A 144179-nucleotide genomic window follows, 5' to 3' on the forward strand; every position below is an offset into this window, starting at 1 on the left:
CAGTTCTCCGAGAAGAGGGAAACAATCAATCTTCATTACCTTTTCATGGAAAAATAATTTTGATGATGATTAAGAGCAAGAATTTGAAAAATTTCGAAGTCATGGAAGCGCCCACTAAATCAAAACTATTTTATCACAATAGTGAAAAACTGATTACAAAGCAAGTAACATAGGAGTATTTAGTGGATAACACCCCCTACGAAACACAGCATATCCAGGCAACAAGCAGTAGTTAAAGCAACAAAAATTTCATTATAAAGAACTAACTCAGGGCTTCCCTGGTGGCGCAGTGGTTGAGAGTCCGCCTGCCAATGCAGGGGACGCGGGTTCGTGCCCCGGTCTGGGAAGATCCCACATGCCGCGGAGCGGCTGGGCCCGTGAGCCATGGCCGCTGGGCCTGCGCGTCCGGAGCCTGTGCTCCGCGGCGGGAGAGGCCACAGCATTGAGAGGCCCGCGTAACGCAAAAAAAAAAAAAAAAAAAAAAAAAAAAAGAACTAACTCAGAATTTTCTATCTCTGAATAATGTTGAATGAAATGTACCCAGAAGGCATGGTGGGGTACAAAACAGACCACTATTACGAGGAGGAAGAAGAAGCTCTGGATTTGAGCTCTGCATTCTTGATGGGCCCACATGTCTGGCCAAAGAGTCTTTACCAGTTGAACGATAACCCCCATCTGTATTAGAAAGAGGGTCGCAACCGTTGTCATCATAACGATGATCATAGAGTAGTTCAAGATAATGCATTCCCTGTGGTTGAGGTCTCTGTAGAACTCAAAGCATCGTTGTTCTGAGTAACTTGGATGGGTGCCATATTGTAAAAAAAATATTGGCAAAAAAATGACACCACCCACCATCCAAATAATAACGCTTAAAACCACCGCATGGTACTTTTGGAACTGCTGCATTTGGAGTTTCTTAAAATACATAAGCAATCGGAGTACGATGATGGCCACATTGAAAGTAAAGGTGGGGGCTTCCCTGGTGGCGCAGTGGTTGAGAGTCCGCCTGCCGATGCAGGGGACACGGGTTCGTGTCCCGGTCCGGGAAGATCCCACATGCCGCCGAGCGGCTGGGCCCGTGAGCCATGGCCGCTGAGCCTGTGTGTCCGGGGCCTGTGCTCCGCAACGGGAGAGGCCACAACAGTGAGAGGCCCGCGTACTGCAAAAAAAAAAAAGAAAGAAAGCAAAGGTGAAGTACATATGACCATATATTATGCTGCTAACCAATCGGCAGGTGAAGAATCCAAACTCCCAGACGACTGATATATACTAGCTGAGGCGAAAGGGAAGGCTGACCAGGAGGATGGAGTGTAGCACTATGATGTTGAGAACGATGGTGGCAATCACTGATTGGCTGTTCCTTCTTGGTGTCATACAAGACATCGTAATAGCGCCTGCAGCACCTCCCAGCAGAACCGCGCCGTAGAGTGTTATGAGAATCATCCTGCAGTGCCTGTCGCAGCGGCCCGGGTCTATGTTGGAAGCGTTTGACAGGGCGGTTGTATTGATCGGCTCCGTATTTCACCACAAAATGCTTAGAAGACCATAAACCCCTAAATCAAAAGTTTTACAAAATTAGAATGGATATATTGAAAGTGCACAGCCACTGCCCATGAACAGTCTTGTTTTGCCATCCCAGCCCACTGTTTACAAGCCTAAAACTGGGTACCCAATAAGTATTGTCAGAGACGCGTCTTAATTACCCAAAGATATTGAAGAGACAGAGAGAGTGCAACAAAATGACAAAAATAAGACTGTCTGTATATAAAACTTGTAACTGCACTCAGGCATTCTATTCACAGATATGTCTAAACTCACATACCAGGGTGGGGATGAGCATAAGACATTAGCCTCTGGCATAAAGTTTAAGGAACGGCTAGAGACTCAGTCATCAAAATAAATAGTAGTCTAATGCGATATTTTTCAAGAATCAAAATTAATGCAAAAAAATGGATGATGAACAAAATAAATTTTAAATAAAGGCAGGGTCCATATAAACCCAACACTCGTTCATATCCAATCTGTAAAAGCCGTCCATCCTATTGTCAGAAAATCCAGTTTGAGATACAGCAGAGAAGACCATGTAAATCACATGTAATTATTGGAAGAAGGTATATCAGACACTTTAAAATATTTCCTGGGCTTCCCTGGTGGCGCAGTGGTTGAGAGTCTGCCTGCCGATGCAGGGGACGCGGGTTCGTACCCCGGTCCTGGAAGATCCCACATGCCGCGGAGTGGCTGGGCCCGTGAGCCATGGCTGCTGAGCCTGCACGTCCGGAGCCTGTGCTCCGCAACGGGAGAGGCCACGACAGTGAGAGGCCCGCGTACCGCAAAAAAAAAAAAAAAGAAAAAAAAAAAAATATATATATATATATATATTTTTTTTTTTTTTTTTTTTTTCCTGTGAACAGCTTTGGGGAAAAGAGCAGCATATAATATACATATTACCTGCACTCTTCTTCCAAACTCTGAAACTTTTCCTGGACTAGTATGTTACATTTTGGTAAAAAGTTGGGGTTCGGGGGTGGGTTCTGTTGTTTTCACTTAAGTTTTTCAGGTACGGATGCATAAGGGATAGTGATCATATAGCAGAGAGGCAGACTGCTTGGCAATGTGCTTTCCTGCATCTAAGTGTCACTTGGCCATTTGGTTGCTCTTAGGGTGTGTATAAGTCTGGCCTCACAGAGCTCTGGCTATGAAATGCAAAGGGTCACACTGCCTTTGTCACTGGAAAATGAAATGAGCCAGTGCATTTGAGACAGCTTTATAACTGAAAAAAAAAAAAAAGCCACATAAAGTTATGATTCTTAAGGCGAAACAACAAAAGCAAAAAGACATTATTTACCTCTTTCTCCTTAGTCTACATAGGGCAGATACACAGTTATGTGACATAAAATTGTTGTTGCATTATTAAGCATTTAATAAATATCCTACAATTAAAAGCAAACTTTTTCAGACCTTTGATCAGATGGTATGAGACCCAGGCATCAACAGGTCAGACTTTTCTCTCTGGAAGGATCTGTGTCCATTTTCCTCACGTATCTGCTGCCCACCTGGCCAGAAGCAGAGTCTGAGCGTTTGTATCTGAGGGAGAAGTTATTCCACAGTGAACGTCTAAATATCTTAGAATTTTTCTTCTGCTGCTATGGAATCTTCTTAGAATAACTAAATTTTCATTTATGAAAAATTATATTGGACCTGTCACATTCATTGACTACCCTCAAATAAGATTTTATTGTAACTTAGAAATATAATTATAATTTGCATAACAATCTAAACTTTATGTGCTGAAATATGCATTTTAGCAAACTATATATATATATACGTATATATACACACACACACATATATATAAAATGCATAATGCCTGTACACTTTTTGTATGAAACAAAATAGTTTTATGTGACTTACGAACAACAAACACGATACTACTGACTTAGTTTTAAAATTTTGGTAGTCCTCAAGTCTAAGCAGACAAGATTTAAGTTTGATATGACCTTAAAGAAAGGAAAACTTAAGTAATTTATCAGGTCCCACCAGTTTAAATGGACTGCCAAGGCAGTGTGACGTTTGGAAATAGGTTATTAGCTGGCTAATAATGGGATAAATAATTAACACTGAAGTTGCCTCTTCAGTTGCAAGTATGGGAATGAGATCTAATTTGTAAGGATGTTATGAGAAGTAAGTTAAATTGCATGTCTAAAGACCCAACAAATTCCCTGACATGAACTAGGTCATCAAAGCGTCAATGCCACTTCTACCTCAGTAATGTACACAAAGATATATCATAAACATCCAATGCCATCCTTTTTTAGTTACCTCCCAGAATCATGCTATAAGTATTTAAATGCATTGAGATAAATTCATAGGGAAGGGAGGAGTTGGATCATCACTTTCCTTGCTCTCAGGACCTTACCGTTACGACCACCATCCCCTGGAAACTTTTGCTCATGAAAACCAAGTGCTGAGACTATTACTCAGCCATAAAACGGAATGAAATTGGGTCATTTGTAGAGACGTGGATGGACCTGGAAACTGTCATACAGAGTGAAATAAGTCAGAAAGAGAAAACGAAATATCGTATATTAACACATATATACGGAATCTAGAAAAATGGTATAGATGATCCGATTTGCAAAGCAGAAAAAGAGACACAGACGTAGAGATCAAATGTATGGATACCAAGGGGGGAAGCAGGGTGGTGGAATGAATTAGGAGATTGGGATTGACATATGTACACTATTGATACTATATATAAAATAGATAACTAATGAGAACCTACTGTATAGCACAGGGAACTCTACTCAGTGCTCTTTGGTGACCTAAATGGGAAGGAAGTCCAAAAAAGAGGGGATATATGTATACATATAACTGGTTCACTTTGCTGTGCAGTAGAAACTAACACAGCATTGTAAAGCAACTATACTCCAATAAAAATAAATTAAAAAAAAAAAAGGAAGTACTGAAATTTCTAGATCTGTGTCCTATGCAGAAACATTTAAATAAACACCCAAACTACTTACTTGTTCTTTTCCTCTTATGATCTGCTGCTGGTGGAAGTCACAAGGCACTTTGATCATTTGCTGGTGATCTACATCAGAACAGGTAATAAGAACGGTTTGCTAGAATCAAGTCTCCAGTCAAGAAAGGTCATGGGATGAATAATGAACTGGCAAAGAGCTCAAGCTTTAGGCTGAGGTCTTCCAAAGTTAAACAGTCAAGATGGAGGACCCAGATAAACCATCTGGGCCACAAACGGGTGTGTAGCTCTACAGCTAGTGGTGAGACAGACTCAAAGTATTCTTCTAAGTTAAGACTTTCATTTTCACTATCAATGACTTATTTGCAGTAACTTTTCTTATTAACATGAAAAACTTAGAATTTTTTTCCCAATGCTCTTATCACACTTGTATCCAAAATGTTTCATATTCAGTATAAGAATGACTGAGTGGAGTACTTTCTGTGAGATTTTTATATTCTCAACAGTAAATTCAACATATTTATATCTCTGGCTCTCACTTTCCAAGAATCCCTTCCCTCAATAACTGCCATTTGGAGATATGGTTCCTTTTGAAGCTCGACTGTCTGGTGATGTAACTTCCACAAGAGGGCACGTTTTTTCTCAAAAGTAAATTTTCTTACATCAGTCTTCTCACTTCCTGTTCTAACTTCATAGTCACCTTTAGCTGTGCTAAGACCTCAAAGCATAATTTTAAGGAAGTTGGGTTTAGCACACCTAAAGATGAAAGAGACCAACATGCCTTCAACAGTTGTGGGCAAATTCAGCCCCAAATCGTATTACGGTTCAGCTACAGGAATTCAAAAGGACCAAAACTCTGTCAACTGTAAAGCAAACTCATTATGGACTACATATAGGTAACAACTTGATAAAATTTTCATTTGCTTTGGAAAGAATGAATATCATCTCCACCTATGCCATCTGCTAGATGATCACCCAAAAGTGCTTGTAGCCACAGAGATATAAAACAACAGAATCTAAACATAATAGAGCCATATGCTTAATTATTTCAAGAAAAACGCTCAATATAAGATGGGATTTCCAAGTCTTACTGTCAAAAGCAAATTTGTACCGATTCAACTTCAGCTGGAAAATTTCTCATGGAACCAATTTTTCAACCCATTTTAAACATCTTGCCTTAAATCAAATTATTTCAAAAATACGAAATCTGGGTTGTAGGCCTGGATTTTGACATATTGTCTGGCAGGTCTCATTTTTCAGATAAAATGTGTTTCCTGGAATCTTTGGGATAAAGTATGTTCCCATAGAAACCATGCTATATCTAGAGGCTGCTTCTCTGACGAAGGACTAACTGGGACACAAGATAGATGTGACCAACAGTGGGGCCTAAAAATAAAAATCGGCTATAATTCAGAACTACAGCCAGCACACAAATTGATAGCATTCACACTGACAACATAAGGAATTCAAAGTACTAAAATGTGTGTATATTATGTTTAAAACACGTCTAGAAGAATGCTTGTATTTAATTTTTTTTTCTCACTACACTCAGAATTCAGCTCTTTTCATTCAGGAGTACCAAGATTTTTAAGAAAATAACAAAACCTTAGTTTGAGAGCTTAGACATTACCGAGTTCAGTACAGTACAACCTTTTTTTCTTCTTAGAGAAAATATGATTTATTGCAGTATAGTTGATTTACAATGTTGTGTTAGTTTCAGATATACAGCACAGTGAGTCAGTTACAAATATGCATATAACTATTCTTTTTCAGATTCTTTTCCCAAATAGGTTAATACAGAATACTGAGTAGAGTTCCCTGTGCTATACAGCTGGTCATTATTGATTATTTTATATGTAATAGTGTGTAGATGTTAATCCTAAACTCCTAATTTATCCCTTCCCTCCATATTTCCCCTTTGGTAGCCATAAGTTAGTTTATAAGTCTGTGAGTCTGTTTCTGTTTTGTAAATAAGTTCATTTGTATCTTTTTTTAGATTCCACATGTAAGTGATATCATATGATATTTGTCTTTCTCTGTACGGCTTATTCACTTAGTATGATAATCTCTAGGTCCTTCCATGTTGCTGCAAATGGTATTATTTCATTCTTTTTTATGGCTGAGTAACAGTCCATTGTTATGTGTACCACATCTTCTTTATCCATTCATCTGTTGATGGACATTTAGGTTGAGGTTGCTTCCATGTCTTGGCTATTGTAAATAGTGCTGCAGTGAACATTGGGGTGCATGTAGTTTTTCAAATTATGGTTTTCTTTGGATATGTGCCCAGGAGTGGGATTGCTGAATCATATGGTAGCTCTATTTTTAGTGTTTTGAGGAACCGCCATACTGTTTTCCACAGTGGCTGTACCAATTTACATTCCCACCAACAGTGCATGAGGGTTCCTTTTCTCCATACCCTCTCCAGCATTTATTGTTTGTAGACTTTTTGATGATGGCCATTCTGACCACTGTGAGGTGATACCTCATTGTAGTTTTGATTTGCATTTCTCTAATAACAAGTGATGTTGAGCAACTTTTCATGTGCCACTTGGCCATCTGTATGTCTTCTTTATGACCCTCTAATTTAGCAGAGGAAACCACCACAATTCAGAGGTTTAGAAAATTACCACAAGGTCACAGGCCTATTTAGAAAGCAGATAAGGATGAAAAATACATACCCCATTCCAAGCCTTCATGTCCACTGCATGATGCACACGTGGTAAACTTGAGATTGTCTCTGGCAGACACATTAACAGTCAACAGCTTAATTTTCCATCTACTTCTCTGTGATACCTGGAATCTTATTTTTGGAATGGACCTTAATCTTTAAATAGAAGTATATTTTAAAATCCTAGAAAATTAAAATTCTTCTTTAAATATAGTTTGCCCCACAGACAAACCACTAAAGTAAGACATTATCATTGGTGATAAGCCTAAGTGGGTTTTCAGAAGGAAAAGTTCATCTGTCCTCTGCAGGAGAAGGTCCAAAGCAGATGCTGCTGGAGATGTCACCGTCTTGCCCCATCTTCCCCCTTCATGGGAGCTGCCCTTTGAGATGGCCATTTGGTGGGCAGTCTCTGCTCCTGAAAGAATGGGGTGTCTTTCTAGAGTTGTTAACTTGCTACTGTGAAATGTCCTTAGGAAAGTGGTAATAAAATCTGCAACTGCTAATTCTCAAAGCTGTTTACACTCCTAAGTCATTAGCCAAGACACTGAAATGCCAGGCTTGGTGCCCTGTCTGATCCAAAACACACAAAGGCTCAGCTGACCTAGATATTCAAGGCAGCACCTGGGCCTTGGACCTCTCCTCACTCTAGGACCTGCATTCTAGTTTCTCTTTTCAGTTCTCTCCCTTTGTGATTATGTCTAGCTCCCTTGGTCTCTCTCAGATACAATGTAACTTTCTTTCATGGAGACAGTGAGATTTGAAATGAGAGGAGTCCAGACAGCCCCTTCCAGCCCTCCCCTTATTTCCCAGATGGGAGACGGAGGCCCCGGAGGCCATTCTGTCCCTCCCACTCCTCCCCCTGAGGAAGGTGACCCAGGGCAGCATCTCTGAGCATCTTTAGACGCCACACAAACTGAAGCATATCAAACAAGCATGTTGTAGGAAACCTGTTTTTTCTACATTAAATATTTTCTGGCATTTATTTTCTAGTATAGATATGGTCTCAAATAATGAAACCAGAGTTGGCACCCAAAAGCCTTGGATGGTTGAGAGCCCTGGATATTGGTCTTTAAACATGTATAAATGTGTATGTTGTCCTGACACAATGTTCCCTACATCTGATAAAAGGTTAACCGATTTTAAGTAAAACAAGAGAGATTAAGATTAGACATTAAGGAAAAAACTCTAATAAAGGCAGAGAGGGATTTATGCTGGTCTGTGAAGCCCTCTGTTGACCTCAGCTCACACTATGCTATGCTCCGTCTCTCTGGTTTCTTTTTGCTCCTCGAGCCCACCCAAATACATTGTGTATTTTGCATCTGTGGGTCTCTCTGCCCGGAGTGCTTTTCTCACTTCCACATGTCAGGCTGCCTCTTGTCATTCTGTTCTCAGCGTTGGTGTTACCACCTCTGAGAAGCCCTCTCTGACTGCCACAGGGTTAGGCAACTGCTCAGGGACCACCACATTGCCCTGGTTGAAGTCTTTGCGTGTGATTTTCCATGAGGTGTTTTAATTTCTTAATTGTTCATTATGGGTCTATCGCGTGCCTTCTGTTCCGCTGAGATATACCCCCTCTAACATATATAAGGATATGCTGTGTACTTAGCTTTTGGACCTTAGATCAAACAGAGAACACTGCCTTTTATTTCAAAGTCTCAGTCAGTTGCTTGGGCATGTAAACAAGGTTTGAGAATTAGCAGTTACCGATTTATTTACCACTTCCCTAAGATGGATTTCACTGACCCTAACTGCACTGTCATTGTCACTTCCCAGTGCCCAGGTCAGTGTGCAGCGCATACTTGTTGAATGAATTCAATGTTTGTTGAATGAATGTATAAATGTACATGATTTTCTGAAAGTGGCTGTGGAATAATCCTTCTTTTGGAGATAACAACTTAATCATTTTAACTTCATTCTTATGTTTTCAGGGACTAGGGTTGAATGTAAGAGCTGGAATTGACCTAAAAGAGGGTCTAACAAACCCAAGTGCTAAATTTTACAGAAGAAACTGAGGCCAAAGAGGCAGCCTGAGTAGAGGCCACACAGATGCCCTGCATCTGTGACTCCCGGCCCACCCTCCTTCCTTGACCTGCCCTGTTGCCCGAAGTGACCGTTTCCCAGGCCACTACATCTGGAAGCTTTACCATATTCCAAAGAGTCTTGTCTCTTTTTTAGGTGATTGAGTCTCATAACACTTGGAAGCATCCCAGAGCATGGAGACATTCAATCAAGAATGAGGAAACATTTTGTTCAACATAAACTTTGCCTCTAATCTTCTTTTTAGCTTCAGATCTTTACATGCTTTGTATGAATCTTCTCACGTACCTCAGGGAGTGATCTGATTTCCCAGTCAAGCTGTTTACCTCTTTGGAGGTTACCGTACAATGTGGTTTAATTTTTTTTTCTCTTCTGTATTCTACTCCTTTATGAAAGGAAGACAATACTTCCTCAGAACAAAGGAAAGGGAGTAGTGGTTTTACTAACACATGCTACGCGCTAGACGGAAGAATGAGCTGTAGTTCAGATCAATAGATTAAACTCAACTGCTTTCTGAAATAAAAGAATTATCTTAGTATTTTGATACCCAGAGGGACTTCAATCAAGATATGATTAACAAAGGATCTGATTGATGTGTCAAGAAGGACTTGGCCAGAATTCACCAAAGGAACCTTCTTCAGGGTATGGTAATATCCACAAGCTGTACTAGGATATAAACAGGTGTCTGTCACTATAGTGCTTTAAGATTAAACATCCTAAGCAATGTTTCTCAACTGTGATTGCGCTTAGGAATCACTTGGCGATCTGGTCCACATGCACATTCTGATTCATTAGGTCTGGGGTAGGACCTGAGAGTCTGACTTTCTCACGGGTACCCAGGTGTTTCACAAGCTGCTGGTCCCATGGACCATGCACCATGGACCACCCTCGGTGTTGCAAGACTCTGCACTACGCTGTCCAATGTGGTAGCCATTCTCCACATTGTGGCCATTTCAATTAACTTAAGTTAAAACAGTTCACTTCCTCAGTCACATTTCAAGAGCCCGGAAGTTCTACTGAACAGATTTACTAAGGAAAACACAACGTATTAAATAATTCCGAGTCGCCACGATCTCGCCGCCTCTCTTTCCTAGCTGTAGGCTGCCAGCTTTTATTGGGAGAATAACAAGTATTGGTTGGATAAGCAGGTGTGTTTGAAGCTGGGGGAGACGGGGCAGAAGAGAACCAGGGAGAAGAGTTGTTGAGGCATCCAAAGAATAAAGGTATTTCAAGGAGGGTGAGGTCAACAGGCTCAAATTTTGCCAAGAGGACAAATAAGCGAAGGTTTGAAAAGTGCCCATCGACTGTGGCAGCATGGGGAGAGGAAGAGGCAGTAGTTGATGGGATATAGGATTAAACTAGGGTTGTTAACGATGGAAGCTTTTTGCTTATTTCCATGGTAAAATTTTTAAATGCTGGTCTTGGACCACAAAGGAGAGACTGGCCATGGGGATATACTGGTTTTGAATTTTCAAGTCAAAATGGGCCCTACGGTAACCTAGTTCATGCTTTGACTATTCAGAGAACTCAAATAAATACCATTAGCCATCAGAGATTTCAGAGTCTCCAGTTCCGAGGAGCACATCTCAAGCCTTCAAAGAAACCTCAGATTTCCTTCCGGCTAAACAGAAAAAAATAATAACTTTGTCTTTATTACACCAGTGATTACAGAACTCTTCGCTTTCTTGGTGGGCTCCAGTTAGAATGAAGAGCAATTTCACCGATCACCTTTTACTCAAAATCTCACCAGACCCTTAAAAATAAACTCTCTTTTCAAGGAAAGGCCAAGCCCTAAGGGATGTTGTCAATCAAAATCTGACACCTTGTTCAGAGTGTGAAGATCAGTTTTAATTCGGTGCTCAGCCCAACCTCCTTTTCAGAAATTGCATTCATTTCCCTATTATTAGTAAATTTTAAAAAAAGAATACAAAAGCTGATAGAACTTGGTGGTGGGCGCAGCTGATTACATTTTCCTGCTACTACAACAGGAAAGCCCTTTCAAGGAGAATGGCATGCGTTACACTTGAGGATGGACAGGGTTGACTCTCCAGGGGTATTGTTGAGCCTCTGACACTCTCAGAATATTGCCTTCCTGATTGCTCCAAATTGCTAACAGACCATTGTGTCATTGTGTTACCTGGTGGCACAGGAAGGCTGACCTGGTACTTGAATTGGACTCCTGGGACCTGTGGGACACGGGAGTTTGGACTCAGGTGGGCACCATATCATTTTGGGCAAGACAGAATCTTTGAATCCCTTTATTTTTAAAATAGGCAGCATATTGACTGGGCCCATTTGACTGATAGCTTCTGTGAAGGCAAAGTGCAGATCTGAATCCTGGGGTCTCGGGCCCACTCTTCACTCACTCGCCTTTCCCCGATTCCCCTTCTGGGAGCAGGAACCCCCCGGGCTTTGGGGGAGGGAGGGTTTCTGGGGCCCCTGAGTTGGAGCGGGTCACACTGCATAATCTTCATGACCATGTAGCTTATGTTGAAAATTAAAGTTTTTGGCTTTTCTTGGGATTTCCCTGGCGGTCCAGTGGTTAGGACTCCGGGCTTTCATTGCTGATGGCCCGGGTTCGATCCCTGGTCGGGAAATTAAGATCCCACAAGCCACATGGCACAGCCAAAAAATAAATAAAGTTTTTGGCTTTTCTTTAAAAAAAAAATCAATAAATAAAATAGGCAGCATATAATTTTTTCCCTGTCTTAAGAAGCTGTTTTTAAAGGAACGAAATGCAAAACTGACAGATACATCCAAAGCATCTTGATTTCATGAGATAGCTCTGCAGTGCTGACCTAGCTGATGCTGCAGCCGTTCTCTAAGATTATGGCTGGGATTTTTCTTTTCAGGAATTTTTAAAAATCTGAGTTTCTGATGATTAACTAGTGGATTTCAGTCATGTGGACATTGGCTCAGTGGGGACTTAGTGTTGTCATGATTAATTAATTTTGGCTTAATGATGGGCCCTGGGGAGAAAGATGGGACCGAGGAAATGGACTCCACCCAAGGGGCTTGCCCCTGAGGGCAGGTGGGCAGTCCAGTGACCCATCCAGAGGAAGTGACGGACTCTGGCAGGTTCAGCCTGGTGTGAAGGACGAAGAGGCGGGAGGAAATCCAGGCGGTGGATGTAACCCAAATCCGGGAGGATAGAGGCAATGAACCTGGTGGTGTTCTTATTCTCACATGGGCCCAGTGAAAGGACAGTCAGGGGGTAAGGCAGAGTTTTCAGCTTTCACCTACATCAGAGTTAACTGGGCAGCTTATTAACACAGCACTTCCTGACAACCTGTGGATGGGGCCAGGCGTCCACACTTTCAACAAGCCGCCAGGTCGTCCTGATTTATCCCGATGCTGTCCTTCAGAGGACCACTTCCAAGAAGGGTGAGAGTGGGCCTCATCCTTCCAGGTGTCAGGGGAGCACATGAAAGGGCTGGAGTTTACGTTGGGGCCATATCCCTAGAAGGAAGCTGAAGTTCTAGAGAAGAAACTGAGACAGAGTCACAGCTTTATGGAGCAAAGCAACAGACAGGTAGGTAGAAAATAACTAACTTGGTGGCCAGGCTCACTGCATACATATCGGCCAAACATCCTGCCCCATTTCCTGTCCTGATTATGGTCTGAGAGCTGTGACCTTAGAGGCAGGGCTTACAGGCAGATCAAAGTCTGGGATGTGGGGATACATCACATCTACATTAGCCTCACTGTGTGTTTCTAGCTAAGTGATTTCTGCTTTGAAGTAACAATACCAATACAAGTGTCTTGAATAAGATGAGAAATTTCTTCTCTCACGTTACAAGAGATCCAGGGTGGGTTTCTCTTGAGCACCCAGAGCTGGCAGAACTCTGCGCTGGTTTCCCCGTGAGTCTCATGGCTTTCTTCTCAAGGCTACAGAATGGCAGCTGTTGTTGCAGTTTTCAGGTCCTCACACAACCTTGTGGAGAGGAAGAAAAAACTGTATTCCCTTAGTCACTCATTATCAGGAAAGAAAACATTTCTGGAAGCCCTCCAGCAGACCTATCTTTACACCTTTTTGGCCAGAAAGGGTTGTTTGTTGACCCCTCCACCCATCTTAACACCCCCATGGTTCATATCCAGTGGCCGGAAAAAGGGCTCCCTTCCCTGTCCCCCACTACTGAAAGTATTGTGGTGCAGTGTACCGGGAGGGAGCAGGGAGATCTCCTCAGGAGGCAATCAGTGGTGTCTTCATCACTCCTCTCAGGAACATGATTGAAGGATTCTAAATGCTGGGAAAAGGTCCCTGTACAGTTTACTGCATGAACTCCTTATGGTCTGTCTGTTATCAAATGATGGCAGTAAGGTTCACGTTAAGGAACTAAGCTTTTGCACATAACTCAGAGAGCACTGCCAATCCTCCATTCGTCCTCCTCTGGGACACAACGTAAATTCCCAGCACACACCCTCCCGTGCAGGACGCTGCGAGCCTTCTCTCAGGGTCATCTCAACCTTTGTGTTGAGAAGCACAGAGCTGTACTTCTTAACTTGGGCATTTTCTCACTTTCCTTTTATTTTTTTTTTTTTTAAGAGGTACGCGGGCCTCTCACTGCTGTGGCCTCTCCCGTTGCGGAGCACAGGCTCCGGACGCGCAGGCTCAGCGGCCATGGCTCACGGGCCCAGCCGCTCCGCGGCATGTGGGATCCTCCCGGACCGGGGCACGAACCCGCGTCCCCTGCATCGGCAGGCGGACTCTCAACCACTGCGCCACCAGGGAAGCCCCTCACTTTCCATTTTTGAAAACAAAGATTCCTTCTTCCAACCTCCTTTTTATTTCATATTAATCAAACTCATCTCAGATATTGCAACTCTAATGTACTTCCTCCTTCATTTCTTCAAAAGTGCTGTAGGAAGGTAGGCTGGGTTCTGTTTTTGAAATGAGATGAAGTTGTGTTTTTCTGCCTGCTCATGAAAATGTCTTGCCTGATAAGTTCTGTGAGTCATGCAACTTAGAAACCCATAGACTTCCTGCTTGATTCCAGTAATGATTCATAATTTTATCATCTAGTTTGTGCTTTAAAGCTATTTCAAGAAGATAAATACATGCGGTAAGAATGTCTTAGTTGATTTTTTTTGTTTGTTTTTTGTTTTTTGTTTTTTTTTTTGCGGTACGCGGGCCTCTCACGGTTGTGGCCTCTGCCGTTGCAGAGCACAGGCTCCGGACGTGCAGGCTCAGTGGCCATGGCTCACGGGCCCAGCCGCTCCGCGGCATGTGGGATCTTCCCGGACCGGGGCACGAACCCGTGTCCCCTGCATCGGCAGGCGGACTCTCAACCACTGTGCCACCAGGGAAGCCCGTCTTAGTTGATTTTTGTATTCCTTCTTTCCCTTTCCTTTCCCAACATTAAAATAAAGAAATGAAACATGATCTCAATATCAAGACAATCTAAACTGTTGGGGGAGGTAATCAAGAGGATGTGACCACTGGTTGGCCCACAAACTGGACCCAGGCAGTAGAAGGCTCCTCCCTCCCTCCCCTGTCCTTGGAATGAACACTCCACTTGCCTTCCCGGAGCTGGAAGAGGAGATCTTATAAAGACCTTGTAAAGAGCTGGAAGAAAAGATCTACAGTCATGAAGACAGTATGGTACTGGCACACAAACAGAAATATAGATCAATGGGAATTCCAGAGATAAACCCAAGCACCCATGGTCACCTAATCCGTGACAAAGGAGGCAAGAATATACAATGGAGAAAAGACAGCCTCTTCAACAAGTGGTGCTGGGAAAACTGGACAGCTACATGTAGAAGAATTAAATTAGAACACTCCCTACCACCATACACAAAAATAAACTCAAAATGGATTAAAGACCTAAATGTAAGGCCGGACACTATAAAACTCTTAGAGGAAAACATAGGCAGCACACTCTTTGACATAAATCACAGCAAGGTCTTTTTTGATCCACCTCCTAGAGTAATGAAAATAAAAATAATCATATGGGATCTAATTAAACTTAAAAGCTTTTGCACAGCAAAGGAAACCATAAAGAAAACAAAAGGACAGCTCTGAGAATGGGAGAAAATATATGCAAATGAAGCAACTGACAAGGGATTAATCTCCAAAATTGTTATACAAACAGCTCATGCAGCTCAATATCAAAAAAACAAATAACCCAATCAAAAAATGGGGGAAAGATCTAAATAGACATTTCTCAAAAGACATACAGATGTCCAACAAACATGAAAAGATGCTCAACATGACTACTTATTAGAGAAATGCAAATCAAAACTACAATGAGGTATCGCCTCACACCAGTCAGAATGGCCATCATCAAAAAATCTACAAGCAATTACTGCTGGAGAGGGTGTGGAGAAAAGGGAACCCTCCTACCTGTGGGTGGAAATGTAAATTGGTGCAGCCACTATGGAGAACAGTATGGAGGTTCCTTAAAAAACTAAAAATAGAACTACCATATGACCCAGCAATCCCACTGCTAGGCATATACCCTGAGAAAACCATAATTTGAAAGGATGCATGCACCCCAATGTTCATTGCAGCACTATTTACAATAGCCAGGACATGGAAGCAACCTAAATGTCCATTGACAGAGGAATGGATAAAGAAGATGTGGTACATACATACAATGGAATATTACTCAACCATAAAAAAGAACGAAATAGTGCCATTTGCAGAGATGTGGATGGACCTAGAGATTGTCATACAGAGTGAAGTAAGTCAGAAAGAGAAAAACAAATATTGTATAATATCGCTTATATGTGGAATCTAGAAAAATGGTACAGACGAACTTATTGGCAAAGCAGAAATCGAGTCACACATGTAGAGAACAAACTTACGGTTACCAAGGGGGAAGAGGGGTGTGGGACAAACTGGGAGATTGGGATTGACATATATACACGACTATGTATGAAATAGATAACTAATGAGAACCTACTGTATAGCATGGGGAACCCTACTCAATGCTCTGTGGTGACCTAAATGGGAAGGAAATCTAAAAAAGAGTGGATATGTGTATACATAAAACTGATTCACTTTGCTGTACAGCAGAAACTAACACAACATTGTAAAGAAACTATACTCCAATAAAAATTAAAAAAAAAAAAAGAGGACGTGACCACTGGTTGTTGCCCCATGAACTGGACCCAGGCAACTGAAGGCTCCTCCCTCCCTCCCCTGTCCTTGGAATGCACACTCCACTTGCCTTCCTGGAGCTGGAAGAGAACATCTTATAAGTGCTCCGCCCCTATACTTATGGTGGTCTCTGCAGCGTGTAGAAAGGGAAAAAGTAAGATTCCCCAGATGCCTGCTATACAAATGGATCTAAAGGAGGCAATTGGTCCACAGGGTCTGCAGTAGCTCTTAAGCCCAACACTGACACCATCTCGATAGAAACAGGAACAGCAGAAGTCTGTGGGCTGAACTCAGAGCACTTTGGCTGGTGATCACCCAGGAGCCCTGGCCATTAACCCTCTGAACTGACAATTGGGCTGTTCTAAAGAGGTTAACCCTATGACTTGGAGAATGGAGAGCCAAGGGGTGGATGATATAAATAAGCCCTTGTGGGGTCAGGATATGTTCAGAGACACTTGGGTTTGCCTGCAAGAGCCTGAGTCCTCACTGTCTCCCATGTCCCAGCTCGTAAAGCACTGACACCCCCTTGGTAATCAGGAAATGGATGCCCTAGCTTGGGTTGGACCCCTAGCGACTGATCCTTCAGTAAATACAGCAGATTGAGTGCAAAGAAAGAGTGGCCACCGGAGCACCCTGGTGGGATGCCATATTGCTAAGGGTGCTGGGTTGTCCTTGGAAGACAGTGACTCAGTTAAAGCAGTAGCAAGATGTAACAAGATGTCCTGGGTGTCCTCAACAATGTCCAAGGCAAGTCCCAAAGGAATTTGGGGGCATCCTCCGGAGACCGCACCTGGTAAGGGATTGGCAAATGGATTATATCGCCCCCCCCCCCCTTAAATGAGGATTCTAAATGTGCCCTAGTTTGTGTGGATACCTTGTGTGGCTTAGCACAAGCTTTTCCCTGTCGCCAAGCCAGCCAGGCTACCTCCATTGTGGGGTTAGAGAAGCTGAGTACCATGGGTAGATGCCCTCATCGAATAGACAGTGATTAGTGGTCACATTTCAAAGGTCGTGATAGGCAAGCCTGAGCAAAAGACCATGACATTGATTGGAGGTTCCGTCTCCCCTGTAACCTGCAAACCGCAGGGTTGGTAAAAAGAAAGAATGGACTCTTAAAGCAGCAGATGAAATTACTAATAGGTAAAACCACTTTGGCCAGGTGGACTAAAGTACTGTCCCAGGCTTATTACATTTGAGTGATCTGACACTAGGGCCTATTGCCCCATATGCCAGACTGGGGACCCCTGCTGAGACATCCAACACCATGCAGGCATAGAAGTCACCAGAAACAGCCATTGCCTGGACTCTCGCTGTGGATGAACAAGCTGTGCTGCTGGAAACACCAAGCCCCGTCACGCCTTGGTGAGGCATTATCTATTGGAAGTTAAGGTAGGACGTCCCGCTGAGATGGGAGAGCTACTTTGTACCTCTGGGTGCAGGGGCGGGGTGAAGACTAGTCAGTTTCCAGTGGGGTCCCATTGTCCTGCTGCAAGCGGAACACGCACCATTGAAAGAGGGGAGAAGGTGAGGGTCCTGCTCTGGCATATCCCGCCCCTCGTCCATCTCCTCTGTCCTGACAGTGGTGCCTCTCCGGGCCGACAGCTATGAAACGCAACCAGGTCAAGTTCCTAAAGCTGCTAGACTCCCTCTTCTCAAGGCCAGCTGAGCATGTTCTGTTTTCCAGTTACTTTTGGCCACTCTCTATGTCCCCACCTGGAGGATATTATAGCACACATAGGAGCCGTAACTAAGTTCACTCACAAGCCTTAAATAACATAAAATGACGTAAAAATGAAGAACCCGGAGGGACCTCTTGTAGAAAAGCGTACTCTTACTATTTGCAAGTTTTCTGTAACCACACTCTCTCCCCATCACTTTGCTATGCCAGCCTCTCTTTGCCAGGTACTTTGATTTTTTTTTTTCTTTTGCCTAGGGTACTTTGATTTTTAATTTGAAAGAGTATGTTCTAGATAGCATATATCCAGAAAAAGCTACCTACCTCCAATTGTAAAAAAAATACATTGGCATTCTTATGAATCAAAATCTCTTACAAAGAGTAGAACGGTGGTGGTTACCGGGAAGTGGGTGGGGAGGGATGGGAAGATTTGGTCAAATGGTACAAACTTCCAGATGAATTAAGTTCTGGGGATATAATATAGCACATGGTGATTATAGTTAATAATACTGTAGTCTATATTTGAAAGTTGCTAAGAGACTGTATCTTTCTCATCATTAAAAAGAAATGATAATTAGGTGATGGAGATGTTAGCTAACACTATGGTGGTAATCATTTTGCAATATGTAAATGTATCAAATCAACACGTTTTACAACTTAGACTTATACAAGGTAGTATTTCAATTATATCTCAATAAAACTGGGGTGGGAGAGAGAACACATGTAATCAAGGGTTCTACTGACTTTCTGTGCTGTGAACATGTTTTATCAGTGAGCGGATATGCTGCCCAGTAGGTGTTAAAGGACAAATGTAATTAAGATGTGCTACTTGAGGCCGGGGGGGGGAACCTCTTATGAGTCTGATTAGAGTTAATTCATTTTCTAAAAGTCTGATCATACCTGAAGCTATAAAACTGGTCTCTTAAATACACATATTTGAAGACTGTATTTTGCATCCCCAGGAAGCCCACTCTGAAACAATTTGGCACTCTTGTGCACCACAGTACTATCAGTTGGAAGAGATGTGTAGAGGCAACCCAGCTTTCCATCTAGTTGTACAAATTGTTTTGGAATTAGCGGGAATTGGTTGAGTTTATGAAGAATCCCAACATCCCCTAGACTTTGTTTTTTAATCAAACATTAGAACTATACCAAGGAGTTCTAGTTGATTGGATGGCCTTTGAGAAATGATTCAGTCTTTACTATATTTATTTATCAGTAATAAATGTTATTTTTAAATTATTATGCTTAAAAAGAGATTTTAGGATACCTATATAAGTATCATAAAGCTAACAAAATCACTCTAGTCAGAATATCTTGAGTTCTTTAGATTTAAGATCCATTATATGGGATATATACATCTCGATTCTCTACTGGGCATAAAGCAAAGCCAAGACATTTGGGTGTAGATTTTTTTAAATCTATAAATATAATGACCTATATAGACTATATAGTCACACCTATATAGTGCAGCTAGTCTTTTCTTTTGTTATTTAGAGAAGCTGGTTTTTTTTTAACTGACCTATAGTTGATTTACAATGTTGTGTTTCTGCTGTACAGCAAAGAGATTCAGATATATAGATATAGATATATATATACATTCATTTTTATGTTCTTTTCCATTACGGTTTGTCATAGGATAATGAATATAGTTCTCTGTGCTATATAGTAGGACCTTGTTTTTTTGTTTTTTATTTATTTATTTATTTATTATTTTTTTTCTTTTTGCGGTACGCGGGCCTCTCACTGCTGTGGCCTCTCCCGTTGCGGAGCACAGGCTCCGGACGCACAGGCTCAGCGGCCACGGCTCACGGGCCCAGCCGCTCCGCGGCACGTGGGATCTTCCCAGACCGGGGCACGAACCCGTGTCCCCTGCATCGGCAGGCGGACTCCCAACCACTGCGCCACCAGGGAAGCCCGGACCTTGTTGTTTATCCATTCTATATTTAATAGCTTACAGCTAATCCCAACCTCCCACTCCAACCCTCCTCCACCCCCCTCCCCCTTGGCAACCACAAGTCTGTTCTCTATGTCTGTGAGTCTGTTTCTATTTCATAGATAGGTTCATTTTTACCATATTTTAGATCCCATATGTAAGTGTTATCATATGGTATTTGTCTTTCTCTGTCTGACTGACTTCACTTAGTATGATAATCTCTAGGTCCATCCATGTTGCTGCAAATGACATTATTGTCTTTTTTATGGCTGAGTAGCATTCCATTGTATATATGTACCACATCTTCTTTATCCATTCATCTGTTGATGGACATTTAGGTTATTTCTTTATCATGGCTATTGTGAATAGTGCTGCTGTGAGCATAGGGGTGCAAGTACCTTTTTGAATTACAACTTTGTCTGGATATATGCCCAGGAGTGGGATTGCTGGATCATATGGCAACTCTATTTTTAGTTTTTTGAGGAACCTCCATACTGTTTTCCATAGTGGCTGCACCAACTTACATTCCCACCAACAGTGTAGGAGGGTTTCCTTTTCTCCACACCCTCTCCAGCATTTGTTATTTGTAGACGTTTTACGGATGGCCATTCTGATGGGTGTGAGGTCATTCCTCATTGTAGTTTTGATTTGCATTTCTCTAATTAGCAACGTTGAGCATCTTTTCACGCACCTATTGGCCACCTGTTTGTCAAGAAGCCATTTTTTAAAATATAGAAAATGGTGTAAAATGTGCCTTTTGCAACTTTCAAAATTGTTTAATAAGTTTGAAGATATTTGAAATAGTATTTTTCAAGGAGATTGGAGTCAGGTTTTACTTCCTCTTTCTATTTGTACAGCAAGTACATTTTAAAGTTAAAATCACTTCTGTAATGTTGAAGGAGGTAGAGGAAGGTAACACCAATATCCTTAGGTGGTTTCCAGCGGGTGATTAGTGTTATGGGGTGTTATCGGCGTAGCATGTCCCCCATCTCTTCCCATTGCCCACATCACATTTGGGGGATTATTTTACTTTGGTTTGGGAATTTTTTTCCCCTACAGTCTGATTAACTCAAAACCATTCGAGTTATAGTGGTTGGCATACCAGCTAGCAAGGCATTTCCTTCACTCATGCTGCCTAATTCCTGGCATTGTACGTGTTTGGCTGGGGGAAAAAAAAAAGGAGGGAAGCTTTTTCATCTGTGCTTCCTTGATGAGCTAAGATTCTCTCCTGACTCACACTTTGGGATTCCTTTGAATCATTTCACTTCCTGCTCTTTGGGGATTCGTAAGGTGCATCATAGTTTCTGAATATTTCAACTGCATACGGTCTTGCTTTGCCTACTCTAAAGTCTGTGACTCACATATCTAAGTAATTAATTTTCCTAGAGAGAACTAATTTCCCATTCCTTTTATTTTTAAAGATTTTTTTTGATGTGGACCATTTTAAAGCCTTTATTGAATTTTTTACAATATTGCTTCTGTTTTTTTTATGTTTTGGTTTTTTGGCCACAAGCCATGTGGGATCTTAGCTCCCGGACCAGGGATGCAACCCCGCACCTCCTGCATTGGAAGGCGAAGTCTTAACCACTGGACCACCAGGGAAGTCCCCCCCATTCCTTTTAGACAGATCTTTTCCTCTTCTTCTCAAGGTGTTCAAGTGTTTTTGATCGTTTGTTCATTTATTTAATCCGATTAATCTGAATTAATTAATAGCTTCTGCTATTACAGCCATATTACATTTGTAACTTGAATATTCAAAAATGGAATGAACAGGGAATTCTACTCAATATTCTGTGATAACCTATATGAGAAAACAATCTGAAAAAGTATATGTATATGGATAACTGAATCACTTTGCTATACACCTAAACAAACTAACAAAACATTGTAAATCAACTATACTCTGATAAGGTCCGTGGGCCTCTCACTGCTGTGGCCTCTCCCGTTGCGGAGCACAGGTTCCATACACGCAGGCTCAGTGGCCATGGCTCACGGGCCCAGCCGCTCCGCGGCACGTGGGATCCTCCCTGACCAGGGCACGAACCCGTGTCCCCTGCATCGGCAGGCGGACTCCCAACCACTGCGCCACCAGGGAAGCCCCAGAATAAACGTTTTAATCAGGGACATCATATGATTGGATTTGCACTTTAGAAAGATTGCCTTGGCTGCACTGAAGAGAATAACTCTGGGTCAGAGGTCAGTTACAGGCTGGAAAACCATCTTAGACAAGATTTAAACTAAGGCAGTGGAAACGACCACGTGGAGCAAAGGAAAGATTCGGGAGATTCTGCAAGTAAGATCGTCAGACTTCAGGGCGGTTAAAGGTCTGGGGGTTAAAGGTATATGGGTGGACACGGCGGGGAGGGAAGAGCAAAGGAGAAGAACTTGAGAGTTTTAAACAAATTTCTGGCAAGGGTGGAAAATCTGGATATTTGATAAAGTCTGACTAACTTAGGGAATAAAGGAAAACAAGGGCAGGGGATGGATGGTTGGAGGGTGACAAAGACTTTCTCATTGGTAGAAGTTTAATTTGGTTTTTCTGAGCCCTCTTCTGTCAAGGCTTCCTGCCCGGGCCCTGTCTTTGGTCTGCCAAGTCCAGTTTTAGCAAAAATCCTGCTGAGTCAGTTTAGAGAGAATTTCCCACCCCTGATATCTGATCACCCTCAGTGTCTAATCACAGTAATCAGTTTTTAGCAGGAATCCTGGGAAAATGGTTTAGCAAGAATCACCCCTGCCCTTGGTGTCCCCTCTTAGTAATTTTCCATACACTGGCCCCTCTCACTCTGCTCCTGGGCTACACATCTCCAGCTGCCTTTGTTGTATTTGCAGTTGAGCCCAATCTCTCTCCCCCATTGTAAAAGCCTTGAGTAAAGTCTTCCTTATCGTTTTAACAAATACAATTTTTTCTTTAACAATGGGGAAAATCTCTCTGGAACTAGTTACTTCCATATGCTTCTAAAGTTTAGTTTGTGCATACACCTTCCAACTAGCGTAGATCTTGCACTGCAGGGGTTTATCAGGCATTATGATGTACACAGTCCAGCCATTTATGCCCCAAGAACCTAGCAAGCTGGCTTCCTCCCCTCAATTAAAAAAAAGGAAAAAAAAAAAGTGGCAGTCTAACACCCACTATGTGGCAGCTCATACAATTCCTTCCTTAAACACTTTACAATCATCTTACAGGGGGCTAAAGCAGCAACACTCCTGTGAGACCCGGCAAGCCTAGAGGAAAGAGAGACTAACAGTCTTGGGAACACTTTGAGGTTGAGGTCTAGTAAAGACTACTTTTCTGTTTCTAACCTCAACTTATTTAAAGGAAGCTATTGTAACCATCCAAATTTGCTGTTGTAGCATGCAAGCTTCTTGATAAAGGAATGGGCATGGCTATGCTGTAAAAAAATCTTTTTTTTAAGGACACTGAAATTTGAATTTCATGTCATTGTCATGTGTCCCAAAACAGACTTTTTTTTTTAAATCATTGAAAATGTAAAAACCATTCTTGGCTTACAGGCGTACAAAATCAGGCGGTGGGCTGCATTTGCCTTATGAGCTGTAGGTCGTTTGCAGACTTGGTAGTAATAAAATGTGGGGATTCAAAAACTGTGTTAAGTGTGGGACCTGGGGGGGGGCGGTGCGGTAGAGGGACTTCACAGGCTAACTTACAATACTATAACATATGTGAAAGCAGTTTCCACTGATTTTTAGTCCAAGTGGCCAAGCCCAGGAATGGTGACAGCAGAGTGGTAGGGACCGCGGTCCAGGCCGCTCACCACCCTACAAGCGGCTGGTGACGCAGTCCCCTCTTCGAGGATCGGATAGAGCGTGGACAGCATCTTCAGGGACGCAGAGATGGAGGTTTAGCTCAGCCGACCGTCGGACGGAGCCCCGCAAACCCAGAGCAAAACAAACGCCCTCGGCCGGCCGCCAGGCGGCGCCTCTCCGGGTGTCCGCAGGCGCGTGCACGCACGCACGTTTCCGGCCCTCTACTGCGCATGTCTGGGAAGGGGGCGGAGCGGCGACTGATGGGTGGGCCGAGGTTCCAGCGAGGCTGAGGAGCTCCTCGCCGGTGGGCGGGTACACTGGGGCCGCCGTGCGTCACTTCCGTCGGGGAAGGACGGAGTTGGGGGAGGGTGGCGTCCCGGCTGTCGCGCCGCTGTTTGTGCTGGAAGCTCAGCTGATGGCAGCTGGCCGGCCGAGGGGACGCCTGTGCCGGGAAGAGGTGCGTCGCCACTGCCGCCTAAGTTGCGGCCTGCATCCCGGTAAGTTGCCCGTGGGGGGCCGGCGGAACGGTAGGCTACGGGAGAGGGCAGCCGGGTCGCCCGGGCACTCGTCTGGGATTCCAGGTCTTATCTCTCCCCGGAGGGTGCTTCCAGGGCGAGAGAGCGGGGAGACGCCCGGCCCCGAGGACGTCCCCGGATCCAGGCTCCGGAGGCGGCCGGGCACCGGAAGGAGCCCTCGGGCCCCGGGCCTGATGGGTGCACGACGCTTTCCGCCTCCTCGGACCCCGTGGGCTTTGCTGGTCCAGACGCGCAGACTGTTTCGGTTTCTCTGGTCCCGCCCCGCGCTGCCTGTCCCAACCCCCAAGCCTCCCAGCCTAGGTTCCGAGTCGGCCTGGCTTCCCCTGGGTAGTAGGTTCTCCAGCAGTTCGCGGGAACCTGTTAAAGCGATGTCCCTATTCTACATCATTCTCCACTGTCGGCGCATCTGGTTTGTCGGCTGCTCCTTGTTTTTAATTATCAGCAGTTTCTTTGTAACCCTACCCACGTTGAATTCTGCCCTTGGCTGCTGTTGCTTCAGGGGGATTGAGGTGCGTGCTTTTTGAAGGGTGTGGATCAGTGTGTCGGAGTGCTTCCCCCGCTGTCGTGTCTGCCATCATGCCGGGAGGAACCTGGTTTCTACGCCCAATACAATAACTTTCAATGAAAGTGGTGACACCTAGGAAAGACTTGGAAGTGGCATGAGGAACTATCACATTATCCTATTTAAAGTGAAGTTTTTAGTTCCAGTAACATCCCAGTTGGACTGCATCCCAATCTACAGTCCCAATTCTTGAGCTTTCAAAAATGACAAAAGTAGGTTTTAGTGTATCGAGAAACTGCTGTTAAGACAGTGAAATATTAATAATTTTGAAATCCGGGAGTTTAAAAAAAAATATCACACTGTGAACCGAGAGTTTAATGCTGCTCATGAGGCAGGTGTTTCAAACCCATTGCAGTTATTGTGTTAAATGGCTTGTGCAAATTAGTTGTACTTTGAACATAAGAACGTGCTCTTATTTGGGGATTTTTATTAAACGTTTTCTCAGGGTTGCTCATTTTTCTGTATCAGATCTAAATTAAAACCTTGAAAGCATTGTCCTTTTAACAAGTGATGTTGGCTAAAAAGATCACTTTCACTAGCTTGTATATTTACTTGCTTCAGTGTACCTTGAGTTGTTTTTTTGCTTAGCAATAATGACAGAGGATTTGGGCCAAAGGGTACATACTGTCTTGCTTGTGAAACATTAATTTGTGTAAAGGTCATAGAACTCTTAGCCCAACATCTTCCTATCGTGTCTTAGTTCTAACCTTTCTTTCCCATGTCTTATATTTTACTTTACTCATTATCCTTGCTTTTTAGAAGTGCCATTGCCCTGAATTTTTCGGGATATCTTTTGTCCTGTGCTTTTTTTGTTTTCTTGGAAGACTACCTCTTCCTAACTTTGAATGGCAGTCAAGGCTCTACCCTTGTTCTCTCTACACCAGAGTGTTAAAATTTGAAACCCAAGGAGTATTTTAGTAGTTCCATGAATATCCTGAAATGTCTTGGAAAATATAGTGTATATGTGCAAATAAGCATTTTTCAAAGAAGAGGAGCTTTTATCAAGTTCTGGGATCCCCACATTCTCGAGAAGTGTTACTGTACACCCTTCTTCGGTAAATTCAGTCTTACGGTTTTAGCAGTGACATGTTTGTCACTCCAAACATGATTCCACAGCCTGTGTTCCTATAGTACATCTCCATTTGAATATCCCACTGTTAACTGCATCCTGTAAGTCCAAGAGATTTTTATTAAATTGGCCCCCTTCCCAGTTATCTCGTATTCACAAATAGCACTCTTGCTGTTTCTCGGTTTAAAAACACTTAAGTTGTCATGACACCTCCCTCTCCTTACCCCATTCTTTCCTGTCACCAAGTCCTGTGTTTTGTTGTTTACCCCACTTTCAAAGTGTGGCTCAAAGTAACCCTCATTTCCATTATAGTACCTTTACCTTAATTCAAACCCTTGTCACTTCATGTCTGCATTATTGCAATAACTCGGCGAAGTCCTCCGTACATTCATTCTTTCCATCGTCAGTGGAGCCTCCACCTCGAAGTTCCCTTATTTCTTCTAGTTAAAACGTCATTCCGTTCTCTAGTGGGGGGGTCTAAGCCTCACTCTTCTATTTATATCTCCATTGTATTTGTACTACCCTATAAATAGGGAGTCTGGTCCTCCCTGCTCTTTTCTCAGTTGAGATGGCACTTCCCAGTTTACCTTCTTTATCTGTTTGCAATCTAACTTTCGTCCCAGCTGAAGTTGCTCTCCAAACCTTTGTCTGCATTTACTAGTGTTGTGATTTGGGAGCAGTTAAATTCAGCTTGTTGATTTTGTTGACAGCTCTCTCTGTTGAGTAATTTTTACTTGACAACTGTAGTTTCTAGACAGGTGTATTAAAATAGTATGATCATGAGATCATCTTGTTTTCCTTTAATTGTTCCCTTTTTCAAATTTGCTTTGTATGCTGTATTTCAATGCCAAGTCGATAGGTGTATTCATAATTGGTCATGAGGATTATCTCTTAATGGAAAGAAACATTGCAGATCCCTTACCTCTAAGCTATGTAGCTCTGTCCTCTGCTTGAGCCTTAGGCCCATGTCTACCACCTTTCCCACTTCTTACTTTCCTTTAACTACCTTATTCTTGCTATTCCTGAATAGACAAAGCTTATTCCTGTCTCCAAAGCCTCGGTTGCTTCTTCCTCTTCCTTGAATGCTTTTTACCCAGAAACTTTTAATAATTTGGGTACCGCTTCATTCAGGTCTCCAGTAACATGTCAACTCAATTCTTCTCCTGACCACATCAACTAAAATAGCACTTTCTGTGCCCTTTCTCCCCAACCCCCAGCTTTATTTTTCTTCATGGCACTTCTCGACCTGTTGCTATACATTATATTAGTTATTTGTTTATTAATAAGTTGTCTTTTTCTCCAAGACCTAGGAGACTACCTGAGGTTTAATAAGTAAGTGGATTATTCCTTTTACTATGAAATAGTATCCCTTTTTAATCTTACTTCATGCTTTTGCCTTAAATTTGCCTTAAAGGGCTTTTTGCTTTCTTTTGGTAATATAGACCTGGTATATATTTTCCCCTATTCCTTTATTTTTAACCTTTCTTTATCATTATATTACAGGAGTGTCTAGTAACTAGTATGTAGCTGGAGTTTTCATTTCTAAAATTTGCTCTTCCTGTACACTCTGTACAGTTCTCTTTTTTTTGTTTCCTTATTTTTGTCCCCTCTATCATTGAATGTTTTAAACCTACTGAATTTTTTTCTATTATTTCTAATCTTGGTTACACGTTTTCCTGTTAGGTATACTTGTTGGTACTCCCTTGAAGTGATTCTTCTTTGACTGTGAGTTAATCTTCAGTGGTGGTTGCTGAGTGTGGGAGTCTCTTGCCGTGAGCTTTGGAAGTATCCTTCCATGGTAGTTTCAGTGGACTAGCAGAGGCCCCATGCAGTTCACTAGCTCTGACTAGTTTTCATTTGCTTAGTTTCTGCACCATAAAGGTAATGTGACTGCAGATCCAGGCATGTGGTTCCTCTTCAACTGTGGATTTCCCACTGTTGGTTTTGTTTTGTTTTGTTTTGTTAACTTTATTGTGGTAAAAAATATATCATAAAATTTACCACCTTAACCATTTTGAAGTGTATAGTTCAGTGGCATTCAGTGCATTCATGTTGTAAAAACGAATCTCCAGCACTTTTTCAGTCTGCAGAACTGAAACCCTACCATTAAACAACACCTCCCCTCTGACCCCTTCCTCCAGCCCCCTGTAACCATTATTCTACTCTCTGTCTCTGAATTTGACTGCTCTAGGTACCTCATGTAAGTGGAATCACACAGTACTGGTCCTTTTGTGTCTGCCTTATTTCACTTAAGCTCATGTCCTCAAGGTTCATGCATGTTGTAGCATGTGACGGGATGTCCTTCCTTTTTAAGGCTGCATAATATTCCATTGTGTGCATATACCATGTTTTGTTTATTTAACTGTCCGTGGACATTTGGGTTGTTCCCACCTCTGCTATTATGAATAGTGTTGCTATGAACAGAGGTGTAGAAATATCTTTTTGAGGCCTTGCTTTCAATTCCTTTGAATATATATCTAGAAATAGGATTGCTGGATCATATGGTAGTTCTAGTTGTAATATTTTGAGGAACTGCTATACTGTTTTCCATAGCAGCCACACCGTTTTACACTCCCAGTACCAGTGCTCAGGAGTTCCAGCTTCTCCACATCTTTGCCATCACTTGCTATTTTCTGGTGATTTGTTTTCTTTTTGGGGCTTAAACAACAGAATTTATTTCTCAGGTATTTTCTGTTTTGTTTTGCTTTGTTTTGTTTTTTATCCTAGCCATCCTGATGAGTGTGAGGTGATACCTCACTTGGTTTTGATTTGTATTTCTCTGATGATCAGTGATGTTATTCATCTTTACGTAGGCTTGTTCACTGTATGTCATCTTTGGAGAAATGTCTGTTCAGATCTTTTACCCACTTTTTAATTGAGTTATTTGATTTTTTTGTTGTTGAGTTGTAGGAGTCCATTATTGGTTTTGAGTATGGCTTTTTATCCACGAGTACTTTAGTTGTATTTTATCATGTTGTTTCTGTCTTGGGGATTGTGAGGCTTATTAATTCGGCTTATTACATTGACTGCAAGTCCTGAGGGGTTCAGAAGAGCCAGGAAAGCAGATAGTATGCTTCTTTTCTCTCCTTCCCTCTATAAAATTGGGTGTTTTAAAATAATATGCTTACATTGCCATTTAGACAGATTTTAGTTTGGACTGTCACGTTCTGAAGAGTCACAATGGGTTCTTGGTTTCTGTCGTGTTCCGTTACTCCATCTGTCAGCGATCTGCTGGAAGCAGATCTAATGTCATTCCTTTGCTTATCATACTTCATTGACAGTTCGATCTTTAATCTCCTTGGCAAGATTATCAGATCCTTCGTAACCTGGTCCACCCTGTCTTTGCAGTATCCCCATATACCTCTCGCTCATCATTCTCTCCAGGTCCTGGAATGAAAACAACTACTTGCAATTTTTGCTTATATTGTGTATATTTTCTTAAATGCTTTTTTTTGTGTTTCCTTGTGTTTGTTTTTCCCATTATCTAGAATTCTCTCCTTCCCCTCTTATCTTTTACAATGTAATGAATTCCTTTTTTGCTCAGTTTTCAGCTTCTTTTTTCGACTTACCTGGGTACCTGCTCTTTGTAAGTAATTGAGTCTGTCCAAAAGTAAAAGCCCTTCTCATTCTCTTTTGATTCCACCTCAGTTCATAGGAATTAATAAATAGGTACTTACACTTTCAGAATCTGTGTGTGTGTGTGTGTGTGTGTGTGTGTGTGTAGCCACAGATTTAAACTGCATATATAGGTTTTTGTTTTCTTCTATTACATAATATCTTCGTGTTTACGTCTTTGTATCCTCATGTGTATCGTATATATGATATCGCAGCTTGCCTTTCGCACTGTACTGTATATGAAGGATATATAGGCAGGTCATCTATTCTCCTTAACTGCTGTGTAACATTACATTGTAACTCAATTTATTGTATGTATGTACCATAATTTATTTAACCATCCCTTGCTAGAAGAAACTTAGAGTTGTTTTTCAGTGTTTTGTTATTTCAAGCAGTGTGGCAGGGAATGTGTGTATATACCTTTACTCCTATGCAGTTATTTCTGTAGGATAGATTCTTAATAGTGGAATTGCTAATCAAAGAATATGTGCCTTTAAAATTTTGATAGATAGCATTTAAAATTTCATTAGATACTGTCAGATATTTCATTAGACACTGTCAGGTAGCCCTCTGTGTCCCATTTCCCCAGGTATTATCAGTACTGGATATTAGCAATCATTTATATTTTACCAATTGAAAGAACAAAATATCTGTTTTAAACAGCATTTATGTTGTGGTTATGACCGCCTTGTCTGTTAGAAGTGGCACACAGCTTATTCTAGTCTGACTTCTTTGATTAAATAAGCACTTTGTACTAGACAGCGAAATCTTCCTTACAAGGCTATCTCGAGCTCTAGTCTGAAAGTTTCTTGGTATTCTGCTTGTGGTCTTAGCATCTAGCACTGTGTCCGGTGTAGAGTTGTCATCGAACGCGTGCCCAACATACAGTGAGGCCAAACAAACTGAAATGTCCCCGTTTGGAGTGGGAGAAAGGTTTATTGCAGGGGTCATGCAAGGAGAACGGGTGGCTCCTGCTCAGAAGACCTGAACTCTGATGGGTTTCGGGAAATAGTTTTTATAGGCAAAATTTGTGGGGAGGTCTGCAGGGTGTGTGCCCCTCCTCTGATTGGTTGAGGTAACAGGGTGGTGTTCCAGGAATCTCAACCATCAGTCTTCTGGTTCCAACCAGTCTGGGGTCCTAGTGCGTGTGCTCAGCCTGAAGTTACCATCCTCCACCTGGGTGGGGGCCTGAGTTCCTGTAGAAGAACTCAGATATGTACCAGATTGTTCTGTACATCCCCCCAGGAGGAACCAGGACCCTGCCCCATCTCTGCACTGTTGTTTCTTTCTGCATCACCTCATTCCTCTAATTAGTAACTGTTTGAATCTGCCCTTTGGAACTCAGGGAAGGTCTAGGAGGCTGAAAGCCTTTTTCCTACAAACAAGAACCTGGGGACACAAAGGCATTTGTGCCTGGGAGGGTCCTGCTCAGTTTCAGCCCCGCTTTTCTTTGATATGCCTCAGTCTTGAGTGGAACAGCTGTTGGAAAGGAAAATAACATTTTGGATAGAGAGGTTAATCATAAACTCAGCAGAGGACCTGGGTTTTAGGGGGACTCAGTTTCAGATTAAATATTCTACAAACGGTCTGCAATGAGTAGGAGTGTAAGACTTGACTCTTGTCTTCAAAGAACTTACAGTCTAGTGTCACATAAACTGTCAACACTTTAAATAGCATAGGAAGGAAGAAAAGCAGCATAATATCTGAATTGTGTCAACGAAAAAGTAATCAGTAGATCTAAGAAAGAATTGGAAAATTTTATTTGAGCCAAATTTGAGGATTATAACTTGGGAAGAGCATCTCAGAAAGCTCTGAGAACTGTTCTGCCAGTTAGAAGTCAAGACACAGTTTAAGTTTTTTGAGACAGAAGGCTGTACGTTAAATGATGTACAGTTTACGTAATCCAGATTTAAGTGCCATCGTGGTGGATCATGTGACCCTTTACAAGATCAAGAAGGAATGCTCTGTCTTCGTGATGCTAGGAGAATGTTGCTGTTTATGACTGAGCAGGTATTCCTGCTGATGGGGAGTTCTGGTCAAGTCATGATACAGATGCACCATGCACAGTGTGGGGAGAGGGGAGGCCAAAGGGCAGAGACGAATCTTTCTGTTTAAAGTTTTCTTGTCTTGCCATAAATATGAATTTTACTTCACAATTGCATGTTCAGTTTTGTGCTGTCGGAAACCTTATCTATTGGGTAGCTTCTCTAAATTAGTTTTCATGAAACATCCTACTACTCACTATTTTTTCACTGACTTCCGTAATAAAAGATGACTGATTTTCTGTTTGCTTAAAGTGAAATCTATTTTGCCATAATGAAAATATATTATCCTATCTTCTTTTGAGACAAGTTGCTGAGTTTAGTTCAAGTAGTAATTTACCTTGAATCCTAATTTTTTTTTTCTTGCATTTCAGGTAAGACCATGAATTACGGCATTTCTTAAATGAAGCATTCAGGAATGAAGTGAAAGTCATAACGTATAGAAAATAAATGATTTTTAAGTTATGTCTGTTAATTTGACTGTAGGTCTATATTATATTTACCTCCTTAGTAATACGAGAAGTCTTTGTGGGAAGCAGAGGAGCAAGCAGCTGCCTTTCTTGTGCTCGCCTAAACATTACTGGAGGATAAGCCACAGCAGTCTACAGAGAGGTTTTCATACAAGCAAAATAAGATGTAAATGGACCAAAAGTGAAGCTCATTCTTGCAGTAAGCACTGTTACTCTCCAAGCAACCATGGTTTACATTTTGGAATTTTGAAACTTAGCACTTCTGCTCCCAAGGGACTTACAAAAGCGAGCCTTCGTATGTCCCGTATTAAAAATACTTTGAACTCTGTTTCGAAGGCTGTTTTTGGCAAGCAGAATGAAATGATCTCTCGTTTAGCTCAACTTAAGCCAAGTTCTCGAATATTAAGAAAATTGTCAGATAGTGGCTGGTTAAAACAGAAAAACGTTAAACAAACCATCAAATTTCTGAAAAAATACAGCAACAAATTAGCAGAAAAGGGTTCTTTTGCAGCAAAGGAAAGTCACGTTATGGAGAAAGAAGATATAGGTAAGCAAAGCCTTTTTCATTACACGAATAATCTAACCACGAAATTTGGAGGATCATTCTACTTTATATCAAGTCATATTAATTCATACTTCAAGCGTGAGGAAAAAATGTCTGAACAAAAGGAAAATAAACATTTCCAGGACAAATCAGAACTTGAGCTTAAAAAGACTGAAGACGAGAAACCCAGTTCTCCAGATCCTGGCGTCCTGACTGATAAGAAGCTGGGCTCAGAAGCTTCTTTAGATTCTGAGGACGATGCTGCAAGTCCCAGTGGGACGCCTGAGGTTCTTCCCATTTCTACTAAACAAAGTATTGCTAACTTTCTTTCTCGTCCCACTGAAGGTGTACAAGCTTTAGTAGGTGGTTATATTGGTGGACTTGTCCCCAAACTAAAGTATGATTCAAAGAGTCAGTTAGAAGAGCAGGAAGAGGCAATGAAAGCTGAGCAGGCCATCAGCAAAGACAAAAATGCAGAGGAGAAAAGGCGGTTATCTCTTCAGCGAGAAAAGGCAAGTCGTTATTCAGTGTGGTTTTAAGTTTTAATTTTTGTCAGATTTCTAAGTTTCGTTTCCTAATGGGACCTAAGAAACTTTAATCATCTGTTGGAATCACTGGAGCACTTGCATACTCAAATCATACATATTTTAACATGTCTTTGTAGATTATTGCCAGAGTGAGTACTGATAACAGAACCCGGGCATTAGTTCAAGCGTTAAGAAGAACAACTGACCCAAGGCTCTGCATTAATAGAGTTGAAGAACTGACGTTCCATCTTCTGGAATTTCCTGAAGGAAAAGGAGTGGCTGTCAAGGTAGTTCTGATTACCTTTAATCTGGTTTTATCTTGGAATAAAAATACTAATAAACCTTCTAAAGTGGAGAAGGCAACACGTTTCATTTTTCTATTTAAATATTTTTGTGGTTTTATCATACATGTGATGTGTTATATATTTAGTAATTGCCCTATGATATGCATTATGCTAAATGCTCCCTTTAATTCTGTGATATGTTATGCTTAGTACTCATACCTATACTTTAAGATTAAACATTTGAAAATAGAGGATAAATCTCAGTATATTAGTTGAATTGCCTCTTAGCTGCCAAGGTTTTCTTAAACGCAGTGTAGGTATTTATGCTGTGTAACTACTCTTAAGACAGGAGTCGTAATTCATAAGTAAAACCATTGCTAATTTTTATTTCATGATCTTTCTGTACTTGAAAGTCTAAAAATTTTCATGATCTTATCGATAATTGAACTTGTGATCCTATTACTAAAACAATTAGCTTTTCTTTGCCTCAATGTTTTCGAGTATAAAACAGTGAAGATAATTTAGACCCATTTAAATAGACCATTTTCAGAGAAATAATATAAAATGTGAATGATGTGGCTGAGTCTCTTTACCCCTTTACAAGGTTATTTGTAATACATAATGAACAATTTGGAAATATCATATAATGAATAGACAATGTTAACGTTTCGTTAGAGATCCGTTAGTGCTTACTTTTAAACCTGCCACCCAGAAAATTATAAGTTAACTTAGTTCGTATTTATTCAACGTTTTGATAACCATCTTGCTGAAAAGTTATGTTTTTAAATTATTTACCCTCTGTAGTTTTATATTGTATAATACATACATTATAATAGCTAAACTTTACGATTTCATGTTCATAGAATTTGGGATTATCTTTCATATATATGTAATCTCTTACTTAAAAGATAAAATTTCCAAATATAGATGTGCTTTTAGGTCATTTAACATGTCGGTGATACACTGAAAGTAGAGCTCTAAGATGGAATTGCATACTTTTTTTTTTTTCTGCGGTATGCGGGCCTCTCACTGCTGTGGCCTCTCCCATTGCTGAGCACAGGCCCCGGACGCGCAGGCTCAGCAGCCATGGCTTACGGACCCAGCCGCTCCGCGGCATGTGGGATCCTCCCGGACCGGGGCACAAACCCGTGTCCCCTGCATTGGCAGGCGGACTCTCGACCACCGCGCCACCAGGGAAGCCCGGAATTGCATACTTTAAAGAACTTTTAAAAAACGTTTTATTGAAGTGTAATACACATGCAGTTTTAAGTGTCGAGTTCAGTGAGTTTTCACATATATCCATGTAACCAGCACCCAGATGAAGAACAGAATTTCTTCTTCAGCACTTCAGAAGCCTCCCTTGGGCCCCCTTTCAGTCACAATCTCCCCCAAAATAATCACAAATCAGTTTTACCTGTTTTTGTACATTATGTAAACTCTTATGATTGGCTTCTTTCACTCAACATGCTGGTAGGAATCTTTTACATTGTTGTGGGTAGTTGTAGATAATTTATTCTTGTTGCTTTTGTCTTTCGTGGTGTGAATGTATCACAGCTTATTTTTTCATTGTAGTGTTGTTGGATTTCTGGGTAGTTTTCAATTTAGTCTGTTATGACTAGTTTTGCTAATAGGAACTTTGAGAAGTCTTATTTTATAAAACTGATCCCAAATCTAGGGACCCATCAGTACCAAGGAGAAATGTGATATGTGTTTTCCTATAGAATGGCTCACCTTCTGGATTTACCTGGCTTACTCCTCGTTGGTATAGTTGATGTATTCCTCTCTCCTTTTTGTTTCCTGCACATTGGAATTTAAATATAAAGACCTGATTGAGTTCAGCATTTTCTTGTTAGGGCACATTGTAGATGACATGCACCTCATATTGCCTTGTGTCAGAACACGTATAATTGGTTGAACAGCAGTTAGTAATGCTAAGGTTGACCACTGGATTAGGGAGATCTTTTCATTAGTCTGATCTTTGCATTGGACAGTTAGGCTAGAACCATTAACCATCAACCATTAACCTAATTGTTTCTAGAGCTAGTCTTTTCATTAGGGTTGCAGAATGATACATTTCTAATTCTCTCATTCCTTCTGCATTATAATTGACATTCTCCTGTAAAACTAGAGCTTACTTCACCAACTAAAGCTATTTGGTTACTCTCAAAGATCAATGTTGCAGGAAAAGCAAAAGAAATGCTTAATTTCTTTCTACTTAGTCACCAGTTTTCAAAGTAAAGAGTTGCTTTTTTTAAAAAATCTTTATTGGAATATAATTGCTTCACAATACTGTGTTAGTTTCTGTTGTATAACAAAGTGAATCAGCCACATGCATACATATATCCCCATATCCCCTCCCTCTTGAGCCTCACTGCCACCCTCCCTATCCCACCCCTCTAGGTCATCGCAGAGCACTGAGCTGATCTTCCTGTGCTATGCTGCCTCTTCCCACTAGCTATCTGTTTTACATTTGGTAGTGTATATATGTCGATGCTACTCTCACTTCACCCCAGCTTCTCCCTCCCCTCCCCGTGTCCTCATGTCCATTCTCTATGTCTGTGTCTTTATTCTTGCCCTGCCACTAGGTTCATCAGTGCCTTATTTTTTTTTTTTTAAGATTCCATATATATATGTTGACATACCTGATTTTTCTCTTTCTGACTTACTTCACTCTGTATAACAAACTCTAGGTCCATCCACCTCTCTACAAATACCTCAATTTCGTTTCTTTTTATGGCTGAGTAACATTCCATTGTATATATGTGCCACATCTTTATCCATTCATCTGTCGATGGGCATTTAGGTTGGTTCCATGTCCTGGCTATTGTAAATAGAGCTGCAGTGAACATTGTGATACATGACTCTTTCTGAATTATGGTTTTCTCTGGGTATGTGCCCAGTGGTGGGATTGCTGGGTTATATGGTAGTTCTGTTTTTAGTTTTTTAAGGAACCTCCATACTGTTCTCCATAGTGGTTGTATCAATTTACATTCCCACCAGCAGTGCACCACACCCTTTCCAGCACTTATTGTTTCTAGATTTTTTGATAATGGCTATTCTGACTGGTGCGACGTGATACCTCATTGTAGTTTTGATTTGCATTTCTCTAATAATTAGTGATGTTGAGCATCTTTTCATGTGCCTCTTGGCCACCTGTATGTCTTCTTTGGTGAAATGTCTATTTAGGTCTTCCACCCTTTTTTTTTTTTTTTTTTTTTTTTTTGCAGTACGCGGACCTCCCACTGTTGTGGCCTCTCCCGTTGCGGAGCACAGGCTCCGGGCGCACAGGCTTAGCGGCCATGGCTCATGGGCCCGGCTGCTCCGCGGCATGTGGGATCCTCCCAGACCGGGGCACGAACCCGTGTCCCCTGCATCAGCAGGCGGACTCTCAACCACTGCGCCACCAGGGAAGCCCATTCCACCCATTTTTTAAGTTAATTGTTTGTTTTTTTGATATTGAGCTCCATGAACTGTTTGTATATTTTGGAGATTAATCCCTTGTCTATTGTTTCATTTGCAAATATATTGTTCCATTCTCAGGGTTGTCTTTTTGTCTTGTTTATGGTTTCCTTTGCTGTGCAAAAGCTTTGAAGTTTAATTAGGTCCCATCTGTTTACTTTTGTTTTTATTTCCATTACTCTAGGAGGTGAGTCAAAAAAAGATCTTGCTGTGGTTTATGTCAAAGAGTGTTCTTCCTGTGTTTTCCTCTAAGGTTTTTTTGTTTGTTTGTTTTGTTTTTTAAATTTTATTTATTTATTTTTGGCTGTGCCGGGTCTTCATTTTTGTGCGAGGGCTTTCTCCAGCTGCGGCGAACAGGTGCCACTCTTCATTGCGGTGCACGGGCCTCACTGTTGCGACCTCTTTTGTTGTAGAGCACAAGCTCCAGACGTGCAGGCTCAGTAGTTGTGGCTCACGGGCCCAGTTTCTCCGTGGCATGTGGGATCTTCCCAGACCAGGGCTCGAACCCGCGTCCCCTGCATCGGCAGGCAGATTCTCAACCACTGCGCCACTAGGGAAGCCCCTCCTCTAAGGGTTTTATAGCATCTGGTCTTACGTCTTTAATCCAATTGGAGTTTATTTTTGTGTATGGTGTTAGGGAGTGTTCTAATTTCATTTGTTTACATGTAGCTGTTCAGTTTTCCCAGCACCACATATTGAAGAGGCTGTCTTTTCTCCATCATATGTTCTTGCCTCCTTTGTCGTAAATTAGGTGACCATAGGTGCATGGGTTTATCTCTGTGCTTTCTATCCTGTACCATTGATCTATATTTCTCTTTTTGTGCCAGTACCATACTCTCTTGATTACTGTAGCTTTGTAGTATAGTTTGAAGTCAGGGAGCCTGATTCTTCCAGCTCTGTTTTTCTTTCTCAAGATTGCTTTGGTTAATCGGGATCTTTTGTGTTTCCATACGAATTGTAAAATTTTTTGTTTTAATTATGTGAAGAATGCCATTGGAAGTTTGATAGGTATTGCATTGAATCTGTAGATCGCTTTGGGTAGTATAGTCATTTTCACAATATTGATTCTTCCAATCCAAGAACATGGTATAGTCCTCCATCTGTTTATGTCATCTTTAATTTCTTTCATCAGTGTTTTGTACTTTTCTGAGTACAAGTCTTTTGTCTCCTCATGTTTATTCCTAGGTATTTTATTCTTTTGGTTGCAATGGTAAATGGGATTGTTTCCTTAACTTCTCTTTCTGATTTTTCATTGTTAGTGTATAGGAATGCCATAGATTTCTGTGCATTAATTTTGTATCCTGCAACCTTACCAAATTCATTGGTTAGTTCTAGTAGTTTTCTGACGGCATCTTTAGGATTTTCTATGGTATAGTATCATGTCATCTGCAAACAGTGACAGTTTTACTCCTTTTCCAGTTTGTATTCCTTTTATTTCTTTGTCTTCTCTGATTTCCATGGCTAGGACTTCCAAAACTATGTTGAATAAGAGTGGCGAGAGGGGACACTCTTGTCTCATTCCTGATCTTAGTGGAAATGGTTTCAGTTTTTCACCATTGAGTGTGATTTTGCTGTGGGTTTGCTATATATGGCCTTTATTATGTTCAGGTAGGTTCCTTCTGTGCCCATTTCCTGGGGAGTTTTTATCATAAATGGATGTTGAATTTTGTCAGAAGCTTTTTCTGCATCTATTGAGATGATCATATGGTTTTTATTCCTTAATTTGTTAATATGGTCTATCACGTTGATTGATTTGTGTATATTGGAGAACCCTTGCATCCCTGGGATAAATCCACTTGATCATGAGGTGTTATCCTTTTAATATGTTGTTGGATTCTGTTTGCTAGTATTTTGTTGAGGATTTTTGCATCTATGTTCATAAGTGATATTGGGCTATAATTTTCTTTCTTTTGTAGTATCTTTGTCTGGTTTTGGTATCAGGGTGTTGGTGGCTTTGTCGAATGAATTTGGGAGTATTCCTCCCTGTGCAATGTTTTGGAAGAGTTTGAGAAGTATGGGTGTTAGCTCTTCTCTAAATGTTTTATAGAATTCGCCTGTGAAGCCATCTAGTCCCGGACTTTTGTTTGTTGGAAGATTTCTTTTTTTAATTAATTAATCTATTTGTTTATTTTTGGCTGTGTTGGGTCTTCATTGCTGTGCTCGGGCTTTCTCTGGTTGCAGCGAGTGGGGGCTACTCTTTCTTGCAGTGTGCAGGCTCCTTGTTGCAGTGGCTTCTCTTGTTGTGGAGCACAGGCTCTAGGCACGGGCTTCAGTAGTTGTGGCTCATGGGCTCTAGGCAAGCGGGCTTCAGTATTTGTGGCGCACGGGCTTAGTTGCTCTGTGGCATGTGGGATCTTCCCTGGCCAGGGCTCGAACCTGTGTCCCCTGCATTGGCAGGCGTATTCTTAACCACTGCGCTACCAGGGAAGTCCCTGTTGGAAGATTTTTAATTACATTTTCATTACTTGTGACAGGTCTGTTAATATTTTCTAATTCTTCCTGATTCAGTCTTGGAAAATTGTACCTTTCCAAGAATTTATCCATTTCTTCGTGGTTGTCCATTTTATTGGCATATAGTTGTTTGTAGTACTCTCTTATAATCCTTTTTATTTCTGTGGTGTCAGTTGTGATTTCTCCTTTTTCATGTCTAATTCTATTCATTTGCATCCTCTCCCTTTTTTTCTTGATGAGTCTGGCTAAGGGGTTATCAATTTTGTTTATCTTCTCAAAGAACCAGCTCTTCGTTTTATTGATCTTTGCTATTGTTTTCTTCATTTCTATTTCATTTATTTCTGCTCTGATCTTTATGATTTCTTTCCTTCTACTGACTTTGGGTTTTCTTTGTTCTTCTTTCTCTACATGCTTTAGGTGAAGGGTTAGATTGTTTATTTGAGATTTTTCTTGTTTCTTGAGGTGAGATTGCATTGCTATAACCTTCCCTCTTAGAACTGTTTTGCTGCGTCCCATAGGTTTTGGGTTGTTGTGTTTTCGTTATCATTTGTTTCTATGTTTTTTTTTATGTCTTCTTTGATTTCTTCAGTGATCTCTTAGTTATTTAGTATCGCAGTGTTTAGCCTCCATGTATTTGTGTTTTTTACAGTTTTTTTCCTGTAATTGATTTCCAGTCTCATAGCATTGTGGTCAGAAAAGATGCTTGATATGATTTTAATTTTCTTAAATTTTCCAAGGCTTGATTTGTGACCCAAGATGTAATCTATCCTGGAGAATGTTCTGTGTGCACTTGAGAAAAAAGTGTATTCTGCCACTTCTGGGTGGAATGTTCTATAAATATCAATTAAATCTATCTGGTCTATTGTGTGATTTAAAGCTCTGTTTCCTTATTTTCTGTTTGGATGATCTGTCCATTGGTGTTAGTGGGATGTTGAAGTCCCCTACTATTATTGTGTTGCTGTCAATTTTCCCTTTCATGGTTGTTATCATTTGCCTTATGTATTGAGGTGCTCCCCTGTTGGGTGAATGAACATTTATAATTGTTATATCTTCTTGGATTGATCTCTTGATCATTATGTAGTGTCCTTCCTTATTTCTTGTAACAGTCTTTATTTTAAAGTCTGTTTTACCTGGTACAAGTATCGCTACTCCAGCTTTCTTTTGATTTACATTTACATGGAATGTCTTTTTCCATCCCTTCACTTTCAGTCTGTATGTGTCCCTAGGTCTGAAGTGGGTCTCTTGTAGACAGTATATATATGGGTCTTGATTTTTTATCCATTTAGCCACTCTTTGTCTTTGGTTGGGGAATTTAATCTGTGTACATTCAAAGTTATTATTGATATATATGTTCCTATTACCATTTTCTTAATTGTTTGGGGTTTGTTTTTGTGGGTCTTTTTCTTCTCTTGTGTATCCTGACTAGAGAAGTTTCTTTAGCATTTGTAGTAAAGCTGGTTTGATGGAATTCTAAATTCTCTTAGCTTTTGCTTGTCTGAAAAGCTTTTGATTTCCCCGTCGAATCTGAATGAGATCCTTGCTGGGTAGAATAATCTTGGTTATAGGTTTTTCGTCTTCATCACTTTAAATATATCCTGACACTCTCTTCTGGCCTGCAGAGTTTCTGGTGAAAAATCAGCTGATAACCTTATGGGGATTCCTTTGTATGTTGTTTTTTGTTTTTCCTTTGATGCTTTTAATATTTTTCCTTTGAATTTGATTTTTGTTAGTTTGATTAATATGTGTCTTGGTGTGTTTCTCCTGGGGTTTATCCTGTATGGGACCCTCTGTGCTTCCTGGACTATTTCCTTTCCCATGTTAGGGAAGTTTTCCAGTATAATCTCTTTAAATATTGTGTCAGACCCTTTCTTTTTCTGTTGTTCTTCTGGGACCCCTATAATTCGAATGTTGGTGCATTTAGTGTTGTCCCAGAGGTCTCTGAGATTGTCTTCAGTTCTTTTCATTCTTTTTTCTTTATTCTGCTCCTTGACAGTTATTTCCACCATTTTGTCTTCCAGCTCACTTATTCGTTTTTCTGCCTCCGTTATTGATTTCCTCTAGTGTATTTTTCATTTCAATTATTGTGCTGTTCATCTCTGTTTGTTTGTTCTTTAGTTCTGCTAGGTCTTTCTTAAACATTTCTTGTATTTTCTCAGTCTGTGCCTCCATTCTATTTCTGAGATTCTGGATCATCTTTACTATCATTATCTGAATTCTTTTTCAGGTAGATTGCCTATTTCCTCTTCATTTATTTGGTTTTGTAGGTTTTTACCTTCTTCATCTGTAACATAGATTTTGCCATCTTGTTTTTTTCTTTTCATTTTTTGTACGAGTAGGATTGTGTTCCTGTCTTACTGGTTGTTTGGCCTGAGACTTCCAGCACTGGAGTTTATAGGCTGTAAGGTAGAGCTGTGTCTTGGTGCTGAGATGAGGACCTCTTGGAGACCTCACTCAGATGAATATTCCCTGGGGTCTGAGGTTCTTAGTGCAGTGGTTCAGACTCAGAGCTCCCACCACAAGAGCTTCGCCCTGACCGCCGGCTCGTAAGTCAGGATCCCGCAAGCCACGCGGGGTGGCAAAAAAAAGTGGTGAACAATAACAAAGTAAACAATAATATTAGACTAGGAAACTAACAGCTATGTTAGAAAAAATATAAAAATAAAACTATAGATGAAAGAAAAAAGGAGGAGGTAAAAAGGTGGAAAAGGCCTTGGCTGTGGAGAGCAGGGCCTAAGCAAGGGCGAGGTTTGGGCGGTGTGTGGGACCTATGTTTAAGACCCACAGGGCTGGAAAAGGCCCAGGGTGGGGGGACATAGGGGGAGCTTAAGCTCAACAGAACAGAAGGGGCTTAGGTGTGCCTCCCGCCTGTGGTCTCAGAGGGCGGAGGACCCACCTGGGAGCCCAGCAGGCTTCCTGGACTCGAGTGGATGGGGCAAACACCATCTGCTCCTTTCCCTCTCCTCTGGTCCTGGAGGGCCCGTCCTGCCTGCCTCTCCTGTTCTGTCCAGGACTCCCTCCTGTGCCCCCAGGGCCAACCCGGCCCGGAGGGGACCACTGAGGGTGTAGGACCTCTGAGGGCAGACTTCCCCAGCCATTTGGGCAGGAGAAACGCTGGGCTTGCTCCACCCTGATCCAAGGCCCCAAGGGTCCCTCCAGGCGTGGGAACCCCTCCCCCCTCTCATGCACCCCTGAGGGGTGCCGTTCCTGGTCTGGCCTCCACTTCTCTTCCCGCCTCAGTCCCTCCACATCCTACTTGTTCGCTTCGGGGTTCTTCCCATCTCCTTGGGCGTTGGGTTCCCCCACCAGTGTCCGGCAGGTGCTCTAGTTGTGGGGAGATGCAAACTCTGCATCTTCCCACACCTCCAACTTCAAGAGTTGCTTTAAAACCTGCCTCAACGGTGAGATGAATTTTTGGCATTTTTTCTTCTTTTTTTCTTTTTATTATCATTATGCCCTCATAGTTTTTCATAAATTGTGTTTCTTTAATCTTTCCCCACCTCCCTTTTTTCTAAATGCTGAATTTGTCTTAACTTTGACTAGTAGGAGTCCCTTCAAGCTGATTCATGTTTCTTTTCTTTTAAAATTTTTTAAAAAACATTATATGTAGAAAATATAGGGCTTCCCTGGTGGCGCAGTGGTTAAGAATCGCCTGCCAATGCAGGGGACATGGTTTCGAGCCCTGGTCCAGGTAGATCCCACATGCTGCGGAGCAACTAAGCCCGTGTGCCACAACTACTGAGCCTGCACTCTAGAGCCCGCGAGCCATGACTGCTGAGCCCACGTGCCACAACTACTGAGCCCGCGTGCCACAACTACTGAAGCCTGCACGCCTAAAGTCCGCGCTCCGCAACAAGAGAAGCCATAACAATGAGAAGCCCGCGCACCGCAATGAAAAGTAGCCCCTGCTCGCTGCAACCAGAGAAAAACCCTCGCGCAGCAATAAAGACCCAACGCAGCCAAAATAAAAATTTGAAAGAAAAGAAAATATACATACTATAAGTATACAGCTCCATGAATTTTCAAAAATTGAACACATCTGTATAACAACCACCCAATTGGGAAACAGAATGTTACCCAAAGCACTCCAAAAACCCCTTTATGCCCCCTTCCAGTCATTAACTTTAAAAAGGTTGACCAATTTTCTGGCAGTGTATGTTAGTTGTACCTCTTCCTGTGTGTTATATAAATGGAACGATACAACATGTGCTCTTTTATGTCTTATTTTTTCCCCCCACTCAACATGATGTTTGTGAGAACCTTCTATATTGATGGGTGTAGTTAAGGAACATTCATTCTCATTGTTATGTGTTCTGTTGTACAAATATAGTGCGAGGTATTTATCCATTTTACTACTGATGGGCATTTGGATAGTTTCCAGTTTGGGAATATTTAGGAATAGTGCTTCTCAAATGTATCTTTTGGAAAACCTAAGTCTTCATGTCTTTGGGATATATACCAAGGAGTGGTAGTCCTGGTTATAGAGTATGCCTATTCGCATCCTTCGTGCATACCGCCAAATGCTTTTACAAAGTGCTTATACCAGTTGATACTTTCACCAGAACTGTATGAGCCTCTTGGTTGTGTTATTTCCTCTCCAATGTTTTATATTATTATTTTTTTATTTTAGCCATCTTGTTAGATGTTTAGTGATGTTAAATTGTGGCTTTCATTTGTATTTCTCTGGTAACTATGCAGTTCAGCAACTTTCCAGTGTTTACTGGCCTTTTGTGTACTGCCCTCATGAAGTGCCTATTCCAGGTCTTGCTCGTTTTTCTGTTGGGTTGACCAGCTTTTTCTTACTGATTTGTTGAATTTCTTTATATATTATGGATGTAAGTCTTTTTATATGTATTGTAACATGTATATATTATATATATATATATAATATATACATATACATGTCTGATAAATATATTCTCCCAGGCTGTGGGTTACCTTTTCACTCTTTCTAATCATTTTTGACAAGTTGATATTCTTTTTTTTTTTTTCCTGGCCGCATTGCACAGCATGCAGTATCTTGGTTCCCTAACTAGTGATGGAACCCATGCCCCCTGCAGTGGAAGCGTGGAGTCTTAACCACTGGATTGCCAGGGAAGTCCCGATGAGTAGATATTCTTAATTTTAATATAGTCCCGTTTATAAATATTTTCCTTTATGGTTAGCACTTGGTGTCCTATTTAAGAAATCTTTGCCTGTTCTGAGATCATAAAGATATTATCCTGTGATGATCTGTATGTGTTGGCTAAAAATAATCTTACATCTTTACTCTTGATTTGACAAAAGCAACAAAATATCTTTTCTCTCAATATAGGAAAAAATTATTCCATATTTACTGCGATTGAGACAAGTTAAGGATGAAACCCTTCAGGCTGCAGTTAGAGAAATTTTGGCCTTAATTGGCTACGTGGATCCAGTGAAAGGAAGAGGAATCCGGATTCTCACAATTGATGGTGGAGGAACAAGGTAAGGCTAGAAAAATGATTTAAAAAAAATTTTTTTTATCGAAGTATACTTGATTTGCAATGTTGCGTTAATTTCTGTTGAAGAGCAAAGTGATACAGTTATACACATACTCTTTTTTATATATTCTTTTCCATTATGGTTTATCAAAGATATTGAATATAGTTCTCTGTGCTATACAGTAGAATCTTGTTGTTTATCCATTTTATATATAATAGCTTACATCTGCCAACCCCAACCTCCCACTCCATCCTCCCCCAGCCCCCTCCCCCTTGGCAACTGCAAGACTGTTCTGTTTGTGAGTCTGTTAGAAAAAATGATTTTTTAAAACTGTAGATTCTAAATATTAAAAATAGAACTACCATATTATCCAACCATTTCACTTCTGGGTATTTATCCAGAGAAAACAAAACTATTTGAAAAGATATATGTACCTCTAGTGTATTGCAGCATTATTTACAATAACCGAGATATAGAAACAATGTGTGTCCACTGATGGATGCATGGATAAATATGTGATGGATAAAGAATATGTGAGGGCTAAGTATACACACACACACATATAGGTACTACACACACAGGAATAATACTCAGCTATAAAAAAGAATGAAATCTTGCCATTTGCAACAGCATGCGTGGAACTTGAGGTTACTGTGCCAAGTGAAGTAAGTCAGACAGGGAAAGACAGATACCATATGATTTCACTCATATGTGGAATCTAAGAAACAAAGCAAACAAAACAAGACAAAACTCAAAGATACAGAGAACAGACTGGTGGTTTTCAGTTGGAAGGGGGATTGGAGGGTGGGCAGAATGGGGAAGGGGGTCAAAAGGTACAAGTTTCCAGTTATAAAATAAGTAAGTTATGCAGATGTAATGTACAGCATAGGGACTATAGTCAGTAATATTGTATTGCAAATTTGAAAGTTGCTTAAAAAAGTAAATCTTGAATGTTGTCATGACAGGAAAAAAATTTTACAATTTATAGTGATAGATGGTTAATAGGCTTATTGGACTGATCATTTTGCAATGCATACAAATGTTGAATCCGTATGTTGTACACATGAAACTAACACAATGTCATAGGCAATTACACTTCAAAAAAATATATACATCTAGTTCAGTTGTAGGAATTTTTTAAGCTGATTCAGTGTATTTATATCACTATAAAGTCAAATTTTTAAAATAAAACATGATATCGTTTTTCTTAATTTACTAATTTATAAATCTAAGAACTTATTTTGAACATATACCTGAATTTCCTTTGATTTTTTTTTTTTTTCTTAACACCTTTATTGGAGTATAATTGCTTTACAATGGTGTGTTAGCGTCTGCTGTATAACAGTGAACCAGCTATACATATACATGCATCCCCATATCTCCATCCTCTTGTGTCTCCCGGCCACCCTCCCTATCCCACCCATCTAGGTGGTCACAAAGCACCAAGCTGATCTCCCTGTGCTATGCGGCTGCTTCCCACTAGATGTCTGTTTTACATGTGGTAGTGTATATATGTCCATGCCACTCTCTCACTTCATCCCAGCTTACGCTTCCCCCCTCCCTGTGTCCTCAAGTCCATTATTTACGGCTGCGTTTTTATTCCCGTCCTGCCCCTACGTTCTTCAGAACCGTTTTTTTTTTTTGTAGATTCCATATATATGTGTTAGCATACAGTATTTGTTTTTCTCTTTCTGACTTATTTCATTCTGTATGACAGACTCTAGGTCCATCCACCTCACTACAAATAACTCAATTTCGTTTCTTTTTATGGCTGAGTAATATTCCATTGTACATATGTGCCACATCTTCTTTATCCATTCATCTGTTGATGGGCCCTTAGGTTGCTTCCATGTCCTGGCTATTGTAAATAGTGCTGTAATGAACATTGTGGTACATGACTCTTTGAATTATGGTTTTCTCAGGGTATATGCCCAGTAGTGGGATTGCTGGGTCATATGGTAGTTCTATTTATAGTTTGTCAAGGAACCTCAATACTGTTCTCCATAGTGGCTGTATCTATTTACATTCCCACCAACAGTGCCAGAGGGTTCCCTTTCCTCCACAACCTCTCCAGCATTTATTGTTTGTAGAGTTTTTGATGATGGCCATTCTGACTGGTGTGCGGTGATACCTCATTATAGGTTGGATTTGCATTTCTCTAATGATTAGTGATGTTGAGCATCCTTTCATGTGTTTGTTGGCAATCTGTATATCTTCTTTGGAGAAATGTCTGTTTAGGTCTTCTGCCCATCTTTGGATTGGGTTTTTTGTTATTTTGATATTGAGCTGCATGAGCTGCTTGTAAATTTTAATCCTTTGTCAGTTGCTTCATTTGCAAGTATTTTCTCCCACACTGAGGGTTGTCTTTTCATCTTGTTTATGGTTTCCTTTTCTGTGCAAAAGCTTTTAAGTTTCATTAGGTCCCATTTGTTTATTTTTGTTTTTATTTCCATTTCTCTAGGAGGTGGGTCAAAAAGGAACTTGCTGTGATTTATGTCATAGAGTGTTCTATGTTTTCCTCTAAGAGTTTGATAGTGTCTGGCCTTACATTTAGGTCGTTAATCCATTTTGAGTTTATTTTTGTGTATGGTGTTAGGGAGTGTTCTAATTTCATTCTTTTACGTGTAGCTGTCCAGTTTTCCCAGCACCACTTATTGAAGAGGCTGTCTTTTCTCCATTATGTATTCTTTTCTCCTTTATCAAACGTAAAGTGACCATATTTTTATGGTGGGTTTATCTCTGGGCTTTCTATCCTGTTCCATTGATCTATATTTCTGTTTTTGTGCGAGTACCATACTGTCATGATTACTGTAGCTTTGTAGTATAGTCTGAAGTCCAGGAGCCTGATTCCTCCAGCTCCGTTTTTCTTTCTCAGTATTGCTTTGGCTCTTTGGGGTCTTTTTTGTTTCCATACAAACTGTGAAATTTTTTGTTCTAGTTCCGTGGAAAATGCCAGTGGTAGGTTGATAGGGATTGCATTGAATCTGTACATTGCCTTGGGTAGTAGAGTCATTTTCACAATGTTGATTCTTCCAATCCAAGAACATGGTATATCTCTCCATCTGTTGGTATTATCTTTAATTTTTTTCATCAGTGTCTTATAGTTTTCTGCATACAGGTCTTTTGTCTCCTTAGGTAGGTTTATTCCCAGGTATTTTATTCTTTTTGTTGCAGTGGTAAATGGGAGTGTTTCCTTACTTTCTGTCAGATTTTTCATCATTAGTGTGTAGGAATGCCAGAGAGTTCTCTGCATTAATTTTGTATCCTGCTACTTTACCCAATTTGTTGAATAGCTCTAGTAGTTTTCTGGTAGCATCTTTAGGATTCTCTATGTATAGTATCATGTCATCTGCAAACAGTGACAGCTTTACTTCTTCTTTTCCAATTTGTATTCCTTTTATTTCTTTTTCTTCCCTGATTGCTGTGTCTAAAACTTGCAAAACTATGTTGAATAATAGTGGTGAGAGTGGACAACCTTGTCTTGTTCCTGATCTTAGAGGAAATGGTTTCAGTTTTTCACCATTGAGAACGATGTTGGCTGTGGGTTTGTCATATATGGTCTTTATTATGTTGAGGTAAGTTCCCGCTATGCCTACTTTCTGGAGGGTTTTTATCATAAATGGGTGTTGAGTTTTGTCAAAAGCTTTTTCTGCATCTATTGAGATGATCATATGTTTTTTCTCCTTCAGTTTGTTAATATAGTTTATCACATTGATTGATTTGTGTATATTGAAGAATCCTTGCATTTCTGGGATAAACCCCACTTGATCATGGTGTATGATCCCTTTAATGTGCTGCTGGATTCTGTTTGCTAGTTGTTTGTTGAGGATTTTTGCATCTATGTTCATTAGTGATATTGGCCTGTAGTTTTCTTTCTTTGTGACATCTTTGTCTGCTTTTGGTATCAGTGTGATGGTGGCCTCGTTGAATGAGTTTGGGAGCGTTCTTCCCTCTGCTATATTTTGGAAGAGTTTGAGAAGGATAGGTGTTAGCTCTTCTCTAAATGTTTGATAGAATTCGCCTGTGAAGCCGTCTGGTCCTGGTCGTCTGTTTGTTGGAAGATTTTTAATCACAGTCTCAATTTCAGAGTTGTTTATATTTACTATTCCTAGTTCAGTCTTGGAAGGTTATGCTTTTCTAAGAATTTGTCCATTTCTTCCAGGTTGTCCATTTTATTAGCATATAGTTGCTTGTAGTAATCTCTCAGGATCCTTTGTATTTCTGTAGTGTCAATTGTTACTCTCCTTTTTCATTTCTAATTCTGTTGATTTGAGTCTCCTCCCTTTGTTTCTTGATGAGTCTTGCTAATGGTTTATCAATTTTGTTCATCTTCTAAAAGAACTAGCTTTTAGTTTTATTGATCTTTGGTATTGTTTCCTTCATTTTCATTTATTTCTGATCTGATCTTTATAATTTCTTTCCTTCTGCTAACTTTGGGTTTTTTTTGTTCTTCTTTCTCTAATTGCTTTAGGTGTAAGATTAGGTTGTTTATTTGAGATGTTTCTTGTTTCCTGAGGTGGGATTGTATTGCTATAAACTTCCCTCTTAGAACTGCTTTTGCTGCATCGCATAGGTTTTGGGTCGTCGTGTTTTCATTGTCGTTTGTTTCTAGGTATTTTTTGATTTCCTCTTTGATTTCTTCAGTGATCTCTTGGTTATTTAGTAGTATATTTTTTAGCCTCCATGTGTTAGTATTTTTTACAGATTTTTTTCCTGTAGTTGATATCTAGTCTCATAGCGTTGTGGTCGGAAAAGATACTTGATACGATTTCAGTTTTCCTAAATTTACCATGGCTCGATTTGTGACCCAAGATATGATCTCTCCTGGAGAATGTTCTGTGAACACTTGAGAAGAAAGTGTATTCTGTTGTTTTGGATGGAATGTCCTATAAGTATCCATTAAGTCCATCTTGTTTAATGTATCATTTAAAGCTTGTGTTTCCTTATTTATTTTCATTTTGGACGATCTGTCCATTGGTGAAAGTGGGTTGTTAAAGTCCCCTACCATGATTGTGTTACTGTCAGTTTCCCCTTTTATGGCTGTATTGAGATGCTCCTATGTTTGGTGTGTAAATACTTACCATTGTTATATCTTCTTCTTGGTGTGATCCCTTGATCATTATGTAGTGTTCTTCTTTGTCTCTTGTTATAGTCTTTATTTTAAAGTCTATTTTGTCTGATAGGAGAATTCCTGCTCCAGCTTTCTTTTGATTTCTATTTGCATGGAATATATTTTTCCATCCCTCAATCTCAGTGTGTATCTGTCCATAGGTCTGAAGTGGGTCTCTTGTCGACAGCATATATATGGGTCTTGTTTTTGTATCCATTCAGCCAGCTTGTGTCTTTTGGTTGGAGCATTTAATCCATTTACATGTAAGGTAATCATCGATATGTATGTTCCTGTTACCATTTTGTTAATTGTTTTGGGTTTATTATTGTAAGTCTTTTCCTTCTCTTGTGTTTCCTGCCTACAGAAGTTTCTTTAGCGTTTGTTGTAAAGCTGATTTGGTGGTGCTGAATTCTCTTAGCTTTTGCTTGTCTGTAAAGGTTTTAATTTCTCCATCAAATCTCAATGAGATCCTTGCTGGGTAGAGTAATCTTGGTTGTAGGTTTTTCCCTTTAATCGCTTTAAATATGTCCTGCCACTCCCTTCTGGCTTGCAGAATTTCTGCTGAAAGTCAGCTGTTAACCTTATCGGGATTCCTTTGTATGTTATTTGGTGTTTTTTGCTTGCTGCTTTTAATATTTTTTCTTTGTATTTAATTTTTATTAGTTTGATTAATATGTGTCTTGGCATGTTTCTCCTTGGATTTATCCTGTATGGGACTCTCTGTGCTTCCTGGACTTGATTGACTGTTTCCTTTCCCATATTAGGGAAGTTTTCAACTCTCTTCAGATATTTTCTCAGTCCCTTTCTTTTCCTCTTCTTCTTCTGGGACCCCTGTAATTTGAATGTTGGTGCATTTAATGTTATCCCAGAGGTCTCTGAGATTGTCCTCTGTTCTTTTCATTCTTTTTTCTTTATTCTGGTCTGTAGTAGTTATTTCCACTATTGTATTTTCCAAGTCACTTATCCGTTCTTCTGCCTCAGTTATTCTGCTATTGATCCCTTCTAGAGAATTTTTAGTTTCATTTATTGTGTTGTTCATCATTGTTTGTTTGCTCCTTAGTTCTTCTAGGTCCTTGTTAAACGTTTCTTGTATTTTCTCCATTCTATTTCCAAGATTTTGGATCATCTTTACTATCATTACTCTGAATTCTTTTTTAGGTAGACTGCCCATTTCCTCTTCATTTGTTAGGTCTGGTGGGTTTTTACCTTGCTCCTTCATCTGCTCTGTGTTTCTGTGTCTTTTCATTTTGCTTAACTTTCTGCGTTTGTGGTCCCCTTTTCGCAGGCTGTGGGTTCGTAGTTCCTGTTGTTTTTGGTGTCTGCCCCCAAGTGGCTAAGGTTGGTTCAGTGGCTTGTGTAGGCTTACTGGTGGAGGGGACTGGTGTCTGTGTTCTGCTGGATATGTCTGGGTCTTGTCTTTCTGCTGGGCAGTACTGCGTCCAGTGGTGTGTTTTGGGGTGTCTGTGACCTTTTTATGATTTTAGGCAGCCTCTCTGCTAATGGGTGGTGTTGTGTTCCTGTCTTGTAGTTGTTTGGCGTAGGGTGTCCAGCACTGTAGTTTGCTGGTTGTTACATGGAGGTGGGTCTTAGCGTTGAGATGGAACTCTCTGGGAGAGCTTTCGCCATTTGATATTACATGGAGCTATGAGGTCTCCGGCAGACCAATGTCCTGAACTCGGCTCTCCCACCTCAGAGGCACAGGCCTGATACCTGGCCAGAGCACCAAGACCCTGTCAGTCACACGGATACTGTTGTGCTAAAATGAGCAGACTCTCAGTTATTTCTCCAGCTAAGATAGGTTTCTTCTGGATCAGAAGAGAATTACATTTCTGGATCTGTAACCATGAGGAGCCATGAGCAAATCCCCTTCCTCTGATTTTAATGTGACCTAGTATTTATATTTTAGTTTGGTCTTTGCAGACATTTTTGGTAGTTTAGGACAGTTTATCAACCATGATTCTCTTAAAATCTTGGCAGAGTTCTGTAATATTCATTTTCTTTTATTGTATTTATCTTACCCATATGTATCAGTCAACTAGTAGTAAAGTGAGTGTTAGAAAAGGAGCCTATGGCAGTAGCCTCCTGACTCCCTACATCTTCTCACAGATGCCAAGCTCAGAAGGAGATAATTTCACCATTAGGCTCCCTTCTTACTAATCGCAATCCATCCATGCTTCCTACTCGGTCTTAGTTCGTCTAGTTCCTTATTTGTTGGTCAGATGCTTTGGCTTCATTTCATGAACCTTTCCCCCTAAAACTTCTAGCTTGTGTTCCAGTTCCCTGCCATCTGTGCTCTTCCCTTAAGAGACAACAACTAGAAAAACAAAAATGTATTATTGAGTCGTAATCGGTGCTATGAAGAAGTGTAAAGCAAAGTAAAGGGATAGAGAGTAACAGTGCTGTTACTCTCTAAAGAGTGATCATGGCTATGAGTTTTTGAATAAATTACAGTTGAGAAGAGATCTGAAATAAGAACATGGAAGAACATTCAAATGTCTGTTTAGAGGGAGGGAGCTATATAGTGAAAAGGGATCTGTGATCAATAAGTAATACTTGATTTCATAGAATAGGGGTTTTATTAGTCATACAGGGAGGAAATTAGAGTGAAGATATTTGGGAAGATCTAGAGGCTGGTTAGGATGAAGGTGGGGTTAGATCAGTGTTCTCCACTGGAGGTGATTTTGCCCTCTAGAGAATATTTGTCTGTCTGGAGACATTTTTAGTTGTGACAATTGGGGGATTGCTACTTACATTTAGTGAGGAGGGTACAGTTGTGCTAAATATCCTCCAATGCCTAGGACAGTCCCTACAACAAAAGATTACCTGGCCCAAAATGCCCGTGGCCTTGCTGTTGGGAAACCCCAGTTTAGGAGACTGTGAGAGAGCAGCCGGAATGGGAAATTGGTATTGAAAGGAGTAAGGTAAGAAGGCTCGTGAGAAAAGAACCCATATCTTAACATTTCTTTTGTCTACGAGAGCCTGGTAGAGAGTTAAGCATGTAGAGTCAACCTAGCAATAATATTTATTTTTAAATTTGTCCTGAATTAATTTATAAATACTGCATTTTAAAATAGTTCCCTTCTGGATTATACAAGTGAAACTTGGGAGGAAAAAAAAAAAGAAAAATATAAAGAAAAACAAACCAAACGAAACAATCATAGCTCACAATTCCAAGGTCATTTTTACTATTTTGATTTATTTCTTCAAAATATGTTTTTCTGTTTGAATATATACATGTGCATGTTTTATTTCCTTTTCATAAGATAATGGAGGGCACACTGTTAAATATGTTTTATCTAGCATGACCTTTAATTCTTCATGTCTCACATTAAAAATACATTAAATTCACAGTGTATTGTCCTCATAAGCCATCTTTTCTTCTCTGACTGCTCTTCAAATCCACATTACTTCTGGCAATTAAAAAAAAAAAATCTGTATCTTTCGTTTTCTATGAAAACGTCTTGACAATGTTTTCTAGTAACTTTGTGCTCGTAGTATCAAAGCACAATTTTTGACACTCTAAATTTTATTTTGTGGTGCCTAATACTGTGTTCTCTGCTCCACACCTTGTATTGGGATTAGAACTTTTCATTATGTCTGTATATCCCCCAGTATTAAGGATTTTCCAGCACCTCCTGCACCTCCTAGACTGTTTCATCTTTCACATTCCATCATGAAGCTACTTGCTCCCTTTGGCAAGAGTCCAGAAATGAACAAAGTCAGCACATAAATGCATACATTCTTAGTGCAAAGCCTTGTTTTGCGGTAGTTGAAAGTTTTTAAAAATGAATAAATAAAAGAAAGCTTAAAAGCATGACTAGTAAAATACATGAAATGTATAGAAGCACAGGTAACCGACCACATTGCTAAGTGGAGAAACCCAGTACGTGGCACCCCAAAACTGGCGAGTGGAAGTTTGAAGGAATTTCCACAGTTAGAGTGTTTGATAAAATATTTTACGTTGCCATATCTTTGTTGTCTTATTTAAAGAGATACTAGTGTAAATTCAAAATGTGGTGCCATGACACAGGTTTTAATACCATTATTTAGATATAGATTTTCAAAAGTGATCCAGAAACCTTTATTAGTTTTAACTGCTGATAATTTATATTATTAGTTTTCATGTTAGCATATAAGCTAGGAAACCAAAGATTGTTTTATTCAATAGTTTAACTTTCCTTAAAACAAGAATTCTCATTTTTGCCTTTTATTTTTCCTACAGGGGTGTGGTTGCTCTTCAGACCCTACGAAAATTAGTTGAACTTACTCAGAAGCCAGTTCATCAACTCTTTGATTACATTTGTGGTGTAAGCACAGGTGATTGTTGTTATCGTGTGGAAGTGGTGCATCCCAGCAGTGCACTAAGAAAAATAACATTAAGCACTCCAGTTTAAGATCCTGCTCATTTCCTGAAATGATGGATGTTAGTTTCATGTTTTCATGATGAATAGACCTTTGATTTGCTTAATGAACTTTTTAAAATGTTTATTGGGAATAAGTTAATATTCAGAAGTAGATTTTAGCATGCTTTTCTAATATGGTTTAACTAAGCCACAGTGACAAGTATAAATTATGAATTATCACCTTATGGTATAGTCACCTGAAGGAAAGTAGCAAAGTGATAGGTGCTCAAATTGTGCTTGAACAAACAGAACATTAAGGATGGATAAGATTTTACTTTCTTTTGAAAGGTATCCCTCTGTGAGGAAATTGCTTCTTATATCCTTTTTTATCTGGTTGTTTGAAAGCAAACGGATAAATGTGAGAATCTATGTTTTTTAAAAGATTTGTAATATTGCTAGTTGATGTACATTTAAAATTCTAGGTTCATGCTTGTGTAGAAGAAATTGGCAACTTAGAATATGATAGCTTCTGAATAATTTTCTAGTTTTCACTGACTCACCAACAGATAAATTTTTGTTTTGCTTTCTGTTTGTTTTGTTTTTCTGTTTCTTACATCAACTCTCTCACCCATGCATCACCCGCATCCTCCAGGGTGTACATGAAGCCTTCTCAGGGTACCTATAGCTGTTGCTTACCTCCCAGGTAACACTCAAGGACTGTTAGCATTGCAGATCCCTGCTGTACATTTTACTATTTGGCCTGATAATTTCTCACTTTACATTAGTTTATCTTCATAGACTTTTCTATTTTTTCTCATTCTTTGGAATTATAATAGTAGACCTAAAGACTACCAGCAACAAAATCAAATGATTTCTCTACGTTATCTGTGTCAAGTATGACATATTCCCAAAGGGCACGTCAATTGATGCTCCATTATGAAAACTAAATGTGAGCAGTTGTAGGGATAATTCAGAAGTATAAGGAATCGGTGATTCCTGTGATGTTCCACTGAACAGTGATTCCTCAAGATGATAGCAGATTTGGAAAAGGTTGGGTTAAAGAACGTTAAAGCAGGTTTCTTTACAGAGGGACTTCTGAGATCGTCTAGCATGTTAAAAAATGCCTTGTGACTCTCAGGATAGGAAAATAATATGTATATCCCCGATTGATATAACTATAGAAATTGAGAGAGACTTTCCCAGTGCAAGTGTTCTTGGTATTTTTTCCTGAAGCTGTTACCCTGGCCATTTCTGTTAAATTTTGGAATGGTCCTAGCAATTTAAACCTTTAAACATATCTACAAGCTGACTTCTTGCTTTGGCACCATTGTTAGTAGGTGGGTGCTCAATGAAGAGAATTTTAAACCAGAGATTCATCTACCGAGTACAGTATTTGTTTATGTAATATGTACGTTTCTGCACTTACCACAGTATATCTTTTCCATTGTGTCTTCTAGCTTACTTTAACCTTAACTTATAATATAGTGCTTATAATTTTCCTTTCTTTTAACCATTTTGTATATTCTAATGTAGAAATTTTGTTTGCACATTTAGTGTTTGTTTTGGCTGCGTTGGGTCTTAGTTGCGACCCGTGGGATCTTAGTTGCGGCATGCAGGCTCTTCATTGTGGCATGCGGGCTTCTCTCTAGTTGTGGCGTGCAGGCTCAGTAGCTGCAGTGTGCAGGCTCTCTAGTTGTGGCGCACAGGCTCTAGAGCACACAGGTTTAGTTGGCCCTTAACATGTGGGATCTTTGTTCCCTGACCAGGGATCGAACACACGTCCCCTACATTGGAAGGTGGATTCTTAACCACTGGACCACCAGGGAAGTCCCTACACATTTAGTTTTTATAAAGTTAGAAATATATATTTAGCTTAAGGGTAATGTCCTTAACCATTCAGTAAAATTCAGTTTTTTAATATCTGTTCATCTTTATAGTAGCTCTTCTTAAAAGCAACTTAATTTTTTTTTTGGCAAGTTATTTCTTGTGTTAAACATTTTCTGCAAATTGATAAGTAACAATTTCTATCATATCGTTATGCCATACAATGTATTTTAAAACAAGCTGACTTATCTTTTACTAGAATAAGACTAAGAATAATGAAATACATAAAATATTTTAAATACATTATAATAGTGATTTCCTGCTTTTTACTTTGTTCATTATCTTAATGTAAGCAGTGATACTCTACAGGTCTTTGCCCTTCCCTGTCACTTAAAGCGTTCTTCTCCCCTTTTCCTCCTTAGTTCAGGGCTATGCCAGTTAGGTACACTAGGTGGCAGTGTGTCCTATCAAGTGCAGCTAGGGTATGCAGTCAGCTGTTTAAAAAGACGTCCCAGAGACCTAATTTCTTTATTTATTACATTGGTTCCCAGGACCAACCTGAAGGAGTAATCATTTTAATGAATTGGTAAGTTGTCAAATATACTGTATTCTCTGACTAAAACTAAGGAATTTATTAATTCTTAGTTATATATTATTTAATTTAATGCAAAACAGCACGTTTTTATATATTTTTAAATTATCATCATCATCAGTGGTTAGTATTTATTGAATCCTCATTGAGGCCTGGTAATGCCTTTTACGTGTGTTATCCCAGTGTTATAAAAACATGTAAATTTTAGTTACTGTTATTATCCTTATTTTATAGATGAAAAAAATTGGGGCTCTGGGAGGTTAAGTAGTTTGTCTCAGGTGACACAGTTAAAAAGTATCAAAGCTAGAATTTTAACCAAGTCTGTGACTCAGGAGATCTTATAAGTACTATAATGGCAGGGCTGATAAAAACTAAGGATTCTTTCTTTCAGGTGCTATATTAGCATTCATGTTGGGATTGTTTCATATGCCCCTGGATGAATGTGAGGAACTTTATCGAAAACTGGGATCAGATGTGTTTTCACAAAATGTCATTGTTGGAACAGTCAAAATGAGTTGGAGCCATGCATTTTATGACAGTCAAACATGGGAAAACATTCTTAAGTAAGTTGTACTTACTCTTTTTTTATTTTTTTGAGATTAAATTGTGCTTTTATTTGCCAGTATAACTACAGTAGCCTGCAAATTTTTTTAATCTAAAAAGTAGATTTTACATCACAATCCAACAGACACACATATAATATGTATACATATATAAAAATAAAACAAAACTTTTGCCAAAAGTGTCTACCCCGAGTGTTAATTCTAAGACTTTTTTTTTTAACCAAGGCTGAACTGCGCTGACACATCACAATCACCAAAGTCCCTAGTTCATCTTAGGGTTCACTTTATAAGATGAATAGTGTTGCACGTTCTATGGCTTTGGACAAAAGTATGATGACATAAAATCATTATAATGTCATACAAAGTATTTTCACTGCTCATAAAGACTTCTGTACTATATGTATTCATCTCCCCTCTCCCCCCAAACTCCTGGCAACCATTGGTCTTTTTATTGTCTCCATTGTTTTGCCTTTTCCAGAATGGCATATAGTTGGAATCTGTTTTTCTTTTTTCCTTGAAGAGAGGGGTTCAAAGTCTTTATGCCTATAAGACCACTCATGGGTCACACACACATGCTCCAGACAGGCTCTAGGTGGCAAACTCCCCCACTGAATACTGTGGCTTTCCTTCCAGTACTGAGCCCTGTCCCATTGGTCCTGCCCAGCAGCCACGTGGAGGTGCACGGGGACACGTGTTGGGTATTTGTTCATAGGAAGGCCACAAGTTTTGTGCCCTTTGTCACAATGAACCCAGATTCCTGTCGGGTGTGTTGTAAACAAAGAAGCCATTTCTTCATACCCCCTGCTCTGAGCATAGCCCATGTACTTATTCTTTTTTAAAATGTCTTGATTTATATTTGAACAATGCAGAAAAATATAAAGAAGAATACTAAATTATTGATCTCACTAATTAAAGATAACTACTGTTCTGGTGAATTGTATTCTTTTCACTATTTTCTTGGGTTCACGTGTTTGAGATTTGCATGTAAAAGTTGCAATTGTCTTTTAAAAAATTGAGACCATATTGTATATAGGACATGTTTGCACCTGTTGTTTTTCCTTAACATACATTTGGCCCTAGGTATCCGTGAGGGATTGGTGCCAGGACCTCCAAGAGTACCAAAATCCACAGGTGCTTAAGGGCCTTATTTAAAATGATGTAGTAGTATTTCTCAAGTCATTAACAAATATTCTTCTAAAAGATTTAATAATTTTTAGACATTTTCTTCCAAAATATTACAAAGCTGTTATACTCACTTTCTAAAAATATAAGCATAAAATAGAAACTTAAAATCACCCACAATCTTTAGAGCTGTAGACTTTGCAGTATGTTTTCTTCTAATTTTTTTTCCTAGACTATGTACATTTTCATATATGTTTCATATGGTGGAAATTATATTATAGTTATAATTTTCTACCTTTTCCCCTTTTTCAACTTTATGATAATTTCTTGACAAATTTTTAAAAGACGGCACTGCATTCTGCAGTGCCATATTTTCTTAATCGCTTATATTTGGGACATTTATGTTATTTCTGGTTTTTTGTGATCCTGAACAATGCTATGGTAGGAAAATTTACATTTCTGCCCACACTTCAGAATGTATCAGTAGGTCAGTTTATAAGAAACATAATTATTAGGTCAATGTTGATGGCTTTTAAAAATAATCATTATATAGGAAATAGAGAATATATAAAGAAAACAGTGAAAATAGCTTATAATCCTACCAAGAACAAAAGCACTATTAACATGGTGATGTACGTTTTTCTGGAATTTCTTGGAGATAAATAAGTATATGTGTATGTGAGGTTGTAAATGTGTGTTTGTATTCATCCCCTTCACAAAATTGGGATGATAATGCACGTGTAGTTTTGTATCTTGCATTTTCACTTAGCATTTTATTGTGATTGGTTTCCTATGTTCTTAAATATTTTTTGAGATAATTTTTTTTTTAATTTCTTTGGTTGCGCCGGGTCTTAGTTGTGGCAGGTGGGCTCCTTAGTTGCGGCAGGCAGGCTCCTTCGTTGCAGCTCTCTGGCTCCTTTACTCACAGCACGTGGGCTCCTTAGTTGCAGCAGGTGGGCTCCTTAGTTGTGGCATGCAAACTCTTAGTTGCAGCATGCATGTGGGATCTAGTTCCCTGACCAGGGATCAAACCTGGGCCCCCTGCATTGGGAGCACGGAGTCTTAACCACTGCACCACGAGGGAAGTCCCTTGAGACGTGTTTTAATGGTTGTTCGCTATCCATTTTATGGATGTACTGTTTTTTATTTAACAAATTCCCTAGTGGGAAAAGAGGATATTTCAGATATTTTTCCCATTCAAAGTAAAGTTTAGGTGGATATCTTACATCTCTACTTAAGTCTCTGGTTATATATTTAAGGTAAACTTCTTGAGTGAAATTTTGGGTCAGAAAGTATATATGTTTTAAGAAATCATTTTTTAGATAGATAGATAGATGTATATACCTGAATTGTTCTTCCACACAGTTGTCCCAGCTGACCCACCAACATCAGTTTGTGTTTCCATTTCATGAAATACTTATGAACACCAAACATTTTAATTTTTAGAACTTTTTCAGTTTGAGAGATTTAAAAACTGGTGTTTACAGTTTGCATCACTTTGGTTATTAATGGGTTTAAACATTTTTTGTTTTTTTATTTATTTCCTTTTTGTGTGTGAATTTCAAGAGCATAATATTTGCTCATTTTCCTACCAGGGCATTGCTCACTATATTATAAATGTATTAACCGTTTGTTGATATATTGAAAACGTGCTTTTTAGTTAAAAACATTTTTTTAATGTGGAGGAGTTTGAAGTCTTCATTTGTCAGATCTTTTCCTTTAATTTTGAACTTTGCTTTAATATTTAGAAAGTCTTTTCTACCTTGAAATCAGGTAAATCTTTATATTATTTTCTAGTCCTAAGGCCTAATTAAGTTTTTTTTTTCGGTCATGATTAAGTCTCATGATTCTGTGGTTTGACTGTACATTTCTTCTGGTCTTGTATAAACTCACTCATGGTTACTGGCAGCCAGCAGGCAGCTCAGCTGAGATGGCTGGGACAGCTGGTCTCTCTTGTCCTGGGCTTCATCCCATCATGGTGGTCTCAGGGTTCCAGTTAGGGCCAGCCTCAGTGCATGACAACTTAACCAAGCCTCAGTTTAGTGGCATATTTGCTGATGTCCCATTGACCAAAGCCACTCAAACCCAGGGTCTGTGTGGAAAGGGACTGTATACAAGGGTATGGAAATCAGCAAGTGTGATTCAGTGGGGGCCTTGTTGTTATGCTTTACCATGCCCACTCCCTGGCCTTTATTGTCATTTTTTTCTTTCATTGTTTATTGAGAACATTTTTATATTTTTTCCTGTGGTAATGATTTTGTGTTATTATAGGGATGCTTTTTTTTGATGATTATAGTAGCTTTATTCTTTTTTTTTGAATTTTATTTTATTTATTTTTTTTAGACAGCGGGTTCTTATTAGTCATCCATTTTATACACATCAGTGTATACATGTCAATTCCAATCGCCCAATGGATCACACCACCACCACCACTACCCGCCCTGCCACTTTCCCCCCTTGGTGTCCATACATTTGTTCTCTACATCTGTGTCTCAATTTCTGCCCTGCAGACCAGTTCATCTGTACCATTTTTCTAGGTTCCACATACGTTAATATACAATATTTGTTTTACTCTTTATGACTTACTTCACTCTGTATGACAGTCTCTGTGTCTATCCATGTCTCTACAAATGACCAAACTTCATTCCTTTTTAGGGCTGAGTAATATTCCATTGTATATATGTACCACATCTTCTTTATCCATTCGTCTGTCGATGGGCATTTAGGTTGCTTCCGTGTCCTGGCTGTTGTAAATAGTGCTGCAGTAAACATTCGGGTGCATGTACCTTTTTGAATTATGGTTTTCTCTGGGTTTATGCCCACTAATGGGATTGCTGCGTCATATGGTAATTCTATTTTTAGTTTTTCAAGGAACCTCCATACTGTTCTCCATAGTGGCTGTATCAATTTATATTCCCCAAAACAGTGCAAGAGGGTTCCCTTTTCTCCACACCCTCTCCAGCATTTTCTTTTAATAGATTTTCTGATGATGCCCTTTCTAACTGGTGTGAGGTGATATCTCATTGTAGTTTTGATTTGCATTTCTCTAATAATTAGTGATGTTGAGCAGCTTTTCATGTGCTTCTTGGATATCTGTATGTCTTCTTTGGTGAAATGTCTATTTAGGTCTTCTGCCCATTTTTGGATTGTGTTGTTTGTTTCTTTAATATTGAGCTGCATGAACTGTTCATATATTTTGGAGATTAATCCTTTGTCCGTTGATTTCTTTGCAAATATTTTCTCCCATTCTGAGGGTTGTCTTTTCGTTTTGTTTGTAGTTTCCTTTGCTGTGCAAAAGCTTTGAAGTTTCATTAGGTCCCATTTGTTTATTTTTGTTTTTATTTCCATTACTCTAGGAGGTGGATCAAAAAAGATCCTGCTGTGATTTATGTCAGAGAGTGTTCTGCCTATGTTTTCCTCTAAGAGTTTTATAGTGTCCAGTCTTACCTTTAAGTCTCTAATCCATTTTGAGTTTATTTTTGTGTATGGTGTTAGGGAGTGTTCTAATTTAATTCTTTTACATGTAGCTCTCCAGTTTTCCTAGCACCACTTATTAATGACACTGTCTTTTCTCCATTGTATATCCTTCCCTCCTTTGTCATAGATTAGTTGACCATAGGTGAGTGGGTTTATCTCTGGGCTTTCTATCCTGTTCCAGTGATCTGCAATTCTGTTTTTGTGCCAGTACAATATTGTCTTGATCACTGTAGCTTTGTAGTATAGTCTGAAGTCAGGGAGTCTCATTCCTTCAGCTCTGTTTTTTTCCCTCAAGACCGCTTTGTGTATTCATGGTCTTTTGTGTCTCCATACACATTTTAAGATTTTTTGTTCTAGTTCTGTAAAAAAATGCCATTGGTAATTTGATAGGGATTGCATTGAATCTGTAGATTGCTTTGGGTAGTGTAGTCATTTTCACAATATTGATTCTTCCAATCGAAGAACATGGTATATCTCTCCATCTGTATCATCTTTAATTTCTTTCATCAGTGTCTTACAGTTTTCTGCATACAGGTCTTTTACCTCCTTAGGTAGGTTTATTCCTAGGTATTTTATTCTTTTTTTTGCAATGGTAAATGGGAGTGTTTCCTCAATTTCTCTTTCAGACTTTTTGTGATTAGTGTGTAGGAATGCAGGATATTTCTGTGCATTAATTTTGTATCCTGCAGCGTTACCAAATTCATTGATTAGCTCTAGTAGTTTTCTGGTGGCATCTTTAGGATTCTCTATGTATAGTATCATGTCATCTGCAAACAGTGACAGTGTTACTTCTTTTCCAATTTGTATTCCTTTTGTGTCTTTTTCTTCTCTGATTGCTGTGGCTAGGACTTCCAAAACTGTTGAATAATAGTGGTGAGAGTGGACATCCTTGTCTTGTTCCTGATCTTAGAGGAAATGCTTTCAGTTTTTCACCATTGAGAATGATGTTTGCTGTGGGTTTGTTGTATACAGCCTTTATTATGTTGAGGTAGGTTCCCTCTATGCCCATTTTCTGGAGAGTTTTTATTGTAAACGGGTGTTGAATTTTGTCAGAAGCTTTTTCTGCGTCTGTTGAGATGATCATGTGGTTTTGGTTCTTCATTTTGTTAATATGGTGTATCACATTGATTGATTTGCGTATATTGAAGAATCCTTGCACCCCTGGGATAAATCCTAATTGATCATGGTGTATGATCCTTTTAATGTGTTGTTGGATTCTGTTTGCTAGTGTTTTGTTCAGGATTTTTGCATCTATATTCATCAGTGATACTGGTCTGTAATTTCCTTTTTTTGTAGTATCTTTGTCTGGTTTTGGTATCAGGGTGATGATGGTCACAGAGTGAGTTTGGCAGTGTTCCCTCCCCTGCAATTTTTTGGAAGAGTTTGAGAAGAATGGGTGTTAGCACTTCTCTAAATGTTTGATAGAATTCACCTGTGAAGCCATCTGGTCCTGGACTTTTGTTTGTTGGAAGATTTTTAATCACAGTTTCAATTTCTTTACTTGTGATTGGTCTTAATATTTTCTGTTTTTTCCTGATTCAGTCTTGGAAGGTTATACCTTTCTAAGAATTTGTCCATTTCTTCCAGGTTGTCCATTTTATTGGCATAGAGTTGCTTGTAGTAGTGTCTCAGGATGCTTTGTATTTCTGCTGTGTCTGTTGTAACTTCCCCTTTTTCATTTTATTGATTTGAGTCCTCTGCCTCTTTTTCTTGATGAGTCTGGCTAATGGTTTATCAATTTTGTTTATCTTCTCAAAGAACCAGCTTTTAGGTTTATTGACCTTTGCTATTGTTTTATTTGTTTCTATTTCATTTACTTCTGCTCTGATCTTTATGATTTCTTTTCTTCTACTAACTTTGGGTTTTGTTTGTTCTTCTTTCTCTAGTTCCTTTAGGTATAAGATTAGATTGTTTATTTGAGATTTTTCTTGCTTCTTGAGGTAGGCTGGTATTGCTCTAAACTTCCCTCTTAGAAGTGCTTTTGCTGCATTCCATAGGTTTTGGATTGTTGTATGTTCGTTGTAATTTGTCTCTAGGTATTTTTTGATTTCCTCTTAGATTTCTTCAGTGATCTCTTGGCTATTTAGTAACGTATTGTTTAGCCTCCGTGTGTTTGTTTCTTTACACTTTTTTCCCTGTAATTGTTTTCTAATTTCATAGTGTTGTGGTCAGAAAAGATGCTTGATATGATTTCAGTTTTCTTACATTTACTGAGGCTTGATTTGTGACCCAAGTTGTGATCTGTCCTGGAGATTGTTCCATGTGCACTTGAGAAGAAAGTGTAATCTGCTGTTTTTAGATGGAATGTCCTATAAATATCAATTAAATCTATCTGGTCTGTTGTGTCATTTAAAGCTTGTGTTTCCTTATTAATTTTCTGTTTGGATGATCTGTCCATTGGTGTAAGTAGGGTGTTAGAGTCCCCCACTATTATTGTGTTGCTGTCGATTTCCTCTTTTATAGCCGTTTGCAGTTGCCTTATGTATTGAGGTGCTCCTATGTTGGCTACATATATATTTATAATTGTTATATCTTCTTCTTGGATTGATCCCTTGATCATTATGTAGTGTCCTTCCATGTCTCTTGTAACATTCTTTATTTTAAAGCCTATTTTATCTGATATGAGTATTGCTACTCTCAATTTCTTTTTATTTTCATTTGCATGGAATATCTTTTTCTGTCCCCTCACTTTCAGTCTGTATGTGTCCCTAGGTCTTAAGTGGGTCTCTTATAGACAGAATGTAGATGGGTCTTGTTTTTGTATCCATTGAGGAAGCCTGTGTCTTCTGGTTGGAGCATTTAATCCATTCACGTTTAAGGTAATTATTGATATGTATGTTCCTATTACCGTTTCCTTAATTGTTTTGAGTTTGTTTTTGTAGGTCCTTTTCTTTGCTCGTGTTTCCCACTTAGAGAAGTTCCTTTAGCCTTTGTTGTAGAGCTGGTTTAGTGGTGCTGAATTTTCGTAGCCTTTGCTTGTCTGTAAAGCTTTTGATTTCTGCACTGAATCTGAATGAGACCCTTGCTGGTTAGAGTAATCTTGGTTGTAGGTTCTTTTCTTTCATCACTTTAAATATATCATGCCACTCCCTTCTGGCTTGTAGAGTTTCTGCTGAGAAATCAGCTGTTTACCTTATGGGAGTTCTCTTATGTGTTCTTTGTCGTTTTTCCCTTGCTGCTTTTAGTAATTTTTCTTTGTCCTTAGTTTTTGCCAATTTGATTACTATGTGTGTTTCAGCATGTTTCTCCTTGGGTTTAGCCTGTATGGGACTCTCTGTGCTTCCTGGACTTGGGTGGCTCTTTCCTTTCCCATGTTAGGGAAGTTGTCGACTATAATCTCTTCAGATATTTTCTCGGGTCCTTTCTCTCTCTCTTCTCCTTCTGGGACCCGTATAATGCGAATGTTGTTGCGTTTAATGTTGTCCCAGGGGTCTCTTATGCTGTCTTCATTTCTTTTCATTCCTTTTCTTTATTCTGTTCTGCAGCAGTAAATTCCACGATTCAGTCTTCCAGGTCACTTCTCCATTCTTCTGCCTTAGTTATTCTGCTATTGATTCCCTCTAGTGTATTTTTCATTTCAGTTACTGTATTGTTCATCTCTGTTTGTTTGTTCTTTAATTCTTCTAGGTCTTTGTTAAACATTTCTTGCATCTTCTCAATCTTTGCCTCCATTCTTTTTCCGAGGTCCTGGATCATCTTCACTATCGTTATTCTGAATTCTTTTTCTGGGAGGTTGCCTATCTCCACTTCATTTAGTTGTTCTTCTGGGGTTTTATCTTTTTCCTTCATCTGGTACATAGCCCTCTGGCTTTTCATCTTGTGTCTCTTTCTGTGAATGTGGTTTTTGTTCCACAGGCTGCAGGATTGTAGTTCTTCTTGCCCTCTGCCCTCTGGTGGATGAGGCTTTCTAAGAGGCTTGGGCATGTTTTGTGATAGGAGAGACTGATGGTGGGTGGAGCTGGCTGTTGCTCTGGTGGGCAGAGCTCAGTAAAACTGTAATCTGCTTGTCTCATGATGGGTGGGGCTGGGCTCCCTTCCTATTGGTTGTTTGGCCTGGGGGCACCCAACACTGGAGCCTATCCAGGCTCTTTGGTGGGGCTAATGGTGGACTCTGGGAGAGCTCACTCCAAGGAGTACTTCCCAGAACTTCTGCTGCCAGTGTCCTTGTCCCCACAGTGAGCCACAGCCACCCCCTACCTCTGCAGGAGACCCTCCAACACTAGCAGGTAGGTCTGGTTCAGTCTCCCCTGGGGTCACTGCTCCTTCTCCTGGGTCCCGATGTGCACACTACTTTGTGTGTGCCGTCCAAGAGTGGAGTCTCTGTTTCCCCCAGTCCTGTCGAAGTCCTGCAGTCAAATCCCACTAGCCTTCAAAGTCTGATTCTCTGGGAATTCTTCCTCCCATTGATGGACCCCCAGGTTGGGAAGCCTGATGTGGGGCTCACAACGTTCACTCCAGTAGGTGTACTTCTGTGGTATAAGTGTTCTCCAGTCTGTGAGTCACCCACCCAGCAGTTACGGGATTTGATTTTGCTGTGATTGTGCCCCTCCTACCGTCTCACTGTGGCTTCTCCTTTGTCTTTGGATTTGGGGTATCTTTTTTGGTGAGTTCCAGCGTCTTCCTGTCGATGATTGTCCAGCAGTTACTTGTGATTCTGGTGCTCTCACAAGAGGGAGTAGGGATGCTGTTTTTAATTATAGCATCAGTAGAATCTGGGAATGTTGAGAATTTTTTTTTTTTATTTTGACATCTCTCTAAAGTGACCAGTTAATGTTTGTGATTTTCTCTTCCCATTTATATTCATAACAATTCACTAAAGCATTTTAGCTTTTTATAAAATCAAGGTTTAAACAAAAAATAAATGTGAACTTTGCTTTAAGTGTGAAAGCAGCTTAAGCAACTTTGCTTTAAGTGTGAAAGTGTGACAGTATCTCTGTCCCAATTTTACAGCAAGATTTCTATGAAAAGATAAAGTGAAAAGACCCTTAGGAGAATAAAATTGCATTGATCTTCATTCCAAGGAAACACACAGATCAGGTTTGGAAAGACAAAGATCTTGTCTGTTTTAGAAAGCATTTTACATTGTATTTATAAAAGATAATAATGATTATTATCTTTTATAATGATTTTATATTATTATTTTTTTATTATTATATAATGATTTTATATATTATAAAAGATATTAATCATATCTTTTATAATGATTACTACCTAATTTGTAAATATGTGAAATTCAGTAATATTCTATTTGTGAAACATGAGTGTCACTTGAAAAAATGTCATTAGAAAAATGTTTTTCCTTACTGAGGCAGGTTGGTCAAAAAACATAGTCTTTGTATTCGGTACAGGGGTAAAATACATAATTTTTAAGTCTGCACTGAAATAAAATTACCTTATAATGGAGTTGTGAAAATTGCTACCCACGGACAATTTCTGTTATGTTGCAGTAATTCAAGTGTCAACTCAGATGATTTAAAAAGCATTTTTGGGGGGTGGCATAGGCTCTATATTGCTAAAGCAGGTTTGAAGTCTGAGTGTCCTGATCTGGTTTTTAGACTGTTCTGCAACTAGTCTGCCAGGCTTATCTCAACACAGCTCCTTCCTGTCAGGAGGACCCCGAAAACATCAAGTTGTTCTGCCTCTGTGCCTTTACTCTGGATATGTCCTGGTTTTTAATGTGTTTTCTTGCCATCGTTGGTGTTCTTCTTAAGCTACACCTCTGTGCATCTTTTCCAGATACTGCAGCCTATATTGATTGCCCCCCTCAGAATTGTACATACTTGCAGTTTGAATCAGAGGTTAATGGAAAGCTATATATTGTTTAATGTGCATTAGTTGGATTATAAGCTTCCTAGAGGAGACTCTTATACTACTTTTATGTCCTGCATGGTTTTGACAAGCCATGAGCCAACAGTAATTGCGTAGTGTATGTTCACTGATGTTGGGAAATAAAATTGATATACTTTAATTCTTCTCCTTTAATAAAGGGATAGAATGGGATCTTCACTAATGATTGAAACAGCAAGAAACCCCATGTGCCCTAAGGTAAGTTTAGAGTCTCCTAAATATAACACGTAATTGGAATTGAAGGTCAGATGAACAGATTTATTATGAAGGAAGCTCTTTTAGTAGATTATGTTGATTCCTTATATATTGGCTCATTCTGTGAACGTACAGAATGTGATCATTGGACCTTTTCTATATCAAGTAAAAGTATAACGAAAGTTTAAGAACATGGAAAACTGGGACTAAAGATAAAGAATTATTTTATTATAGGGTTAATCAAATCTAGGTATTTAAGGAAAATTGTGGCATTTCCTCCCAGATTTTTTTAAAGAAACTTTATGTGCCTCTTAGATAAATATTAAATTAATATACAAATGGAATCCCAGTTTTTTAAATGTTAATGTCACTAGAATCAGTCTCAGTTCGGCTTCTCCTTTTATTTACTTTGTTTGAAACCCAGTGACCTGAGTATTGCTTGAGTTTTGTGTTCTTTAATAAAATTCATTATTTGATTAAGGAATAAGGGTTTATGTACGCAGAAATCCCATGCAGGTTGTGTTTATTCTTGGATGACAAGCTGTAACCAGAAAAAATCAAATACAGCTCCCTCTATTGCTCTTTCACTCTTGCTTACACATATTTTTATTCATTCTTTAGATATTAATTATGTTACCCCATGTGCCAGCATAATGCTAGGGACTTTGGATACGTTAGTGAGTGAACGCAGACATGGAGTTTACGGTCCAGTAGGGCAAAGTAAGCATTAATCGAATGATCACACAAATGAGATACAGTTTTCCCAAGATAAGTGCTATGGAGCACAAAAACAGTTCTCTGAAAGCATATATTTACAGAGACGTGAGGGAGACTGCTCTTTGGAAATGGGCTTTGCGGTCTTAGTGTGAAGGCTGATGAGTGTTCCTGGCAAAGGGAACCGTGTGTACAGAAGGAGCCATGGAGAAATGCAGGCCCTGAAAGAGTTCTTGAAGGCTGGAGCCTAAGGATCCTAGGGCAGCGTGTGCAGTGAGGCTGGAGGGGTAGCTCCATCAGACCACGCGAGGCCATAATGAAATGCACTAGCTCATTGGGGAGGACCCTAAGATGCACACTACACCTCTTGTTTATTCTCTTGTATCTTCAGGGCTTCTTGTTTATTTGTTCTTAAATTGTGAGAATTGCCAACTTAAAAAAAAAAGAATAGAGTGGGTGTGGGGGAACTGCAGAAATCTCAAAAAATAATTCACTCATGATAAATGAGGCAGCCATTGACACGTTTCTTAATCGAGCCTGCCTGTATACCAATTAATGGAAAGACCCTCTGGATTTTAGTGTAGGGCCAGCTCTTGTCCACAGTGGCCTAGAGACACACTTGGGTCACTCACACGAACTTGGAATGTGACTTTTGGTTTATAAAATAGCAAAGCACACAGGCCCCTGGCAGGGCTTGGCACGGAGACCTAACAATCTAGCCCTCGCCGTTACCTTTCAGCCTCTTAAGTTTATATTGCAGATCATTAGGGTACATCACATTTTACATAAATTCAGCTGACACTGAGAATCGGAGACCCTGGGTGATAAACGTTGTTTTTTTCAATAAAAAATTGTCCAGCTACCGCTTACTAACTACAATCAGAAAGCCTTGCGAGTTTGTTTAGTGTCAGAGTTTCAGTTACTAAAGTCATAATGCTTTCAAAGAGCACAGAAACAATGGCTAACTTATAAATGATATGAAAATAGTATATTTATTCATCTTTAAGTAGTTTTTATTCATTGCTACTACTGCAGTATCAATTATTATATAAAGGTCTGCAAATTGATGCTTTCTTCAATGTCTTTTTCAATAGCTATTCAAATCATGTAGTCAAAAAATATCTTTTATTTTTGTTCTCTTATAATGCATTTCTCAAAATTGTCTCAGCCCTTGTATCTATTTTCCTGTAAAGAAATACCTATTTTAAAGGATCTGCTTCCCTTTGATTAATATTATAGTTAGTTATACATTTATCTTGATGGGTGGAGTTGTAGATTGTTCATACTACTAAATAATATTGAATTTTTACAGTTCCCAAATATTGCTGCTTAAAGTGCGTTCACTTTTTAATTTACTAGGTAGCGGCAGTAAGTACCCTAGTGAACAGAGGGATAACGCCAAAAGCCTTTGTGTTCAGAAACTATGGACATTTTCCTGGAGTCAACTCTCACTATTTGGGAGGCTGTCAGTATAAAATGTGGCAGGCCATTAGAGCCTCATCTGCTGCTCCCGGCTACTTTGCAGAGTATGTGTTGGGAAATGATCTTCATCAGGTAAGTTGACTAATGTGGTTTATCTTCTAAAACTTTACATAATTAAAAAGAGTCAGCACTTATTAAATGTCACCTGAACTTACAGAGGGATCAACCAAGGAGACTTTCCTCGTGTCTCCACGTGGCAAAAGATGTGCGTGCAGTACAAGATAGTTGTACTTCTTGTTTGTTTTTCTTAAATTAACAAGCCTTCTGGCTTGAGAGCATATTTTAGGAAAGATTTATTTGTATCTTCTGTAATGTGATTCATGGCCAGTTATGATAATTTTAATATGATAGGAAAATGAAGTAGTATGTATGCTTGGCTTTCCAAATGTAATAAAAATTAAAAGTGAAACACAGTCACTGAAAATGCAGGATGCCGTCTGTTTGACAGTTTTGGTGGACGTAGTTGGAAGGAGATGATGTAATAAAATAATAAGAGTAAACACTCATTAGGTTAGCTAGGTGCCAGACACCTATGTAGTCCTTTGTGTGCATCTCCTCATACAATCCTCACTGCTTATGAGGCAGATAGAGTGATTTCCATTTTGCAGATGAGAAATTGGAGTCTTAAGAAAAGCTAAGTAACTGGACTAGGGTTGCAGCTGTTAAGTGACAGAGTTAGGATGCTATCTATAATTACACTGTTTTAAAATTTATGGCTAAATGATCTGTTAAGTTGAACATTATTTCTATGATGTTGAATGATGTATACTTTCTCTGACATAGACTCATTTATTTATCATAAATTTTTTCCTTGTCAAGTTTTTCCACTATTTTTGGAAATCTGAACTCATAACTTATACTAAATGATAAAAGTCAACAGAGCTTTTGAGCTGATACTTCCAAAATATATGTTTTTAACATATGCTTAATTTTTTATATGCTCTCCCACTGCATTCTCCTTTGATGGAGTCAATAACCTTAACTCCTCTCCACTCACTGGTATGCACTTGGTATTCACATATATGTTGAGAAGAAAACATATTTTGCCAAGGATTTTTAGATGTTCAAAAGCTCACAGATCTGCTATATAAACTACATATCGACTATATAATTTTAATTTACATGTGTCAATATTATAATAACTAAAATGTGGTTATCAATTTTAATTTCTCCTATAATTTTATGTAACAGCTTAGATATATTTTTAAATGTTATCCCATTTTCAGCTATCCCATTTTCTTTCTGTCTTACCAGAAGTAATGTCATAATCTTAGTAGTTAGGAGATGAAAATGGGTTCCTTTCATCTTTGGAGTCAATGCAGACTATTTCCCACTTGGTCAGATCAGTCATTGCAGAGTTATGTAAGGCACTTCCCCTTCCTGCCTTTGTCTGCTTTATCCCACCCCCTCAGGGCAGAAAGTGCTAGCTGTAGAGTTTCTTTCTGACATAGATTTCAGGACTTATTGGTCAAAATTAAAATTTTATTTTAATATGTATCTTGCTGTTTGTAACAACAGTTTCTCCATATTCCATAGTATTTTCACCATGTCATAAATGGAGAAATAAGTGTATTTGGGAATATAATAGTTTAGGTTTGTAACTTATGACTTTAAGATGGTTGTCATGCTACAAAATTGCAGTTTCGCCAAATACTAGTGAAAGTCTCAATTAAGTTACTGCATTTCAGGACCATATGTTCCCAGACTCCCAAAGAAGTTATCTCATTTGCTCATTATTCTTTATCTAAGAGGAAGTAGTTCTAAGGTTTAATTCAGTCCTGTAGAATACAAATAACAAACCAGAGTAATTCAGTGGTTCTTCTTCCATTTCAGATAAGCTAATGATATTCCTTTCCATGCATAGCAATTTTTATTTTGATGACTATAATCTTTGAACTTAGGCTGATCTACAGATTAAAATAACTTCTTACATAAATTTTATTTAAAGCATATAACTACACACGGAAATATACTCAGTATTTTGTAATAACCTATAAGGGAAGAGAATCTGAAGGAGAATATATATATATATAAAAAACTGAATGGCTGTGCTGTATACCTGAAACTAACATGATATTATAAATGAACTATACTTTGATTTAAAAAAATTAAAAAGTGTGGACTTCCCTGGCGATCCAGTGGTTAAGACTCCATGCTTCCACTGCAGCAGGTGCAGGTTCGATCCCTGGTCAGGGAACTAAGATCCCACATGTTGTGTGGTACAGCCAAAAGTAAAAATAAATAAATTAAAATAAAATAAGTAAAAAATTTAAAAATAATGCATGTCACCACATATACAGAGAATATACGTTCATGTAAATCAGTGACTTGATTCCAAAAAGACTGGCACATCTAACTTAAGAATATTCAGAAGGAAGCTGGAGTCTAAGCAAACCTTATTTAAGCAAATATTTTTCTTATTGCGTATCCTTTTCAGGATACTTGAGGAAGAGGGATATTTTTCTCCTCTGAAGACACCATGAAAGGTTGATTAGAGTATTCTAAGGTGTGAATGATCTTAATTGCTTAAACAAAACATTCAAGCAGAGTTCCTTTCCAACCCTTCAAAAGTTGCCAAGAAGTTTAAAACTAAAATACGCTACTTATTACAATCCTCTTATCCTTAGTTCTTAGAATAATTATATTCAGTATTTCCAGTCTCATTTTTAAAATCCTTTTTAACTGTCATGTCTGACATACGTTTTAATGAAAGTTCGTATCCTTTTTCAGGTAAAGTATAAATTATACATTTATCAGGTAAAGTATAAATTATACATTTATATTCTATTTGAACAGTTATTGAAAGCACTGCTATAAGTAATTAAGAGGTATGAGTCAGTAGATGGGTAGATTTCATTTTTCTTTGTAAAGAGAAGAGTGTTATTACGGTATTACAAGGCTTATTAGATGTCCTAGGAAATTAGAAAGTAGGAAGAATTCTTTTTGAGTAGCTTCCAACGTATTATTTCTCTACCCCATCCAAGTAGCATCATATTTATCAAATAATACTTTTTACACAACATTATCCCTTCTCTCTTTTTAACAGCTTTTTGAAGTAAAATTGATAAAAAAAAAAAACTACATATATTTGATATATACAATCTGATGAGTTTGGTCATATGCATATCCCTTCTCTCTTATCTTTTTCCATCTCAGCCTCCAAAATTAAATCATTTATTCACTGTCTTTGGAGAAAGATCCTGATAAATTAGCTTGTGGCAGATTCTAATATATTATTTCTTTTAGACTTTATTTACATTTTAAAAGGTTACGTTCAGAACTCAGAATACATTAACATAAAATGAATTATGATATTTCATATAAACTTTCCAGATAAAGAGTGTTTTTAGCAGAAAGAGCCTGCCTAGCATTTTCTGTGCTAAATTATGCCTGTGCCAGGCCACAACTAATAATTTTCATTATAACTGGACAAAAATGTAGTGAGTGCTTACTCAGTGCCAGGCCCTATGTTAACCATAAAAAATATAAAGGTTTTTAATAATTGCTAGCATATTGTTTGTGTTTCCTGGATCTTACCCTCAAATAGCTCAAACCAGGAGAATATAAACAGAGTTACAGAATGAGATGATAAATTCAATAATAAAAATATGTACAGGGTTAAGAAGTAGTGTAAAAGATGTGATTTATTTTGTCAGGATTGGCTCTACAAAGAAGTCGTCTTCTGAGTTTATGTATAAAGAGTGAATAGTTGATTAGGATAGAAGTAGGATGGGGAGGGGAGGTTGGGGAGTCATTGCTTAATGGTTGCAGACTCTGTTTGTGGTGATAAAAATGTTTTGGAAATAGTGGTGATAATTGTAAAACATTTTGAATGTTATTAATGCCACTGACTTGTAACCTTAAAAAAGGTTAAAAGGACCAATTTTATATTATATATATTTTAACATAATAAAAAACAAATTTTTTAAAAACCCTATAGGGAGTTCCCTGGTGGTTTAGTGGTTAAGATTTGGCGCTTTCATTGCCGTGGTCCAGGTTCAGTCCCTGGTTGGGGAACTGAGATCCTGCAAGCTGCGCAGCGTGGCCAAAAAAAAAAAAAGAGTTTCTTAAAAAATAAAATAAAAATGTTAAACCCTACCACAAAACAAAAAACAAACAAAAATATTAAACCCTAAAAAATAAGATGAGATGATCAAGAGGCATTCGTGTTGCCCAGTGGTTATTTTCTGGTATAAATTCTGATTTATGATTTGAAATGATTAAATATACATTAAAAGCAATAAAAAGTATCTAAATATTAGGCTATTAAGTACATGCATGATGTACTGCAGTTAAAATGCAATCGTGTGTGTACTTCTAAAAGATAAGTATCAATTTATTTAATAAGTTTATTTTTCAAGTCTATTTTACCTCAGCACCTAGCATGAGCAGTGGCTGACAAACACCAAGTACACAGTAACTAACTGTGAGTATGAATACTGTAATGAATGCAAAGGCTTCAGGAGATCCCGTAGACATAACGTTAGCCTAGGGACTTGCTGACAGCAGAGGCGTCTGACGAGAAGAGTAGGCTGACTAAACAGAGCTTAAGGAATGGTGTGCCTCACCACTGGACTAAAGTGAGTGCCAAAAATGTTAACTTCTGCACTTTTTTTGATGGAAAGCAAGTAAAGTTTAAGGAACAGGAATTTAATTTGAAGCATAGCTATTAAAACTATTGAAAACTTGGCAACTTTTGATGTGGGATTAATTTTACTATTATCAATTCTTGGTAAACCTTGTTTGCCCCTTCTTTTCTCCCCTTTTTGTCTTCTCTAATCCTTCTTTATAGCTTTTATAATAATGAAGAAGTGTTTCGTGTAAAATACCTAGATGAGAGAAAAACAAATACCTTATGCTAACATATATATATATATATATATATATATATATATATATATGGAATCTAAAAAAAAAGGGTTCTGAAGAACCTAGGGGCAGGACAGGAATAATGATGCAGACGTAGAGAATGGACTTGAGGACATGGGGAGGGGGAAGGGTAAGCTGGGACGAAGTGAGAGAGTGGCATGGATGTATATACACTACCGAATGTAAAATAGATAGCTAGTGGGAAGCAGCTGCATAGCACAGGGAGCGCAGCTTGGTGCTTTGTGACCACCTAGAGGGGTGGGATAGGGAGGGCGGGAGGGAGACGCAAGGGGGAAGAGATATGGGGATATATGTGCATGTATATGTATAGCTGATTCACTTTGTTATAAAGCAGAAACTAACACACACCATTGTAAAGCATTTACACTCCAATGAAGATGTTAAAAATAAATAAAATAATAGAAAATAAAATACCCAGATGATTAGAAGTTACACAGAGTATAAGTATAGAATTTAAGATAAAAATAATATAATAAATAAATAACTTTTTTGCTAAATTAGAAATGAAATATGGGATGGGTATCATTCATATTAATTGAGAACAAAGGAAATAGTTGAAAGGATTAAATTAAAATTTGTACTTGGGAAAGCCTTTAGGAAATAACTTATTACTATCCACATTTAATGAGTCCAAGTAGATTTTTGCAGTTGAATAATACAAATGCCTAGCCAATTCATGACTTTCGACAGATATATAGATAGCTAAATTTAAAAATAGTTCCCTTCAACTGCTGAATGGATAAACAAACTGTGATACATCTGAATAATGAAATATTCCTCAGCAGTAAAAAGGAATTAATTACTGACATATACAATGACATGGATGGATCTCACAAAGCATTATTCTAGGTGAAAGAACCCAGACCCCAAAACCACATACTGCATGATTCCATTTATTTTGATAACAAGAGCTAATGTGTGATCTTGGAGAGTAGATAAAAGAATATTTTTTTAAGATAAAATTGAGAACTGAGAGTCCAAGGTGTTACAAAGATGTGAAGTCACACGGGGTAGTAAAAAGAATTTCCACCCCTTTCTACATGGGATAGATAGAAAGTCTGTGAGCCAGGTGCTGACTTAACTAGTTGACTGGGGAGGTTGCTAGGTGACAACAGTGATAAGGAAGTGGTGGCTTGGCTGAATAGCGGAGCTTTTAAAGAGCATGAATTTCCCAAGTGGATTAGGACTAATAATGGTCTGGAAGGGATGCTAAAACAAGTAAGACATCATCCCTCCTCCTAGCCACTGAGATATGAAAGAATCAACACCTCCTGGGAAATAATGTCGGGGAAGAGCTGCGTTTCTGCTAAGTCAAAGAAGAGAGGGGCTTCTCTGGTGGCGCAGTGGTTGGGAGTCCGCCTGCCGATGCAGGGGACGCGGGTTCGTGCCCCGGTCCGGGAGGATCCCACATGCCGCGGAGCAGCTGGGCCCGTGAGCCATGGCCGCTGAGCCTGCGCGTCCAGAGCCTGTGCTCCGCAGCGGGAGAGGCCACAGCAGTGAGAGGCCTTTGTACCGCCAAAAAAAAAAAAAGAAGAAGAAGAAGAAGAGAGCACTTTCAGAAGTAGGTGAGACTACGTTGGGAGTTCTAACAATTCCACAGAGCACAGTGGAAGGGTTTAGGATGCGGGGAAGGAGTATTGGACTGTGTCGGTGGCCAGGAAGCTCAGAGAATTAAATGCCATTACAGTAACAAGGCACGTGGAGTTTCAAATGACATGTGAATTTAGTTCCTACTTGTTCTTTGAGGCAAGCGGGTGATCGGTTCCAGCAGATATAGTCTCAGTTCATCTGCTGTCAAACTCAGCACACACAAGGATAGTGGTCCCCAAAATTATGGTCACTACATGCTTTTTGGCCTCTTTGAATTACTATAATAAAGGTGCCTTCATTTAAAATATGTACTGCAATACTGCATGACAATTTAAGGTTGTATTTCTCTTCCCATTCTTGTGGAAAGCGTGTTTTTTCAAAATTCTTTTTTAATGTACTGGTATGGAATTCAGCATTGTCTTATCTTCCAGTAGAAATGGATTGTTTTCTACTAAGTATGTTAGGATTATTTCAGTTAGGTTCTTGCGGGAATAATGACTCTTGGACCATGTTTTGAAGAATAAGTGGGAGCTGAGCAAAGAAGGGGGCTGGGGAAGGAGAATTTTGAGTTGACAGCATGTGCAGAGCCCTGAAGTCAAGAGAATGTGACTCCTGAAAACTGCAAGTAATTCATGAATGGCCAGACCGTAGGATTACAAGATATTGAATTTCACGTAGCTTCAAAATACAAGTCTAGAATTAGTAGGTACAGGTTACAGGGAGGGAGATTTGGGCTTATTAGAAGGAATAATTTCTAACAGTTTATAGCTTTTCAAAATTGAATGAATATACTAATACCAAGTGAGGTTTATCCCAGGAATGTGAGACTAGTTAATATACTTTTTTTTTGAAATTTTTTTAAATTGAAGTATAGTTGATTTACAATGTCTTGTTAGTTTCAGGTATACAGCAAAGTGATTCAGTTATACATTTTTATATAAATCTATTCTTTTTCAGATTCTTTTCCCATATAGGTTATTACAGAATACTGAGTACAGTTCCTTGTGCTATACAGTACGTTCTTGTTGTTTATCTATTTTATATATAGTGGTGTGTATATGTTAATTCCAACCTCCTAATTTGTTCTTCCCCCCTCCCCTTTCCTCTTTGGTAACCGTAAGTTTGTTTTCTGTGTCTGTGGGTCTATTTCTGTTTTGTCAATAAGTTCATTTGTATCTTTTTTTTTTAAGATTCCACATATAAGCAGTATCATATGATATTTGTCTTTGGTTACATCCTTTTATTCTGCTACATTCTTATAGCACTCTATCAGCATATTTTACCCTTCTTGCCTGTGGAGTCTTCGAAATCAGTGCTTATTTTGAAGCATTGATAAATGCTTAGAACTATAAAGTTGCCTGCTTTGTTTAGGTTATATCTGCAGTAAATGAATTTGGTACTTTGAAATTGTATTGTTAATAAAATTTCAACTTAAATTAATAAATTTGGTTATATTAGACTTGTGAAAGAACTGGTCTTGTTTGTTTGGTAGAACCACAATTCTTTTGTTAGATTTTATACAGAATCTATATTAACCACTAAACAAGGATAAAAATCTTAAAAAACTAATTCAGTTCATTTCAGTAGTTTTGAGCAAAATATACAGAGCAATCCAAGAAGAAGTTCAGAGAATTTTGTAACAGGAAAGGAAAGTTTCGTAAAGCCAGTGAGGCCAGTGAGTTTTCACATGACTTCTTTTGCACCTGTAGTATATAAAATAAATTCACTTGAAAGGAATCTCTTGTTTTTAAATAATTTGTTCAGTTTATAACATAGTTCAGCTTTCCTGGTGAGTAAATTTCAAACTGTTGAAAATATAATTTGTTTTCATATTTGTAAAAGAGAATTTCACTTTGAAGAGTTCTGTCCTGTATTTGCTTGACTTATGTTTTGCAGGATGGAGGTTTGCTCCTGAATAACCCTTCAGCGTTAGCAATACACGAGTGTAAATGTCTTTGGCCAGACGTCCCATTAGAGTGCATAGTATCCTTGGGCACTGGACGTTATGAGAGTGACGTGAGAAACACCGCGACACACACGAGCCTGAAAACCAAACTGTCTAACGTTATCAACAGTGCTACAGACACAGAAGGTTAGTCTGTTTATTTGCTGCCTTAACGTACTTCTAGAATTCAGTTTCTGATAGAATATGCTGATGCTCACTGCAAAGAGTATGTTGTTATGTCTCTGTTGTAGGCTTAGGAAGCACATGGGAGCAGGTGTTTGTCGTTTCTCTTTGTCTTCACTCATTTCTTCCCAGTAACCCTGCAGTAGTGATTTCTCCATGTGGGAGCTAGAGCTACCTTGGCCTCCTTACAGCTGGAGAAGTAGCTGAAGCAGGAATAGCACAAAGGCTTGTGGAGACTCTTAAGAAACAGGGAAAAGGAAAGGTGTCAGGTTGGTTTAGATAAACACATGGTAACAGGGAGAGAATCAGAGTACTTACGGAATTTCGATTATTTAGAAATGTGGCAGCAAACTGGAATAAGTCCTTACTTCCACTCTGGCTGCCTCCATAATCTAGTGTTCATATAAAGGCCCAAGTGGTCCTTTTAAAATCTAAATTAAATCACACTTTACCCGGCTCAAAACCATCTAGGCTTCCCATCACAGAACAAAATCCAAAAGCCTCATTCACTGAAATTCACCAGGCGCTGGAAGGACCTGGCCTTTGCATCTTCCCCCTCTCTCAAGACGTGTCTCCTGTATAAAGTGTGTCCAGCTACACTATAACTCTTGCTGTTTCTCAAACTTGCTAGGGAGGCTCCTACCTCAGGGAATTGTTGTCTTCTCTTTGTAAGGCCTTCCCCCAGATACATGCTTGATTCCCACCCTCACTTCACTCAGGTCTCTGTTCAGGTATCACTTCCCCAGAGAGCCTTTTCTGATCACTTTCTAAACCCGTCACCATCTCACTCACTGTAACCCCTTATCCTGCTTCTTTCTTTCTTTTTTTTCCTTCTTAGAGCATTTATCTCATTATGGATGTATTGGTTTAGCCAAAAAGTTCATTCGGGTTTTCCAGTAAGGCGGTATGAAAAACCCGAACAAACTTTTTGGCCAACCCAATATATTACATGTTTGCTTGTTGAATTGCTATGGTCTCTGTAGCCCACCAGGATGTAAGCAGGAACTTCTCCTGTTCACTGTGTGGACTGCAATGCCTGGCACATAGTAGGCAGTCAGTACTTGTTGACTTTCTAGTTTGGGCCTTGAGGTCTAGATCTCCTTATTTTACTATATTATTTTTCAGTCCTATGTGAAATCTGTTATTAAATTTGTACAAGTTATTGTTCCCAGTTAACAGCCCCTTGCTTCTGAATCTCATTCTTTCTATATTATCATGTTACTGACTGAGTCATTAGCCTACATGAGGCTCTTAAACTCCCCACTAAGGATGTTTATCTATTAAATGATAACCCAAGAAAAGGTGACATTCTGGACTTTTCACTATCTGAAATTTTGTTGTCAAATCAATAAAATATTCTTACCGTAAGCAGTCTTCTTAGAAAAAAATAGCTTTGATCACCCAGTCTCATAATACTTACATGTATACCTTGTGCAAACCATGTGATGGGCTCATTTGAAATTTTCAGGAAATATGAAATGCTGCTTTCATTCACTTGCACTCTAGTTAATGAATTAAGAGTGAAACATGTAATTGCTGATACTAGATGGTTATCGATGTATAGAAACAGCAGTGTCATTTGGTTCAATCTAATATATTATCAGTTGCCAAATAAACAGTGAATAGATGTAGACGGTTAAGCCTATGAGAAAACTAAACTAGATTGCTGTAGACAATTTACAAGAAGCAAATTAGACTTGATATGGGTCTTAAAAGATAGTTAGGGTTTGGACATTTTAAAAGAGGGTTCAGACTTAAACTTCTGGCCATGATGGAATAATAGGAGCCATATATTTCCTCCTACCTTAAATCATTAGAAAACTGTACAGAGCAATGGTTTTCAGACATTAGATGACAGATGGCAAGGTCACTGATTCCTGAGAGAAGGAAAATAAATGAAGTAATCACGTGATTGCCCAGCTTGTTTCTAGGTGATAGCATGAGGAGTGGGGAACTCAAGCAGGACAGTCCCAGGCTCTCAGAAAACAGAGTTTGGGATTCAAAGAGGCCAAGGAAATTAGAATTTGGGGGCAAAATACTACAGAGAAGGCAGCTTCATAGAGAGAGTGCTCTAGAGCTGTGCAGAGGAGTCCCCTTGAGTACTGATCTGTGTTGTGTGCAAGCATGTGAGGAAAGTACCCAAGGCAGATTACCCCAGAAAGGATTAAATAAAGCAACGCTTGGGGCTCACACGGGACCAGGCAGCTCAGATTTCCATCACCTAAATTAGAAAGACCTTGTAATGTGTGGGATGTGCAGTGGAGTCCTCAGAAGGGTATTGTCTCAGTAGTGACATCAGATTAGTTCTAGACTGAAGGCTGCTCTGGGTCCACCCTAACACAGCTTCAAAGCAATTCTCAAAAAGATCAAATTGAGTTCCAGTTAACAGCATCCACTGTTGGAATAAAAGCCAGCAATATTTAAAGGAATGCAACAAATTCCAGCACACAAAAATATAAGATTCACAATGTTTGGCATGCAATTAAAAAATTACCAGGCATACAAAGAAGCATGAAAAGATACATTTAACCAGGAGAAAATCCGATCAGTGAGAACAGACCTAGATATGAAACATATGAGAAGATTGGCAGACAGAGGATGTTACAATAGCTATTCTAAGTATACTCCATGTTCAGTGAGATAGAGGAAGATTTGAAATGATGAGGAGAGAAATGGATGATATAGAAAGGACCCAAATCAAATCTGTAGAAGTGAAAAATGTAATGTGTGAAATGAAAAATACAGTTGATAAGATTAACAGCAATTCTGTACAAAAACATGGAGAAAAGAGAAGAAGAATAAATACTTACCAGCTCATTTCCTAAAGCCAGCATTACCCTGACACCTAAACCTGGCCAAAACATTATTAAAAATATTAAAATACCAATTAATATTCCCTGTTAATATGTATGCAGAAGTCCTTAAAATGTACTAATAAATTGAATTCAGCAGTATATAAAAAGGAGAATACAGCATAATCCAATAGGGTACATCTCAGGAATATGGGTTTGGCTTAACGTTCAAAAAAATCGATATAATTCACTGTATGAACAGACAAAAAAAGGAAAAATTTATGATAATCTCAATAGGTGCAGAAAGGGCATTTAGTAAAGTTCATCAGCTATTCATGAGAAAAACTTTCAGCAGACTAGGAACAGGAGGGAACTTCCTCAGTCTGATAAAGGGCCTCTATGAAAAAGCTAGAGGTGGCATCGTGTTTAGTGGTGAAAGACCAAATCCTTTCTACTTAAGATGAAGAGCAGAGTAAGACGTTTCTCCTCGCTTCCAGCTAGTGTTGTACTGCAGGTCCTTTTCTGTGCAGTAAGGCAATAAAAGGAAATAAAAAGCATATAGATTAGAAAGGGAAAGTAAATGTTTATAGACAACCTAGTCGTCTATGCTGACAATCCTAAGGAATCTATAAAAATCTACTAGAACTAATAAGTGAGTTTAGCAAAGTTGAAGAATATAAGGTCAATAAAAATGAATTGTATTTCTGCATACTAGCAATGGACAATCAGAAATTGAAATTAAATAGATACACAGATAGATATTATTTATAATAGCATCAAAATATTAAATACTTAAGAAACGATTTAACAAATTATATGCAAGATCTGAGCAGGAGAAACTACAAAACACTACAGAGAGAAATTAAAGAAGGCCTAAATAAATCGATACATCAGTACCGTGCTCATGAATTGAAAATCTCGGTATTGTTATGGTGGCAGACCACAGATTGATCTGTGGACTTCATGCAACTGCTATATAAATGAAAACGGACTTTTTCTGGAGTGGGGATTAACAAGATGACTATAAAATCTATATGAATATGGGAAGGACCTAGAATAACCAAAACAATTTTGAAAAAAAAAAACAAAATTGGAGGACTTAGACCCCCTGATTTCAAGACTATAAGACTACAGTAAGCAAGGGTGGTATTTGCATAAAGACAGACAGAAGATCAGTGATACCTAATAGTACAGAAATTGATCCAGACATGTATGCTCAAAAGATTTTTGACAAAGGCAATTCAATGAGGAAAGGATAATCTTTTCAACAAATAGTACTGGGACAGTTAGATAACTGTATTTTAAAAATTGAACCTTGACCCTTCACATCATACACAGAACCTAACTGGAACTGGATCACAGACCTAAATACAAGAGTTAAAACTGCAAATCCTCTAGAATACCCTGGAGAAAGTCTTAATGACCTTGGGTTAAGTAAAGAGTCTTTGATAGGACACAATAAATGTGGACATAACAGGAAAAACAGATAAATTAGACTTCATCAAGTTATAATTTTGTTCTTCAAAAGACACTTTTAATAAAATGAAGACAAGCTATAGACTGAAATAAAATATTAGTAAAATATATGTTTGATCCATCTTCAGAACCAAATGTATGATCAGACGCAATATATATAGAAAATGCTTACATTGTATAATATAAGGAATATACAGAGATGAAAACAAAAATTCATGGGAAAAAAAATGGCCAAGCGTCTATTTGAACAGACGCTTCACTGAAGAAGATGTACAGTTGACTAATAAGTACATGGAAGACTTTTCAACATTATTAGTCCTTAGGGAAATGAAAATTAAAACCACAAGATCCCAGTACACATCCTCTGAAATGATTAAAATTAAGACAGACAGTACCAAGTCTTGGCAAAGATGTGGAACAGTGGGAACTAAGATATCCTAGTGGTTGGCGTGCAGAATGATACAACCATTTGGAAAACAGTGTTGTGGTTCTTAATAAGATAAATAAACTTTTACCATATGAATGAGAAATTTCATCTCTGAGTATTTACCCAAAAGAAATGGAACCATATATCTACAAAATGATTTAGGATTATTTCTAATAGCTAAAAACAGAAGAGAACCAGACCGGAGAGAACAAATTGTGTTATATCCGTACAGTGGATTACTACTTAGCAATAAAAAGGAAGGAACTATTGATCCATGCTGCAACATGTATTTCAGAAGCATTTTGCTGGGTAAAAGAAGCTAACCAGACCCAGAAGCGCTATATATATTTATGATTCTGTTTATATGAAATTCTAGAAAAGGCAAAGGGTAAGGGAGGACCAACCATAAAAAGGCACGAAGAAGCTTTTGGGATGACAGAAAATGTTCTATGTCATGACTGTTGCGGTGGTAACAGTGTATATGTTTGTCAAAACCCGTCAATTTAGACACTTAAAATCGGCAAATCTTATTGTATGTAAATTATACCTCAATAAAGATGATCTCAAGAAATTAAAAAACATGTACTCCCATAAAAATTATTTATAAAAAAAGAAATTAGGGCTTCCCTGGTGGCGCAGTGGTTGAGAGTATGCCTGCCGATGCAGGGGACACGGCTTCGTGCCCCGGTCCAGGAAGATCCCACATGCCGCGGAGCGGCTGGGCCCGTGAGTCATGGCCTCTGAGCCTGCACATCCGGAGCCTGTGCTCCACAACGGGAGAGGCCACAAAAGTGAGAGGCCCACGTACCACAAAAAAAAAATAAATAAAAGAAATTAAAAAACAAAAAAGGAATGTTGGAAAGGCATTTCAGCAGTGGCTAACAGTGTGACCGAAAACAGAGAAGAGAGTCCTGAAGCAGGGGTCCTAATTTATCAGAATTATATGGCGTATTTTGGGAGATGAATTTCATTTCATAGTTATATTCAATATTATGGATTCTTTACTCCTGCTGTTATTTAGCTGGAGTGTGGAAGTAAGCAAGGCTTTGTAATTTGCCTAAAATTGGATAATTGTAAATAATGTAAAATTAGATCATTGCAGAATAACTCGATTTTTTAATTCACCCTATCCTCTGTTTGTTTTAACAGAAGTCCATGTAATGCTTGATGGTCTGTTACCTCCTGACACCTATTTTAGATTTAATCCTGTTATTTGTGAAAACATACCTCTAGATGAAAGTCGAAATGAAAAGCTGGATCAGCTGCAGTTGGAGGGGTTGAAGTACATAGAAAGAAATGAAGAAAAAATGAAAAAACTTGCAAAAATATTAAGTCAAGAAAAAACAACTCTGCAGAAAATTAATGATTGGATAAAACTAAAAACTGACATGTATGAAGGCCTTCCATTCTTTTCAAAATTGTGATGAGTGTGTGCATATAGCCTCCTAACTGAAGGCCTGTTCAGAAGATCCATAGAATTCAATAAGGAATTGTGGGGTTCAGCATGACTACCTTTGAAATGCTTAGAATTCTGGGGAATCCTGAAAAGACAGTGTTCGGACCAGCTTGCACAGTACAGAGAGGGTGTGCGTGGTTACAGAATTCATCTGGGAATTAGGTTTTTATGATGTTAATAATTAACCACGTGTTAGGAATCTCACTGTGCCAGTTGGTTTTAGTACATATTGGTGTTGTATTTTTCGATGTTTGAAAATTTATTAATATATGTGCCAAACAAGGACTGAAAGCTGTCATATTATACTTGGTATTTTTACTTTAGTCACCATAATCATGTTAAATTTATTTGATCATTGATTTTCTTTCATGTGGAAAGCTAATTTCTTCTTAAAATAATTCATCTCTTTAAACATCACTTAGGTTTTCACTAGCTACATTCTGCATTCCACATGTTGCCTTCTATTGTCATATCATCTAAACAGATACAGAAAAAATGGGATTCTCTCTATCAGAGGACTTCTACATTTGAAATATGAAAGAGCTAGATACAGTTTTCTATTCCAAATGTGTTTATTTCAACATTGTTTGGTTCCGAAAGATAGGTGAAGTTCCAATCAACCACTTTTTCCCCCTGAAATTTCAAGGTAATGCTGTATGTTAACTTTTCTAGCTCTAGCTTAGCATTCACTGTTATGAAAGTAATTATTTGAATTTACTGAGAAAATACCCCATCATTAACAAAAATAAACTATTGAAATAGTCTATGTTAAAAGGCTAATGTCATTTTTAAATTATTTATTGTTCATAATGTAGCCCTTCTTCTCTTTGTAGCATTTGAATATACCTGTCAACAGTATGCTTTAAAAAAATGTCAGGCTTGTTTTACCTTAACTCCTTTAACCATCTGGACTTCACAGAGGTTAACAACATATACACCAACCCGAATCATTGTTTATGCTAATCAGATTCATCCTTGTTGTGTTATCTATCTGCCATGTAAATCTTTCACCATGTTTAGATTTGTGAAGAGAAATGAAAAAAGGTGAGTGTCCTTTGCTTTGTACATGTAAACTAGAGCTAAACCCCTTACGGGGATTGTCATATTGTGTCTTTGCAACACTGATGCGAAGAGGCAGTGAGGCGTGGTTCACAGATGCTGGGGGAGCTGAGTGTCTGGGTGCAGCTTGGGCTCCGATGCAGAGCCCTTCTCTTTGTGACCTGGAGGAGGGTGGACAGCCTCCCTGGCCTTCAGATATTTTATTTGTAAAATGGGAAGAGCTGCCTCTAAAATTTTATTTCCTCTTACGGCAACTGAAAAGTAAATTCTGCAAATGTACAAGCAAAAGATAGGAAAAAGTGTGAAAATGAGTTTTCGGTCCTACACAGGTAAAATATCTGCTCTTTTCAAAAAAGCAAAGAATTGTATGTTTTAAAGAGAAAATGTAATAAATTATCCAACTTATCAGTTATTTTAAACATAGAAAATAAAAATTATTTTGTAGCTCAGTCCTTTTGGGGTATTTCAGTTCTTATTTCTGTAATAAATGCTGTGGTGGTAGTAGTTCAGTTCTGTTCTTGCTGCTGATGTTATTGTTTATTAAAAATAGCACCGGGACTTCCCTGGTGGCGCAGTGGTTAAGAATCCACCTGCCAACACGGGACATGGGTTCGAGCCCTGGTCCAGGAAGATCCCACATGCTGCGGAGCAAGTAAGCCCATGAGCCACAACTACTGAGCCTGCGCTCTAGAGCCCGTGAGCCACAACTACTGAGCCTGAGCGCCACAGCTACTGAAGCCTGTGCGCCTAGAGCCTGTGCTCCGCAACAAGAGAAGCCCGCGCACGGCGACGAAGACCAGCCCCCGCTCGCCACAACTAGAGAAAGCCCACGCGCAGCAACAAAGACACAACACAGCCAAAATTAAAAATAAAATAAAATTTATTTAAAAGAAAAAAAAGTAGCACCTCGGGACTTCCCCAGTGGTCCAGTGGTTAAGACTGCACTTCCACTGCAGGGGGCTCGGGTTTGATCCCTGGTCGGGGAACTAAGATCCTGCATGCTGTGTGGCGTGGCAAAAAAAAAAAAAAAAAAAAATTTGAAAAATAGTACCTCAGATAGAGTTGTCCCTAGAGGCATATTGGCTGGATGGGATTTCTGCTAGGGATTTCTCCTAGGGAGTGGAGAGAGCCTGGCCTGGGTTATAATTACACTCTGTACCTCTTCCTCTCCCACACCACATTTTATCCAGGAGAAAGTAGATGTCAAAGGAATCTTCTGAGAAGGAAGGAAGTCACAAAACGTGAGCATGCACTCTGAGGGGATAGGGTGCCCCCCAGCAGTTGCTGACAGCTGCCTCGCCTTTTCACTTAGGGTAAGGTTGCTAATGACTGAAGGGCTATGACCCCTAAAGTTCCACGGTCAAAATTTTACCTAACCTGCTATACTCCAGAAATAATTCTAGTTACAGTTTTAAATATTTCACAGGTATCAGTGCTAGTAATGTGACTAAAAACATCAATTTGTAACATCCAAATTACAGTTTTTAGACACAGTGAAAGTAACTATGAAAGTACCAGTGATTTCTAAAGATAGTGTAAAATAGTCCTTTCAGACCACAACTACTGCATATTCATATACAACTAGAACAACTTGTACATGTAAGAAAAATGCAAATAATTGGAAATCAGAATATTTCTGGGTATTCATTGTAATAAAGCAAATTTCAAGTACAATAAAGTATTACAATGTAATACTAATATGTAAATTGCATTCTTGTCCAAACCTGATGCAGTTCGTCTGTTTTACAGTTGCTTGGCTGATTATTTCCCTCTTGAACAGCACAAGGTACGAGTGTACTCCGGCCATAGCTTTTTTCTTAAACCACACAGCATGGCACGTAACTATGTTCCCATGTCCCTGTCCCTGTCTCTGTAGCTTTTTTCACTCTCTAACAAAGGTACACCCAGTTGGGTGGTGCACCCATTTTCAATTATTCTTGTCCCCATTTGTACTTGAAACTGATTATCTGAAGAACTGTGTAATTTACCTGAGATAACCTTTACTTAACAGTGAAGCCAGTGCTTTCCTTTGTCCAAAAGCAGAGTGGATTTCTTTTCAGGAAAGAAGAGAAGTACAAGAATACTCTTCTGGGGGCTTCCCTGGTGGCGCAGTGGTTGGGAGTCTGCCTGCTAATGCAGGGGACACAGGTTCGAGCCCTGGTCTGGGAGGATCCCGCATGCCGCGGAGCAACTGGGCCCATGATCCACAACTGCTGAGCCTGCGCGTCTGGAGCCTGTGGTCCGCAACAAGAGAGGCTGCGATAGTGAGAGGCCCGCGCACCGCGATGAAGAGTGGCCCCCACTTGCCACAACTAGAGAAAGCCCTCGCACAGAGACGAAGACCCAACACAGCAATAATTAATTAATTAATTAATAAACTACCCCAACATCTTCTTTAAAAAAAAAAAATACTCTTCTGAAAGATGAAGACTCACTACCAAGTAGGTTATGGATTTTTCATTGGACTTTTTAAAGTAGGATCAGTTCTTTATGAGAAAAATGTTTTAAAGACAGATAAATGACCTAATTAGGTTATTTCCAATGCAATAATTCGGTGATAATTTATAAAAGTAAACAGTGATCAACTGAGTTAAAAGAAACGTCTGTCAGTCAAAGAAGAAATTAGGATAGTCTTCCTTGTTCATATCACCTCTATAAGGTTTAACTGATGTCTTTGGCAAACAGTTTATGCTTCTTGATAAATTCATTCAAATCAACTAGTTTTCATTCATGCTAATGGTTATATCTAATTTTTAAATTTTTGATTTTTAAAAAATATAGCCGTGTGTGCCTTGCAAGTGGCTATATTTTGAAAAATGATTGAAAAACCAAAATTTATCCACTGTTAATAGTTTTATTACAACTAACTGGTAAAGTTATTAAATTGTTGTTCCATTTTTACTTTAAGGGAAATCTCATAGCTCTGAAAGTAGAGAACCTACATAAAGGTGTTTAAGTGCTTTCACGTCTGTAGAGGAAACGTGAGTATTTTTATGATTGTTAGTAGCTAATATCTAGCACTTACAGGCCAACCACTATACTGAGAGCTCTCTGTTCATTATCTCATTATATTATTCATGTCCCTGTGAAAGAGGTACTATTATTATTCCTAGTTTTCAGCTAAGAATACCAAGGTTATAGAAAGTTAAATAATAATGAAGTAAAGAGGAAAGTCATAAACATTTTAAACTTTTCCTTTTGTCTCTCCCAATTAGCCAGGTCCAGAAGTTCATTATTCATTGTGCAGGCGTTTACTGACCGCCATCTTTCTTCCAGGACCACTTGTACCCCCTGCATCACCCATATTTGATCATCAGTTTCTGCTTTCACAGGAAGTGCCTTTTTTTCTCTTTTACAGCTTGAGCAAAGTGTAATTTACATACCAAAAAAGCCATCCATGGTAAATGTACAATTCAGTACTTTTCAGTAGATTTATAGAGTTGTGCCACCATCCAGCAGTCCAGTGTTAGAGTAATCGCGTCACCTGCAAAAGTTTCCTTATGCACATTTGTAGCCGTTCCCTGCTCCAACCATGGATCCACTTTCTTGTCTGTATAGATTCACCATTTCTGGATATTTCTAAAAATGGGATCATACAGTATGTAATCTGTGAGAAAGCATCTGGCTTTTTTCACCTAGCATGTTTTTGAGATTCATCCAGCTTGTAGCATGTATCAGTAGTTGGCTCCTTTTGTAGTCCACTGTATGGATAGACCACATTTTAGCTTTTCACAAGTTGATGATCGTTTGAATTTTTAGTATTTACCTATGATGAGTAATGCTGCAGTGAGGTTCACGTACAGGCCTTTGTGAGGACATATGTTTTCATTTCTGTCAAGTACATATCTGGAAGTGGAGTGACTGCAACAGTTGTATGGTAGGTGTGTGTTGAACTTTCAAGAAACAGCCAGTTTTCCACAGTGTCTATACCATTTTACATCCCCATCAGCAGTTCCATAGAGTTCCAGTTTTCGATACATCTTCTCCAGCCCTGGGTATTGTTTGTCTTTTTGATCATAGCCATCCTAGTGGGTATGTAATGGTATTACATTGTGGTTTTGATTTGCAGTCCCCCAGTAACTATTGATGTTGAGCATCTTCTTAGGTGCTTATGAGTTATTTGTATATCTTCTGCAGTGAAATATCCATTCATCTCTTTTGCCCATTTTTAAATTGGTTTCTTTGTCTTTTTATCGAGTTGCCAGAGTTCTTTATATATTCTGGATGCCGGTCTTTTGCCAGCTATATACATATCTCCCAGTCTGTGGATTGTCTTTTCATTTTCTCAGTAGTGTCTTTTAAGCAGGCATATGAGGTTTTTATTTTGAGGGTCAGTTTATCAGTTTATTCTTTTGAGTTAATTTTGTTTATGGTGTGAATAAGGGTCAGGTTTCTCTCTCTCTGTCTCTTTTTGCGTAAGGATAACCAGTTGTCCCAGCATAATTTGTTAAAAAAAAATCCTCTCACCACTGAATTGTCTTTGTACTTTTGTCAAAAATCTGTTATCTTTATATTCGTGAGTTGATTTCTGGACTCTCTTTTCTGTTCCATTGATCTATGTATTAATCCTATACCAGTACCACACTGTCCTGGTTACTATAGCTATATAATAACTTTTAAAATCTGACAGTATAATTCTTCCAGCTTGTGCTTTTTCAAATTTATTTTGGCTTTTCTGGTTCCTTTGCATTTCCACATATATTTTAGAATCAGCTTGTCAGCATGCACGCGCGTGTGCGCACGCACGCACACACACACAGCTGGCTGGAATTCTGATAGGGATGCATTGAATGTATAAAGTTGAGAGAACTGACATAGTAACAGTATTGAGTATTTCAGTTGTGTCTGTCCTTTGAAGCATATAATGAACATGGACTATCTCTATTTAGATTAAAAAAATTTTTTTTCTAAGCAGTGTTCTGTAGTTTTCAGTGTACACAGTGTACACTCCTTTTGTAAAATTTATTTCTAAGTATTTTAATTAATTTTCATGCAATCGTGAATGGAATTTTTTTAAATTTCATTTTCTGATTGTTCCTAGTATGTAGCAATATGTACAGTGACTGCAACTCTGGTGATAGCATGACTTTCCATCTTATGAATTATCCAGTTAGTAATGTCACAGTGACCTAATCTGTGAAGTATGGACAGGGTGCTACAGGTTGTGAAAAATGATTGCAGCATATAATGGTCTCACTGGTAATTCGTGACTATATGATAGTTCTGTGTTTTTGTACATTTGGGCAGTGAACACCTATTTTAAGTGTTCAAATCTAATTGTGCAGCAATATGCATATACGTTAAATATTGCATTTACATTACTGTGTTATTTTGGCATAAAGGTATTTAAATCTCCGGAAATAATATTGATTTAGAAAAATCAGGTCCTGGATTCTGGATTAGATGGTATTTTATTGTTGTAGGTGCTCAGTAACTGGTGAGTTACTGAATTACATTTTAACATTTTGTCTTACATTATTCATACGTAAAATGTTTTAAATTTATTTCTGATTAAGTATGTTGAGTTGGGTTAGCATTTAGTCTCAATAAATATAAACGTGTTTGGGTGTTTTTTTTTTTGGCCGCGCAGCGCGACTTGTAGGATCTTAGTTCCCCAGCCAGGGATCAAACCCAGGTCCGCAGCAGTGAAAGTCCACGTCCTAATCACTGGACCACCAGGGAATTCCCTCAATCAGTAAAAACATTAATTATAGATTAGTATTTTAGATAAGATCAATATGGTAGGTGCTCAATACATTCATTAGATTCAGAATTAAGGAATTCGCTTGCTTTCCTTATTTTCATATTTCTTCATTGTAGATTCCTGTGCTGAATATTAACTCATAAAAGAAAATATTTTGACATAGGCTGAGCAATTGTGAACTCTCAAGTGTAGAAGTTCCTGAAATGCATATATTTAAAACAGGAGTCCGTAATGAATTTAAACTATGGCACAAAGCAATAAACATGAAAGCTCATCTCAGGCTTTGTGAATTTATGAAAGTGTACACTGTCTTCTTTTAGCAGTTAGCAGAACAAGAAATAAGACCTTTCTAGTAGTGGAAATTGGCCGCTTGTCTTATTTTTTAATTGTTTCTGAGGCGGCCGTAATTTACCTTTGTTCATTCCAACGTACGTTATTCTGACAGATTCATGCTCCTTGTGAATGACAGCCATTAAATGTATAAGCTTCCACTTTACTACCTTTATGCGTAACAGCCATGACATTTGAGTGTTTGCTAAGTACCAGGAACTGAGCTAAGCAGGTTACATGTATTATAGCACATTTAATCCTCCCAGTAAGCCTACGAGGTGAATAGCATAATTACCCCTTTCTTAGAAAGAAAAAGTTGCCCAAAGTATCACAGCTAGGACGTGGTAGATGAATCCATTTTCTAAACCACGACTCTTTCTATACCTCTTCCCTAGACTGTCCTTTCCTGAAATGCTGTAAAGAGATTTCAGATCCAGTTTATTACTAAACTGAATCTGTAAACTCTTGGGTTTAGTCAGTGAAGAAGTATAATTCCAACATCAAATTGTATGAACACTTCTTATGTCCTTGTCTACCACAGTGGTTCTCTACTAGAAGTGTATTATCCCTCTCCCTGGAAGGATTTGAAAATCTGGGGGAGTGAGGGGAGATTGTCTGGGGAAACTACTGGCATTTAGTACCCCAGGAGGCAGAGGTAGTAAATGTTAGGCATGGCACAGGGCACAGAGCAGCCTCTCGTAATGAACTCTCCCACCCGAAATACCAACATTGCTCCCTTTCAGAAGCATGAGCTGCTATTCACACAATATAAATGATGAGTTTCTTCCACAAGAAATTGAGGGTATACTTTGCCCAGAGTTAGGGTGCATAAACCATTTGTAAAATTCCATTTCGATTCCATCTCAAGAGGAATTCTTTTTGCATTAGTTGTCCCTTGTTTATCTTTTTTTTGGCCAAGTTTAAATACAACTGAACTGTTCACTTAATCTTACTTTTTTGGACCAAATCTATGGCAGTTATTCTTTCATGACTAGGAAATAGGAAGGAAGGAGATCACATTAAAAAACAGTTTGTTCTGTTCCTGGCAGAGCTATCCACCATCCAAAAAAAGATTTGTAGAGTACAGATGGCCCTGGACTAAACGGTTTGCATGTGCCAGGCCAAGGGTTTGATAAATGTGTGTCTCTCAAGAGTCACACTGATTGCCTTGTTCATTATAAACCTTTATTCAACTGATACAAGTCAATTGAAATTCATCACATTCCACAGATATGTATTATTAGTTTAGTCTGTTAAAGTATTGATTTTAATGTTGACTCACATTCATGATGAAAATTTTTAACTTAACACAGATTCATTCCTTGCTTCTAGACAATATATATATTCTGAATTGTATTTTAAAGATTTCAATCTGATTGAATATGAACAGATTACATGGTCCAAAATGGTTGAGAGTTGTAGCTAATTTATCGCCATTTAATCTTCATAACAAGGTGTTACCGTTATCCCTGTTTTATACTAGCACTCATTTGATGATGATGGTGAGAAAAGTCTTATTTTTCTTGCCTGCTATTAAGTTCAGTCTCTGTATCCTTCCCCAAAGAGAAGCAAATATTCATTATCAGTGGGAAATTATAGATCATAATGTGAACCTGGGTGGATAGCTGTCTTTCTTAAATTATATATCTAAAATAGCAAATACCTTAATATCCTTTCACATATTTTTTTCTCATCTACATCACATTTAGATGCCTGATTTGTATTTTTAACCACCTGATTTGTATTTTTAGACAGTTTTCAAGGATCACACCAAGGTAAATGTACTACCCATCTTATAGGAGAATAAAATGGTAAGTTAACAATTATGACTTGGTAGCACTCTTCCTTATAGTATGTGCTACTACTGACAGTGTTTGTAGAAGACAAAGTGATAACAGCAATCCAAAAGTCCACCCAGTTACCTGAGACGAAAGGAAAACTATGTCGTCTTATATTAATTATATGACATTGTATTCCCAACAGTCCTTGCTCTAAAATAGTATTTAATGTAACGTTTTAATTAAATTACATATCAAAATAATTTTAAAAGAACTGTGAGTGCAATTACAAATAACCCATACCTTGGCCAAATAGAACAGAATATTAAAAAGAAAAAGTCATTAAATGTTTTATGCCAAAATACACTTGGCGTAAAAATCCTTAGGATTCACTCTAGGAATCTTGCAAAAGAAAATCTTATGTTTCATTATGTTTTGTACAGTTGGACCACATTTTCAAAAACGTTCCACATTTCAAAAACATAGTCATTGTGCTTTTGTGTTTGTGGTATGAATAAGGAATTCTTAAAAGTCCCTCAAATTAAAAAAATTAAGTAAAACCAGTGTAACTTGCACCTCTCTCTGTCTTTCAGATTTGGTCTTAAAAACATGTTTTTAAAAAAATAATACTAATTGAATTAAGAGCCATTTAAAATTCACAATTTTTTTTTCTGTCTTAATCATTAAAGCCACAGCTTGTAAATCACAGGTGCTGTTATTTTGCTAATTTTGAATGAACGTGTTTGGTATCAGAATACAATTAATCCATATACATCTAAACATGTTGAATTCCTGTGTTGAATTCCGTTTCCTTTGTTGAATTATGTGATAAGTACCCAATGCTAACATTCAGAAACTGTAGAAATGATGGAACTTTACACTGTTAGCTTAGTATATAATGCACATATATTTACACATGTGTATAGTTTATAACAAAGAAATATATGCTTCAGAGCATCTGATGAAGGTTAGATGGTATAGAATTTTGTGATATAGGCTTATACCACTATCATTTTTTGAGCATAGGTGAGTGACTATGTCCTGATCTTCAGATATAGTATCCCAGGTGTCTGCAGTAGTGTGTGGAACAATAGTGCTACATCCATCTCATCACAAGTATGATCATCGGCTCACAGAATAATATTTCAACTCCAACTTTCTTTAGAGTAATTTTCACCAGAGAGCTACTTTAAAAAAAAAAAAAGTATCTTATGTGCACTGCAGTCATTTGAAAACATCTTCAAAAGTCACGATTACAAGCTTAAAACCTGTAGATAGAAGTATATGTGCTTCTTTATAAAGCAGGAGAGAGAAAGGAAAATTCTCAGTCAACAAATAATTGCAATAACATAGCTTGCTTTATTTATCTAATTATATTATGCATTCCCAACTCAACTTGTCATATGCTTCTCACGACTATGTCACAGCTTCTAGCATCCTGCTAGATAGATTATAAATGTTTTTAAGTTGGGCTTAATTAAATGACCTATCTGCCTTACACCATTATGAGGAGATGGGGAAAATTAATATGCTTTAAATGGTACTTTCTGAAACAGTTTACTTTTAAAATCTGAAAATGAGGCTTGTTCCCAGTGCTGGTGGGTAGAATCATGGCTGGGATCATTTTCCTCAGTGTGAGTGGGACCCTTTCCAGACAATAAAAATCGCACAGGTTACAAAGCCTGTCATTTTCTCTCACCTAGTGCCCGAGGTAAACACTGTTCAAACTGTTTGCATGTCTTATATATTGACAGGGACTCAAATACAACCCTTCTGGGCACAGAAGAAAGGTTTCTTCTGTTTGAAATGTGAGCTTTTTTCTACCTCTTACTGTCGTATCTGCTCATTCTAAAACCACAACTGCCTTGTTGCCTAGATCCTTAAAGACACAACTTATTTTAGTAAATCTGTGGGTGGGGACCTTTGTACCTCCAGTGAACAATAAACTATAGTCATACATTTGTATACAGCACTTATTTGTAATTGCTTACAGCATTTATATACTTTCCAAAACACCTTCAAGTGTATTTCTTCATTTTATTACAACAGCTGTCTCGCGGCTTGGCAAGGCCAGCATTGTTATCCCACAAGGAATGTATGAAGTATAGCACTGAAATACCCAAAGGCTTGTCTGACTTCACTCTGTTTAATATGATGGTTTGAGCCAGTGAATTCCCAGCCCAGGACTCTTTGCACTCCTTTCCAAAGAATCACTGGCGGTGGGAGGATTGGCTGCAATAAACAGGTTCTGGTCATAGTGGGAATTTGTATTCTTTCCCAGTGTTGCACAAGATTTGCACTTCTGGGGGATTTGCTTTTATTCTTCTAAAGTGGGAATACTTCGTCACCTAAATGACGTGTGTTAAACGCCCATTTGTATCGAGAACCTGACTCTGAATGAGATTTCAGTATATTAAAGGAATGTGTCCTTGAACAATTCTGTGGAGATCTGGATGTCAGAAAAATAAAACAATACAGTGAGCGATATCCTACACACTTTGGAAGTGCACAGATGGAACAAGGTTGTCCAGTTCTGGGTCTAGTTTCAAGTCCCTGATCATAGCCCCAGGGAGGTAATAGGTTTTGTGTTAAGATGAAGGTCTTTGTCGAAACTTGAATGGGCTCAAAGTGAGGCCCTAGGCAAGTTCATCTCCCTGAGCGTTTCCCTACCTGAAAAATGCAGAGTTGTTATGGGCCCTAAGAATAATGTAGGTTAAAGTGCCTGGAATATAGTATGTAGGTGCTCAATAGCTACATGTTTGTAATGTATATTACACTAACTACGAATGTATATTACACCAGTATATACTGAATAATAGCAATTATTTTTGTGTTCTGGGAAATTAAGATTCCGAGGGAAAGTACATTAAGTTAGTAATTTTTATTGAGTTATATAGCTTTAAAATCACAGGGTTCTGTTTCTCAATGTCACAGAATTACGTTGTGCAACATTCTTCCCCTCCAGTCCTTGAAAGGATCGTGCATTCATGTGATATGACCTCTTCTTGTTTTTCTGCATTGTCTTTTATTACTGTCTTCCGTTGTACCATATGATGCATTGCTAAAAACACTACTAACAGTATTATACTTCGGGGTTATAAGTTGAGGATATGTATAATGCCCACTCTTGTTTATGTAAAAATAATGTTATCGACCTTGGAGTCAAATGATCTTGTTGCATGTGAATTATTGCATCCCGTGTTATTTGCTGCCAAATCATTTTCAACAGTTTTCAATGCCCTTGTTTCTAAAATTGATTTAAAAATAAAACCGGCATGAACTTAGAAACCGTAGACCTTACATATTTTATTTATGCCAAAGAAGACACTTAAAGATGTACAGCAAATAGTTATTTCCCTTATGTTGCAGAAGCTACTAACTGTACAGGTCATACAGTTGGAAGTGAAACCAGTTAGCTGTGAAGAAACGTACCCTGGGCCTGACTGTCCTTACCACGTCAAACCCTGACTGCGGAGTCTACTCCCTTCACACACAGACTACGCCCATCAAGAGATGAGACGACGGAGGTACTTCAAGTTTAGTCCGGGTTACGTGGCAGCAGTTTTGGCAGGCAGGGGAAGAACAGTGTCCAGAGAATACATTGATTTTTGTTGTCCTGGATCTGGGGGTTTAATCTTGCTCTGCAGCTGAGGAAAGATGTTCTTTGCACTTTATGCTTAGAGTGTGTAAACTCACTGTTACTCAATAGACTATCCTCATGGTGTCTCCCACCATACAGTCTCCCTCCCCTTAATATACACACACCATGGTTCCTGAGACCTATGAGTTCCCTATCCTGACATTTCATTCATTCACCGAGTGAATATTGGTTAAACGCCTAATATGCGCCAGACATATTTAAGAAATTATGATAGAAGAGTGAGGCAGAGTGGTGAAAACACCAAAGTACCAGACCTTGTGCATCCCAAAGAGAGTTGTTTGGCCTTTAAAGCAGTCACTCTGGAGACTTCCCTGGCAGTCCAGTGGTTATGATTCCTTACTCCCACTGCAGGGGGCATGGGTTCGATCCCTGGTCAAGGGCCTAAATTAATTAATTAATTAATTAAAAAACCAACAACAAAGCTATCACTCTGGGAAGCTTTACAATTTTGGGGGGCATTATTTATTTATTTTTTTACTACATCAGGTCCTTATTACTCATCAATTTTATACACATCAGTGTATACATGTCAATCCCAATTCCCCAATTCAGCACACCACCATCCCCACCCCAACACGGTCTTCCCCCCTTGGTGTCCATATGTTTGTTCTCTACATCTGTATCTCAACTTCTGCCCTGAAAACCGGTTCATCTGTACCATTTTTCTAGGTTCCACATATGTGCGTTAATATGTAATATTTGTTTTTCTCTTTCTGACTTACTTCACTCGTTATGACAGTTTCTAGATCGATCCACGTCTCTACAAATGACCCAATTTCATTCCTTTTTGTGGCTGAGTAGTACTCCATTGTTTATAGGTACCACATCTTCTTTATCCATTCATATGTCAGTGGGCATTTAGGTTGCTTCAATATCCTGGCTATTGTGAATAGAGCTGCATTGAACATTTTGGTACACGATGCTTTTTGAATTATGGTTTTCTCAGGGTATATGCCCAGCCGTGGGATTGCTGGGTCATGTGGTAATTCTATTTTTAGTTTTTTAAGGAACCTCCCTACTGCTCTCCATAGTGGCTGTATCAATTTACATTCCCACCAACACTGCAGGAGGGTTCCCTTTTCACCACACCCTTTAACTGTAAAGGGTTTATTGTTTCTAGATTTTTTGATGATGGCCATTCTGACCGGCATGAGGTGATACCTCATTGTAGCTTTGATTTGCATTTCTCTAATAATTAGTGATGTAGAGCAGCTTTTCATGTGATTCTTGGCCCTCTGTATGTCTTCTTTGCAGAAATGTCTGTTTAGGTCTTCTGCCCATTTTTGGATTGGGTTGTTCATTTTTTTAATATTGAGCTGCATGAGCTGTTTATATATTTTGGAGATTAATCCTTTGTCCATTGATTTGTTTGCAAATATTTTCTCCCATTCTGAGGGTTCTCTTTTTGTCTTGTTTATGGTTTCCTTTGCTGTGCAAAAGCTTTGAAGTTTCATTAGGTCCCACTTGTTTATTTTTGTTTTTATTTCCATTACTCTAAGAGGTGGATCAAAAAAGGTCTTGCTGTGATTTATGTCAAAGAGTGTTCTTCCTATGTTTTCCTCTAAGAGTTTGATAGTGTCCCATCTTACATTTAGGTCTCTAATCCATTTTGAGTTTATTTTTGTATATGGTGTTAGGGAGTGTTCTAATTTCATTCTTTTACATGTAGCTGTCCAGTTTTCACAGCGCCACTTATTGAAGAGACTGTCTTTTCTCCATTGTATATCCTTGCTTCCTTTGCCATAGATTAGTTGACCATACGTGCATGGGTTTATCTCTGGGCTTTCTATCTTGTTCCATTGATCTATGTTTCTGTTTTTGTGCCAGTACCATATTGTCCTGATTACTGTAGCCTTGTAGTATAGTCTGAAGTCAGGGTGTCTGATTCCTCCAGCTCTGTTATTTTCCCTCAAGACTGCTTTGGCTATTCGGGGTCTTTTGTGTCTCCATACAAATTTTAAGATTTTTGTTCTAGTTCCGTAAAAAATGCCGTTGGTAGTTTGATACGAATTGCATTAAATTTGTAGATTGCTTTGGGTAGTATAGTCATTTTCACAATATTGATTCTTCCAATCCAAGAACATGGTATATCTCTTCATCTGTTGGTATCATCTTTAATTTCTTTCATCAGTGTCTTATAGTTTCCTGCATACAGGTCTTTTGTCTCCCTAGGTAGGTTTATTCCTAGGTATTTTATTCTTTTTGTTGCAGTGGTAAATGGGAGTATTTCCTTAATTTCTTTTTCAGATTTTTCATCATTAGTGTATAGGAATGCCAGAGATTTCTGTGCATTAATTTTGTATCCTGCAACGTTACCAAATTCATTGATTAGCTCTAGTAGTTTTCTGGTGGCATCTTTAGGATTCTCTGTATATAGTATCATGTCATCTGCAAACACTGACAGTTTTACTTCTTCTTTTCTGATTTGTATTCCTTTTGTTTCTTTTTCTTCTCTGATTGCTGTGGCTAGGACTTCCAAAACTATGTTGAATAATAGTGGTGAGAGTGGACATCCTTGTCTTGTTCCTGACCTTGGAGGAAATGCTTTCAGTTTTTCACCATTGAGAATGATGTTTCCTGTGGGTTTGTTGTTTATGGCCTTTATTATGTTTAGGTATGTTCGCTCTATACCCACTCCCTGGAGAGTTTTTATCATAAATGGGTGTTGAATTTTGTGAAAAGCAGCTTCTTCATCTATTGAGATGATCATATGGTTTTTCTTCTTCAGTTTGTTAATATGGTGTATCACATTGATTGATTTGCATATATTGAAGAATCCTTGCATCCCTGGGATAAATCCCACTTGATCGTGGTGTATGATCCTTTTAATGTGTTGTTGGATTCTGTTTGCTAGTATTTTGTTGAGGATTTTTGCATCTGTATTCATCAGTGATTTTGGTCTGTAATTTGTTGTTGTTGTTGTATCATTGTCTGGTTTTGGTATCAGGGTGATGGTGGCCTCATAGAATGAGTTTGGGAGTGTTCCTTCTTCTGCTATATTTTGGAAGAGTTTGAAAAGGATGGGTGTTAGCTCTTTTCTAAATGTTTGATAGAATTCACTTGTGAAGCCATCCCGTCCTGGACTTTTGTTTGTTGGAAGATTTTAAATCACAATTTCAATTTCATTACTTGTGATTGGTCTGTTCATATTTTCTATTTCTTCCTGGTTCAGTCTTGGAAGGTTATACCTTTCTAAGAATTTGTCCATTTCTTCCAGGTTGTCCGTTTTATTGGCATAGAGTTGCTTGTAGTAGTCTCTTAGGATGCTTTGTACTTCTGCAGTGTCTGTTGTAACTTCTCCTTGTTCATTTCTAATTTTATTGATTTGAGTCCTCTCCCTCTTGATGAGTCTGGCAAATGGTTTATCAATTTTGTTTATCATCTCAAAGAACCAGCTTTTAGTTTTATTGATCTTTGCTATTGTTTTCTTTGTTTCTATTTCATTTATTTCTGCTCTGATCTTTATGATTTCTTTCCTTCTGCTAACTTTGGGTTTTGTTTGTTCTTCTTTCTCTGGTTCCTTTAGATGTAAAGTTAGATTGTTTATTTGAGATTTTTCTTGTTTCTTGAGGTAGGCTTGTATTGCTATAAACTTCCCTCTTAGAACTGCTTTTGCTGCATCCCATAGGTTTTGGATCATCGTGTTTTCATTGTCATTTGTCTCTAGGTATTTTTTGATTTCCTCTTTGATTTCTTCAGTGATGACCTCTTGGTTATTTAGTAACGTATTGTTTAGCCTCCATGTGTTTGTGTTCTTTACACTTTTTTCCCTGTAATTCATTTCTAATCTCATAGTGTTGTGGTCAGAAAAGATGCTTGATATGATTTCTATTTTCTTAACTATACTCTGGCTTGATTTGTGACCCAAGATGTGATCTATTCTGGAGAATGTTCCATGAGCACTTGAGAAGAAAGTGTAATCTGCTGTTTTTGGATGGAATGTCCTATAAATAACAATTAAATCTATCTGGTGTGTTGTGTCTTTTAAAGCTTCTGTTTCCTTATTTATTTTCATTTTGGATGATCTGTCCATTGGTGTAAGTGAGGTGTTAAAGTCCCCCACTATTATTGTTATATTATTATATTATTATACTGTCGATTTCCTCTTTTATAGCTGTTAGCAGTTGCCTTATGTATTGAGGTGCTTCTGTGTTGGGTGCATATATATTTATAATTGTTATATCTTCTTCTTGGATTGATCCCTTGATCATTAAGTAGTGTCCTTCCATGTCTCTTGTAACATTCTTTATTTTAAAGTCTGTTTTATCTGATATGAGTATTGCTACTCCAGCTTTCTTTTGATTTCCATTTGCATGGAATATCTTTTTCCATCCCCTCACTTTCAGTCTGTATGTGTCCCTAGGTCTGAAGTGGGTCTCTTGTAGACAGCATATAGATGGGTCTTGTTTTTGTATCCATTGAGGAAGCCTGTGTCTTTTTGTTGGAGCATTTAATCCATTCACGTTTAAGGTAGTTATCGACATGTATGTTCCTATTACCATTTTATTAATTGTTTTGGGTTTGTTTTTGTAGGTTCTTTTCTTCTCTTGTGTTTCCCACTTAGAGAAGTTCCTTTAGCATTTGTGTTAGAGCTGGTTTGGTGGTGCTGAGTTCTCTTAGCTTTTGCTTGTCTGTAAAGCTTTTGATTTCTCCATCGAATCTGAATGAGATCCATGCTGGGTAGAGTAATCTTGGTTGTAGGTTCTTCCCTTTCATCACTTTAAGTATATCATGCCACTGCCTTCTGGCTTGTACAGTTTCTACTGAGAAATCAGCTGTTAACCTTCTGGGAGTTCCCTTGTATATTATTTGTCATTTTTTCCTTGCTGCTTTCAGTAGTTTTTCTTTGTCTTTATTTTTTGCCGGTTTGATTACTGTGTGTCTCGGCATGTTTCTCCTTGGATTTATCCTTTATGGGACTCTCTGTGCTTCCTGGAGTTGGGTGGCTCTTTCCTTTCCCATGTTAGGGAATTTTTCGACTATAATCTCTTCAAATATTTTCTCGGGTCCTTTCTCTCTCTTCTCCTTCTGGGACCCCTATAATGCGAATGTTGTTGCATTTAATCTTGTCCCAGAGGTCTCTTACGCTGCCTTCATGTGTTTTCATTCTTTTTTCTTTATTCTTTTCCGCAGCAGTGAATTCCATGATTCTGTCTTCCAGGTCACTTCTCCATTCTTCTGCCTTAGTTATTCTGCTATTGATTCCCTCTAGTGTAGTTTTCTTTTCAGTTATTGTATTGTTCTTCTCTGTTTGTTTGTTCTTTAATTCTTCTAGGTCTTTGTTAAACATTTCTTGCATCTTCTCTATCTTTGCCTCCATTCTTTTTCCGAGGTCCTGAATTATCTTCACTATTATTATTCTGAATTCTTTTTCTGGAAGGTTGCATATCTGTACTTCATTTAGTTGTTCTTCTGGGGTTTTATCTTGTTCCTTCATCTGGTACATAGCCCTCTGGCTTTTCATCTTGTCCATCTTTGTTTGAATGTGGTTTTTGTTCCACAGGCTGCAGGATTGTAGTTCTGCTTGCTTCTGCTGTCTGCCCTCTCGCTTTACAGTTTTATCAATGATTTTCCCATCTCTCTTTTGGAGCTTTATTCCTGAGCCAGTACATGTATGTTTATACATATACTGTGTATATTTAATAACTTCAGTTTTATATATATATATATACACACACACACACACACACACACATATACATACATACACACATAAAATTTCTCTTATGTATATAACCATGTGATTATATATACAATTATATATACAATTATATATACAAAATATATAATTTCTGTTATACATATGTATATGTTTAATTTTATATAATTAACTTCTTTACTACTACTGTTGTAGACATAACTGAAACTCTGGAACAAAACAAATACATTTGAATACATGATCTTTTAGGAAGTTATTTAACCTTTCCAAGGCTCAGTTTTTTTACCTGTAACACTGGATAAATAATGGAAAAATCATACAGTTGTGTAGATTTATTTATCATTATTAAATTAATCCAAAATGGTATCAGTGACATTGACAGAAATCTCTCTGGACATTTAAAAAGATTGAGTCAATCATATCAATTTTTAATCAGAAATACCTTCTGTATTGCATAGACCTTTTATGCATTTACATAGAAGTATGCAGTGATGAGCAGAATTCTATCGAAGTGTTCAGCATTTCTGTTTTTTACTTCTGCCTTCAGGTTTTTCTATTTCAAAATACCATGCACTTCTAAAGAGAATCACCAAAGGGCCAAAGTCCGGGAGTTCTTTAAGCAAGTACAGAGTCTTTGCCTTACTGACATGTGCCTGTCTTGTTGTAAGGTTGAATGACTAGTATGCATATTCTATTTCTGTACCATGTTTTGAAGATCACCAGAATGCAGAGGCCCCTCTGCCCCAAGTCCTGCATTCATGGCACACACTATCCCTGGGCTCTGGAGTAAGAACATTAGCTTCCTTAGCTCCAAGTTTCAGTGCCAAGGCCAAGCAGTGTCCAGAAGCCCACCAGGTACCACTCTGGTCTAGGGCATGACAGTAGAGAAGGGATGCCAAGGAAAAAATAATGAGAAAATAGCCCCAGATTTTAAATAAATGTTTTATTGAAAAGATAAGTCTAGTCAAACTTTAGACAAATGATTTTTAAATCCCCCATAATTGTCATCTTAACAGAGCTTTTGTTTTAATTGAGAGAGAGTTGATTTACAATGTTGTGTTAGTTTCAGGTGTACAGCGAAGTGATTCAGTTATACATATACATATCTATTCTTTTTCAGATTCTTTTCCCTTATAGGTTATTACAAAACATTGAGTATAGTTGCCTGTGCTATACAGTATGTCCTAGTTGGTTATCTACTTAATATGAAGTAGTGTTTATATGTTAATCCCAACCTCCTAATGTATCCCTCCCTCTCCATTTTGGTAACAGTAAGTTTGTTTTCTGTGTCTATGGGTCTATTTCTGTTTTGTCTACAAGTTCATTAGTATCATTTTTTTTATATTCCACACATAAGTGATATCATATGGTATTAGTCTTTCTCTTTCTGACTTACTTCACTTAGTATGATAATCTCTAGGTTCATCTATGTTGCTGTAGATGGCATTATTTCATTCTTCTTTATGGCTGAGTAGTATTCCATTGTATATATATACCACGTCTTTATCCATTCCTCTGCCAGTGGAGATTTAGGTCGCTTCCAGGTCTTGGCTGTTGTAAACAGGGCTGCAGTGAACATTCATCAGTAGCGATTAGAACTATTTTCATTTGCATATTATCCTTCTGTTGTATGCATTTTGGAGTTGCAATAATAGTGCACACACCATTTCGTGCTGCACTGTTTTCACTTAAAATATAGCGTATAAATATTTTCCTTGTTTTTCAGTCTTAATTATCATTTCAAACTCTAGCATATTTTCATGCGTTACACCATAAGTTGTTAAACTGTTAATATGGAGGTCCTCTAATTTTAGCAAATAGAATCAAGCAGGAAGTGAAGTGATTTGATTTTTGCCTCCTCTTCCTGTCTCAAAGTAACTCTGTAAATAACTAGAACAAATAAAACAACAAGGACAACAAGACGAACAATAGTCCTGCACAATCAAGCAAACTGAATAATCAAAACATTGAAGGGTAGAAACACATTTACCTTTAAATGTAGGCTTTGGATGAAAACCCAGTGAGTTTTTCAAGCTAGGGAAGAATAGTAGGGAGGCGCTTTCTGTACTATAGCAACATTAGTCAATTTCAAGAAAATCTTATTGTACCAATAACCCCTGCCTCAAAAAAAGAGTTAAGATTTGGTGCAAAATAAATTATCATTAAACCAAAATTCCTTAAATCCAGAAGTAACCTTATTTTTCTAACAATGTTTTAATACATCAGTATATCCATTACATTAAGAAATAGATTCATGAGGGATGTGCAGTGTGGGGAAAGAATACAATTGGACGTCCAAATACTGAAAAGTTATAAGCTATCTTCCTACCTTGACAAACACCTTCATAAAAGTCTTTTTTTTTTTTTTTTTTTTGTGGTACGCGGGCCTCTCACTGTTGTGGCCTCTCCCGTTGCGGAGCACAGGCTCCGGACGCGCAGGCTCAGCGGCCATGGCTCACAGGCCCAGCCGCTCCGCGGCATGTGGGATCTTCCCGGACGGGGCCACGAACCCATGTCCCTTGCATCGGCAGGTGGACGCTCAACCACTGCGCCACCAGGGAAGACCCTTCATAAAAGTCTTGACATCCACCTTTGAACTTTAAAAATTCTTGAAGTTCTGTGCCAGGATGCGGTGGCGTAGGGAGAACAGCCCCAGACCCCAGCCCTTAGCCCACCGTTGGCTTAGCCGTGAACCTTAAGGGCTCAAGCATACTTAGGTGAACCCCCCAAAGTACATGTGTAAGTTCTGTGCGCAGTCCTGCATCAGCCACTTACCATACCTCCAGCTGTTTGTTTTTGTTGTTGTCCTCCAGTTTTATTAAGATATATTTGGCTATAACCCTCTGTAAGTTTAAGGTGTACATGAGAAGATTTGATATATTGCAAAATGATTACAAGATTAGTTAACACATCCATCACCTCCCATTGGTACTTTCTTTTCCATTGAGGTATAATTGACATCTCACATTATGTTAGTTTCAGGTGTACAACATAATGACTTGGTGTTTGTATATATCGTGAAATGATCAGTATAATAAGTCTCGTTAACATCCATCACCACACATTACAGATTACAGATTTTTTTTCTTGTGATGAGAACTTTTAAGATCTACACTCTTCAGGCCTCCAGTTTTGCATACCAGCAGAGCAGTTTTCTTTTAGGAGCCTGAGAAGGAGGCCTTTGCAGGTTCTGTGGGGATCCTGGGATCTTGGGTACCCAGAGGAGGTCAGGGGGGGAGGACAGGGTGGCATCTGCTCCTGCAGAGGCCAGAGCAGGACTTCCTAAAGTGCAAGGCCCAGGGCAGGATGGTACTGGACTTGCTTACGTCCTATGGATATCTGACATTTAAAAACACTGAAAGACCTTACAGTAAAATCTAAATTGAGGCTTAAAAGAAAATACTAACGGAAGTACAGTGTCAGTGTTTATTAACCTAACAGCTTTATTCTTCTAAAACAACCCCCATGAAACACCAAATGAGAAAGGCTTTGAGTCAACCATTCATTGAGACCCCAGAGTATTGAATCTGAAGCCATTTCCTTTCTTTCCTCCACAGTGAATTCATCACTTGTCATCTGTTCCCTCTTAGGCCAAAAATGAAGGGTCCGTATCAAGAGTGCTTCTCAGCACCACTGTTTGCAGAGTGACAGTTCCCAGTCCCCGATGACCCCATCTGCAATGGCTGATCGCACACTGCCCTTGGCTAGTCTCACATCCATTCGGCAGAACCTGTGTACATTCTTATAGACAGAAGCCGGAGGAACAGATGGAGGAGTTGGCCACGAAACATGCTTATTATCCCTGAAAATGTTCCTCCCTTCTCCCGACTTGGTGCCCCAAGAATGGGGGCGGATTGAGCCGAGCAGAAGGCCCTAGTGACTCACAAGCTTCCAGGGAAGAAATCCACATATGGCAACCACTGAGGTCACATTTTCCTCGCATTGCTTGTGCACTGCATTCTCAACATAGGTGCAGGGAAGCACCGGGCAAGGAATTGGTTGCAAATTTCTGGGTTCTGTTTGACACATGCCCAAGCGGCACCAGACAGGCACACAGAGTTCTGTGGTTACGTGTGGCAGATGGTGAGGAGAGCCATGACAGCGCTCAGTGTGTTCGCATCCGTGGAAACTTAGCACTGCTCACTGGTCAGGTGATGGATGAAGTGGCACATCCTATTATTTATATATTATCTGTAAAGGCACATCCTATTATTATTCATGGTGGGTAATCGTCACTCTGAAGCACAGGAGGTGTGTTCCAGCTGAGACTGTGGCTGGTGTCTAAGAGCAGAAAGGAGCAGGTCTGAGTGGGCACCGTGGGTGGCCAACTCAGGCTTGGCTGTAGGAGCAAAGTGTGATTCCGGGGTGTGGAAATCGGAGCTGCCGAGATTAGCCTCAGAGAACTCACTGATGTCTCATCTGTTTTCCACAGTTCCTTCTTTACCCGGCACCGTGTGCACATCTTATGTGCTATCGTTTAATTCATTTGACCCTTTCCTATCCCAAAAATAGATGTGTGTGGTCAGATGCAAAGTCAGAGTTCTAAAATGCACTTCACTGACTGTACCCGGGATGAGTTTAGAAGCTTAAAGCTAGAAACATTGCTTATCTCCCAACTGCTGGGGGTTGAGAAGCCAGGGGCAGGTGAACGAACTGGGCCACTCTCTCACAAGGCTGCAGTCACGGCTCAGCCTGGGCTGGGGTCATCTCAAGGCTCTCCTGGGGGATGAGCTGCTCCCACGCTCACTCAGATGGCTGAAGCAGGATTCTGGTCTTGCTGAGGTGTTGGACTGACGGCCTCCCTCAGATCCCTGGACGTGGACCTCTTGTAGGGCAGCCCCCAACATGGCAGCTGGCTTTCGTCTGAGCAAACAAGGGAAAGAAAAAGATGGCAAGAAAGAAGCAGCCAGGGTCTTTTTGTAACCTAACAGCAAAAGTGACATCCTGCTACTTTTGCCATATTATTCGTTAGAAGTGAGTCACTAGGTCCCATGTACCCTGAAGGAGAGGGGATTATAGACATACACACCAGGAGGAGCGGTCACTGGGAGCCATCTTAGAAGCTGCCCACCATGATATCTATGCTTTTTGACCATAATCGATGATGACACTCTTTCAAATAGAAGGGCTTTAAAATTACTAGGTTCACCACATCCCCGTCAGAAACCTTATGCATGCTGCCCAACCAGAGTAGATGAAGACAATGATGACATTGGTATAAGCCACTCTTGGCGAACAACCTTGTTATACTACTATAGAACACTTTCATAGAGTTCCACTCTTTTTTAACCTAGAATTCAGCCTATAGGAGTCTAAGAAATGCGCTTGGTTACCACCAGAATCATCAAATGACACAGTTAATTTTTGTTGTTGTTCTTACCTAGCCCAACTCCTTCATTTCAGGTGTGGAAACAGACTGAGAGGGGAAATAACCTGCTGGTGGACTCACAGCTCAGGACTGGGTTCGGGTCCATGCTAGGTTTTGGTGAACTTACTGTTGGGTTTTGGGCAGGGCCAATTGCACTGCCACCTCTGGGAGACCCGAGGCATGGATGGGGATTAAGAAAACTAGGATAGAAAATAAGGTGAGGGAAGAAAAAAAGTGGAAGAGGAATAAAGGGGAGGGAGAATTCCGAGAAAAGAGAAACAGGACAGCAAAAGAGGGGGGAAGGAGAAAGGCTCAAAGCTTATTCACCGCAGGTACCACTGGGGGGCTCCACGACATGCCCATGTAGCTGCTCTAACGTACAAACGTTCTGATGCATCCATCGAAACAAACTTTTAGCGTAACTTTCATTGAAAGGAAGCAGAGTGCAGTCGTTTAGACTCTGGACTCTGGAGCTAGAATGCCCACCCTCGAATCCCAGCTCTGCCACTAGCTGTGTGACCTCTGCAGTTTACTTTTAAGCTCTCTTTCTAAAACGGGGATAATAGTGCACACTGCATGGGATGGCCGTTGGATTGGTTAACAAACGTACCGTGCTTAAGTAGTGCAGGGCACAAGGAGACTTCTGTTATCAGCAAGTGGTGGGGAAGACAGTCTACGTTATTCTCAGCCCTCACCTGGGTTTGAGGATGGAGTGAAGCTTGGGGTACAGGACAGGGTGAGGCTTAGGAATGGAATAAAGGGTGGCAGTTAAGGTAAGGAGGTGTGTTGTGCGTTATCTCTGGGGGTATCAGCCAAATCAGAATGCCTCATGCATCACCAAGCAAATCAGATGGAGAGTCTGTTGCCCACTCAGGCATCCTTCTCATCCTTTTCCAGATCATGCCTCTTTCCCCGCTTGCTCCCTTCCTTTCAGCTCCTCGTGTGACAGCTGTTAGGTTCTCCCTGCAGAGCTGCAATGCAGTTGAATAAACTGGAAGTTAAAACTATATAACCATTTTATATTGTTACAAGTATTTTGCAGTATCAAAATTAATCTGTGGTGCTGTCACTGTGGTTCCCGTTTCCTCCAGAACTTTTTTCCTCTTCTGTCTTTGTTCTTTTTATTCAAGTATGTATTCACTTGACAGACATCTGATCACGCAATTGCTTTTCAAACTAGAATTTGCTGAGTACCTATTATGTCCTAGACACTGTGCAGTGCTTTAAACTGACCCTAACGATAACCCTGAGTATTAAGTACTGCTATTACACTTGTAGAGATAAGGAAAACTGTCCCTGGGGAAGTTGTCCCTTGCCCGAGATTCCTTCATGTCTGCAGTCCTTGAGCACTGCCCCCCACACCCACCCCCATCCCCCCGATTACCGGCCAGAAAGACATGCAGGACAGCCCAGGACTCTTAGCGGTTACTGAGGTAAGGAGGGATTGGAGGGGTCTGAAGCCCTTTACACAGGTGGGAATGATGAGGCGGTGAGAATGGAGTTGTTACGATTATCCGTGGCTCCATTTCTTTTGGTGGGAAATGAGGTCATACAAAAATAAGATGATCCTCATTAAGAAGGAACATTTTGGGCTTCCCTGGTGGCGCAGTGGTTGAGAGTCCGCCTGACGATGCAGGGGACACGGGTTCGTGCCCCAGTCCGGGAAGATCCCACATGCCACGGAGCGTCTGGGCCCGTGAGCCACGGCCGCTGAGCCTGCGCGTCTGGAGCCTGTGCTCCGCAAACGGGAGAGGCCACAACAGTGAGAGGCCCGCGTACCGCAAAAAACAAACAAAAAAAAAAAATGAAATTTTGTGGAGTCAGGCATGGAAACATCATTCAAATGTGGCAAGTACTCTTACAGTAAAAAACAGAGACTCGGCAAAGACTTCACAGAGGAGGTATCAGCTGAGCGAGGCCCCGAGGGACGAACAAGAGTTTGCCAGATGAACAAAAGACGGAGGAACATTCTAGATGGGAGAAATCTCACATGCAGAGACAATAGAGTTACGACAATTCTTTTCACTGGAGGACGGACAGGTAAGTTACCGGCAGATTGTGAGGGAATGTGCCAGAAGATCTGGAGTTCATTTTATAGGCAACAGAGAACAGACCAGACTTTTAAGTAAGGGTATCATGATCACATTCTTCTTTTTGTTTTAATAAAAATAATTTAGAGGGCTTCCCTGGTGGCGCAGTGGTTGGGAGTCCGCCTGCCGATGCAGGGGACGCGGGTTCGTGCCCCGGTCCGGGAGGATCCCACGTGCCGCGGAGCGGCTGGGCCCGTGAGCCGTGGCCGCTGGGCCTGCGCGTCCGGAGCCTGTGCTCCGCGGCGGGAGAGGCCGCGGCATTGAGGGGCCCGCGTAACGCAAAAAAAAAAAAAAAAAAAAAAAAATTTAGAGGGGGATTTGGAAAATTAACTGAGAGGTGAGAGGTACCCAGGAGGTGGGCTGAGGACCCGGATCAGAAGAGTAATGGGACTGAGGAAACAACTTGTGCAAAGACCCAGTAGCCAGAGATCCCAATACTGTTTCAGGAACTGGTGGGAGGAGAGGATGATGGCGTCTGCAAGAGCAAGAAAAGAAGGCTGCTCCCCGGCATGCACGGAGCTGTGGGTTGAAGTGGCAAGTTCACACTGAAGTCATAGCAGAGCAGAGGAGTCGTCAGCGCCTTGAAGGATGACCCTGTGCCTTTTTTGTTCCTGAACCCCGCCTTAACACAGGGCCTGGAGCCTGGGGATGAGGAGAGGGGATGCGGGGCTCCACAAAAGTCTTCCTGAATTAAACTAGAGAAAGGAAGGAAACAAGGCTCCAGCAGAGGGGAGGGAGAGTTGGAGCCTGCAGTAAATGGTCAAATGATCAAGTCAGGTGATGCCTGATGATTGGGAAGAAGCCCTGGAAGGTCAGGCTGCAGACCAGAGTAGATGACTGAGGATGAGTTATCAGGCTAACGATCTTGGACATGAGCTAGGATACAGCGCAGACCTCACTCCGGAGCCTGAAACTTGCGGCCCCAGTGTGTTTGCTAAAATACTACACATTTAGAAAATCTTAACTCTTTTTACATTTCAAATAATTCTCCATAACGCTCCCAAATCTGAAAATAATCAAATCTGAACTAATCCTGTGCTCTGGAACCAGAGATCCAACTCCCACCGCACACAGACCTCTGAAGCTTCCCTTTCTGGGGGCTGCCTGGAAAGAAGAGTTGCCAAAAAATTAAAAGCAAAACAAAAAGACGTCAGTTTCAACCATCCCAACTGGTGAGTCTCGACGAAATTAAATGCTTTAAAAGAAGGTGTAGCGGTGGGAGACCACAGACATCACACAGAAACCAGCACCACGAGAGTGACAGTTCAAAAACCCATTTTCTGGAACATCTCTTGTAGCCAAATTCCAGACCCCAGCCACCCTCGTTCCCTGCACGCTCCCGCCCTCCGTCCCTCACGCGCTGGCTGGATGACGTGGTTGGTGGTGGCGCGGCCGCTCAGGTGAGGGGCCACCCAGCCCCCGGAGGCGCGGGCGCTCGGAGCCCATTCGCCGCCGCCGCCGCAGCAGCAGCAGGGGCGGCGCGGAGGGGAAGGGGCGGGGCGGGCGGAGGGAGAGCGGCGCGCGCGGGGAGGGCGCAGCGGCGGGGGCGCGCGCGGGCGCAGGGCCAGCCCTGCTTCGCTCGGGTCGACGGCTGACGCGCGCCGCAGTCGGAGCCTGAGCCGCGCGGGCGCAGGGGACGGCGCGGGGCTGCTGGTGGCCACAGCTGCGTCGGGGACGGACTACACCGGTGCTCGGGGTCGCGGGCAGCTGCGCGTGGGCCGAGTGGTGGGCGCGGCGTAAGAACGTGAGTAGCTCCGCGCGCGCTGCTGGCGGTGACACTCGGTCCAGCTCGGGGGCGACGGCTGGAGCGGAGGAGGGCGCGGGGGGCGGCTGTGTTGTCGCCGGGACACCGGAACACCCTGGCTTCGCAGCGCCCCTCCAGGTCTCCCTGCCGCAGGGGCAACCTGGCAGCCAACTCCCTTCCCCTCCGGCTCCGGGCGGGAGGAGGGGACCGCAGCCCTGTGCGGGCCAGGCTGAGATACAGCGGCGCCGGCGGGCCCCCTTCACCTCCCCAGCCCTTGGCCAACTTGTGCATCCGTGCCCCCCGCTTTCCGGGAAGCCCTGCCTGGAGGTGGCTTTGGGGCCAACTGGGCCTGGAGAGGCTGCTGGGGCCCGGCACTGCGGCTTCCCGGGCAGGGAGGCGGAGGGCGCGGGCTGTCAAGCCGCAGGGCCGGCGGGGCGAGTAGCGCAGGTGCCTGGGCAGCGCGCTCCGGCGTGTGCATGTTCCGGTCCCCGAGGACGTATCTGGGCGTGGGCTTTGTTCGGATGCGCTCACACCTGCGCGGATCGCCGGAGTTCAGGGGCGTTCCGACCTCCACTCTCTCCGGCCTGGAGAGAACTCGGGGAACAAGGGATGGAGGACGGAAGAGACCCCGAAAGCTGTAGGTAGTGGGCTTTCCGGGTCTTTGTCGGCCCTACAGGTGCGGGTCCCCGGGGTCCCGGCGCCCCGCCCGGCCTCGCGGGACTGGGACTTGTTGGGACTGGCACGCCGCGGCTTGAGGCTGACTGAGAAGAGCCCCTTCCCTGCCCAGGCTCCCAACGGTGGGATTTGGCAACAGCTTCTCCCGGGGATGTTGTGTTGAGCCGCCCGTCACTGCCGGCTCAGACGCATCCATCTCCCGGCGAGCGCCATCTGCGCCGCGCGCTGCCTCCGGCCCCGTGCACGCCGTGCGGGTGGGCGCCGCAGCGCGCGGGTCCGCGGCGGTTAGCCAGCCCAGCCATTCCCCGCCCGCATCTGCCCGTGCGCAGAGGGGGAACCGGGGTGCCGTGGTCTTGGGAGCCCGGGAGCGCTCTTTCTCCCAGAGCCGTGTACTCTGGGCAGCAAGCACCGCCGGAGGGTTCCCTGGGTCCGGAGGGGCTGGTGAGCAGGCCACTGTCCTCCCCTCCGGGTCGCCTCCCTCCCGCCCGGCTCCCGGCCCGCGGCAGCATCTTCTGTTCCCCGCACGCTAGGGGGCCATCCCTGCGCAGCTGCCGGTGAGGAGGGCGGCCGCCGAGCGGTGGCGTGTCTTTACCACCCCCCCTCTCTCCTGTCGTTTTCGCACCAGCAGCTCCAGCCAGAGCCTACATCCGGCGCGGAGCACTTTGTCCTAGGAGCGAAGCGTTCTTTTCGTCCCCTTCCCGCTTGGTTAGGGCACAGAGGTGCGAGTATCCGGGGCAGGGCCCCTCCCCGCCCGAGGCTTTAGCAAGCAGAGACAGAGGAGAGTGTAATGGGGCAGGAAGCAACCCTCCTGGGGCAGGAGCTCCCCCTGGGGCTATCCGGAAAGGAACAAGGTAGCCACTGAATACAAACATACATAAGGAGGCTAGGCTGCTTTGGCTGCCACTGCTTTCTGCTAACCATGCCCTGTTATTAAAATATTGTAATAATACCTCAAAAGTAAATGAGACCTTCCAGAAGTACTGAAGTGGATTTAGGCAATTGGATACTTTCTACTTTAACGGTAATGATAGTCAACATTTTCTGAGCGCGTCAGAGGTGCTGGGCCGCTGTGCATGTTACATGTATCTATCATATCAGTTTCCATAGCAACCCCATGTTAAAAATTAGGAGACGGAGACTTACGTCGAGTAAGTTCCCCAAGGCCACATAGCTAGGAAGTGAGGAAGCAAGGATTAGCTTTTTGGCCATCCAAGGCTGTGAAAATGTGGCCTTTTGGATGCTTATCATTCGTTTAGAGGAAGCCTAAAACCACCCAGTGTTCAGAAATCAGGGACATACTGTAAGCCCATTTAATTGTGGCCCCTGCAGACCTCACAGTAGCAGGCAGTATTGTAATTCAGCGAATTGTATTGTGGAATAGCCTTTTGATTGCCCTGTATTGCCCTTCAGTTCCTTTACATGTTCCTTTATCCCTGCCAGCTTTTAAGTACTTGCCTGTTAACCCACAATCCAACCACAGTCACTGGGCTCTTCTTACTGACTAGAGCCACCTGCGATTCCAGAGAGGCTGAGAGGTTCCTGGCACATCACAATGTTTGAGAGAACTTCTTCTTTTTTATTTTTTAAGAAAAGGCAAATATTTCCATTTGGCAAACATTTCTATTGCAGGTCCCCAGCCCTGAATCTCCTTTGTAGATTCATTTGACGGCAGCAGCTTTACTCCTCCAATTGGATGTTGAATTTGAATAAGACCCTAGTATAAAATCTTAGGAAAGCATTAGCTATCCTAAGTATGTGACTGGGGCGCATTTATAAAGACGTTAACTAAAAGAAACAAGAATGACAGTGTGAATGACAGTGAAATCAGCTCTTCCTGGAATAGCTTTTGGAATGATTGTCATCGACTGACCGTTGGAAAAATGAATTCATTTTGCTTTCGTAATCCTGCTGACTCATGGTCTTCTTTCAGCTTGCTTTCTACTTCATTACAGGAAAGGTGCTAAACATTTCACATAATCCAGGAATTTTAGAGCTGTAAGAAAACATTGTTCCTAAATCTTTGGGTTTCAAAATGAATACATTGGGGCTCAGAGAGGTCACCCAGCTGTCTTATGCAGGGTAGTGATGAGGTGCTTGGACTGTAGGCCAGTCTCCTTAATACACATCATTTTTGTTATTGGAGTAGCCACAGTAAATGAAAAGCAAGTCATCTTTGGAAACGGTACTTCCGGTGAGGCAGATGTGACAACACATTGGCTGTGAGTGCTTCAGAAGGGGGAGCGCGTGCTGAGAACGTGTACGCTTGGGCTGTAGGAAATTTCCTTGAGAATCATTTCAAATACTTTCATGTAGGATAGTTTTCCTTGCCTAATTGAATATAATTAGAATCTGCAGATATTATGTAGTGTATGTACAAGGGACCTATTTAATGGAACCCCTCAGGAAGCTTTTCTGGTATAGAGATACTTTTATTCATTCATGCATTTATTCACAGATATTTACTGAGTGCATGGCCTCCTGTTCTAAGCACTGGGGTTGCAGTGGTGAGCAAAGCAGAGTTCCTGCCCTCGGGGAGATTAATTCCGGTTTTATCATTTATGGCTACACACTTACACACACAGATTCTTTTTTTCCACATATAAATGTACAGCTTGATGAACTTGCACAGACTGAATGCACCATGTAACCGTGCCCAAATCCAGGACCAGAACATTGTGAATGTCAGAGAAAGCCCTCTTGTGGCTTCCACCAGTCATTACTCTCCCCTGAGGGTAACCACTGAGACGCCAGTCTTTTTTTTCCTCTGATATACTCACTTTGAAATCAGAAGGTCTTTGTCTTAGTTAGCTCAGGCTGCCATAACAAAATACCATAGACTGGGTAGCTCAAAGAAGAGACATTTATGTTCTTACAGTTCTGGAGTCTGGAAGTCTGAGATCAGGGTATCAGCCTGGGTTCTGGTGCGAGCTCTGTTCCTAGCTGGCGCTGGCTGATGGCCGTCTTCTCCCTGTGTGCTCATATACCCTTTCCTCAGACTGGATCCATGGAGAGTTCCCTTCTCTTCCTCTTCTTAGAAGGCCACTGATGCTGTTGGATTAGGACCCTGCCCTTATGACCTCATTTAACCTTAATTACCTCCTAAAAGCCCTATCTCCAAATGCAGTCACATCGAGGGTTAGGGCTTCAACATATGAATTTGGGGGGAAACAATTCAGTCCATAGCAGTACAGATTTGCTGCCTCTGCCAGCAGCCTTTGGAGTCTCATCCCCATTTGCAAAGAACATTTCCCATCTGAGCAGTGTGGTAACCCATAACAAATGTAGCTAGAATACAGAGCTCCTAAAGTATTCTTCTGTAGGAAATTTTGTCTGTTTGCATCCAAAGACTGCTTTAGGTCAGCCTTCAAATGCTGAGATGGTTGCTGAGAAGGAAGTGATTTGCAAATGATTGGAAATTACTAAATACAGTTAGATGTGTTTTCCCTTTTATGTTTCCTGCTTCTCCCGAAGGAACCCAGAATTTTTCTGCCAGGTAAGGACTGAAGAGCAGGTAGGACACTCCTAGCCTCCAGGGATGCTAGGGGCAAGAATCCAGTGGCTTATTTTATTTAACCCTTTGTCCACCCAGGCAAATGAAAAGGCCGTTTAGTTTGAAAGAGCCTTTATTGGCATCAGAGGCTGAAGTTTCTAAGAACAAGAAGATGTGCCAGAAGGAACTGATGAATGTTTATTTTCCCTCTTAAAATGTGAAGGAGAGGGCTACATGAGGAAAACATGGGAATGGCTCTGCTTCCAGGTTTATAGCAGCTCTGACATCTTTAGTATCAGGTTGTCTCTAAATGGGGAAGCAAATGCACTATATTTGTAGAAAATGTGATTTTTTATTTTTGGCTGTTACTGTTTTTACTGTCACAGAATATATATAACATAAACCTTACTGTCGTAATCGTATTTAGCTGTAGAGTTTAGTGGCATCAAGTACTTCACGCTGTTATGCAGACATCACCCCTGTCCATCTCCAGAACTTTTCTCAGCTTCCCAAACTGAAACTCTGCGCCCATTAAAACAGGAACTCCCTGTTCCCCCCGCCGTCCCCCAACCCCTGCTGAATACCTTTCTATTTTCTCTCTGTGAATTTGACTACCCTGAGTACCTCATACGAATGGAATCATGCAGTATCTGTCCTTGTGACTGGCTGAAGTCACTTAGCATAAGGTCTTCAAGGCTCATCCACGTGTCAGAATTTTTTTCCTTTTTAAAGCTGCAGAATATTCCATTGTATGGACACACCATGTTTTTATAATTCATTCATCTGTCAAGTTGGGCACCTTTTTGCTGCTATGAATGTGGGTGTACAAATACCTTTTTTGAATCACTGCTTTCAACTCTTTTAGGTATATACCCAGAAGTAGGATTGCTGGATCGTGTAGTAATTCCACTTTAAGTTTTTGAAGAACCACCATACTGTTTTCCATGGCAGCTGTGCTGTTTTACATTTGCGGCAGCAGTGCACAAGGGTTCAGTATCTCCACATCTTCACCAACACTTGTTTTCTCTTTTCTCGATAATAGCCATCCTTGTGGGTGTAAAGAACTATAGCTGTTACTTTTAAAAGGTATAAATTAATATACTGTGTATATTATGAATAAGCCATTCACAATATTTTCTAACTTACTGGTTTAATTTTTATTAATAAGGAAATGTGTGGTTCCTAACAAGTGTTAATTGACCCCATACTTTGTGCAAAGTCCGGGAGAAGCCAGCCTTGGTGACACACATTCATGTGATTTTTTAAAAAATGTGGAATTAGGGCTTCCCTGGTGGCGCAGTGGTTGAGAAGTCTGCCTGCCGATGCAGGGGACACGGGTTCGTGCCCCGGTCCGGGAAGATCCCACATGCTGCGGAGTGGCTGGGCCCGTGACCCATGGCCGCTGAGCCTGCGCGTCCGGAGCCTGTGCTCCTCAGCGGTAGAGGCCGCAACAGTGAGAGGCCTGCGTACCGCAAAAAAAAAAAAAAAATGTGGAATTACAGTATGTATGTCTGTAGTTCTCTTGTGCTAAGTGATTTTGCTCGGAGGTTAGATTACATATTAGTATGCTTTTATTTTACCGGAAAATTTGACATTGTTATTTTAACCCAGACCACGAGCACATTTGCCTCATATCTGGGAACAGATAGGAATATGGTACATTGACTATTTAGGGATGTGCCCGAGTAGTCATTTACAAGTCTGCATCGGACATTGCTCCCCACCACGGAATCTTCAAAGATGACAGCATAAACTCTCACCACCCAATTATAATTGCCTAGCTGAGCTAATAAAAAAGATACGGTGTCAGCTTCATTGACCTAATTTACGGGCCTACACGTTTGGAATTTCAAACGAGAAAAAGGTAATTTTTAAAAGTCTGATAACAGGGTTTCCTTCAAGTGACTGAAAAACTAGTGAATATAAGAAATGCCAGTGATAAAGGGAATAAATCTACAAGTGCTCGTCTGCTACACAGACTGTCCAAGTGGCTTATTCAGTTTAAAAACAGGAATGACAAATAAACCTTATCTTGTCTTAGGTGTTCCCTGATTTCGTTCCATATTGTCCCATGCTAAGGCATTGTTTAATTCACATGAGAATGAAAATGACAGTTACTGTCAGAGGAAAATGATACTTTCAAAAATTCTTCCTTTTAAAATTTTTTGGCCGTGTTGCGCGGCATGCAGCATCCTAGTTCCCTCACCGGGGATCAAACCCGAGGCCCCCTCAGTGGAAGCGCGGAGTCTCAACCCCCAGACCGCCAGAAAAGTCCAAAAAATTCTTATTAAATTATGCTAGGAAGAGTTGGAAAGAATATTTTGAATATACATCCATATTCATATGTATATTTCAGTTTTCTGATGTGCGTGGTGTATTGGTTCAAAACCCTCTGTAACCAGGAAAATATATTCCCAAGGCCACTTGAGGGAATCCTGTAGGAGGTCTTCTACTGTGTAATATGCAATGAATCTGATTTGTCTTTCTCAAGTGGGCTGAGAGCATTCAAAAAATTCAGTAGATGCATTCAGCACGGAGTGATCTTTTCTCCAAATTTCAACTTTAAGGCTAATTTCAGGCCACTTTCCAATGCCCTTGGCTTTTTGAATGGCGTGATTTACAGCGTTCGTTTTGGACGAGCATTATAAACTCCTGTTAAACACCCTTAACAGATTCTCTCTCAAGGGAGAGGGAAGGGAAATGTACTAATCTTCCATTCATTATGCCTTAAGGTAAAAATGGACTGTGTTTCATCCAAGAGTTTCGTCCTGGAGTTTTGTGGTCTTTGAGGAAGGATGGCTGGAGCTGGTGCACTGCTGCCTTCCAAAGCCCTGTGCGGCTTTTCAGTCCCTCACCTCAGTAGGGAGCTGAAAGGACAAAAGTGAACAAAGGAGGTCTGTTTTGCCTGCCCCACTTGCTGGGCTGTTGTCTTGGCCCTTTTCAGCGAAGGCGGGGCGGGGGGAGCTGGGTCAAAGTTGAAGAACACTGAAAAGGAATTCAAGCTTCATGTCGAAGTTTGAATTATAGCTTCAGTTTGAGTGCCGAGTAGATTAGTTTGAATTGAAATTTTTGAATCCGGGGAAGCTTAAGTGACAGATGGTGTTGGAAGTGCGTCCAGAGAGCTGGACGGCGTACCCGGGATGTTGAGTGCCGAGGCGAGGCCCTCGGTAAACATCTAGTTAACTGACAAAAGTTTTCAAACTGTAGGAAGTGCAGTTCGATGCTGTGCGCCCCATTAAGACGCTGGACTGTGTGAATTAGGGGAGGCCCCTGCGTCTGGCATACACTCAGATGTGCTGGTCCCCCCCTAATTGCATTGCAAATACTCTTCTGACTGTTTTGCTGCTTCCCCCTCTAGTCTTTAGTGAAATAAACACAGAAATGCCCAATCAACGTCCCTTGCAAAATGTCATTACAGTGTCTTGATATTGATTGTTTTGGTATATGACAAGACCAGTCTGTCCTAAATATGAACTAATCAGTGCTTTTTCCTATATGAGTGTATTTATGTAGAGCGATTTCAGCTTTCTGCTTCTCGTGGTAGACCATCACTGTTATATTTCCTTCTGAAGTTTTTAACACGGCACATGGTTTCCCCATTCAATTTGGTTGGGAGCATCTGATTTAAAATATTTCCGAAGGAGAAGTTGGCTGTGTGTATAACTAGAATAATAAGATAGCTACTGGGAAGTCAGGGTTATTGAAATGCAATAATTTGGGGTAATTTGCGGGTTTAAAAATTTTTTTTCTTCTTTATTGGATTATAGTTGATTCACAATGTGTGAGTTTCAGGTGTACAGCAGAGTGATTCAGTTATACATATACATGTATCTATTCTTTTTCAAATTCTTTTCCCATATAGGTTATTACAGAGTATTGAGCAGAGTTCCCTGTGCTATACAGTAGGTCCTTGTTGGTTATCTATTTTAAATATAGCAGTGTGTATATGTCAATCCCAAACTCATTGGGGTAATTTGAAACACTTCCTGGTACTCCATAAAAACTACAATTAGAAAAATCTTGCTTTGATATCTTTGACCATTAAAATGACTTGATGACATAGTCTTTTGTTCTGATGGTTAGTGGCATGGTAGTGAAAAGCCTTATTTATATACATGTAATACAGTCAGATGAATAGTTCTACTGTAAGGGCAGTAACATTGACAGGGCGATAATATGAACTAAATAGTAAAGTAAAAATTTAGAGGTAATTAATACTGTAATAAAAACAAATGATTTTACTTCGGATTTGATTATATAACTTACATCACATGTTGTATTTTACATAAATCATGATAGATACTTACTGTGTCTCATAGATTTTAAGGTAACTTGCATCTTCATACTTGGAATAGGGTTTAAAAACTCCATGGCTCTGTCTATGTTTCTAGTTACGGTCACTGTGGTGCAAAATCATAGTGGATGGTAAAATACATCAAGGGTTTATTGCTGTCCTAGGGCTCTGAGGGGACTCGTTAAACAGTAGGGAGGGAGGGAGTCAGATTTATTTGCTTGGACTGGGGTTGGGAGAGTCGAGATCAGAGAGAGTGAAGGATTCAAATGGAAGGAAGGCTCAGGTGGGTAATGAGAGTTGTGACATCCTGGAGAAGTGTCCCATGGCAGAAGGAGGGAGAGGCATTTTAAGTAATGAGGAGAGAGTAAAGAACAGAGTGCTGGAAAAGTAATAACAAAATCTGAAAGAAGAGAATGGGTGGAGAATAAAAATGTTGGCGGCAATTGCTCAGCTGATGGAGGCTAGTCTCCGTAGCATCCTATACTAAATATTCAAAAACTGTTTTTTGAAATATAGTTGATTTACAACGTTGTGTTAGTTTAAGGTGTATAGCAAAGTGATGCAGTTATACATATATTTTCTTTTTTTTACATTCTTTTACATTATAGCTTATTACAAGATACTGAGTATGGTTCCCAGTGTTAAACAGTAGTAGGTCCTTGTCGGTTATCTATTTAATGTATAGCAGTGCTTATATTTTAATCCCAAACTCCTAATTTATCCCCCCCACTTCTAAATATTTTTAAAAGATTTTATTGTGGTACATTAGGTCATTGAAGTCGCTTGACATCAGAGAATAGAAATAACTCATAAATCACTCTGCAAAGACAAAATATGATGGTACATTATTCATGTTGAAAAGAAAGGCATTGACAAGAATTTACCGGGAGTCAAAGGTAAAGTCCTTTCAGCATAACACAGTTAAATTCTCCGTGAGATCATCTCTTCTTTCCAGCTATTTGTTCCTCTGTGTACAGATGGCTCTGGCTACAGAAAATTAGATATATGAAAACGGGAACTTGCCAAGCACATTTTGGGGTGATTAGTCAGGTTATACAGGATTCTTCACTTTGCACAAGGATGATACGATGAGTGAGTTTTTGTAACGCCGTTTTGTTCACTATGATGCCAGATTTGCTTCAGAGATATGTATGTTTCATCCTTAGCAACAACCATGTCTACTTGATTTTGAATAAATGAAGTGGTCTCGTGCTGCAGTCTGTGAGATGGGTACCCTTTTTGGTGCTTCATCGTGGGACTGTTTTCAAAACACAAACTATATTCTTAACTTTCAACAAAGTTCAATTCAGGAATGATTTTTCAAGGATATCTAAGTAGACGAAAAAAGAGCATGATAGATACCAAGTGAAACTCAAGCAAATATGGCTAAATAAAAATCAGCAAAGAGGTGGACACGTGGTAGGTGAGGAGAAGTGCCTCAGTTGTATGAAAATATTTGGTATTGGCTCTAGATGACATTGAGAGGCCAATAAAGGAAAGCCACTAACAAAATAGTCACCCAGGGTAGGCATTTTTTGGCTTTGCTCATAAGAGACTTCCGTCAGCTTTCCCAAGGCTCCTAGGCATGGAAACCCAGCCCTTGCTCTGTTCCACGAGAAACCTGAGCTGCATTTCTCATGCATGGTGGTGTATATGCACGAGTCCCCGTGTTTGATGAAAGAATGAATGCAAGAATGAATGACTGAATCCATGAATATTGCAAAATGTCAAGTGGATCTTTGGTTGGACAACATTGGGGAATTTTGTCCCCAGCCCTGTTTGAAGACATAGACAAAGTCTAGACTGTGGAAAATCCGACATTCATAATTTCATGCCTGGATTCTCTATGATTGTAATTTGCTGCCTGGTTCTCAATTAGACACTTGAGTGGGCAGGTGAAATCACTCCATCCAGAAGGGTACCATTTTTGAAATTGCCACTGTGTAGCCCTAAACGGCATCCTTGTGACCCCAAAGAGCTCCTCTGTAATTTTCTACCTTTGCCGGCAGCTGATGATTCCGGGTTTGCACAAGGCTTTCCTTCCCTTCAAGTCCGAAGCTGACGCTCATTTCCCTCCGGAGGTCTCTGGGTGGGTGCACACTGATTGAGTTGAAGCACCTTCTGAGATTGCTTTCCACCGTCTGAATGGGAAGAAATCAGAAGTGAGGCATACAGGACTGACGAGCAAAGTGGAAAAACGCTGGTGTGGGAAACACATCAGGAGACCTCAGTCTGCAGCTTTAAAAATGGAACTTTCTCCCTTTTTTGGTTGTTTATTGAGTACTCCTACCTGTACTTTTCTTTCTATTCCAAGATGTGAGTTGAGTTATAGCATGGCCCTTCCCAACTAGTTAGTGGATTATAGTGAGTGATTGGGTTTGAAGCAGTGGGTCCACGTTTGAGAGATACCGGAGTGAAACTTTTTCTTGAAATTTGTAATTAAATTTTGAAAAGTACTGGGCTACTCTGTATAGACTAGGAAACTTTGCTTTACTCTGTGGCTTTGGATAAGTTGCTTAAGTACTTCTTTTCCTTGAGCTGGAAAATGAAGGTAAACCACATAAATTTTCTCATCATCAACCCTACCTCATGAGTGTATGTCACTAGGACCAATGATGATGAAAAGGAAAGTGCTGAAAGACAACATCGGTCTGTGTTCTTATTAGGTAGAATGCAGTAGCCGTTTTGTTCACTATGATGCCAGATTTGCTTCAGAGATATGTATGTTTCATCCTTAGCAACAACCATGTCTACTTGATTTTGAATAAATGAAGTGGTCTCGTGCTGCAGTCTGTGAGATGGGTACCCTTTTTGGTGCTTCATCGTGGGACTGTTTTCAAAACACAAACTATATTCTTAACTTTCAACAAATGATAATATATATGTGAAAGTCAGATTGAGTCCGTATGATAAAAAAGGTGTAAATTCAGCAAATACATTTTTTCCAGTTGTATTCAATGTCAGTAATAGTCTTTGAAATCTAATCGTGTTTTATCCAAGCCATATTCTATTCATATTTTTCAAGAGGACAGTCAGTAATTTTTTTTGTCAGCCGTGACTGTCAATACCACAAATCAATAAAGCACGAAACCATTTTAATATATTAAATTAGAGGCTTAGAGGTTTGATATAAAGAGAGACACATACAATGAGGCTTGTGAGCGCATTTGTATGTGTATCATTGTTTGTATTTACTCTGTGCCTTTGCACCTCAGACAAGAAATAGATATTTAAAAATAATAGCCACATAGCCATTATGGAAAACAATATGGAGGTTCCTCAGAAATTAAAATTAGCACCACCATATTATCCAGCAATCCCACTTCTGGGTATTTATCCAAAGGAAGTGAAAACGGGATCTCGAGGAGATATATGCACTACCATGTTCATTGCAGAGTTATTTATAATAGCCAAGAGATGGAAACCACCTAACTGTCCATCAACAGACAAATGGATGAAGAAGATGTGGTATATGTACACAATGGAATATTATTCAGCCATGAGGAAGGAGGAAATCCTGCCGTTTGTGACAACATGGATGAGCCTGGAGGGCATTATGCTAAGTGAAATAAGCCAGACAGAGAAAGACAAATACTGCATGATATGACTTACATGTAGAATCTTTAATTTAATAAAAAGGAGTCAAACTCATAGTAGAACAGTGGTTGCCAGGGGCTGGGGGTGTGGGAAATAGGGAGAGGTTGGTGAAAGGGAACAGCCTTTCAGCTGAAAGATGTCTGAGGATCTAATGTATAACATGCTGACTGTAGTTGGCAATACGGCATTGTATCTAAGAGAGTAGAACTTAAATGTTCTCACACACAAAAAAGGAAATATGTGAGGTGATAGGTGTGTTAATTAACAAGATGGGAGGAACCCTTTCACAATGTATACATGTATCAAGTCACCACGATACACACTTAAATATCTTACAATTTTATTGTCAAATTATACCTCAGTAAAGCTGAAAAAATACTAGTCATCATTGACCTGGGTGTAGACACAGAGCTTTAGGAATGGGAAGGTGGTCAAAGGGTGTCCCCCATCAGATTTGTATGTTGAAGCCCTAACCCTTGGTACCTCAGAATGTGACCTCATTTGGAGATGAGGTCTTCATAGTTAAAATGAGATCATTAGAGTGGGCCCTAGTTCACTGAGTAGTGGCTTTCTAAGGAGAGGAAACTTGGAGGCAGGCATGGTTGGAGAAAGCTTTGTAGAAATGAAGGCAGAGACCTTACAAGCCAAGGAGTGCCAGAGATTGTGAGCAAAGCAGCAGAAGCCAGGAGAGAGCCTGGAACAGACTCTCCCTCACAGCTCTCAGGAAGAACCAGCCCTGCTGACACCTTGATCTTGAATTTCTAGCCTTCAGAACTGTGAGGCCATAAATGTCTGTCGTTGAAGCCACGCAGCGTGTGGCTTTGTGACGGCAGCCCTAGGAAACCAATACAGAATGCAATAAGGTCACCTGTTTCTAAGTTTCTCCCTTACAAAAAAGAAAGGGTGAAAATATAGCCCCTTCACATCTCTATGTTCATATGTCTGTATCTGTATCTGTCAATGTCTACTTCGTGTACCAAGGAGTATGTGTATATAAGTCAGTTAGTTAGAAAGGCTCTGTACTTTGAATTAAAGCACAGAAATGTTGGAAGTGATGGTGGCAGAGTATTCATTTGATTAACTGGACAAAGGTATGAAGTTGGTAGTTTATAATCAGTCGATTACTCTTTTTTTCTTTTCGGAGCACAGGCTCCGGACGCGCAGGCTCAGTGGCCATGGCTCACGGGCCCAGCTGCTCCGTGGCATGTGGGATCTTCCCGGACCGGGGCGCGAACCTATGTCCCCTGCATCGGCAGGCGGACTCCCAACCACTGCGCCACCAGGGAAGCCCTCGATTACTCTTTTTGGCTGTAATCAAGTCGACTTCAACTTGGCTGCCTTTCTCGCGTAAATTGCCGTCACCTGGGAACTTCCGCGGGCGTATTTTGTTGAAGTCTCTGCAGGTGCCCTGGCTGCTCCTTGCCAATCGGGAGGTGTCTCTTGACTTGAAAAAAACAGTATGGGGGCTGATATTTCCTCCTGCTGAGGAAAGCAAAGGCTTGGCTGAGCCACCAGCCTGCTTCAGTGGGACAGGGTGAAGGATGGTCCTGTGGAGAACCCTGCAGCTAACTGTACTCAGGCAGCCCTTCTGTCTAGTTGAGGCAGCAGGATGGCCAAGCTCTTTTAATCAACATGAATATTAGTTGGAATGAATTGGAAACTCTGAAGCCATTTTAGCTGGTCCTTAATGACGTCTGCCGGCTTGGTGTGAGTTCCTCATTTCCACCAGCGCCAGCCTTGTCTGTCTTGGATGGTGAGTTCCCGCATGGCAGTGACCCTAATTATTAGTGTCACGTGTACAGCATTTAATGAGCTGCCTCATCCGTAGAAGGGCCAAGTTGTTTTAAATCATATCGATGAGATGATTTGGTAGGAAGGTTCTTGGGATGAGCACCAAGAACTTTAAAATGTCTGCATTTGTGCGATTCCGTAATTCCATTTTAATATGTAAACCATTTGCCGATTTGTGGTTCCCTCCTGGAGTTAGGAGAGACTAATGAAAACCCACCAGCATCCAGCACAAAATAATTTGGAACCATGGCTGTTCTTACAGCTTCTCTTTTCCATGCAGGACAGTGAGGCACAAATTGAGGGAGTGAAATGTCCAAGGCTCTAGAAGGAGCAGAGGGCAGACGGTAGTTTGTTTCTGAACATCACTCTCTCGGTGTAAACTCTTTAGGTCTTTTAAATATTTGCCCTGAAAGACAATTTAGTGAAGGTGGTTTGAAAGATTTATGGGAACCATTGTAACGTTTGACGTCGACCAAAGTTTATTTGTAAGTGTATTAATACAGGGCTAGCAGTGCCAGTTCTAGGATAAATTATCAGCCTTAGATCCATTTTATTATTCTGAATTGTTTTGTCACACTAAACTCACGTTTTAAAATATTATGTGCAGGACTACGCTCCTTGTTTCCAACTCTGGACAAGCACAGTGCATCTTGGGAAAGCAGTTACTGCCAGGGAAAATGGAAAGGGCTGTCTCTGATCATCATCTAAGCATAATTTCAGCTCTTCCCACTCCTCCAATCCCCTCTCCAGTTGGGAGTGGGGCCAGTGATGAATATGCATGTGTCACACACCTGTGACCAAGCGATCCTCCATCAAGGAAGGACAGCGTATCAGTTACTTGAAACGGATGACTCGCAGCAGCTGCTGTCTGTGGCCCACAGGCTCCCTGCCCTGCCCGACAGCTGCAGCTCACATCCTGCCATCACAGCACCTCGGCCACAGTCAATGAAAGGGGCTGAGCCTGTTCATCCCGAGCCATTGCTTCACGGGCAGCCTGCTCCTGGGGTGGCATATAGAAAGATGCCTCCCTGAATTGTAGGAAATGAAAGCACAATGATTTTACAACTTTTTACCATTTAGAAATAACAGTAATCCTCGACGCTCTGGTTGCTCATCTATATGGAGCACCTTACATGAATTATCTCGTTTAATCGTCACAGTAGCATTCTATGTCAGACACCAGCAAATGTTCTCTGTAGAGGGCCAGGTAATAAATATTTTAGAATTTGGAGGTCTCTACCAGTAAATATTTTAGACTTTGGAGGTCTCTCCCCAAACAGTCACAGATGATATGTAAATGAGTGGGCGTTTTCATGTTCCTATGAAACTTTTTTTAGAAAAATAGACAGTGGGCCAGATTTGGCCACCCCCTGCTTTATGTTATTAAACCCATTTTATAGATGAAGAAACTGAGGCATAGGGAGTTTAAGTAATGAATCAAAATAGCACAGCTGTTAAGTTGTGGAACTGGGATTCTAACCCAAGGAGTCTGACCCCTGTCCCATAGTTTTACCTCCTAAGAGCTACTATGTTATCCTGCTTTGAGAAACAACAAGGAATGGAATTTTAGTTTCTGCATATTGTGAGTTATAGATTATGACCCAGACTTCCATGAGAAACCTTCATTTCCCTTAGAAACCTTGTGTAGAGAAGATATCAGTTCATGTCCTGAAGATGCTATTTAGGTAAATGTAGAAAGTCTAATCAAGTCATGGGACTGTGCCTTCGAATAATGGAATTAAAGCTTTTAAGATTCTCCAAATGACCTGATGTTGTGGTCATTTTCATCAATAGGACTGCAGATGGCAAATTGCCCAAATTTTTTAAAATGTGTAAATTATTACTTCTAAAAATTTGCTTAAACACTGGTGGTCCACGTGTTATATAGGCAGATAACTCTGGCACATTCCCAAGAAAGATTTTTATTTTTATAAAAAACAAATTATGTAGAAGAGTTCCTTCCACATTCAATAGAAAGCCCTTGAATGAGAGTTCTCAGCAGTTTTTGTTTTCCAGGATGGACAGCTCCTTTTGTATTTTATTTCCATGGTAACAGTTAAGTTTGGACTTAAGAACAACACACCTACAAGATAACCATCCAGGTGACATTGTTGGGCATCCCTTGGGGAATTTGTAATGCTCCGTGGGCTCTAGATAGCACCTGAAGTAGAATTACACTGGCTTGCTGTGTGTTTTGTAGAGCAAGCTCTTACTTAGACACTGGAGGTTCTCGGAATAGACTGAAGTTAAGAAACATTTGGTTTTAGGCAGCAGGTTCAGCACACACATGAGCGGCCAAACTTCAAAGACGTTCCTGGGACACCAGGAAGAGTTCCAGAACTCACAGTTCCTGACCTCTGGGTGAATGAAACTTTAGGAAGTATGCAGCTGGCAAAATGGAGCCTTCATGTGACCAAACATTGTTGCCTTTGCTTTGTTTGAGGGAAGCTCAAAATGGAACCACTCCCTGGTGGAGAAATCAGAGAGTGGAAACTCTTGTGGTGAGGTAACCCTATTCTCTTTGGAAATCTGAAGTCTTTGAATTGAGTGAGCCTCCATTCATTACTAAGAAAGCTGACAGAGGAATAAAACCCAACTAGGGGAAAAGTTGACTGCAGTGTCCCTGTGAAGTGGTTACTATGAATTAACTGGTGTAACAAATTATAAAGGGCGTGATAAATCAATGCAGATCTTTTTTCTCTTGAATCATTTCCTAGAGAAGATAATCCTAAGGTTTAGTTTATTTAATGAAAAAAAAAGTGGCCCAAATAAAAATTGGAATGATGGTACTGTGGACAACTTTTTGTTTTCATGGGATTTTTTTTTTTTTACAGTTGTATTGAGGTATAATTCACATATCATAAAATCTACCCATAGTAAGTATACAATTCAGTGAATTTTAAAATAAATGTATAACTTGTGTAACTATGGTAAGCAGATTTCTAACTGGCTTCGAAGATTCTTTCCCCTGTAAAATACCCTCCCTGAAAGTGTGGGTGGGACCTGAGAATATGACGGGATGGCACTCCCATAATTAGGTTACAGTATATGGCTAAGGTAAAGGGATTCTGGAGACGTAGTCAAGGTCCCAAGTCAGTCAGTTATGAGTTAATGGAAAGAGAGATGATCTTGGCTGGCCTGATGTAATCAGGTGTAAGCCTCTGAAGGGGAACCTCTCCCACTGTCGTTGAAGGAGCTTCTATCCATATTGTGAATTACTTATGGAGAAGAGTGACTGCAGTCCTTCAGCCACAAGGAACTGGGTTCTGTAACAACTGAGTGAGTTTGAAAGGGGACCCTAAACTCCAGATGAGAAAGCAGACTGACCCACACCTTGATAGACTCAGCTTAGCTGTGCCTACACTTCTGACCTATGAGAAACTGTGAGATAATAAATATGTGTTGTTCTAAGCCTCTAAATTAGTGGTAACTTGTCATGTAGGAAACTAATACAGCAACTGTCACCACCATCCAGCTTTGCATATTTTTATCACTTCCCCCCACATTTCCTTGAAGCCATTTGCAAAGTCTTCTCTCACTCCAAGGCAACCACTGATCTACTCTCTCGCTCTACAGATTTGCATTTTCTGGACTTTTCATATTAATGGAATCATACAATATGGAATCTTTTTCATCTGGCTTCTTTCATTTAGCATAAATATTTTGAGGTTCCTTCATACGGTAGCATGTATCAGTGGAATTCCATTGTATTGAGATACCACATTGTGTTTATATATTCAGCAGTGGATGGACATTTGGATTGTTTCCAGTTTGAGGCAATTATGAATAATGCTTCTGTGAACATTAGCATGTAAGTCTTTGTAGCGATGTTTTCATTTCTTTGAGGTACTTAGGAGTGGAATTGCTGTGTTTTATGGTATATTTATGTTTGACTATTTATGACACTGCCAAGCTCTTTTCTAGAATGGCTGTATCATTTTACTTTCCCATCAGCAATGTATGAGGGTTTCAGTTTCCTGACATCCTTACCTGTCAATACATATTTATTATGGCCATTCTAGCGGGTATGTAGAGGTATCTCATTGTAGTTTTACTTGCGTTTCCCTAATGGCTAATAATATTGAGGATCTTCTCATGTGTTTGTTAGCCATTGATATGTCTTCTTTGGTGAAATGTCTATTTAAGTGTTTTGCCAATTTTTTCAGTTGAGTCATTTATCTTATTGATTTATAAGAGTTTTAAAATATATATATTCTGGATACAAGTCCCTTATCAGTATGTGATTTACAAATATTTTCTCCCGTTTTGTGGATTGGCTTTTCACTTCGTTGATGGTGTCCTTTGAAGCACAAAATTTTTATTTTTGATGAAGTCCAATGTATCTGTTTTTTCTTTTGTCGGTTATACTCTTGGTGTCATATCTAAGAATTCATTTACTAACCCAGGGTCACAAAGATTTATTCCTATGTTTTCTTCTAAGAGTTATATTGTTTTAGACATTACATTTATGACCTATTTTGTGTTAATTCTTGTACATAGTATAAGTTGCGGGTCTAAGTTCTTTATCTTATTTTGCATATGGGTATCCAGTTGTCCTAGCATTAGTTGTTGAAAGACTATCCTTTTCTCATTGAAGTATCTCGGCAACTTTGTTAAAAATGAATTAACCATAAACGTAAGGAGTTATTCCTGGATTCTCAATTGTGTTCCATTGACCTATCTATCCTTATGCCAGTGCCATCCTGTTTTAATGTTTGTAGCTTATAGTAACTTTTGAAATTAGGTAGTATAAATCCTCCAACTTTTTTTCTGCTTTAGTTGCAGCTCATACATTTTTCACTTTAGTTGCATTCCTTAAATTTCGATATTATTAATTTGTTTGGGTTTATGTATGATATTTATTTCCTTTTTATTTTCTATTTATTTCCTATTTGTTTCACTGATTTTCCTTTACTGATTTTTGTATCTTAAGTAATTTTTAAAGTATCGTTTTAATTCCTCCATTGAAGCTTTTACTTTTTTCTTGAATTATTTCCATAATGCATAAGATACATGCATCATATTACGCCATATTTCAGAATAAAGATAACTTACTTCTAGTAAAATATATAACTTTGCTTCAATATATCTCCTTTTCCTCCTCCCTCCTTTGTGCTATTATCATCATTTAGATTACATTTATATGTGTTATAAATCCTTCGTTCAGTGGTATAATTATTGCTTCATAAAATCTTTGTTTATCTAGAAATATCTTTTTTTTTTGCTTTGTTTTTGAAAAACGACTTTGTGGGAGATATTCTCAGTTGACAATTTTTTTTTCTTTCAGTACTTTGATTATGTCATTCTGCTGCCTTCAGGCCTCTGTTGTTTCTGATAAGAAGTCATAAATTATTTAAGTAGCTGTTTCACTGCAAGCGATGAGTCATTTTTCCCTTCTGCTGCTTTCAAGATCTTTTCTTTGCCTTTGATTTTCAAAAGTTTGACCATGATGTTCTTAGATATAGATCTCTTTGTGTTTATCCTATTTATGGTTCATTAAACTTATTAGCTGTGCGCATTAATATGTTTCATCAAAGTCAAAGTTTTTGGCTACTATTTCTTCAAATATTTTTTCTTCTATTTTTTCCCCTTTCCTCTCCTTTTGGGACTTACCACTGTACTTATGTTGGTATGCTTCATGTCCCACATGTCTCTGAGACTCTACTTATTTTTCTTCATCTTTATTTCTGTTCTTCAGATCGAATGATTTCTATTGACTAGTTTTAATGTTCATTGATTCTTCCATCTTCTCAATTTACTATGAGTGCCTCTAGTGAAATTTTCATTACAGATATTGAACTTTTCAACTCCAAAATTCCCCTTTGGTTCTTTTTTTATAATTTCTTTTATTTTATTGAGGTTCTCTATCAGTTGATTAATTGTCATCATGTTTTCCTTTATATTTTAAACATTGTTTGTTGTCTTTAGTTTTCGAACATATCTATACGAGCTGCTTTGAAGTCTTTGTCTGCTGACCCCAACTTTTGGGACAGTGCAGGGACATTTTTCTATCGATAGTTTCCCCCCATGTATATGGATCATACTTTCTTTTTCTTTGCATGTCTTACAATGGTTGTGTTGAATACTCACATTTCAGATATGTAGTAGCCATGGGGGATTCTGCCTTTTTTCCCCTTGAGGAATTTGTAGCTGTTGTTTATTTGTTCAGTAACTTATTTGTATTTAAATTTGTGGGATGTCTCCCCTGTGATGTGCAACTGCTAGTGTCTCCACTCAGTTTCTCTCTATTTAAAAACATTTTTTTTTAGCCCAGCTTCCTAGTGTTTGCTCTTACGTCTGTGTAGCTTAGTAGTCAGCAGTGATTGCTTGGAAGTTGTGCTCAAACACTTCCAGCCAATAAGGCTTCCGCTCTCTGCTGATGGATTTATCTGTGCCTGGGGAATTCATTCAAACTTCATGCCACTTTCAAGTCTTCCCCTAACTTTTACGTTCTGCTGTATCCCCTTATGTCTACCATGTGGGTGTGCAGGCGCCAGTGGCCATGGGTATGTGGGTGGCTTGGATCCCTCTGGTTTCTGCTCTGCATTTGCAAAGCCTTCACCGGCCTAGTATATATATATATACTAGGTATATATATACTTCATAGTATATATGAAGGGCTTTTTCTAACCCCCATATGTCTGCTTCATCTACTGAAGTCCCTGTTAAATCCATGATTGGTCCCCCAGTTCTTTGCCCCAAACAGGACTTCAACCTCAAGCTGTCCAAACTGTTCATATGCCTTTCACTTTCCAGTAAGAATGTCCACTTTGACTGTGAATGCTCCAATCGAGCCCGCTCTGGAGGGTTCAGTGAAGCTGCTGGTTTTCACAGTCTTTTCTGCCCTGGTTAAATGAACTACCTCAGTGTCAGAGCCGGTGTGGAGAGTGGGGGGCATGGGATGGAAGCAGATCCAGGCAACCACACTGCCTCAGACTCACTCTCCTGACCCTGAGTTCAGTAAGTTGTTGGGAATCAATGCTCCAATTATTGGCTGCCTTGGGTCAGTTTCCAGAGCACTGAAATGGTTGTGGTTTGTTTGACGGTTTTGTCCAGTTTTATAGTTGCTTTTGGGGAAGAGAATTTGTCAGCCTCCTAAGTGTCCTCATCATGACTGCTAGTCTGTTTGTTCTTTGAAGCCTCCTTCATCAGAATTAATGGACCCAGGAGTAACTCTGAGACACTTATATGGTCGCATTATTTAAAGGATAGATTTGTTTCTAAAATGCACTTTTATAGGCATGGGAGATGTGGAATGAGATAAAAGGACTTTAAATGTAGATAGACATGGGTCCAAGCCCATCTCAGCTGCTTTCTACTACTTATATAACTTGTTTAACTCCTAGGAACCTCAGTTTCTCCTTTAGGAAAGTAGAGATTATAATACCTACCTTATAATGTGGTTGTGAGGATTAATTGAGATAATTAAAAATACTGAGGATAGGGCTTAGTACTTAGGTAAAAGCCAGTTCCCCTTGTACAGAGTTGGCAAGTGATTAACACTGAATTTTATGGAATAGATTTTTTTTCTTTTAAAGAACGAGAGTCTGGCACCTATATTTTAACAATTGGAAAGTTAGACTCTTAGAAGAAGGTTAAAGGAATTGGAACTGAGTCACCGAAAGAACAGAAAGCAGGGAGAGACTTAAACTTATTAAAGGATGCTGAATTAAGAAATGTAGAGAAATGCTGATGAGATGAACATTGGATTGGAAAAAAACCAGAGAACCTACACAAAGAAGAGAGACCAGTAACGCATCTCTGCCATTAGGTCTGTAGCTCACCTAGGATGGAGGGACGCTGGTGACGAGGACGATTTTACATCTTTGTCTCCTTAGCACCACCGTGCCCCCTGCTGTGTCACGGCGGTGCTCTGACTTGACCACCGTGAGAGGCGGCTCCAGTCCTGCATCTTCCTTCTCTTTCCTTGGGCATTTCTCCCAGTCCGGAATGGGTCTCTGGGTTGGAACAAAAAGGATTCAGATAATTAAAACTAAATAGACTGTCTGGTTCCCTGGATAGTCTAATTTAGGAGAGAATTATAGCGCCTCAGACACACTGACTAGACAATCAATAAATGTGACTGACGGAGGTTGCTTCGACGCCAGCTCAATAACGGGATTCGAATGTGGATAGAATTGAGTGTGGATTAGAACAGCAGGTCAAGGGTCAAGTACTACCCATCTCCCTCCCCCAGATAATAAATAGCATGGCATTTACCCATCCTGCCACTTCCCGAGCAGTCTGTTCTATTTCTTCTGCCTAAATGGCATGTATAGACCACTAGTGCATATCCCAAGGAAATCTTCTGCAGGCTTTACAGCCATTAGTCTCAGGCAGCCAGGAGTCCTACCCTTGGCCCGTGGTTAGTGGGCTCTGCTCTTCTGCTCTTTGAGTCCACTGTCCCATGAGGGATGAGAGATCCAAAGGCCAAGTGGATGTCTACTTTGCTTCTCAAACTTGACTGTGTACCTGAATCACCTGGGGATCTTATTCAAATCTTTCAGATTCAGTAGGTCTAGGGTGGGACCTGAGATTCTGAATTTCTAATAAGCTCCCAGATGATGAGAACCCTGCTGGTCCCCCAGCCACAGTTTGGGTACCAAGGTACTAGACCTCTCTCCATGGTTCTAGACCATGGACCATAGGATTCCCTGTCCGGAGAGCTAGAGCCATATGCAAGACCTGGAGGGGTCTCTGAGGACAGACTGGTTAGGTGTGCACACCCATGGGCCCAAGGGGTAGCTAGGAGGTAGCTGTGTGCATGTTCACGGAGCGGTGGGGAGCGCGGGATTGGAAGACAAAGCTTGGACCTTCAGGCTGGGATGTTGTACACAGGAGTATAAGGCCCCGCATGCTGCAGGACTGAGATAGGGTAGGAGGAAACGGGAGCCCCCACTTGTACTCTTGTTCCAAGTTAGGAGTAGGCCTGCTTGTGGGCACCTCAGGAAAGATTGGGTTAAAATCCTTTTATTACGATTCTGTTTCACTGTTTTAATTTTTATTATTTGATCTCTGGACCTAAATGGACAGATTCCGTTTTCCTTTTCTTTTTTTCTTCATGTTGTTATTGCAGTCTGAGAGAACACTTTTATTTTCCTTTCATGGTGCACACTGAATACTGGAAGTGTGTCAACAAATTTTCAGCAGGTGCTTTCATTGTGTTCTTGACAACTTTGAGAATCCTCCATTTTTCTAGCTGGCCACTTAGTGCCGGTGCAAAGATGTATCCTATCGTATGCTCACTGTTTGGTGGAAATTGATGGTCTTGTTATATCAATTCTTTGAACAAGAAGCAGCATATCATTTGGCGTAACTTAATGGATTCTTATGTTGTCTGAAAATTGGGTGGAAATAGCCAATGGTTGCCATTAGTTGCATTGGAAGCAATTCGTATTAGAGGATCAATGCCATTGGCCTTTTCATTCCTCCTCCTTTTTTTTTTAAAGACTTTTTAAAGAGCGGTTTTAGGTTTACAGCAAAATTGAGAGGGAGGTAGAGATTTCCAGTTTACCTCTGGCTCTCATACATGCATGGCCTCTCCTTTTATCAACAGCAGTCATCAGAGTGGTATATTTTTTACCAAGGATGGACCTACCTTGACACGTCATAATCGCCCAAGTCCATTATTTACGTTAGGGCTCACACTTGGTGTTGTACTTTCTATGGGTTTGGACAAATGTCTAATGACACGTATTCATCATTATGGTTCCGTACTGAGTATTTTCACTGCCCTAAACACCCTTGGGGCTCTGCCTGTCCATCCCACCCTTTCCACCTGCAGCAACCACTGATCTTTTTATTGTCTCCATAATTTGGGCCTTTTCAGAATGTTACATAGGTGGAACCATACAGTTACGTAGCCTTTTCGGATTGGTTTCTTTCACTTAGTAATAGGCATTTAAGGTGCCCCCGTGTCTCTTCATGACTTGATAGCTCGTTTCCTTTTAGCGCTGAATAATATTCCATTGTCCGGATGTATCCATTCAGTTTATTTATCCATTCGCTACCGAAGGACATCTTGGTTGCTTTCCAAGTGTTGGCAATTAAGCATAAAGCAGCTATCTGTAGGTTTTTGTGTGGACATAAGCTTTCAACTCCTTTGGGTGAATATCAAGGAGTGTGTTTGCCAGATTGTATGGTAAGAGTACATTTCTTATTCTTTTCTAGAATTTGTAGAAAAGCTGACTTAGTAGACATGAGACAGAGAATAATTTTTTAATTAAAAATTTTTTTTAATTAAAAAAAATTTTATTGAAGTATCGTTGATTTACAATGATGTGTTAGTTTCAGATGTACAGCACAGTGATTCAGTTATACATATCTATCTCTGTATCTGTGTACATATCTATCTATCCCTTTTCAGATTCTTTTCCATTACAGGTTATTAAAAAATATTGAGTAGAGTTCCCTGTGCTATACAACAGGTCCTTGGTGGTTATATATTTTGTATATACTAGCATGTATGTGTTAATCCCAGCCTCCTAATTTATCCCTCCCCCCACCAAACAATAATGTTAGAGACAGTAAACGTTCTGTAAAGACAACACACACAAAACAGTGTTCCAAACAGATATAGCAATTGAGACCAGGGGCATCCACTAAGATTCTAAATACCTTTCTTAGCAGCTCCTCCCCTTGTCTGTCTCCTTCCCTCCCTTTCTAACCATCTGCCAAAATTTGTAGCCAGCAGCCAACTTCCAAATTGCCGGTTTAGTCCAAGAAGCGCCAGGTATATGAAACAGCTCGACTCACTAAAGCCAAATTACCTTAACCTCCACCTCTTGGCGTGGCTTAGGATAGCCCTGAAGAGATATTTTAAGGCTAAATTTGGAAATATTACCTTGCCCAGATTTTGGTGATGGCTTTCTCTTCTTTTTTTTTTTTTTTAATCCTGTGAATTTCATGTTACTCCTGTACACTGTTCTTTTGACAGGGCTTATGAGTCAGGATCAAAACTCAAGACAGTAGCCAATTGTTGAGGAGTGGCCGCAGCCTTTGGCCACCATGCCACACAAGGTCTGAGTTTCCCCAACCCAATATGGACGTCACAAAGGGGGTGCTTACGTTGGTAGTCCAGTCAGACCCCGTGGCAGGGGAAGCAGCACAAGCCGGTGGAAAGAGCACTGTGCGAAGAGTCAGGAGGCTTACCTGGAGTTCAGTCTGCCGCGGATGACGTGACTTTGGATGAGTCATGCATTTTCTCCATTGACAGAGGCAATGCTGCCCTCTCTTCTCAGGATTATTATTGAGATAAAATGCGATAATAAGTCAGAGTGGCTTGGGAAAGTGAAAAACGATGGCTAATATTAGTACTTTATTTATTCAGCAAACATTGTATGTGCCAGGCCCGGGTTATCCCCATTAGGACACCTAAATGGCCCATGAGCTGGACCTGTGGGTCCTCAGGGCAGTGGAGAGATGGACCAACAGCGCATCCTTACAGCGCTGCGTAGTTGGGCGTTGGAGCTTCAGCAGCTACGGAATGCTATTAGGGGATAGAGGTGGTCCCGGCTAACTGTGCCAAGGGGGTTGGTGAATTCCTCCCAGAGCTGGTGGGTTTTGATCTACCTCTTGGAAAATGAGAAGTTTACCCAACTGAAAGGGGGCAAAAGGGCATTCTAGGCAGAAGGACGGGCATTCTAGGCAGAAGGACCAGCATGTTCAAGGCATAGAGGTGTGACTCTACATAAAGCATCATCAAATTAAAATTAACCCACAGGTGTTCACTGAGTACCTACCCTCCTCTAGGACTGCTAAGAGCTGGGGAAACAATAATGAATAAAATGATATTTGTTCATTGTATTAGTTTCCTATCGCTGCTGTAACAAATTACCACAAACGTGATGGCTTAAAATAGCACAAATTACTATCTTGCAGTTCTGGAGATCAGAAGTTCTAAAATCAGGGTGGTAGCAGGGCCGTGTTCCTTCTGGAGATTCTAGGGGAGAACCATTTTTTTTTGCAAAGCAAAGAATCATTTTTTTTTGCCTTTTCCTATGTCTAGAGGCTGCCTACATTCCTTGGCCCACGGCCTTTCCTGCATCTTCAAAGCTAGCGGTGTACCATCTTCAATTTCTCTCTCTCTGACTCTGACCCTTCTACCTTCTTCTTATAAGGACCCTGGTGATTACATTGGGTCCACCTGGATAATCCAGGATACTCTCCATATTACAAGATCACATTAAATTTAATCACATCTAGAAAATCTCTTGCCACATAACGCCACATAGTCACAGGTGCAGGGATTAGGCTGGGAACATCTTTCGGGGGACCATTATTCAGCCTACTACACTCATTCAGCAGACTTTTTTTTTTTTTTTTTGTGGTACGCGGACCTATCACTGTTGTGGCCTCTCCCGTTGTGGAGCACAGGCTCCGGACGCGCAGGCTCAGCAGCCATGGCTCACGGGCCCAGCCGCTCCGCGGCATGTGGGATCTTCCTGGACCGGGGCACGAACCCGCGTCCCCCGCATCGGCAGGTGGACTCCCAACCACTGCGCCACCAGGGAAGCCCAGCAGATATTTTTTTAGTTTTCCACTTTTTGGCACCAGAATAAGGCAGATGAGCTTCGTGCTGTCAGAGATTTACAAATGAGTGTTTTGGATGTTGGAGTAATTGTATTCACTTGTGTCCTAGGTACTAGATAGATTGAAAAAATAAGTGATTCAAACCTACTACATCCCAAGCTGATGTCCTGCTCTTCTCTCCACCCCAGGCTTGCTTCATCTCCGGTGATCCTTCTAGTTGCTTAAACAAAATCCTTGAAGGTACACTTGAGTCCTTTCTTTCTTCCATACACCCCATCTCATCTGTCAGGAAATCCTGTTTGTTCTACCTTCTAAATACATCCAGAATCCAACCACTTCCCACCACGACCGCCAGTTCTACCTGGGGTCAAGTCACTGTTTGGATTACTGCAACAGCCTCCTCCTGCTGTATTTCCATCCTTGCCTGCTACATTTTATTCTCAACATAGCAAACATAGGATCCTCTTAAAATAAAAGTCAGATTGTGTCATCTCCAATAGCAACGCAGTCCTCTCAGAGTAAACACAAGATTCTCCAGGCATTGTTCCTGCTTTAGGCTTTTGCACTGGCTGTGTCCTAGGTCCAGAACCATCTTTCCCTGGGTTTACATGTCCATCCTCCATCCTCTCATCTCTATAATATCTTTGTTCAAGTATCCTCCTTGAATGGGTCTAACTTGGTTACCCTATTGAAACTGTAACTTCCCACCCCTTACTTCTGATTCCCCTTAACTTGCTGTAGTTTTTTTCATTTTCCATAGTACTTACCACCTTTTAAATACTACATAATTTGCTTATATAATCTGCTTTCCCCCCAAAAGAAATGTAAGCTTCAGATGACTAGAGATTTCGTATCCCAAGCACGTAGTACCCAGTACACATTAGGTTCCTAGTAAATATTGGTTGAAACAATAAATGAAAAAGTAACTGGGTATGCCATGGAGGAAGGTTTCTATGTGAGGAAACATGATGGGCACCTTCTTGGATTGTTTGCAATGTTGAGAGAATCATAAAAGGTCTGTAATGAGGGGAAGTAAAAATGAATTCAGGTCTTCTGTGTGGGCAATGTGTATTTGAAAAATAAGGGTTTCCCTGGTGGCACAGTGGTTAAGAATCCGCCATTTTTACAGAATGGCCTGTGAAAAACAAGCCACGGGCCAGATTTGGCCTGTGAGAAGTAGTTTGCCACTCCTTGCTATAGAATAATATTTTAATGATAATAATGATAGTAATGCCCCCTAAAAATAAAGATAATGAGGACTTCCCTGGTGGCGCAGTGGTTAAGAATCCGCCTGCCAATGCAGGGGACACGGGTTTGAGCCCTGGTCCGAGAAGATCCCACATGCCGTGGAGCAACTAAGCCCGTGCGCCACAACTACTGAGCCTGTGCTCTAGAGCCCGTGCTCTGCAACAAGAGAAGCCACCACAATGAGAAGCCCACGCACCGCAAGGAAGAGTAGCCCCCACTTGTGGCAACTAGAGAAAGCCCCCGTGCAGCAACGAAACGCAATGCAGCCAAAAATAAATAAATAAATATTTTTTAAAACAGAAAAATAAATATTGAGTGAAAGAGATGCCTCCTTCACGCCGACTCCCTGGTCTTGTTTTGCAGTTCAAAATTGAAAAAATTAAATGTTGTTAGTTGAGCACCTGTAACATGATGACTGTTTCACTAGGCCCTCTGAACAAAATAAAGCTGGCGTGGAGCTACCAAGTTTCCTCTTTAGTCTGGAGGACTCAGTTGCTTGATAATCCTGAGAACCCCTTTTCCAAAAAAAAAAAAAAAAGAGAGAGAAAAATAAAATTTTAGGTCAGAATGGCATGTCGAAATTCTAATTTTCCTTCTTACTCTTGGTCTTTGTCAAGAGTGATTGTAAAAGGGAAAAAAAGGATAGCATGTATTCTGCCATTCTGTACTCTTCTCTTCCGCCAACCAAAAAAGGAACTGAATAACAGGTGTAAATGAAGTGAGATGGATGAGAAATAAAGAGGATGAAAAATTTCAAAATCTGAAAGGTAAGGTGTTCTATACTGTTTTAAACAGGCTCACAGGGACTTCCCTGGTGGCCCAATGGGTTAGGCTCAGTGCAGGGGACCCGGGTTCGATCCCTGGTCGGAGAACTAGATCCCGCATGCACGCCGCAACCGAAAAGATCCTGCGTGCAGCAACTAAGACCTGCCACAGCCTAAATAAATAAATATATATATATTTTTAAAAACGTGCTTACGGAAGACTACATAAAATTATTTACATCGATATCAAGGACAATTTCTGTAAAAGCGATTATTTCTGGTGTATGGCACGTTTGCCCGCAGGGTGGGGACCCCTGTCTGGTGAGCCTCTCACAGTGCGTAAGGATCTTGTTACTTACTTCTGTTTCCTTTTTCATTTCTCTTAACCTCTCTCCTCCTCTGTCCTTCTTTGGTCCAAAGACCTCAGCATCTTTTTATTTGCAGCCTTTGAAAGATTTGTTGGCAAGAATGTGTAGCCTTTTCCCAAGCCAAGAGGTCACAGGTGCAAAGCCCTGGTTCTCTACCCTGTTAGGACAGCAGGTTGGTCCAGATGCTTTTCCTCTTTATTAGGACACATTAGGGCATGTGTCATGGAGAAAATAAAGAGATCAAAAGCACAAGTGTTTATATACTTTTATTAATATATTTAGGCAGAACTGATGCAGGCTATTTAATCAACTAATTTTTGCAATTCTAGTGATATTATCCAAAATATATTCAAAGCCACTTTTCCTCTGTGTAGAAAAAGTAGAATTTTTTTTATATGTCTAGTAGCATGGAGCAATTACTAATGTTAGCAGGATACCTATGGATTTTATATACTTTCTGTGAAGTTTTAGAATGTCTTTCTTTTGGCTTTGTCTTGTCCTTTCTCTGGTTATAGCCACCCATCACAAAGCCCATTGGTCATTAATGACCCATGACCCCTTTTTATTAGACGTACTGAAGAGGGTCACGGATCTTAAAAGGGTAAAGGAGGCATATCATTTTCCTAATTTGCAGGTTGGGAGACCACAGGGGAATCTTAAAATTTGATTGATGATTAATTGCTCAAATAAAATGAGATATGGCAGTAAAATGGTTAAAAACAATCAATCTAGAGCAAGATCAGATTAACTACGTTTCATAGGATTTTTCAGGCTTGTTTATTTTTAAAATAATCATTTTCATTGCTAGCTAATGTTTTCGTTCTGGGCAGAGAATTGGCAAACTTTCTGTACTAGTGGCCATCTCTTGCTGTTGAGTAAAGGATCCCATTGTTCTGATCTCTTTTTTGAATACATACATATTTATACAGAAAATATAGAGGAGTTTAGGTATTTTGAGTGAAGAGGGCATGAAAATCATAAATAAATTTCTCTCAAAGGTAAAATTCGTGGTCCTTATAATGAGTAATTCTCATAAAAATTTCTCTCCAACCTGTGAAATTGTACTCAAGAACAAGATCAAAATATACCTCAAGAAACTCCATTTAGAATTGAAATCTTGGGCCAAAGAGTAACTAAAGGCGACACATATCTACTGAATTCCTTTTATATGCCATGTGCATCTGTAAAGTAACTTACTTTACAATGTGCTTCACATGTACTTGAGCCTCATCATTCTCATGTGATCACATTTGATCCTCATAACAACTGTATTATCCCAACTTTACAGATGAGAGAGTATAAACCATGAACTTGGCAAGGCCAGAAAGTGGCTAGTAACAGAACAAGCCAAGAAGCCAGTTCTTCTGGCTTCCGCTCCTGTGCCTTTCCCATGATTTGATGCTGCATTTCCTTTCCTGCCTCTTAGAATCTTCTGCTCCATTGAGTGAACCGTACCAGTAGTTCTCGAAGTGTGGTTGGAGGACCCGCACCATCAGCGTCACGTGGGGACTTGTTAGACATGCAAATTCTCAGGTCCCACCCCAGGTTTATTAACTCAGAAACTATGGGGGCGGGGCCACTCCATCTGTGCTCAACGAACTCCCGGTGATTCTGATACACACTCAAGTTTGAGAAGCACGGACCTCAATATAATATATTTCTTTGTCAGTAAAAATATGGCTGAGGCACATTTAATAGATAAATCTATGATTTATCCACTAGAGCTGCCTTGTGGGAGGCACAGGGACTGTTTGCCTTCTAGGAACTCATCTAGTTGAGGAGAGAGGACCAGCTCACCTGAGACAATTACAGGTGCCTGTACTGTTCACTAATTAAGGGCTAGGTCATGGGGGCGGAGCTATAGATGCTGGAGGTCTTCAGCGAAGGGAGTAATCCCGGGAGGTGGCAATGGTTAGAGAAGGCTTCCTGGAAGAAAACGAAATGTAGTTGGGCCTCGAAGTGCCCTAGGATTTCGAGTGAGGAGGCTGGAGAGTGGGAATTCCAGGAGAAGGGTAAGTTTGGGAAGCAGTGAGGAAGGTTAACCTGAGTAGACGAGAGCGTGCGCGCCGGGAATATAGAGTAGATTGGATTAGTAGATTGGAGGCGGGGGCGGGGGGGGGGACCGAATTGTGATAAACTTCGTTAGTCCAAAGTTGGTATAGTAGTAGGTAATGGGGAGCAGTAACAGATTTCTTAAAATTAATTTTTATTGGAGTATAGTTGCTTTACAATGTTGTGTCAGTTTCTTGCTGTACAGCAAAGTGAATCAGTTATACGTGTACATATATCCACTCCTTTTTGGATTTCCTTCCCATTTAGGTCACCACAGAGCACTGAGTAGAGTTCCCTGTGCTATACAGTACGTTCTCATTAGTTACCTATTTTATACATAGTATCAATAGCATATATATTTCAATCCCAATCTCCCAATTCATCCCACCTCCCCCTTTCCCTCTTGGTATCCATACATTTGTTCTCTACGTCTGTGACTCTGTTTTTGCTTTGCAAATAAGTTCATCTCTACCATTTTTCTGGATTCCACATAGAAGCAATATTATACGATATTTGTTTTTCTCTTTCTGACTTACTTCACTCTGTATGACAGTCTCTAGGTCCATCCACGTCTCTTCAGATGACCCCATTTCATTCCTTTTTATGGCTAATATTCCACTATATATATGTACCACATCTTCATTATCCATTCCTGTGTCCACGGACACTTAGGTTGCTTCCATGTCCCGGCAATTGTAAATCGTGCTGCAGTGAACATCGGGGTGCATGCATCCTTTCAAATTATATGCCTAGGAAAGAGATTTTGATTAAATAACTGAGGCGATAAAAGTGTAGTTTAAGGAATATTAAACTGCCATGTGTAAGCAGGATCCGTATATAATTTGAACATTCCACAGTGTTTTGCATATTCTTTGCACCCCCCGCCATCAATACTTCTGGGTTTTGAAGTCCAGTCTGGTTTTACAGATGTTTTTAAAACAGCAAATAATCAAAAGTATTTATTTTGGGTTATGGCAATAATTTCTTGCTTTGATTGCTTAATGAGATAAGCTTGTGTACCTTTTGTTTAGATGAGATGACAGGTGGTCTTAATCTGCTGATGGGGAAAAAGTCAGGTCCTCCTTTGATCAACAGGTAGCTGGTATTGTGCCCCCTTCGTGGGCTTTCTGGTTTTGAAGGTAGAGGGCTTCAGCCCTACCCTGAATGAGGCTTCTGCTCAGAGAAAGAAAAACAGTGCCGATTTCATTGGGTCAGAGTAAAATGGCCTTCCCATATGGGCACCATGCACTTGAAAGCTTTATC

The 144179-nt window shown here is 40.0% G+C and overlaps 1 protein-coding gene and 1 non-coding gene across 3 annotated transcripts; one reads left to right on the top strand and one right to left on the bottom strand.

The window, feature by feature from the left end:
- Positions 1 to 31954: 31954 nt before the first annotated feature.
- On the top strand, positions 31955 to 84681 carry PNPLA8 (patatin like phospholipase domain containing 8). Of its 2 annotated transcripts, none has more exons than XM_065883952.1 (9): positions 31955 to 33016; positions 33169 to 33318; positions 44537 to 44688; positions 54018 to 54112; positions 56946 to 57117; positions 67704 to 67761; positions 69832 to 70026; positions 78331 to 78526; positions 84407 to 84681. In XM_065883952.1, the coding sequence occupies exons 1-9, from the start codon at positions 31955 to 31957 to the stop codon at positions 84679 to 84681; spliced, it is 2355 nt and encodes a 784-aa protein (XP_065740024.1). The 2 variants fall into 2 exon arrangements, with proteins under 2 accessions (XP_065740024.1, XP_065740025.1); XM_065883953.1 differs by having other exon boundaries at positions 69832 to 69840.
- LOC136128631 (small nucleolar RNA SNORA11) lies at positions 57807 to 57936 on the bottom strand. The gene has a single exon (XR_010656221.1). It is a non-coding gene; the product is annotated as a small nucleolar RNA SNORA11 (small nucleolar RNA).
- Positions 84682 to 144179: the final 59498 nt, after the last annotated feature.

The sequence above is a fragment of the Phocoena phocoena genome, chromosome 9 (assembly GCF_963924675.1).
Source record: "Phocoena phocoena chromosome 9, mPhoPho1.1, whole genome shotgun sequence".
NCBI classification, from domain to species: domain Eukaryota; kingdom Metazoa; phylum Chordata; class Mammalia; order Artiodactyla; family Phocoenidae; genus Phocoena; species Phocoena phocoena.

Coding starts and splice junctions, on each gene's coding strand:
- PNPLA8 (XM_065883952.1), top strand. CDS start 31,955: ATGTCTGTTAATTTGACTGTAGGTCTATATTATATTTACCTCCTTAGT. Junction 57,118..67,703: donor ACATGGGAAAACATTCTTAA/GTAAGTTGTACT, acceptor CCTTTAATAAAG/GGATAGAATGGGATCTTCAC. Junction 78,527..84,406: donor CAGTGCTACAGACACAGAAG/GTTAGTCTGTTT, acceptor TTGTTTTAACAG/AAGTCCATGTAATGCTTGAT.